Here is a 142,953-nt window from a genome sequence, read left to right as displayed (position 1 = left end):
TTCATTGCATGGTGTTTTGCCTTTCCTATGCGTACGCATAGCTGTTGGAAGTTATCCTGGACCCATTGTTTAATTTTGGGATTTGACTTGTTTTTTCTTGTACATTGAGTACCATGTGTGTTTGTTTTACTTGAATTAATTTAATACCAATTTATGGTAGTAGATTTCATCTTATGATATTTGCCTTGTGGTCATCCACTAAAATGAACGGAGCTTTATTTTCCATCCTCCCGACTCAATTGCGGTTATCAATCTGTCTTTCGGATGTATTGATTTGCCGTTTTAGCATGCTAGATTCCTAGCTGTGTCCTCCTGTGGGATATTTTTGAAAACTGCTGTTTGATCGTTCTGTTGTATTCGTTGTGCGGTTTTCTCGCTGAGAAAAGACACTGGGCTGCCCGAGTCAGCAAGATCGAATAGTTCCGTTGTATTTGGTTTTAGTTTAACAAAATGTCCATTTAGATCACCTTCCGATAGTTTTTTTGTTTTTTATTTCGAATGATTCTGCGATTGCCATCACTGAAAATCTGTCTATTTGATATTCTTCCTACCCATTGTTTGTGATAAAATCAGCATATGCGACGGGATCGTTGTCTGTTTCCGTGCTCTCTATTTCTGTTTCCTCCAGTTGTTCTTCGTTTGTGTTTCCCAAGTAGTTTACGTTTGTTGAGCGACAAACTTTTGCGAAGTGTCCGCGTTTTGCACATTTTGAGCAAATTTTGTCTTTTGCTGGACATGATTGCAGGTGATTGGGATCATATTGGTTCCCACACTTATAACATTGTCTGGATATTGTGTTTCGTTGTTGTTGTTGACCCTTTGTGTTCTGGGATCCACCTGGATACGGTCGGCCGCGAAAACCGCCCCGACCTCTCTGACTGTTTTGATTGTTTTGTTCGTTTTGTCTGCCACGTGTATTAACGTAATGTACCGGCTCTTGTTTTGTAATCAATGTTTGACCTCCGAACGGATTTGTTCTCATAGTACGACCTTGTTCTCGTCGTATCGAGTATTCGTATGCATCTTGTGGGCTACCTGTTTGTGCCAGCAATTCTTCAGCAATTTTTTCATTGTTCATGTGGGCGATAAACATATCTCTTACCCACTCATCCTCTCTGTCACCGCAGTCAGCGCGTGAGGCCAGTTCCACTAGATCTGCATGAAATTATTCTAGACTTTCTGCTTTCTTCTGTTTCCGACAGATAAAGTTATACCTCTCAAAAGCTATTATGCGCGTAGTGACGAAAATGTCTTCATGTTGTCACGAATTTTATTGTAGTTACCGTATGTAGCTGTCAGTTTGGTCGTTTTTGTTGTATCTGTCGCTGTCTTTCAGCGCCGAGACACAGGAAAAGATAGCTACGCACTTTTGCGTCCGCTTCGTCCCATCTGAATGAGTTATACAGGACTCCTTTTTCGCGCGCTTTAATCACGTGGTTTTTCCAGCCCACTCGTTTTTCTTGATTATGCACGTCGCGGTTCTTTTTCTGTGCCTCCGTTTTGCCTAAAATCTTGACCTCGTATATTGGTTCGGATGGCTCTACTAGTGGTGGTTTTTCTTGCAGTAGATTTCGGATTTTCGATGCCGTTTTTCGCCAATATTGCCATCTCCAGTATTGCCGCCAATTTGGTCCACTGCAATGGTGGTTCGGCTGATGCTCTTTCCCAGAATAGGTTTTTGTTAAGCGGATTCTTCGAAAATCCTGGTGGCTGCTCCATGTCATACCGCTAGGTCCTCAAGGTATTATTTGCTAATTCCTGAATCCTTCTGGATAGATAATGATGATCTCTTGAGAGAGAGAGAGAGAGAGAGAGAGGGAAGTTAAAACAACTATTTAATGTTAACGTTAATTCTCTTTCTGAACCGTAGTTTACTTTAGCCGTAATCCTCGTCCTCACTATCAAGGTCATATTAACCAGTTCATATTAACGTTACATAATAGCAAAACATAAATAATGTATAAATACATAATACGTTTCGTGTGGAGTTTTATCTATTCAACCCGGAAACCGGGAAGCCTTAGTGGTCAGTGAAACCGGATTTGAGGGTACCGGCATAAATTCATCCACCACAACCGTAAAGAAAAGAAGGGGAACACAAAGGTTTTCGGCGTCCTTTTCTTAACTCCTTGCAGCCATAGGCATAGGCGCAAGCGGGCAGTCGCGTAGAAGTCAATGAGATCGGACGAGCAATAAAAGCCACCATCAAGGCTGCAGGAAAGGACAGGTAATGGCATATTCTCTCCGACTATGCGCCTACATCCAAGCCACAGGAAAGGAATGTCGAACAGTTCTATGAATAGGTGAGCAAACTACTTTGAAATATCCCAGACCAACAGTTGATATGGATATGTAATGACTTCAGCAGCAGACTCAAAAATTGTGACGAGGAAAAGGAAAACTCCATATTGGGATAATTTGGTCTTCAATTATTACGCTGCAACCACATGGGGGACCGTATGAGCCTGTTCTCTATGCTAAAGAGTTGAGAATAAACTACACCTTGTTGAGATCAACCCTACGAAAAACAGCACCCTGGTTCCAACCCGCAGGAAGACATCGAGCATGCTAGACTTGTCGTTAGTAAAATAAGCGCAGGCAAGAAAAGTCGCATACAACAGCAATGCAAGACATAGACATTGACACCGATAACTACCGCGTTTCAACTGTGATCCGGAAGTTTCCACTACAATCTATGTGACCCAGCGACCATCTGCGCACAACAGACCGCAACAGTGCACATACAATTACTCCCAATGCGAGGATTTGAAAATTGAAGAACCTCAATGATGAGACCTAAGAAAATAAACATAGCCTCACTCAAGAACCAAGCAACAAATAAGAGCTATGTAACGGCTGTCACCGAAATCTGACAAGCATGCCTGAAATGCCATCAACCCAACTGATCACCAACATCATCTGCGACTGCGCAGAAATCGAAATAGGTGTTGTACACCCATAAATACAAACATGGTACAAACACCCATAAATACAAAATTGCGAAAATGATTATTTATGATTATTTTTCACAATTTACTTTTTCTGGAAAAAAAACCTTTAAACTGTGCAAATATTGTGAAAATGCGCCGCAATGCAAATTGAATCGATGAAGAAGTATGGTACTTTAAGATGCACCGAGTTTTTATGTTTCAATTTATCCGATCGATCAGTTTATTCAATCGTTCCCGTTTATCCAATCAGCAAATGAAAAAAGCATGGTATCAATTCTCAGAATTACTTTAACCGTATAAAATTTGAAATTAAAATTTAGGGTTGTTTGTATTCTGTCAAAAAAGTTTCTTTTCCCTAAATGGGTGTCTCTCAATTGAACTTTGATTTCAAATTCGGCATTTTAATTCTTGTTTTAACGTATATTCCATCAGTTTTTTGTTTAAAGGAACACTTTGGAAACTTCGGTCATTATCAATTGAACCGTCATAAGCTTTGCGTATTGATTGTTTCAGACTTTCATGTTGGTGTCTATCCTCGCGTTATACCACGGCCTAATATTCTTACCAGTGGCTCTCAGCATCATTGGACCACCTCCCTATCTCTCGGCCTCCAAGGAGAACACAGAGGTTTGCTCTTTGAATAATTTGTACACGTGAACAACCAATATCATTCAAGGATTCAATGAAAAACAAGGTCAATGAAAACGAACGAGAAAAAAAATGTTTTCACCAACCAGATTTGTCTCAGCAAGTTTTAAAACAAAAACTATGACAAATTTGGTTGATGAAAACAATTTTTCTAGCTTTTTGCTTTTCATTGACTCAGTTCAAGTTAGTTATGTAGTGTTCTATTCACTTTTTGTAGGTTTGCAAGGAGCATTCGAATCATCGTGCTATGCCAGCCGAGAAACAGGTTAGTCAGAGATGCTAAATGTTTTGTAATGGAAAGATGCGATATTTTGTAGGTCTGTGAAAGAGGTTACTGACAAATTTTGAGCTCCAATGAAAGTTTGGAGCATCCAGCAGCTTGTAAATTATCAATCGTTATGTAAGAAAAATGGGTTCAGAATGAATGTATTTTTAGAGACTGTCAAGTAAGCTACAGATTCGATCATGCTGTTTTGATGAACAAAAAGAAAAAAAGTTGTGGCCAATTAATAATAGTTAGAAAATAAGTCACTTACTTAAGTGATTTTTGTGCGGTTAAAACAAATTTTTTTTTAAATAGTCAGCTTAGGTTGACAACAATTTTCTAGCTTGAAGCAGCAATGCTATTTTGGAGCAAAAAAATATATATCGCTCAATACGCATTTTTAGAAGGAGATGAAGACAGTTAATTTGGGAAGGACTTCAAAAAAATGTTTTCATTTGGATCTGATCTTAGTAATCCGTTCTAAACTGAAATGTGTTTTTAGAAAGAAAACAACAAACCTCACGAAGCCTGGACAGTTGCAGTGAACGAAAAACCATAACCAACAAAAATGACGTTCAGATTTAGTGGCATATTCTGGAAACAATTTAAGTACAGTTTTTAACTCATTCTGCCCAAAATTGCTTATTATTTACTAATTAAACGGTTTATTCTAATAATTTTTTAGCTGCATGTTCAAAATCAGTCAGTTAGAGTTGAGTGTCTTCATTAAGTTGAATTTTGTCTGAAAGCTTGGTAGAAACAAAAAAGGTCGTTTTTTATCCTTACGAGGTCAAACTGTGCAACGATGTGCGCACATTTTTGTGTCTGTATGTTACTGGATTCCGGAGACGAATCTTTAGAAACGTTAAAAGTTTGTAGGAACGATCAAGGGAAATGAAAAAACAAAGGAAGAACAGAGTTAGCGCCATTGCTGCGTATTTCGCGCTTACAATTCACAAAATGCACAGTTTGGCCTCGTAGTGATAGAATTTCGCCAATGTAGGTTTTCCAAAACTAAATTTTAACTTGAGTTTATCAAAACACTTGTCTTTACAAATAACCTATGAGCCAACAAGTTTACCGGTGCACTTCACAGTGCGTACCCACAGAGCTGCATTCCCCGAAAGCAGAAAAAAACTTGAAAAACTTTAAGGTAATCAGCAACAAAACAGAACATAAAAAAGAGGCAAAGTTGTCACAAAATTAGGACTATTCTTCGTATTTTTTTTTGAAATTAAGCAAAGAAAACTTCCAATAATTCAAAGCAACTTCTTTATATAACAGCTTCGCTCTTATGAACTAGTCAACAAAAAAGGGCTATCCTAGAACAAAATTACACTTTGTTTTAGCAATTCGAAGCATCGATATATTTGTGCTTGAATTGATTGAATTTATCAAAACAATTGTCCCCCAAACAAATTTTTACATCAATAAAAATTCCTCTTCACTTCACTGTGCGTTTCCACAGAGCCGCATTCCCGGATAGCAGAAAAACATAACTTGTTTAGGTAATTAGCAAAAACAAAACACAAATTTAGAGGCAATTTGTCACAGAAGTTGGACTACTTTAATTCATACAATCAAATTATCTTTTTTTTTCGAAACTATTGTACTGCAAGCTTCTCAATGAAAGATTGTGAACCTACCGTAGCAGGTTCGACGCTTTTTCTACAATACGTAGACAATTTGTGGACAGTAAAAGTCGACCCGAACGTGGTATTGCAAGCCGCGAAAACATTGTACCCTAACAAACAATTCACGGTTGAATTACTTGATGAGAACTACATCTTGGTTTTTCAGACATAATTATTATTGTAGATGCAATCAAGCAATTTAAATGTACATGGTACCAAAAATTTTCAGATACAGGCAAGCTTTTTTTTTTCAGAAATAGCGCACTTTTTCAGAACATGAGGTTTTTAAAAATATATACGTTCCACACGGTTCTTGGGAGCAGATCTACATGAAAACCTAATCATTCAGCAAGGTAAATCAATTGAAAGCAATAGAAAAATAATCATTACCAAGTGGAATGGCCAACCAAAGTTGACCCGCAAATTGACCACTGCCCTTACCTACCTTAATTCGTCAATTTCGCGAAGTCTCAAGTCCAATATGGTCTACAAAGCCCAATGTAATTTCACCGATGTTGGACAAACTGTTTGACATTAGGCCACAAAGATTGATGACCACAAAAAAACATCCCGGTAGGCGAAAATGTAACACAGTGTGTGTGTGTGGCTGAATACACCAATGAACAGTTGAGTTAGGAGATAAGCGATCAGTCGAACAGCTAACATTGGAAGGGCTTCATTTAAGGAAACTAAAGCCAGGGATCAACACGCGGGATGAGTTTAGGAGAATTGATATCACACTGAAAACAAATTTAGCTGAAAAAGAAAAAGAACTTTCTTTTAGGTCGACCAAACCGAGCTCTCCTAAAGCAGAAAAAAGACTCTGTTTTGGCCAAAATTTCTGTGCAGTAGGGCACTTTTTGGAAAATTTATAAAAGTTGACAAAAAAATGCGTTTTTCTGGCGCTCGCTTCCCCTCAAAAAGTTATATGTAAGGTGGTGTATTGAACCCATGAAAGTTTCTAGTTGTTTGAAAGTAATGGGGGCGATAATTTTTTAATAGCTTCATTTTTCTTTATAAGTGGTTTGGTTCCTTCACTATTGATGTTGAAGCCTAACCACTCAACTTGTTTGCATGCAAACTTACATTTGTCTAGAGAGATTGCGAGGTTTTGTCCATCAAGTTTTGTTAGAACTGTTTGAAGTTTTTGGCGTTGTGTCTCTACATTACCTTTCGTTACAATCAAGATATCGTCCAGATATGCGTAAGTATTGCTGCAGTTAGCAAGTGTTAAATCGACTGCCTTCTGGAATTCTGCTGGCATATCCGTAAGGCCGTAGAAGCCTGTCCGGATTTGGTAGGTTCCGGTAGCATTACCGCCACTGAGGCTGAAATTAACTTGCTCTCTTGTTGCTTTATCTAACGGGTGTGCGTATCTTAAATCGAGTGTGGAGAAAATGTCCGATTTGACTTATCTGATTTCACCACTTGGGCGATGTTATCCAGGAGTAGGTCAATATTTGGCATTTGGTATTTGTTTTTGTATATGTATTTCTTGATCTTTTTGGAGTCTAGTGCCAGTTTAACTATTTGATTTTTTTTACTGTGATAACTATTGGTCTGATAAGTTGTTTATCAGAACATTTATCGAGCTTGATGATGTTTTTGATCCAACAATTTGATTAGTTCCGCTTCGATCCTTTCCTGTAGATGTAACGTCTGCCCTTTTGCTGTATTGGCTCGAACTCCTTGTTAAATTGTGTTTTCATTGCATGGTGTTTTGCCTTTCCTATGCGTACGCATAGCTGTTGGAAGTTATCCTGGACCCATTGTTTAATTTTGGGATTTGACTTGTTTTTTTCTTGTACATTGAGTACCATGTGTGTTTGTTTTACTTGAATTAATTTAATACCAATTTATGGTAGTAGATTTCATCTTATGATATTTGCCTTGTGGTCATCCACTAAAATGAACGGAGCTTTATTTTCCATCCTCCCGACTCAATTGCGGTTATCAATCTGTCTTTCGGATGTATTGATTTGCCGTTTTAGCATGCTAGATTCCTAGCTGTGTCCTCCTGTGGGATATTTTTGAAAACTGCTGTTTGATCGTTCTGTTGTATTCGTTGTGCGGTTTTCTCGCTGAGAAAAGACACTGGGCTGCCCGAGTCAGCAAGATCGAATAGTTCCGTTGTATTTGGTTTTAGTTTAACAAAATGTCCATTTAGATCACCTTCCGATAGTTTTTTTGTTTTTTATTTCGAATGATTCTGCGATTGCCATCACTGAAAATCTGTCTATTTGATATTCTTCCTACCCATTGTTTGTGATAAAATCAGCATATGCGACGGGATCGTTGTCTGTTTCCGTGCTCTCTATTTCTGTTTCCTCCAGTTGTTCTTCGTTTGTGTTTCCCAAGTAGTTTACGTTTGTTGAGCGACAAACTTTTGCGAAGTGTCCGCGTTTTGCACATTTTGAGCAAATTTTGTCTTTTGCTGGACATGATTGCAGGTGATTGGGATCATATTGGTTCCCACACTTATAACATTGTCTGGATATTGTGTTTCGTTGTTGTTGTTGACCCTTTGTGTTCTGGGATCCACCTGGATACGGTCGGCCGCGAAAACCGCCCCGACCTCTCTGACTGTTTTGATTGTTTTGTTCGTTTTGTCTGCCACGTGTATTAACGTAATGTACCGGCTCTTGTTTTGTAATCAATGTTTGACCTCCGAACGGATTTGTTCTCATAGTACGACCTTGTTCTCGTCGTATCGAGTATTCGTATGCATCTTGTGGGCTACCTGTTTGTGCCAGCAATTCTTCAGCAATTTTTTCATTGTTCATGTGGGCGATAAACATATCTCTTACCCACTCATCCTCTCTGTCACCGCAGTCAGCGCGTGAGGCCAGTTCCACTAGATCTGCATGAAATTATTCTAGACTTTCTGCTTTCTTCTGTTTCCGACAGATAAAGTTATACCTCTCAAAAGCTATTATGCGCGTAGTGACGAAAATGTCTTCATGTTGTCACGAATTTTATTGTAGTTACCGTATGTAGCTGTCAGTTTGGTCGTTTTTGTTGTATCTGTCGCTGTCTTTCAGCGCCGAGACACAGGAAAAGATAGCTACGCACTTTTGCGTCCGCTTCGTCCCATCTGAATGAGTTATACAGGACTCCTTTTTCGCGCGCTTTAATCACGTGGTTTTTCCAGCCCACTCGTTTTTCTTGATTATGCACGTCGCGGTTCTTTTTCTGTGCCTCCGTTTTGCCTAAAATCTTGACCTCGTATATTGGTTCGGATGGCTCTACTAGTGGTGGTTTTTCTTGCAGTAGATTTCGGATTTTCGATGCCGTTTTTCGCCAATATTGCCATCTCCAGTATTGCCGCCAATTTGGTCCACTGCAATGGTGGTTCGGCTGATGCTCTTTCCCAGAATAGGTTTTTGTTAAGCGGATTCTTCGAAAATCCTGGTGGCTGCTCCATGTCATACCGCTAGGTCATCAAGGTATTATTTGCTAATTCCTGAATCCTTCTGGATAGATAATGATGATCTCTTGAGAGAGAGAGAGAGAGAGAGAGGGAAGTTAAAACAACTATTTAATGTTAACGTTAATTCTCTTTCTGAACCGTAGTTTACTTTAGCCGTAATCCTCGTCCTCACTATCAAGGTCATATTAACCAGTTCATATTAACGTTACATAATAGCAAAACATAAATAATGTATAAATACATAATACGTTTCGTGTGGAGTTTTATCTATTCAACCCGGAAACCGGGAAGCCTTAGTGGTCAGTGAAACCGGATTTGAGGGTACCGGCATAAATTCATCCACCACAACCGTAAAGAAAAGAAGGGGAACACAAAGGTTTTCGGCGTCCTTTTCTTAACTCCTTGCAGCCATAGGCATAGGCGCAAGCGGGCAGTCGCGTAGAAGTCAATGAGATCGGACGAGCAATAAAAGCCACCATCAAGGCTGCAGGAAAGGACAGGTAATGGCATATTTTCTCCGACTATGCGCCTACATCCAAGCCACAGGAAAGGAATGTCGAACAGTTCTATGAATAGGTGAGCAAACTACTTTGAAATATCCCAGACCAACAGTTGATATGGATATGTAATGACTTCAGCAGCAGACTCAAAAATTGTGACGAGGAAAAGGAAAACTCCATATTGGGATAATTTGGTCTTCAATTATTACGCTGCAACCACATGGGGGACCGTATGAGCCTGTTCTCTATGCTAAAGAGTTGAGAATAAACTACACCTTGTTGAGATCAACCCTACGAAAAACAGCACCCTGGTTCCAACCCGCAGGAAGACATCGAGCATGCTAGACTTGTCGTTAGTAAAATAAGCGCAGGCAAGAAAAGTCGCATACAACAGCAATGCAAGACATAGACATTGACACCGATAACTACCGCGTTTCAACTGTGATCCGGAAGTTTCCACTACAATCTATGTGACCCAGCGACCATCTGCGCACAACAGACCGCAACAGTGCACATACAATTACTCCCAATGCGAGGATTTGAAAATTGAAGAACCTCAATGATGAGACCTAAGAAAATAAACATAGCCTCACTCAAGAACCAAGCAACAAATAAGAGCTATGTAACGGCTGTCACCGAAATCTGACAAGCATGCCTGAAATGCCATCAACCCAACTGATCACCAACATCATCTGCGACTGCGCAGAAATCGAAATAGGTGTTGTACACCCATAAATACAAACATGGTTTTCTGAAAACCAGATAGAAATCAGAGAACTATCGGAATTCAGGCGACGTGCGTTCAGAGAAAATATCCGAATAAAAACAACAGGTAGGAAACAAGCCTACCAACGAGCATGCCATGAAATGAGGGCAACCAGGCAGCGAATGAACGAGGAATGGTGGAAGGAATGAACTTCTGAAATTCGGGCAATGGAAGATAATGGAGATCGCCACTCACTACATAACTCCATAAGTTCTCTCGCCAAGGTACCCGACCAGAGGTGCTTGATCGCGATTACTTCCCCATGAAAGAAGGACTAAAACTCGACAAATATCAGACGGACTTTAAAGACATCCTGAAGATATCAAAAAACATCGGCGAAAACGTTTCTTGATATAAACAAATCGAGATATAAACAAGTCCGATCAGAGCTAACCACCAACACACCTCTTGTTGACTGACTGGTTCACAACGACAATAGGCGAGGTAGCAAAAGCAGTAAAAAGATGTAACCCGCACTGACAGAAATGGTTTTTCGGTCGATTTAAATTGATTTTAAATCGATCCAAACCGATAAACCCTGTACATTTTACAATAGAAAATGGATTTTAAGTCGATTTAAAATAATCTTTTTGAAAATTTTAATTCAATTTAAGTGTCTAAGGGTCAATTTAAATCGATTTCGATGGATTTTCCGACTCACTCAAATCCATCCAAATCTCACTTAAATCCATCAGAGTCTCACTTAACCCCATTTCAAACCAATTTAAATCGATCTTTTTGAAAATTTTAAACCGATTTAAGTGTCTAAATGTGGCTATCACGGCGAAAACAAACATACCTTTTGAAAATAATTGGAATTTTTTAATCTCGATTTTTTAAACATAAACACTCTTGCCAGATGTTATAGAATTCATTAAAATGATACACATAAACCAGGTTTTAAAATCAAAAATATGCTATGAAATCATAGAAAACCATTGTAAATCAAATTATGGGCAAAATCTTGTGCAACAAACCAGAAAAGGGTCAGGTAAAATTAAATTGTGATCTCAATATTATGCAATAAAATCATGAAAAAAACATGAAAGTAAATCAGATTTTAAGCAACAACTTATGAAACGAATCAAGAAAAGTGTAAACTTAGATCAGTCTTTGAACTCAAAGTATGCAAGAAAATCATATAACTTTATGGATATTTTGGTCGTTTTCTTTGTTTTTTTAAGCTACAATACGCTATGCATGAAAAAAGAAAAAGGATAGGCAAGAAGTAAATGCAATAAAAATTTGAAACTGATAATACCCCAATGAAAAAAATAGACTTAAATCGATTTCTATGGATTTTCCGACTCACTAAAATCCATCCGAACCTCACTTAAATCCACCAGAGTCTCACTTAACCCCATTTTAAATTGAATTAAATCGATCTTTTTGAAAAATTTAAATCAATTTAAGTGTCTAATTGTGGCTATCACGGCGACTAAAACTCGGCAAATATCAAACGGACTTTAAAGACATCCTGAAGATATCAAGAAACATCGACGAAAACGTTTCTTGATATAAACAAATCGAGATATAAACAAGTCCTAGCAGTGCTAACCACCAACACACTTCTTGTTGACTGACTGGTTCACAACGACAATATGCGAGGTAGCAAAAGCAGTAAAAAGATTTAACCCGCACTGACAGAAATGGTTTCCGGTCGTCTTAAATTGATTTCAAATTGATTTTAAATCGATCCAAATCGATAAACCATGTACATTTTACGATATAAAATGGATTTTAAATCGATTTAAAACGATCTTTTTGAAAATTTTAAATCGATTCAAGTGTCTAAAAAGTCGATTTAAATCGATTTCGATGGATTTTCCGACTCACTAAAATCCATCCAAATCTCACTTTAATCCATCAGAGTCTCACTTAACCCCATTTCAAACCAATTTAAATCGATCTTTTTGAAAGTTTTAAATCAATTTAAGTGTCTAAATGTGGCTATCACGGCGAAAAAAAACATACCCTATGAAAATAGTTGGAATTTTTCAATCTCGATTTTTTAAACATAAACACTCTTGACAGATGTTTTAGAATTCATTAAAATGATACACATAAACCAGGTTTTAAACTCAAAAATATGCAATGAAATCATAGAAAACCATTGTAAATCAAATTATGGGCAAAATCTTGTGTAACAAACCAGAAAAGAGTCAGGTAAAATTAAATTGTGATCTCAATATTATGCAATAAAATCATGAAAAAACATGAAAGTAAATCAGATTTTAAGCAACAACTTATGAAACGAATCAAGAAAAGTGTAATCTTAGATCAGTCTTTGAACTCAAAATATACAAGAAATTCATAGAACTTTATGGATATTTTGGTCTTTTTCTTTGTTTTTTAAGCTACAATACGCTATGGATGAAAAAAGAAAAATGATAGGCAAGAAGTAAATGCAATAAAAATTTGAAACCGATAATACCCCAATGAAAAAAATCGATTTAAATCGGTTTCGATGTATTTTCCGACTCACTAAAATCCATCCGAACCTCACTTAAATCCATCAGAGTCTCACTTAACCCCATTTTAAATTGAATTAAATCGATCTTTTTGAAAAATTTAAATCAATTTAAGTGTCTAATTGTGGCTATCACGGCGACTAAAACTCGGCAAATATCAAACGGACTTTAAAGACATCCTGAAGATATCAAGAAACATCGACGAAAACGTTTCTTGATATAAACAAATCGAGATATAAACAATTCCTAACAGAGCTAACCACCAACACACCTCTTGTTGACTGACTGGTTCACAACGACAATAGGCGAGGTAGCAAAAGCAGTAAAAAGATTTAACCCGCATTGACAGAAATGGTTTCCGGTCGATTTAAAATGATTTTAAGGGTCTAAATGTGGCTATCACGGCGAAAAAAAAACATACCCTTCAAAAATTATTGGAAGTTTTTAATCTCGAAGTTTTAAACATAAACACTCTTGCCAGATGTAATAGAATTCATTAAAATGGTCCACAGAAATCAGGTTTTAAACTGAAAAATGTGCAATAAAATCATAGAAAACCATTGTACATCAAATTATGGGCAAAATCTTGTGTAACAAACCAGAAAAGGGTCAGGTATAATTAAATTGTGATCTCAATATTATGCAGTAAAATCATAGAAAACAACATGAAAGTAAATCAGATTTTAAGCAACAACTTATGAAACGAATCAAGTAAAGTGTAAATTTATTTCAGTCCTTGAACTCAAAGTATGCAAAAAATCATAGAATTTTATCGATATTTTGGTCTTTTTCTTTGGTTTTTTTACGCTACAGCACGCTATGGATGAAAAATGAAAAATGATAGGCAAGAAGTGAATGCAAATAAAATTTGAAATTGATAATACTCGAATGAAAAAAGTCGATTTAAATCAATTTAAACCCTTTTTAATCCCTTTAAAAATGAAAACAAATTTAGACTGGAAAAAATGCATTTAAATTGATTTAAAATCATTTTTGATCAATTTTTTTTAAATCGGATTTAAGATCAATTCAAATAAATTTTAAATCACTCCAAATCAACCTCCATCTTTTCTATTCAATCTTCTTACTTTTTTCATACTAATATCGATCTAAATCTGATCAACGTACTTTTTTCAAACCAAAATCGATCTAAATTTAATCAACGTACTTTTTTCATACTGAAAATGATCCTAATACATTTTTGTCAGTGCGGAAAGAACAGCAATTCCAGCGGGTATCAGGCGTTCCAGCGGAGTGCATAAAGGACAGACCACTACGAGTACATCAGTGAGATGTGGAACAATGATGAGAAATCCCCGGTGGAAATACCGGCCCAATGGCTCGAGTCAATTCTCGTGGCCTTATTCAAGGTAAAGAGATAGCGCAGAAAAACTGTGAGGCAAGGAGATATATGACTTCCGCAAAAATTGAGGGGTTCGGACACACTCCCACTTGCGGAGAACCAAGGCGATGCGCTGTAAATTCCCTTCGTTACCTGAAAAAAAAGGCTTCGACTCCTTCCACCGGGCTCTCATCTTTGAGATGCTCCACTGCTGTGACATCCTGCGAATGATATTGCTATGATCAAAGCGTTCCACGGGGATTTCGGCGCGCGAGGGATATTTCATGACCAACTCGGGGAAAAATTCCCAATGTCGACTGGCGTGCGACAAGGATACAGCGCGGCAACGACTCTTTAGAACTTCTATTTCTGGATTTTCACGCGACTGTCGAAAGAACGCTGTAAAACAGAACTCGGCGACGACAACAGAGGCTTAGTCATCAAGTACAAAACTGGTCCCGCATAATACCGCGAAGAAAAATGAATCTTTGAAATTAACACTTGAGACCCGATAACAAGTAGACAATATGCTGACGACACTGCAACAATTGAATGCACATTTGTCGGCCTGCCTACATCGTATAACGGAAATACTGGAGAAAACTTATAGTAACTTAGGGGGTTAAGTTAGCCTAGAGAAGACAGATAGATGCGCGTGCCACTTAGAGCGAATAAACAAACACCCAAATCCCCTATTATTAGAGGCAAGGAAATCAGCAAGGTGACTGAATTCGTATACCTGGGTAGCAAACTAGGGATACCAGAACATGGATAACTATGTGGTAATGACAGTCACCCGAAAGCGTGAGCAGCCATCGGTCGCCTGCGAGGGGTCTGGAAATGCAGGAATCTTTCAAAATGCATCGGCACAACCCTTCTCTATGGTGCCGAGGCGAGGACCATCACGCGCCCACAAGTTGAACTACTGAGGAGACTCTGGTACGGGTGCTTGAAATCAATGAAGAACTTAACACTTCAAGTTAGACAACGAAATCTGCTGGAAGAGTTTGGAGTACCCAAAATCCGGACAACCTGCAAAACAAGAACAGTAGGACTCAAGCGCTACATCGCACGGATCAAACGAGAGAGCTCCTTTCCAGTGCATCTTTTGCTTGGACAGTATCAGAGAAGGACAGAAAACACGACGAGGCACAAAGAAAACGTTCTTGAATTGCTATCAAGAAAGGGCATGGGCCAACTCGGCCATCAGCAACTGGCCACTCCAAGCACACAAGCGTAAAACCTGGAAACGTGCCCGACAAAAACTCTCAAGAGGTGCAAACACCAAGGGCGGATGCGGTAACAGCCTGAGAGTATAACACAACTCAATAGACACGAGAAGAGATTCCACACCGCGCTCCCCACAACCCAGTCAAGGGAAGATATCGACAGAAAAAGTCCTAACTGCAAATGATTGATGAAAAATAGTGCCGGCGTGAAAATCCACTTTGAGCCGATACTGTAAAGGCACCCCCGATACCATGACCACCACCCTGTCACAGGAAGACCTCGACGAACAGGAAGACCCTGTCCGAACTGTAAACGATTACTAAAAAACTCTGCCGGTGCGAGAAACCACATAAACAGTACTGATAATTTTCCTCCGGTAAGGAAAATCCAACAAAAAACCACGCCCCGAGTGGAAGCTCGAGTCGAGATATTCACCTAATTTGAAGCAATATTTCAGCAATTTGAGCGTTTTTTTTAGACGATTAAGCTCAAAATCTTGCTTCAAAATGAGCGGTTTGAACGGTTTTTGAACGGTTTATCTAAAAAAACCGCTCAGAGACCGCGCAAGATTTGAACGGTTTTGAGCAAGTTATCTAAAAAAACCGCTCAAAAAGCGGGCAAGATTTGAGCAGTTTTTGAGCGGTTTATCTAAAAAAACCGCTCAAACCGCTCAATTTGAAGCAAGATTTTGAGCGTAATCGTCTAAAAAAACCGCTCAAACTAGAAGTCGCCCAGGTGGAAGAACAGGGTCTGATTAGGGTAATTGTGCCCAAGGGTTTTGATGGCCAGCATGCGGCACCCCATAAAGTAAGCAAAACTTAGGGAAAAAATACACTGTCAGCGATGCTCAAAATCCAAAACCTGCAGATTTTGTGAAAGAATATTCAAGAAAATTCCACTTGTCACCACACATGAAATGCCGTGATTTGTTAGAGCTCGCTGTGACAAATTTCCAAGTCTTGCGATCGAAATCGAGAGGTTTATCGGACGACTAGAGAGCATTGACGTCAATAACGATCGCCTCATTGACCGGGACATTAGTATATAAGCTTTTGACATCAAGAGATGACACATCCTCAGTGTCCTTAAGCTTTTTTTGTATCAGGCTCGTATTGATGTCAGCTGTCGAAGTCTCGATTTTTGCTCCACTCATATGCGAGAACAGGTTGGCAGTCGACTTGTTGATTTTTTCATAGCAGCTACCAGGAAGAGACACCACCGGTCTAAGAGGAATGCCGTTTTTGTGCACTTTTGCCAAGCCATGCAGACGAGCTGGTAGTGCCCCTGTAGAGCGGAGCGCACTGTAGACAGACGAAGTGATCTGATCTTCTTCTGACAGACGCTTGATGCGCCGATTGAACTGGTCTTCCACGCTGATGGCAATTTCTTTGTTCATGGGTGGGCTGCTGTACTACTGGAATTGGGGACATTTGAGAACCTCTTCAAGTTTGAACGCGTAACCCACATTCGTTATGAGACAAAAACCAGCACTTTTATCGAACAGGACCGCTTCGATGCCTACGTTTCTTGGAAAAACATGATTTTCCGTATTGGCAAGTCTTCTCTCTGTTTCGTCATTTTCTTCCGATACCAGTGAGCCAGGGCGTTGACTTCATTAAGCTTGTCGTTGTCAACACATTGTTGACCGCGTCAATTGTGCAGGACGCGGTCAACGCCAGCAAGAAAGTGAAAGTCATTGAAATCATTTATCACTGGATGTTTGGTACCGACGACAAAAAATCAAGCACCAACTCATGAAATTCAAGCTCACCAATTACATTGACCGTGTCCTTAACGGACCGGAAAAGTTTTCGGTTGTGTCATTGCTTGACCTCTTCAGTGATAGACCTCCCGTACAAGCGGATGCGAGAAACAATAGATGGAGTAAGTGAAGCAGGAAGGCATTCCTCAACTTTTTCCTAGCCTCCGCTAGTGCTTCCTCCACCTTCAGCGATAGCTGATTGGCCAGCTGGACTTCTCTTTTTAACAGTTTTCTCTGGAAGTTGTGTACCACATTTTTCTCAAAACATCGCCTGTTGGGTATTCTGAACTTCAAAAAATGCGGAATGAGATCGTTTCTCATTCATGACTGCCAGACTTAGTTGAGCTTGACATTTTCGTTGAATTGAGAATGCGTTAAAATTGCAAACTAGAACAAACTTTTTGCAGATTTTTGTACATCTGCAGGTGCTAAAAATCTGCAGGTGCTAAAAACTGTCTGGGCAAAATGATCAAAGATCATAAAAAGTGTCATACACGTCAATATTTCAAATCTTAAAAAATTCAACCAATCTGAACTTCACAATTATTACTAAAATTATGTATATCTCGTATGTAACAATTTTGTTCAATTAGTCACCAAGTTCTCAGAGTTTTCAAACTTTTGGTTTTGACAGTTTTTTAAAAATAACTTTAAAATGATAGTTCAAACGTTTTCACACGTTTTGTGCATCAACAGGATTAAAATTATTTACAATAGTTACAAAACGATCAAAGATCTGAAAAAATGAGAAACATGTCTAAAATGCTCTAAAATTTTTTTCGACCAATCAATATTAAACAATTGTAATTACTTAATGGTTTGAAGAATCATGAAAAACCTTTTTTTGTAAACTTTTTTAGTTTATTGTTCTTTTCTTGTTATACAATTTCGATTTTGGAATATTTTTGATTCTGACATGTCAGTTTTTTGAATTTTAACCATGTTATACATGTACTATAATTAGGGAGTTTATTCCCGGCTCCTGAATTCATCGCGTGTAGTGATTCTCGGCACCTCCCTCTAAATATGCAAAACCTCTTGTGTGAGTAGCTTCTGAGTGTTGGCTGTTTGGTCTATAATCTCTGACTTCAGCGCAGCAGTACCGCCTTCCTCCTTATTACATTCTAACGAGTGCTGCCCCACTGGCGAGTACTTTTTGCGGTTTTTATCGAACATCGTAACTAAATGTCGGACTGTCTGGCCACCATAGGTAGAGTATCATCCACAACATGTAAACTTATACACCACTTTGGATCTCAGTTCACTAGCAAAGGAATTTGTGAGGGATGGCAAGCATGTTTTTGTTGTAAAATTTATTTGTTTCCCAGGTTTTTGCCGAATTTTGCAGCGTACAGTTGAGATGTGTTGCCTCGTTTTTGCATTAAAAAAAGGGGGTGAGTCTTTCAAACATTTAACTTTTTTGTTGTAAAATTTATTTGTTTCCCAGATTTTTGCCGAATTTTGCAGCGTACAGTTGAGATGTGTTGCCTCGTTTTTGCATTAAAAAAAGGGGGTGAGTCTTTCAAACATTTAACATTTCTCGGTTCTGATGCCCTGGCCTCTAATTTTTTCTTTCTGTAACATTCGCCCGGAACTACATATCGACGGGAAAAAAAGCTAGGTTCTAAAACGATTGGCCAGCGTCTAAACACAGCTCTACATGATTTTCACCGTCTCTGCCATAACCAGTTTTTTTGGTGGTTTTCCTAACATCGGGTCGCCAAAATGTTCGACCAGAACGCTCAAATTAACTTAATTATATGCAAAAATTTCATGGCTGGGTCTCAATATCTCCAGACCACTATTGTTTTTGTTCAGTAGATAAAAATCATCATCTCTATCGAAGATGCATCAAACCTTCCCCTCACTCCTAGCTTCTCATTCTCTGAAAATGAATTTGGATGTTAATTAAATTCAACTCAGGGCATGACCAGGAAGCTAAAAATTTATGTAAAACAGTTTGAGTTCTCTGCCCGAGACCCCTCCGGATTCTGGAATCCGGGGAAATACCACTCCTATTTCTTTCTTTTTTCTCGGGCTCTACGTTGTAACGATTGTAAAAGCAGAATCGTTACAACTCGGAATGGTCCCTGACAATCTCCGATTGCAATTTCAACCTGTTGTCGTTTTTTCGTTGTTGTTTCCACTGCTACTATTATAAGAAATTTAAAATGTTAATTTAAAAGTTTTCGCACAATTTGTGCATCATTAGGATTTAAAATTTTTCACAAAATTTACAATTATCAAAGAAACTCGGTGGTTAGAAGTAACAATGAAATAATCTCCCTCTTCAAGAGATTACACAAGCCTTTCATGTCACCACAAAGTTATCAGTAGTCTTAGTTGATGAAAAATAATCATCCAGGCTGGAGTATTTAGTATACTCTCCACTCAACCCTTTCTAAATAAATAGTGAGTGCCTCTAAAGCCACTAACTAAAATCATAATGCAAAAATATAAATGCAACAAATTCTTTAATTTTCAAAACTCAACTAATGTTTTCTTTTCATCTTCAATTGCAAACTTAGTTGCTTTGTTTCTCAGTTGATTTTTTGTCACACACAAAACAATTCTGAGTTTTAACATCTTCTCTTTCGTTGCTTCTTTGTTCCCTTTGTTCGTCGTTTAGAAGTTCTAAAACTTCTAAACTCTTCTAATTTTGTTTCTTTCGGCCATTCGTCAATGTTCCATCTCCTCTTCCTGTGACATTGACTCCATACTTTCCGTCTCTGTGTCTCGCAACACGTCGGTAGCTGTTCTGACGCTGTTGGAAGCAATCCTCGAACACTTCTGCTCTTCTACTCATTGTTTACAACAAGGTAGACAATCGACGTTAGTTTTTCTGTTTCGGCAGAAGCTGTTGCGGAAGCACAACGTCACGTTTTTCTCCAAGTCTTCCTTAAACATCTCTTCTTTTTACCTTCCGTCACATTCACTTGTCCTAGAAGTTCTCTTCACTGCGGTGGTTGCTGCATTCCGATGAGTTACAAAAGCTCGCTTGAAAGCTCCTGCTCCAATGTCCAGCTGATACGCACTGTACACTCTGATGTGCTTCGACATATGTTTCTTGGCATTTTCGTACAATCATGCAGTCATGTTGGCTCTGAACCATGGCATCAGTCGTCTTCGGGCCCATATATTTTTCACTTCCATCGGAATGTTCAACGTTTTGCTTATTGTCTCAAAAAGATCTAAATCTTTTGGACAATCCAATTCCTGCAATTGCTCATTCTTAGGCGTTTCCTGTCGATTGTTTTCCCCTACATGAGCTTCCAGCCATCTTATCGCCATCATAACTCCTACCATCACTATCGTTATGGGCTGTGATAACTCTGGTAAACCCATGGAGAGCAGCTCTCCACAGTCCCAGATCAACACCAGATTACTACGTCCGGGGTACCACCATGTTTGTAGCAAGCAATGGCAGGGGAACTCATCATGTGTTGAAATGATGCTCCTCCAATTATGCTTTTCCGAAGCATCCAGTAGTGGTTCCACTACCATCATCACTCGGTGAACTTCATCATTCTCATCTACTGCATTGTATGACGTGACTTTCGATCCTTTCTGCTTTTGTCTTTCAAAGTCACTGAAGTTCCCACTGGCCTATCCCATAAACTTCTTTCCCAGTATCGATTCTAAGTTCTCTTTAGTCCTCTCCGGAACTGCTGAGAACATTTTGCACAGTAAGTTGTAAAATTTTTCTGACATTTCTCTAGTCTTACGCATTTTGGTACTGAGAAGGCTTGATCCACGATCGTCCTCGTACTCTTCACATTCACCGCTACAAAATGCACTGGGTATCTGCTCTTGCACATTAGAGCTAATGTCGATCCCACCAAATATCGTGCTCCCGAAGGTCTGCGATAAGTTTCCCTGTGCCGGATGTTCATTTACGCCTCGATCGTTTCCCTCCACTTTCCTATATACTTTTGTTCAGTTTGCAAAACTCATGGAAACACTTCTACACTGATGGTCGTGACCACCTCATGCTTTTGTTCTAGATTCAATAGTGACTCTAGAGAATCAAACATGCTGTAGAGTCCTAGTGCAGTCACTATATTCACCTCGGTTGCTCCATGGCAATCTGCAATCAATTCCGTTTCCGTTCTCCCTTTCATCACAATGTTCCCAAACAGTATCGTCAATTGCTTGTGTTGTTTCTCCAGGGTCCTTACGCAATCCAGACCTCCACAGATGTGACCTTCCAGTCCACAGACATCTGCCAGACAACTACCAGGTTTGACCCACTCCTATGGTCGCCAGCCGGGCAACTCTACTTTGTCTTCTCCATTACTCTTAGAGGCTGTCGTCATCAAATTATAAAGGATGTTCAGGTCACGCAAGTTACAGTCTGCATTCAGTTCTTTCTGCGCGTCTTTTGTCGCACGCAATATCGAATCGACATTAGGACTCGGACACCACCATGGTTTCATCAGTTCCCATACCACCAGGTCCTCAAGTTCTGGAGTATTCTCACCAAGCTGTCACCCAGTATCAGATGTGATGTCCCAAGTGGTGGTTGCTGCAGATTTACTGCTGGGCTCCAAGTCGATCGATTGAAGCAAGCTCGCGGATCCGTGTCCGGAACTCCTGTGAAGTTATTATTCACCTGGCTGTTCTTCTGCACATCAATCAATCGGGACACTTTCTTCATCGGCATTTCTCGTATTTTCCTGTCCGGGACTTAGAGTTCCTTGTTGGTGACGTTGTATCACTAACTCCCGTTCTCGTCATCGTCTCTTGGGAGAGTCGTACTCTGCCCGTATCATCTATTGTTCCATAGAGTGCGGTCACCCCGGAACCTGGCATATTCCTATTAGAGACCAGTCGTCCAGCTGTTTATATCAATTTTTTTCACTGTTTGCTCCACGACTGGGTCACCTAGAGTGTCGCTCGGGTCCGGGATTGTCACTCGACCAGTTGTAGCTGGGAATTGCGTCTCCGTCGTTTGACTCAACTCGCGAGGCGTCAAAAGTTCCATCTGGGACTGCCCAAGAGGAATATTCCTTGTAGGTATCACTTTTTCTACAGCTGTCGTCAACGCCAGCCGCTCCGATCGCTCTTGCTCTTTGTACTCTCGACTCAAGCGCTCTATTTCTTCGCCCTGTTTCTTATTGCAATCTTCAAACAGACTCTTCCACATGTCTCTGTCTTCTTCCATACTGAGCATGGTTTTGGCCATTTTGTCCAGCTTCCTTCTGGTCTTCTCCAATTCTTCTATCGTTCCGTTAAGATCTTGCGTAGTTTCGTTCGTCTGAACCTCTTCTTCTACTCTCGCCCTCTTTGGTGGCACAGCTGCTCTCAGTTGTGAACCAGACGAGGCAGCCTCGCAGTTCATCTCCTGATGCATCCTTCTCAGACCAGGCCTAGGCTTGGTTGGCAGAGGCATCTCACCTGGCTGGTAGGTCCTTGAACTTCCCAATCCAGGCTCGTTCGCCAAGTCACTTCCTGAGAGAGCCCCGTTTCTCCACCTCATCACCCTCATGTTCAGGCGGTCTAGAACTCCCCTCTCTCCGTATGCTGCCATCAATAAGACTTCCGTGGGGCGGTCCCCACGGTTATCATGCCCCAAGATTTTTATTAAGGTGGCCAGCAACATGACTACCTCTGGGTCCTCCAGAGCAAAGTCTCGGTCCATCAGCCGACGATAGATCGCATCTATCATCGGACCTACTCACGCCTCTGCCAGGTCCATATATTCATCCAAATCAAACTTGTCCATGTTCTTTCAGATTCGATTCTATTATCAGTTTGATGCATTGAAATCAAGTGAATAATTAAACGATCAATCAGGATCTAGAAAAGAGGTCACGAATATCACATTTGTCAGCTTTACTCTAATTTTACAATAAAATTTATTTAAGACTGTCAGATTAAAAGATTTTGATCCTAAAATTTATTAAAATCAATTTGTTGCTAAAACTTTGGAATTCGACCTATGAATGGGCAGTCCAAACTTTGGATCTATCCCTAAGACCGTCATTCGGTTATTCATGGTCACTTATCCAGGGTCCTAATGACATAACACAAAACATATCACACACAACACACTTACTATGACACCTTCCTGCATGCAACCTAAACTTAAATATAACTTCTTATGTAAGTATACTTGTATATAAGTATCAGAAAAGATTACGTGTATCAGTGCTTACTGCTCCCGTGGCTGCAGTCGTCCTCGGTTCAGGTCGTACACCGGAAGCGAGAGTTCCTTCACTTCCCTATCCACAAGAAAGTCTCCCAGTCTGGTCAAGGACAAGACTAGGTTTTCCGGGTCCATATTCTGCCTCTCCGTCGCCCTCGTCACCAAGAAGCATAGATAGTTTCCTGGTACCTGCGACGCCGCCGGAGGCAAGGCTGCTACGCCTCATATTCCTGGTCTTTAAGTCCAAATTTTTCTATTCTCTCTTAAAATCCGCTGCTAACGCTGTCGTAAAACGCATGTCCGCTGTGGTTGCTATCGCACATGCCTTACTTGTAAGTATAAAATCGCTATCTGTCAAATTTATGCTTTTTGAGCATTCGTTTGGCAAGTTAAAATATGACTTAACTACCCTCCCTATGTCCGGTTTCTTAGGGTCATTGCCTGTTTCTGCTTCTAGATCACCTGTCTCTCTTGCTATTCTTAATTTTTATTAATAATTTTTCAGTGTGGGTAAGTCCTAACCCCACTCCCCGGAAAAAAATATCCTTCGACGTCCCCGTCGATTGCATACCGGATATTAAGTCGAGATTGGATGCAGCAATGAGTAGTTGCCATTCCTGGGCAGCCCATGAAGGATCATTCTGCTCGGTTTTTATGTATTTCATGCCCTCACGGTCTACATTCTGAATTGTGACACTGCTCTCCTTTGGCTCTGACGTCATTTCGTTCAGCCATTCCAAGACAGCGGGGTTTCGTCAAGTCTTGTTCATGGGAATGCTGTTGCTCGTCGTCGAATTCTACCTCGGGCTTGGACTATGTCGATGTCTTGCGATAAGGTTACTTCTTCGAGACCCACCAAATCCTCCACTATCTTCTTCATATCCATTCTGTCTAGTACGAAGTCATCTCCGGAAGGATTGTATTTTTTCGTGAGTCTTGTCTTGTCGCTCTGCCGGGTCTGTATGGTAAACGGAAGATCTGGCTCTAAATTCTTGATGACCTCCATCTGTTTGGGGTCTTGCCAGTCCTCTTCTGCGTAGGGTAAGGTTTCTTCATCTGCTTCAGTCACCTCGTTAGGACCCAGGTCCAGTGGTGGACTTGACCCTTCCTCTACGACCTCATTCGCGTCATTCTTTTCCCTGGTGCCCTTCTCGTTGACCTCAGAGGCAGGGTTCATCATCAGATAATCCACCTCTTTCATGTCTGGAGGTATACACCAGTATTCTGTCGATGGGTTATGTGGCTTAACGTTTTCGTAGTGAGCGGCTCGGCCAGTACTCAAATTATAAAAACGCCCCTCCTGGTGCACTTCCGTAATCATGCAGGGTCCCCTCAAATTCTTTAGGATCTTTTTCGTTCTTTTTGGTGGTATAACAATTTGAAATACCCATACGTAGTCTCCTACCGAGGAAGCTTTTGCACCAGGCGGGTTTTTTATCAAATCTTTTCCTCTGCTTTGCCTGTTCCTGTCGAGTGTTCCGTCTACACAAGTCGTTCAGTTCTTGTTGACGTCTAATCACGTCCCTCACGTAGACTTGTGGTGATGTTTTCTTCCCCTCATACTCTGGGTAAAAGAAAGTCAAGGGCAAAGACTTTTCGTTTCCGGCTAGCATTATATGTGGACAAACACCAGTGGTGGAGTTTTGTGTGCTGTTGTAAGCTCCCATCACCTGTGGAAGGTATCTGTCCCAATCGGTCATGTACCTGGAACAATATACCCTCAGCATCGACACCAACGTTCGATTTTGCCTTTCCACTAAACCATTCGTCTGGCGATGATATGTCGTGGAGTGAGCTTGAGCCACCTTTGAGCGTCTCATGAGGTCTTTCCTAAGTCCTCCCACGAAAGCTGTTCCGTTATCCAATTGAAACGTCATAGATAACCATGTCTCGCTATCCACGTATTGATTAGGTGATCGCACGTCTCTTCTGCTGAGGTAGTTATGCAGGGCACGGCCTCTGCATACTTCGTGAAGTGGTCTATCATGACCAAGACCTGATTATAGCCACTGTCTGTCATACATATTTTCTGGTGGTCAATCTGTACCAACTCGTTGAATTCACTCTTTCTGACAAGTCCTCTTCTTCAAAATGCAGTTTCATCACCTCTATCCAGGTATCAATACAGCCATCAGATTCGTCTTTGTAGCTCTTGGTTTCTCAAAAACCCTTCTGGACTTTTCACTACGTTCAGTGGTCCTAGATAACCTCGTTAGGAATTTTTCCAGGGACCTGTTCAGAGGTTCAAAGGCTGTGGCCAGTGATGTAGCGTCTCTTGAATGCCCCTCTTGAGCATCATTGCCCCCTGATATAGGCTCTGGATTTCCCCTTCTGACCGAATGACTTCTTCCTTGATTCGCATGACTCCAGTTCCTGGAATCACATCTCCCAGTTGCATGTGTATCTTGCGTCGGTCGTTCGTTTGAGGTCGGTCTGTTGCCAGCTGAACTTCCTCTGATGTTTGGGACCCGTGATCAATTGTCCCCTGTGGCATAGCTGGATGAACTGCCCCTTTCTCTAGTGGATCCATATGTCCTTCTTCTATTGGGTTGTTCATTAAAGTTCACTCTCGGCTCCCTGCTGGGTTCTCCCGAGTTCGGTTCCCCTTTTTTTGACCCACTCCTGCTGCCTAGTAGCCCATCCAACCTATCCATGGTAGCCTGAGTTCGCCTCTCCATCATCGCGTCTATCTTCGTGTCAAGAGTCCCAAGAGTCTGCTGTTGTTGAATTCTGAGCTTCTCCATGTCGGCTTCCCTCGTCATTCGTGACAAGTTCTTAGCCATGTGTTCATCCATTCTCTCCTTCAAGCGTTTTTCGCTTCTACTCACTTCTTGTCTGTTGCGGTTGATCTGTTACCGCAGAATTTCTCTCTCGACGTGGACTGCCCTTTCTAGTTCACTCATTCTTAAGGACATCTGTTCATTCTGTTCTCCTATGCTGCCCACTATGTTGATCAAGGCTTCTTCAATTGATGCTCCGTTGTCCACTAATGGCATGACAAGTGGCGGTGTCACCCTGTCGGTTCCAGGTAGCTTGGTGCTGGTCGTGACTCGGGTCTTGATTTTCTGCCTCGACGTCTTTTCATTATCCACTTGTGGATCCGCAGGTGCGTTACATAGCCCTGTGTTTCTATTCTTCCCAGTTCGCATTTCCGAATTCGTCATGTTCACAAAGTCTCCTGACTCACCTGATCCGTTTTGGGGCTTGCTTTTTGTCCTCACTACACCAAATTGGTCCATGATGCCAGTCTTTCTATCGGTGTATGCGTCATTCTCCTGAGTCGAACTATTGAGACTGACTTGAGATCCAAAGTCATCTTGCTCGTCATCATCCTCTCCTTCTTTCTGGGTTTCTGCAACATTGCCTGTACCCGTTCCCATGGTAAATGGAAAGAAGTTTCCGAAAGTGTTCTTCACTCTTTCTGAAAACGATCAGGAAGTTGCCGGTTTCTCCGTCACGCCAAGCACCATGGTGATGTCTGTGGGTGATGTTGTAGTCGCCCCATTTTCAGTAGAGATGTCGGACAGTTCCGACATCTCTTCTCGGTCCAGGGTCCCGGTGGAAGTGGCAAAATCTTGGCCTTGTTCTACCTGAGTAGATTCACTCGCCAATCTTCTGTTTCCTCTCCCCTCCGGTCCATGTCCCTCCCGATTCTCATCCATGGCAGGGTCTGGATGGACATTTACTTCTAACATTGCCTTTTGTCCTTCTGACGACTCTTGACTCCTAGTTGCAACTATTCTGCCTGAAACTTTCCTCCCTTTGTCGGTCCGGTAACGTGTGATCTTTTCCACAAAAAGGTCGTTCATTGCTTTTCTCTGTTTCTCTGGTAAGAATTTCCTGGAGCTATCACTTAGTTTAGGTATCCTTGACTTGTCTAGACTCATTTTCAATTTATAACTTCTTACTGCCCATACACTCAATTTGATTGCTAGTGTCCTTGTAGTCTGACTACTGATAATAATAACACAACACATTAAATTTCAAAAGTTTCACTTAAGTAGTGACCACGAATCCTTGTATTTTATCACATTACAGCGTGTATACAATTTATTCACAATAATCGATTAATATTTGTAAGATATGAAGCTAGCAGAGTCTGGTGATATCAATTTATTAAAAAGATAGTACTCTCACTACCCAATCAAGACAGATATTATTGATTTGAAACCAAAAAAAACTATGGAAAACGTTTGTGTTTTGTACTTTAGTCAGTCGCTATGTAATAGACGAACTTGTTTCTAAAGAAAGAGCTTTCCCTGTTCGGTGCTGCACCAAACAGACGAAACTAGAATGCAGTAATTTTCTCAAGTGGGCGTCTATTGCACCCAGCGAGTCCTGTGTTATCTATCTGCCTTCGGATTGCCCGAGCTAGACCTACTAAAATCCTCAACGCAATCAATTTTCCAAAAATTGATTTGGATTTCAATACACAAAAATCAGTGACAAATTCTTGTTCAATTAGTGTCGCGAATATCCGGGTTAAGACCTGTTTTGTTTTCAGTCTGGTCTCTATAAAGAGCAAGTTACCAGTGCAGTCACTGGTTCCTAGCCTGACTCTTAATAACCTAATACCTTTCATTATGTACTTTTCTTTTGTCTTTACGAAATATTACCCTTCCGGATTGACAAAACTGGGACCCTTCTGGATTGGCAAAAATAGGATCCCTCCGGATTGGCGAACTTGGGACCCTTCCGGATTGGCAAAAATAGTAACCCTCCGGTTTGGCAAAAACAGGACCTCTCCGGATTCGCAAAACTGGGACCCCTCCGGATTGGAAAAATTGGGACCCCTCCGGATTGGCAAAAACAGGACCCCTCCTGATTGGCAAAAATAGGACCCTTCCGGATTGGCAAAACTATGACCCTTCCGGATTGGCAAAAATAAGACCCCTTCGGATTGGCAAAATTGGGACCCTTCCGGATTGGCAAAATTGGGACCCTTCCGGATTGATAAAAATAGGACCCCTCCGGATTGGCGAACTTGGAACCCTTCCGGATTGGCAAAAATAGTACCCCTCCGGTTTGGCAAAAACAGGACCCCTCCGGATTGGCAAAAACAAGACCCCTCCAGATTGGTAAAACTGGGACCCCTCCGGATTGGAAAAATTGGGACCCTTCCGGATTGGCAAAATTGGGACCCTTCCGGATTGGTAAAAATAGGACCCCTCCGGATTGGCGAACTTGGAACCCTTCCGGATTGGCAAAAATAGTACCCCTCCGGTTTGGCAAAAACAGGACCCCTCCGGATTGGCAAAAACAAGACCCCTCCGGATTGGTAAAACTGGGACCCCTCCCCGGATTGGAAAAATGGGGACCCCTCCGGATTGGCAAAAACAGTACCCCGCCTGATTGGCAAAAATAGGAACCTACCGGATTGGCAAAACTATGACCTTTCCGGATTGGCAAAAATAAGACCCCTTCGGATTGGCAAAATTGGGACCCTTCCGGATTGGCAAAATTGGGACCCTTCCGGATTGGCAAAAATAGGACCTCACCGGATTGTCGAATTTGGGATTCTTCCGTATTGGCAAAAATAGGACCCTTCCGGATTGGCAAAAATAGGACCCCTCCGGATTGGCAAAATCGGGACCCTTCCGGGTTGGGACCCCTCCATGTTTGTAAAAATAGCTTTTCAGAGACTTTTAAAATTTTCACCCGATACCCTTCCAGATACGTTCTCCGATGCTAATATGCTTTAGGAACTAACTATGAAGGTGGTATTTTCCGTCCCTAGACCCTTCCGGATCGATGCTAAGCCTCTTACTTGACAATTCACCTTAACTGTGAAGGGTCTTATGACTAGCCTAGTTTCGACTCGATTGTGGTTTTTTGGTTTCCTTAACCTTTTCATTTCGTCTAGAACAGCGTGAAATTGCCTTATACAACCGTCACTACCCTTTGGTAGGGGTATAAGGGCTTTCCAAAAAAATTTACAAAACGTGAAGGGTCTACCTTCACGAATTAGTAATATTGCTAAAAACAATCTTAAAAAACTTTCACGCTTATTTTTTCGATTAATTGAACAATTTATGAGAAAGCTCTCCTAATTTTTGATCTATTGGTACCAAGATCAACTGGATCTTTCCAGTTGTTTCAAAGTTATTAACCAAAACGTCTTTTTTCTAAAGTCAAAAATTTTTTTCTTTTATAGGTTCCGCTTAACTTTTTTTCGCAATTCTGTTCTCTCCGACCTAAAAATTATTGAACCGAGCTCAGAAGGTCTATACGCTTCTAGTTCAATGCAAAAAAAACCAATCTAAAACATTCCAGCTGAAATTTTTTTCCAAAACAATGTTGTTTGGACTTCCGGATTGATGAATACACTAAATCAAACACGTTAAGTTCCATTTCACTTTAACCCGGAAGGTTATCGGCAAACGGGTTTTAAAACCTGTCGATTCATTAGTGAATGTTATCCGAACAAAAATTTTTACTGTCCTTACTAAAAAATTTCGATATTTTGTTATTTTGTTATTTTTAGCGTTTTGTTTTTTCAAAAATCACGAAAATTCGGTTTTTGCCACCCAATTAGTTCCAACCACTTCTGAACTAAACTTAACAGGTTTTACCTATTTTACTAGTACAATTACGATGTAACTAACTATTATAGTGCTTTTTTCCTTTTCAAAATATATCGATATCTCAAAAATTGTGATTTGTGGGGGGTCAAGATATCGCTATTTTGATCCTAAAAACAGGTCTGCTTGCTATGTTTTTCACTGAAGAACTGTATAGGAGTTTTAATATAGGCTGTATAAATAGTAATACTAGTAAAATTATACCCCTCCAGCTTTGTTCAATAACCGAATAAAGGTGCGTAACTCGGATATTCGCAGTTCGGTGAAGGATCACTACAGTGCAGTCACTGTCCAGACCCCCACAGATCATTATCTTACTTTTTGTACCGAAAGGGATACAAAACTTGTTAACGGTACCCAACAGTCGGTTGTTGTTGTCTTTGAGCCCCTTCTTGTCGCTCCTTGCACTGCTTGCCGGATCAGTCTTCTTCTCTAATCCCGAGACCCTTGCGGATTGAGCGCAAATTATCATTAAAGTGCTTAAATAACCCTACAGTACAAGCATCACAAACGGGCCACAAAATTGATCGTAAAGATTTTGACTGATATAAATTCCTGTAACAAAAATATATGTAACAATAACAAACGGGAGGGTCGGATCACATCTCGTCTGGGGGGATGATTTCTACTGATTTTATACTTTTTTACTGTTCTTGGTTTTTTCGGTTATGTATAAGTTTTTTTGTTTTTTCTTAGGTACTATACTACTTTTTTTTGGTTTCTTGTATATTTTTAAGTGTTTTTGGTCACGCATCACTCAGAAAAAGACAGGACCGCAAATCCCCCACCCTTCCTGGTTGCTGAATTTTTGCTCTTGACTAGGTTAAAAAGCTGATCGCGGGAATCCGGAAGGCTTCCGCGTGTTGAACTACCCCTCCGCCCCGGTAGTTAGGGCTTTTTTATGAGCATCCGCTCGGCGCGGAGTTCTCGTTAATGGTTCTGCCGGTCATGATGTTAAAAAGAATAACACCCAGGAGCGCCATAAAAACATCTACGTAACTTTCGCCCGGAAGTATATATCGACGGAAAATAAAGCTAGGCTCTAAAACGACTGGCCAGCGTCTAAACGCAGCTCTACATGCTTTTCGACGTCTCGGCCAAAGCAGTTCTTTTAGTGGTTTTCCCAACATCGGGTCGACAAAACGTTACTGCTTTCCGGCTTCGACCAGATTGCTCAAACTAACTTAATTATATGCAAAAATAGTGAGCTCATGGCTGGGTCTCAATGTCCCCAGACCACGAGGTCACTCCTAAAAACAGGGCTATTACTATTTATTATATTACTGTTATTTTTGTTCAGTAGATAAAATTCATCATCTCCATCAAAGATGGATCAGCCCTTTCCCTCACTCCTAGCTTCTCATTCTCTGATAATTAAATTCAACCAGGAAGCTAAAATCTTATCTAAAACAATTTGAGTTCTCCGCCCGAGAACCCTCTGGATTCTGAAATCCGGGGAAATAGCACTCCTATTTCTTTCCTTTTTCTCGGGTTCTACATTGTAACGATTGTAACAGCACAATCGTTACAACTCGGAATGGTTCCTGACAATCTCCAATTGCAATCTCAACCTGTTATCTTTTTTTCGTTGTTGTTTCCACTGCGACTATTATAAGAAATTTAAAATGTTAATTCAAACGTTTTCGCACATTTTGTGCATCGTCAGGATTTAAAGTTTTTTACAATATATACAAAACGATCATAGATCTGAAAAATGAGAAACATGTCTAAAAAGGGCTCTAAAACTTTTTAACCAACTTTTTCAAGAACTGTAATTACGTAATAATAAAATACGTAATCATGAATAACATTTTCCTGTAAATTTCTGAGATTTTTTAGTTTTTTGTTCTTTCATAGTTATAAAATTTCGATTAGGGAATATTTTCGATTCTGACATGTCAGTTTTTTAACTTTTAGCCATGTTATACATAGACTATAATTTTCGTGTTAATTCCCGAATCCTGATTTCATCGCGTGTGTTGATCCTCGGCCTCTCCTTCCAATTATGCAAAGCCTCTGGTGTCAGTAGCTTATGAGTGCTGGCTGTTTGGTCTATAATCTCTGTTTTCAGCTCCGCAGTACCGCCTACCTCCTAATTGCATTCTAACAAGTATTGCCCTACTGGGGAGTACCCTTTGCGGTGTTCATCGACCCTCGTGACTAAATGTCGGACTGTCTGGCCGACATAGGTGGAGTTACATCCACTACATGTAAGCTTATACACCACTTTGGATCTCAGTTCACGAGCAAAGGAAGTTTTGAGGGATGGCAAGCATGTTTTCAGTTTTCTTGTTGTAAAAATCTTTGTGCCCCGGATATTAGACGAACCGTTGCAGCTAACAGTTGAAATGGATTGCTTCGATATTGCTTCGTAAGAAGGGGGTGAGTCTTTCAACCATTTATCAATTCTCGCTTCTGATGCCTTCACCTCTAAATTTTTCTTTCCCTCAATGATCTTGTTAAGAGTTTCAAACACTACCCTGTCCGATCAATTTTTGGGATATTTATTTTCAATCCATTGTTTCCGATTATTTCCAATGCTTGGTCAAAATTTTCTCACGTTGAAGTACTTCTGAAAACCCTATGAACGGTCCCATCAAGAACGTATCTTTTGTACTGCAAAGGTGGGCAGCCTCTGAAAATTAGAATGGTACCGGTATCAGTGATTTTGTGTAACCAACCACATGTGGCCTTTTTTCCTGAATCCACGTTGACATTTACGACCAAAAAGGCCAAATTACCGTTACTATCAAGTTCTTCTATGGTGAACTGCAAGTTTGGATGCAACTTATTGGCAGCCTCGAGAACTACCCCAGGATTGCCTTTGACAGTTCTTTTATGTCGTCCACATATCTTAGAAAATTTTAACACCATTCACATTCGATCTGCTTCCTGTTGTTTTTGCAAGTCATGCAATGACATACTGTTTCAGCGATGTCAGCATATTTGAATTCCGATATCTTACCACACCCTAAGTGATACCAATTCAAACAAGCTTCGTATTCTACCCCTTTAGTCCGATATGCCATCTTTTTCTGACATCCAGGGCGCACTTCCTTGTTACCCTCATTTAGCACAGTCAATTTTGGTGCTTCTTTCTTTATTGCAGGTTCGTATTCTTTGAGCCACAAGTTGGCCAATATTACTGCAAGGGAGGCGCCCATTGCTAAACCATCTTTTTGTACATACCACAAACCATTGCATTTAAAGTGTTCCTTACTCACTGCCAAAGTCAGTAGTTTTTTCATAGTCTTACGAGATGTTTCCGGAGGGTTGACTTGCTCAAATAATCTCCTCAGGGCTCTTTCAACCGCATCTATGAGCGGGATGTTAGTGAACAAACTCTTTGCACCAAGGGAGATTATACTCTCATCAGAGTCCAACTCAGTTTTCTCCAAGATCTCCCTGGACATTTGAGTGGTCGTTTCTATGTTTGCCCCCTCAATTTCATCAAAGTACTTTGCCAATGCTTTATTTAAGTTGTCATATGAGCTACCAGGTAAACAAAGGACGGGACGAAGTGGTGTGCCTTGTTTGTGTACTATTGCTAACCCATACAGCCTAGCCGGCTGCGCTCCCGTTGATCTCAACCTAGTATACAGCGCTTCGTTAATCTCGTCCTTCTTTTTCATAGCGAGTAATTTTTTTGCTTATATCTTTTTCAATTTTCATAATCACGCTGTCTGTCAGATTCTTCCTCCCACTAAATTGTTCTGCCTGTAATAAATCTTTCAATTTTTTCTCATATGTCTCCTTTTTTATTACACAAAAACCCACCCCCCTATCAAACGGCACTGCCAGAAGACCGTTTTCCTTCAATTACTTTCTGGCTTTTTCAACACTCTTGTCAGAGGGGGTCCGTTTCACGTTCTTAGCATATCTCTTTGCAGCTGATTCAATCTCACATAATTTTTCTGCAGGTATTCTATTTAACTTCAGTTCAGACAAAAGTTATCACTGTCAGCACGGAAGTGAATTTCATTGAATTTGTCTCGTACCGGATGTTTTGGTCCAAAACTTAAGACTTACCGCACCCAAAGCGGCAAAATCACTTCATTTAAAACTCTAACTGACCTTTCATCTAAGTTTTTTAATGGTCTATCCTGTCTTTCCGAAAGTTTTTCAAGCTTTCTCTTGTGTTGGCTTATCAGGTTATTAACACTAAACCTTGCTTGCAGGTTCAGATAGAACATTACCGAAGGCCACCACTTCTCATCTATACCCCTTCTCCCTACCTCTCTTGCTTTTGCTAGGCTACCCGATGCATAGGCCCTAGCCGCATTTGCCTGGCTTATATTAGATCTCAAACGTCTCAGTTGGAAGCTGTGCACCGCTTGATCCGAAAAAAACACCGTTATCAGGCACGAGAAACCGTAAATATCTGGTATAATGTCGTTATCGAGACATTGTTGCAAAAATTTAATTCTCAGGAAACTGCTATTAATTTATTGAAATGTTTTGAATAATCTAACACAAGTTTCCAAGTGAGTTTTCTTTTCAGTACCAATCTAAGTATTGGAGGTGGCAGCAAAATTGCGGTCATATGTTCTTTGCAGGCCACGAGCACTTAAACTCATGTGGCACTCAGCAAAGAAAAAACAGCCCCAACAAAGTCTTACCACTTATTGGTCGTTCGGCTCCGGCTGGAGGTCCCCTGACAACATCTCCTCTCTCCGCGCCTTTGTCCTGCGGCGTCCCTGCGATGGTTTCTTGGTATGGGCCCGTATCCTTGAGAAAATGCCTGGCAGGTGGTCTCGATGGGACAGCACCACCCGTAGTGACTTCAACTCCAATTCACTTGACTGGTGCAGTTGAAGATACTCTCTGAGGACCGCGGGATTCTGTCTCTTCGATCTAGAGAAGAGAGGAAGACTTGAATTCTGCTCGTCAAAATAAATATATAAATAATCAAACAAATAAATAAAAGTGATTAAAAACTCTAACATGAAATCTACTGCTCCAGGTTAAAGAGTGAAAGGCATGTTTTATCGTCATTTAGAGTAGTTTATTGTAAAAATCCTGACGATGCACATAGTTGCGAAAACGTTTGAAATTTACTTTTTAGCAAAAATTGCTTCAATTTTACTTGTAAATTCGTGATGAACCATAAAGCGAAGAGCTTGAAATTCCAACTGTTTTCCCATTAAAGGGCCAGTATAAAAATTTTAAATGACTTTCATCAATGTATAGAGAATTTTTATAGTGTTTTTTTTTATCGATACGTAAAATATGGCCGATTTTTATTTGAGTTACCGAAATGTTTCATATTGTAGCAGCTAGCACCCTGTTCCACAGCATCAACACCCTTAACACAGGTGAGAAAAAGCAATACGAGAGCCTTGTTACAGCAATTCCTGGCCTATCCCTTAATAACAACTTGCTGAACCAAGGAAAGAACCTCCGACGACTACTGAAAGACAGTCCACTGAAGGAGAAAAAAGTGGTTGTGTGGCACGACGTGGTGAACAACACCATTAGCAGCCACAGAACAAACAACTATCGCCCAGCCCGTGTCGAGGAGCTGACAAACTATTTGAAGTCGAAGAAGCAGCAGATATTGGCGATCGTTTATTGCAGAAGGGAAGGAACGCCCGACTTGTTTAGTCAACTTCTCGGCACAGGGGTGCTCATTATTCCAGCTACAAAACGGCTACTCTCCAAGAGCAAGCAAAACGACCCGGAGCAGCTCAAGGATTATTTGAAGCTGCACCAGAGTTTTGATTTGGAGCTGAAATCTCTGCGATTGGTAGTGGCACACAAAGAAAGGCTGTCAGAGCTGATTGGCAATATCAGGGGCAAACAACAGAGACCATCACAGACAAGGAGGAAGGCGAAAGCAAAACGTGAGCAGAAGCTAAAGGCAGAGGAAGTGTCTGCGCTTCAAAGACAGGGGTGAGAAGAGTGTGATTTGTTTTGCTTTGTGCCTTGTGAGTTTCATTACTCGTGGCCTGCAAAACAATGACCACAGTACTTTTGCCTGCTGTTTGGCTCAGAAAAATTTTAAAAAGAAAACTAACTTGGAAAATTGTGTTAGACTATTTAAATTTCTTTAAAAACGTTCAAGTATCTGTACATAGACTGAAGTTTCTGAGAAAATGTCTGAAAAACGATCTAATACCGGACTTTTTGAAGTTTAGGGTCCCCGAGAACGGGGTTTTTTCGGACCAAGCTGTGCATAATTTTCAATTGAAACTACTAAGGACTGAAACTTCTAGGGCGAATGAGGATAGGAAAAGGTACGAGGAGATGCTAAGGAAAGCAAGATCACTGGTGCAAAAAGAATTGACAAACAGTGGTGGGCATCCATTTTTTGATTCGTGAGGCGTCAAGTTGAGGCAAGCTTAAAGACAACATCAGAAAACCATAGAAAAAAGTTAGAAAAACTGTCCGAGAGACAAGATAAACCTCTTGGGGGGAGAAATGAGCGATCAGTTAAGGTACTTGATAATATTGAACTGCCTGAATGGGTATATGAAGTGCTATCAATGGGCCCCAAGCATCCAATTAGAGACAAATTTAACGAAACACATTTTTTAGCGGATATAGACATTTTCCTCTCACAATTGAAAAATCAAAAAACATCTGGTGAAACTTTACGTGAAATAGAAGCCGCGGCAAAGGCATATGCAAAAATTGTACGGCAAACCCCAAGAGACAAAGCGAGGAAATATCTCAAAGATAATGGGTTGCTGGCTGTGCCTTTTGATAAGGGGGTTGGTTTTTGCATAATGAGGAAATAAACATATGAATCAAAGCTGGAATCCTTGTTGCAATCTGCTCAGTTTGTGAAAAAAGATGCAACCACTGATGAGGTGATACTGAAAATTGAGAAGGAACTTAACAAAGAATTACTAGCCATGAACAAAAGAGACGAGATAAGTGATCATTTATTTTCTAAGATGAGATCAACAGAGGGGCAACCCGCCCGTTTGTACGGTTTTCGCTAAGGTACACAAGGATGAGACACCCCTACGACCTGTACTATATTTTCCCGGCAGCTCGTATGAGAATCTTAACAAAATGCTTGCAAAGTTTTTTGACAACATCGATGGAGCAAATATAGAAACCAATACTAAAGAGGCTAGAGAAAAAATAGAAAACATTGCTCTAGATCCGGATGAAACCATAATATCTCTTGATGTGAAAAGTTTGTACACCAACGTTCCCCTGAAGGAGGCAATTGAAATTGCTTTACAGAAGCTGTACAGCCAGGAGTCTCCTCCTGAAATTCAAAGAGCAACCATGAAAAGGCTTTTGAATATGGCGGTCAGCAAAGTATATTTCAAGTGTAATGATTCATGGTATGTACAAGTTGATGGTTTAGCAATGGGCGCGTCCCTCGCTGTAATTCTGGCAAACTTATGGCTGAAAGAATACGAATTTGCTCTACGACAACAAATACCGGTGGGAACGGGGGTACAGCAAATTAATGACAGAAACGGTTTGTGCCCATGTTGCAGCAGGAAAGTCACATATAGATCAAAGGGGGTTGAATGCGAGAGTTGCCGAAACTGGTATCATCTAAAATGCGGAAAAATATCCGATGACGTATACACATCAATAACCGAGATAGTCTGGTACTGTGAAAGCTGCTGCCAAGCTAAGAACAAGGAGAAGGATACTCCCCAGGTGAAATTGTTCCTCGGGTATGTGGATGACATTGTTAGAGCAGTCAGAGGGGAGCCGAGTTGTCTTCTCGATGCCGCCAATTCTCTTCATCCAATTTTGCAGTTCACTATAGAGAAAACTAATTCGGAGGGGAATTTGCCGTTCCTGGATTTGAACATAAATGTATCGCAGGGTAGGCGTGTAACTTCCAGTTGGTATCAAAAACCAACAGATACAGGGACTATACTGAACTATAGAAGCTGCGCCCCAACTCAGTATAAGCGTAGTGTTATCCAAGGTACTGTACACAGGGTTTTTAGGAGTACATCTAGCTGGGAGCGATTTGATAAGGCTATGGAAACTAATAGGGCGCAATGGCTGACAAATCAGTACCCTGAAAATTGGTCCGCAAAGGTGGCTTCAGACGCCTTGTGCAAGATCATCGAGGGTAAGGGCAAGCCCCTGGATAGTGACAGGGGTTTGTCAGTTCAATCACCAAAGGATGTGAAGCCCCCAATGCTGATGGTGCAATATAGAGGTAACCAGAGCCAATATTTTGCTAACAGGTTACGAAAATTAACTAACGTTCAAGTGGTTTTCACCACAAGAAAACTGCAATCATGTTTACCATCACTGAAGTCAGCATTTTTTAATGACCTCAAGTCAAGAGTGGTTTATAAACTGTCATGTAGTGGATGCACTTCCACCTATGTCGGACAAACTGTTCGACATTTGACCACTAGAATTGAGGAACATAAGAAAGCAGACTCACCGGTAGGCATCCACCTTCAGCAATGCCAACTTGAGGGAAATAGCGCAGATCTTAGTTGGGAAATTATAGATAGATCAAACAACCAAACAAAATTGCTAACATTAGAGGCAATACATATCAGGAAAGAGAAACCGGGCTTGAACACGCGCGATGAGTTTAGGAGCAGGGAGTTAACACTGAAAATTTAGTCCCAAAATATTTTTTATTTTTTATTCAAAACGTACATGTCTAAATCGAAATGACTCAGAAACTTCCAGACAAATTAATCTAAAAATGTTTAATTAATTTTAGAGGTTAAAAGTATTTTAATCTTAATAGTAATTTAGAGGTCAACTGTGATTGGCTAATTTTTTATCATGATGGTTTAGAACCAAATTGTATGTGATTTATTGTAAATAACATTTGTAAATTGATGTTTTATCGTCATTTAGAGTAGTTTATTGTAAAAATTCTGACGATGCACATAGTTGCGAAAACGTTTGAAGTTTACTTTTTAGCAAAAATGTCTTCGAAAGGCATAGAGTCAAAGACTACCTTGAGTGTAGTAAATGGAATTGTTCAACAGTTAGTTGAAGAGTGTTGAGTTAAAGTCGAGCTCAGTAGTCGAAATATGTTTTGGTTTGGCTTACGTGTTCCGCGGAGGCAGATAATTGCACTTCTCATTAGTGAAAACGATATTCTTGTTCTTACCCAGTTAGTAGCATCCGATTGACTGCAGCTTCTTTTTAGGGAGATCAAATAAGACAACTGCGATATCTTTTTATTCGTTAACCGAGAAGCACTTCCAAGACAGCCCTAACCAGAGGTGTGATAACACCTGAGCGGTACATGTTGATCTTCTCTTGCTCATGTTTCTTGTAAACGGTTATCGGATTTACAGCAGTATTGGAGAGAGCGAGCGGGTTCAAAAAACCCTCATGTCGAAAAATGCTCTCTGTCCATATCTACAAAATCCCATAGCAGAAACGTAGAGACGGGCTCCTTCGCTGGTATTTCCTCCGATGTCATCACCTTGAAGAACCGGAAGTAACGCAGGTTCGGAGTTAACATCAACACAAACTTGCCGGGCCAACCCCACTATTATGTCCCATAAATCATTGTGACGTTTGCTCACAAAACCGCCAGTGGAACACTGAAATGCGTGACTGTAAATATACTCGACTGAACAGACACACCTCGTAGGGAGGTTGTCGAGACGAATAGCGTATCTCAGTCGAATCGCGTCCCTAAAATCACTGCGACTCAAAGTCAGGCCTTTGTCCTTGTCGGGCCTAAGTGAGCCATTGATTGGCTCCCTTTTCATTGGTGTACTTCATCATGGCACTTAGCTGGGTACCTGAGTTTTTCAGAGCGGCAAGTTTGGTTCTTTCATGTGTTTCGTTATTCTGCCTCCTGGTGTCAGCTTTGCTTATTTGGGCTTCCTCGTAGGATAAGCTGACTACTTCTTTCATGATTTGCTCGGTGAGAACTTTGTTGAGAGTATTTGAGTTCTGATATGTGAGAGCAACAACATTATTCTGCTTCTCAATGGCCATACCACCCATTCTGACAGGGAGTGAGGTCAGGTCCCGAATATCAGTTTTTACAGGTCCTTTGAACAGGCTTGTGACAAATTTTGTGTTAACAGCAATTTCGAGAGAGTCAAAAATGGCATCTTCTGCGTTCAAAACATGCTGTAGATAACCCCATTTTCTTTGAAGGCTTAAAACATAGCCAGAGTAAGCCGCATGAGGTTCACTTTGTGCAGTAGTAGAGATCTTATCTACCATATTGGAGAACTTCTCGCACTTACTCTGAAGGTATTGGCGTTTCCCAAAATCATCGCCAATGAACGCTCCCAGATATTTCCGACCAGTGCAGATGCGGACCCCGGTGTCACTAAAGAGGGCGCTGGCTGCTTCTTGTAGATCTTCTTTCACAACCAGATACGTCTTGTCCGGTACAGCCATACTTTGAACGGTTGACAATAAGACTATCCCACCATTCGCGGAGCCGGGCAGCTCACCAGCACCATCGTCAGCGTAAAAGCAGCGCTTGGCAACTGCAGGCATCTTGACCAGCGGTAGAGTTCCTAGCTCGTACATGCACATTGCAGCGCTATCTCCTTGAGTGGTGCCTTCTTCGGAAGAGATAATGCCATTGCCAGTGAAGATCATAGAGGGTGTTCTGTAAGTGTTGCTAAAGTAAGGAAAGAGTTTTGGGCATAGCACCTGGATACTTCTCAACGCAACTTTGCGGTTCATGCGATTAAACGCATTCGCAGCATCAATTAAGAGGCAACCTTCTGTCTCCTTGTCCTCATAAAGTTGCTGCATAGCATGGACAGTTGCTTCTATCCCACAGGCATGACCCACACATTGTTGTATTGGACCCATGACTTCTCTAACCTCATCGCGCATCAATTTCCTGATCACAGAGCTGATGATGCGCCTGAAAATGTCTCCTATTCCCACTGGTCTGATTCTCGGATTCTTATCGAGAGCAACAGCACGGGAAGCAAAAAAGGACGCGATAGGAGCAGTGTTGACAAACTCAGTGAATCACCGCCTCCCGAACCTCGCAAGAGCATCGCACAGTTCGCGCGATTTAGGGAAGTTGTTGGAGCAGATCATACGTCGTGCATTCAAAGCATCGACACCTGAAGGGCCAGCAATTCCACGAGCATGAAGGGCAACAGTTTTGATGTTTTCAGCAATTATGTTATTAGCGATGGTAAGAACAGGATCATCAACCGGACCATAGAGAAGACTACCTTGCTGAATGGGTTCCGACTTATGATGCTTCTCTCTCAGGATGCTGACAACTTCATCTGACATCGGCAATGGTTTGCTCACCGTATCAAGGGAACTGATGGCCGTGTTTTACTTTTCTGAATGGAATGAGAGCAGAGAAGCGCTTCGGGTCCAGTGGCTTCTGTTTGATGGTTTTCATTGCATGGCAGAAGATCCTTTGAATGTCATCGGATTCTTTCAAAAGATGGTCGACATCACCATCATTCCATTTGACTAACCTCTGATGTAGACAGTTGGCATGGTCCCGTCTTTTCGAATTCTTGGATGGTTTCTGAAGGAGAAGCCCAGGAAGCAGAGGAAGCGAATATAGAAGAAGTAGCACCTGCCGATTTGCTGTTATAAACATCAAGCATGCGACTCATTTCTGCAACGAAAGCTTTACTTACCCGCATTTCCAGACAAGAGCGCAAATAGGTTTTGTTTGTAGTGTGCAGTTTTCATAAAGGTATGCTCGAGTTTAGCGCCAACTAAAGTTTTCCTATTCAGTGTTTTTAATTCTTCTGGGTTTGTAGGGTTGTAATCAGGCAGATATCTATAGTTCCATACCATTGGGTCATCAAACTGCATACTCTCCATCGCTTGAGTAAGTCCAGAGGACAGACCCATGTTGTCATCAATCACCATGTCCTGCATCTGTTGTGTGAGTCCGGAGGAATGCGATTGGCAAATCTGGCAAATGAATGCTTCGTCAATTGGTAGATTATTCACAGCTGCTTGGCTCGTGCCCGCGCAGCTGAAGTGATACCATCTACAGCATTGTTCACACAGAACTCCGCGGCTGATGACAGTTTTCCCAAATCTACATGATTCTTTCTCACATGTAGCGGGGTCATCTTCGCTTCCGATCAGTTCACTTGCAAAACGCGCTCTTCGCTGCTTCGTTGTTATCATTTGAGGTTATCGGACATTATTTAATAAGTTTACCACAACAATTAGGCTTTTAGAGATAAGGCTACCGGTTGTTTTTACGGCGATTATCTCTGTCTTCCGCAGATCCTCAAACATATCGGGAGTGCCCATTCTCCTGCAGCGACTATTGTTGTTGTGTTTCTCCTGAGTGTGCGAAATATGAAAAGTTTACGTGTCGTTCACGTCCAAATCGAAATTTAAAAAAATTAGCATGTCAGATAAAACTAACCCTTCCCGATTTGTCCAATCGTTCAAATTACGTCGCTATTCCATTAAAACCACCAATCTTCCCGGTTAGATGTTCTTTTTCTGATCGATAAAAATTCGATTGCGAACCTGCATTTTTGTACATTCTGGTCGAATGTCACATTCCCTCAATGGTCTTGTTAAGAGTTTCAAGCACTATCGTCCGTCCAATTTTTCGGATCCCTCTTGGCAGTTTGAGGTGATATTGAAAACAGGCAGAAGGTTAACTCAGATAAAACTCCAGAGTGGGGCGCCGTCTTGTCTGTGGCTGTTCTTACAGGAATCCTGTTGATTGTAGTGATACAGGGATTTTGCGGTGTTGAAAACGTCCTGGATGACCTCATTGCACATTGTGTGTACAGTGAGTATGGAGGTGATGCGTGGAGAAACAAGTACATGAGTGCTGTGGTACAGTTCCAGACTGGTGCCACACAGTCTGCTATTCTTAGGGCAGTCAATGGCGCCCATTCTGATGCCACGGGCAATGCGGAGCTGGTCATCAGGCGGAGGAGACTGGAAGGTGCATCGTCTAGCCAGTGTTCAGCTTTTTGGCAGGTCATTCCTTGAAGTTCCCGGACCGAGGTCCCCTTCTCATGTTGCGTCCGAAATGGACTATCTGCGATGAAAATTCCATCACCCCGTGAAAGGCTTGAGTCGCACAATGTCGCAACATAAATAATTTGGGTCGTGCAAAATCGGAACATAGCTAATTTGGGCCGCGCAAAGTCGCAACATAGCCAATTTGGTTCGCACATAGTCGCAACATAACTAAATGGGGTCGCGCAAAGTCACAACATAGCTAATTTGGGGCGCAATCTTAGCCAATTTGGTTCGCACAAAGTCGCAACATATCTAATTTTGGTCGCGCAATGTCACAACATGGGTCGCACAGAGTGGCAACATAGCTAATTTGGGTCGCGCAAAGTCGCAACAAGGGTCGCGCAAGGTAGCAACTATCTAATTTTGGTCGCGCAATGTCGCAACATGGTCGCACAGAGTCGCAACATAGCTAATTTGGGTCGCGCAAATTCGCAACATTGGTCGCGCAAAGTCTCTTGGAGATAATCCCTTTGATTCAATGGCAGAAATGCATCACATACACGCAGGGCGTCATAAATTTAATACTTGGCTTTAAGCGACGGACCAAGTAAGTTGGCAAAGGAGAGAGACAAACTTAGACTAGAAAACCCATCCAACATTTTCTTAAAGATCTTAATTTTTAACTTGATGAAAAAAACGGCATAAGAAAAAGAGGAAAAAAAACAACTTCCTGCGAATTTTTAGCCACCACACGTCTCTTTTAATGGAACAAGCTTTCGAAGATAAAATTGGAGAAAAAACCAAAACCTATCAAAATTTCTTCCATAGGCCGCTCTTCAGCACGTTTTTCTGACCGCTATACTCAACAACGGATAGAACAGATATTTCCCCCTAAGTGCCCTCAAGGTCCAGCACCCCACACTGCGCCATATTTTTTTAGTGTTTCCAAAATCCAACTTCCCTGACCCCTATAGACCTGTGGCTCCGGGCGATTGAGGGCGCGACGTTCCTTAGACTCGACGAGAACATGCCGGACGCGCATCAAATATCAAGCCAAAAAAAAACTTTAGATAACATTATCAGTGGCTTTGATATCAAAGAAGTAGTAGTAAGCGCTGTAAACATCTCATTTCGCACTTTTTGGTTTCTTCATACAAAATTTAATGAAACAAAAGTATTGAAAAAAGGTTGGAATTCAATATTACAGCTCGAAGATCCCGATGAACAGCCTAAACAATCGAAACTTTTTTCATCACCATCTTTAAGCATGTGTGCGTCTATGACATGTGTGCGTCTTTTTTGTAGGAAATCGTCCATTCAAAAGGAAAAACATTAACAGAAACTTCCTGCGTCATTGGATTCCTTAATCGATGAAAAAATTCGGGCTATACAAAATCTGAACTGACTAAACAGCTGAAGCAAGAGCAATTTTCCTTGAAACAAAGAAATGGAAGTAATTGTAAGCATTTCGAAAACAAACATGTTATTTTTATTTCACTTGTATTTGACGAATCGTGTTAAATTGAAAATTATCAAAAAAATTGAGAAACGGTTGGGTTTCTTTTTTTTCGGCTTTTTTGAGTTTTCTTCACTGGGGAAACTACTACGGTAAAAAAAACATCTATTTGGCTTCGGCATAAAACCTGGTAGACAAAACACAATAGAAAATAAATAATTTCCGCTTCCTTGCCCAAAAAGATGTTCACAATGAAATCAAATCAAACATTGGGATCAACGAAACACCACCACTGGCCCCATAATACGCTGCTGGAGTTGTAATTCCAAATCGTTAAACAATTGTGTTTGTCACGAACACTTTTTATCGATATTGGAAATCCCCTATGTAATACCATTGTTTAAAAATGGTAACCACTTCGAACGCAAAAGTTATACACCAATAGCCTTAGCTCCAATTCTCCTAAAATTTATAAAAACAGATGGCTCTTTAGTTGGGTGAAATGATCTTATTTCTGAGAGTCAGTTCGAGTTCTGTCAGCGCTCCTCTAAAGTTGACGCTTACAGTCGAAGTAAAAATTATTGTCGTCAAAACTCGAACACATAAACTGCTTTCCTTGATCTGTCAAAACCTTTGATTCAATTTCACGTGAAAAACTATCGAGAAAACCAGAAAATTTGGGCTTCGAAACAAAAGCCTTAAACATTTTTTTCGAATCCTTTAATAATATTCCCTCTTTTAGATAATTAAAGAGTGACTTATAAAGCAAATTACGAAAAATTTCCCTCATGTGCATCACCAGCTGTAAAAGTACTAAAATTTTATAAAATGATAATCGATCATAAAAGTATCCAAAGACAATGGCTGTACAAAATAATGAAAAATCAACAAATCAGTAATTTGCAAATTTGAAATCCGCGCCAAAATTACATCATGATTTTAGCATCAGACTGAAGTCTCTCAGACATTCTATTAGTTTTATCTTTAATTTAAATTAAACAACGATCGTAAGCAGAGTAAAACTATCAAAAGTAAGGGTGACGAGCAGAGATTTTCCACTTGCATTAAGGTCGTACCAATCATCAGGTTTAAAATCAACCAAACGGTCAGACATCTTACCACTAGGGTTGATGAGCACCGCAGAGCGGATACTACCGTCGGGCATTATCTAAAACGGCGAGGAGGCGATGATTTGATCTCAGAGTTAAGTTGGAAGATCTCAGACCAGGCAACTAGCAATATTAAGTCATTAACGTTAGAAGCGCTGCATATTAGCAAAAAGCCAGGAGTCAACGCACGCGACGAATTTAGAAGCATTGAGCTGATAATATTTCTAAAATTCCAAAAGCTACAATTCCAAAATCTTTTGCTAAAACATCAAAAAGTATGAGCATTGTTTTAAGGAGCTGCCGATTTTCGATTACACTTGAAAATGTTGCAAGATTAAGGCTACAGCTAATAAGTTTTTTTTCACTGTGAATGTGGCCGTCTTGAGATTACTTAACCCATTAAAAATGTTATTATCAGCTCAATGTGGCGTCTGATAGTTTTTTTGGTTCGTTTATTATTGTATACTTGATAAAAATGCGTTCTGCTTTTTGGTGATTTGATAAATTCAGTGTTTTTATCTCTATATGCATTACAGATGCAGACGGATTAGTCTTGATTCGTTTTTTTTTCAGAATGATAGTTAGTTAGTAAAAATGTCCAGAGTTGGTCCTGTTGGCCCTGGGCAAGGCCTCAGTAAATCATTAACATCAGTAGCTCCGCATTTGGTACGCTCTACAGTCGCTACTCCATACACTAAAGGCGGCAAGCTAGTTGTTGGGACCCCTCCAATTCTCCCGCGAAATGTATCTAGAGGAACATCGGACAAAATGGTTCACAACTTATTAGGATCTCAAATGGCCTCTCTGGGGCATAACCAGTCTTCGTGTTTTGGTTCTACAACAACATTTAACGAGAGCGCAAGTAGTAATCAGTCCAACAGTAACGGTTTCATTCGCCTCAAGTTCAATGAAGGTCAAACTATTTGCGGAGTTCCATGTCAATCATTAGAATGCGTAGTCAACGTCAAAGGGAAAGGTAGTGACCTTTTAGATTGCACTTAGTTTTTCAAAAAAAGTATCTTTGATGTTTTAAATTATATGTTTTCATTATATTTATTAATTGGCATAGGAAACAATGATTTTTATCTGTTTCCTGTGAATCTATAAAAATGATAGCGTGCAATGCTATCAATACTCATTATTCATTATTGCTTTTTTTTATTGGAGCAATTATTATCTGAAAAACGTTCGCAAATATTAGAAAATGGTGTGAGTGTCATCTCTCGGGCTGCTCAAGTCAGACAGTTTGGAGAATTCGTTGATACCCATGTAGTGAGTGGGAGATGCCTGGAGATCTTTGTCCGCAACAGACTCACCGGATCTCTAGTAGGGGGTGCTGTGAATATCACTCAGGAGACTTTGGCTTCAAAATGTCTGTCTGCACCCAAGAAGAAGAAAGAGTTTCCGGTTAGTCCTTGTAAACAGTGTGCCCTTTTGTCCGAGTAGTCACCCTTGCCGTTCAAATAGCCGTTTTTGAATAATTTTCACAAAGCTTTTTTTTGTATCACTGATGGTGCCAAGCTCCACTTAGCCTCCCCGAGTAGTGGTCTGTGTTGTGCTTTCAAATCTTCTAAAACGGCCTAAAACTTCAGTTTTGAATTTATTTCATTTCTTGCTGATTTTTTTTCCGACCATTGAAAACGGGGAGGAACTTGGTATTCGGATGTGTTTTAGTTTTCCTTTTGGTTTTCATGCAAAATTAGGTAACACAAATAATCATCATCGCAATGGGTCGAGCGATATTGGCTGTGATGCAGACAGTTCGCCGTGTTTTCCTTTTGCCAGGCGGGGTTCGAGTCAGCTTATGTTCTATAGCTTGAGTCAGCTTATGTTCTATAGTTAGCAAACTGAAAATTTTCTGTTTTTTAAGTGCACGCTTGCCATTAACAAGCGTTATCAAATTGGATTTTTATAATTTTTCAGGTTAAAACTTGCTTATCAGTCACACTGAATAATTCGATGACTTGATATTTAATAACATTAAATGCAGGCTTTTATTTTGCTCGTTTGGCCTGGAGCTACCGCCACTCCTGGCAAACGAGAACCGGGGCTCGAATCCGGTCAAGAACTATTCGATTTGCAAAGTTTTTGGCCTGACTAAATATTTTTCGGCCTAATGTGGTTCGGGCGAATCGCAAAGGAGCTATCAGTAGGCCTGAACAGTCCTGTGGAGGATAGTCCATTTGTTGGGTTAGCTTGTAACAAGTTAAGCTTGGGTTAAGCTTAAAATAAATTCAAAATTGTAGATTTTTCGGCAAACTTGGCCTAGAGGGAACAACTACGCGTGGGAGGACAAAGTTCCTAGGTTCGAATCTGGCCAGTACCTTTTTTCAAACTTTTTTCCGTTCGTTTGTTTTTAATTTTGTGTAAAAAATTGTCGGTCTATTGCTTGTCCGCTTAGTTGCCTCACCGCAATTTTTATTTTGCTTCAAGCGCTTTTCAATATGTGTTCTTTTATCTGATTTTAAAAAAATATTATCTAGTTTTTCTTATTTTGCGTCTTTTGAAGTGAAAGTAGATTTGAGATTCCGTAGAGGGTGTAAAAATTTAGAATTGCAGAACTTTCATGAGGACAATTTTTTCGGTTCAGTGACATTTTATTTAGCTTTTGTCTACCTAATTAACGCTCGATAAATATTTACGAACGCTGGAGGTTGTTTCTTGCCGGTTTTTTTTTTAAATTAAATTATTGTAGACAAAAATTTTAGTAGTCGTGTTTTTTTTCGACTTCTCGGCTTTCCTTTTGTTTTTTGCCTAGCTTGCAATGCTATATTTGTGTGGTATCCCAAGTGGTGAGAAACGCTGCTTCGCATCTGCTTAAAAAAATTTCAACCTAAGATTTTCGGAGAATTTATAAATCACTTATCGTTTTCTTTAAAGTCCTCGAAAACAAAAAATGGAGTTTTGTCTTGAATTAACTGAAATATTAATTGAACTGATCCCACGAACAAACAATGAAATACATTTTTGTGTCATTAGTGGTCGATGACTGTTTTTCCCCAAATGATTGCCTGTGGCTTTGAAATGTTTGATTTCATCGTGTTTTGGAAGAACTAGGAAAATGAATTTGGTCGACCTAAAAAATCACTACCCCCTCCCCCTCGAGAAAACCCCAGATTCGCCCCTGAAACAGACATTCATCGAGCCATAATGAGCTTACTTCGTTTTTTCATTTTAGCTTATGTTGGACAAAGGTGGTGAACTCCGAGTTACAGTGAAGTACTTCAGCGAAAAAGGTTTGCAATTTTTTTTGTTGAATATTAACATAAAATATTGTATTTTTGTTTTTATAATGCGCAGTACAGCTAATTAAATTTATGACCGTTATGGGCGGCGTGGTCAGTCTGTGAGAGCTTTGGTTGTCAAACATCGTAAATTAGTTCTGAAATATAACCTTAAACAGTTTATAATTGAAAGATAAAGGTAACTTGTCGTCAACTCATGATTTGGTCGTAATCAACGAGTATGTTTAGGTTAATCAATTATTGATATTGTGCTGATATGCCACTACAAGCGTGGGAGCTTATGGATAATTGGTATATCGCTCTCCCATGCATAGAAAAGTATAAAATGGAAAGCTTTCCATGATCTTCATGGATCTAAATGGTGAAATATTTTGTGTCGGTCGGAACACATTTTTTTGCGTCTCAAGTTTAGTGGAAACTAAAGTATCAGTGGCACTCGATTAAAAAAAATAGTTCAAGTTAAACGATGAATTTAATTTTTCAAATTTTGATAGAAAAACAACTTCATCGAATATGCGCAGCCTGAAACTCAAAGCTAACGTTAAAAACACGAACGAAATTTATTAACTAAATTAAATTGCGAAGGGGGGATTCGTTACTGGGTACAAAATTTGCGTATGCTTAACCGTTGAGTTATTCCGTTATAGGGGTGGTAATCCGTTACTAGGTACCAAAGTAGGGGGGAATAGTTAAAGAGACCTAAATTTCAGTGGCGTGCACAGAAAGTTTTCTAGGGGGGGGGGGGGTTCGAAAATTTTTTTCAACTTTGCGGACCTTTTTTTTAGGTCGAGCAATTTGATTTTCCGAACTCTCCGAAAATACTATAAGGACTTTTTTTGTCCAAAAGTTTTCTGCGTCGCAGGCAAATTTTTCTAAAGAAAACAGGCTAAAGAAGGCGTTTTAGAGATTTTGGGAAAATGTTGACCAAAAAATTGCGTTTTTTTCGGCGCGCGCTCCCCACTCAAAATTAATCATGTTGGCGCCTTAAGAAAAAGTTTGAGGTTGGTCAGCCAAAAATGGATGTCGTTAAGATATACATACCAAAGGGGGACACCACTTGGCAACCAGAATTGAGGGGGGGGGGGGGCGGTCGCTTCTGTTGTAGTTCTTAAGACATAAAAAAATTTTTACTGTATTTTCTCGGTCAAAAACGATGCATGACCATTTGCCCTATCCCATTCAAGCTTATGTTCTATTCAACTTTATGGCATTCTACTTCTCAAAATGGCCCTGCTGTAGAAAATAGTAGTAAATCTTTGATCATTCGAACAGCTTCATTCGAGCAGCTTTAATCACTGTTTTGTAAAACAATTTGAAAGTGCTCTTGTGTTTACAGAAGAAAAGAGTTCAAGTTCTGCTAGACGAAAGTCGAGACAAACTGAAACGAACGCAAACACAGGTATACTTCCGTCGCCAAATAGCACTTCAGGAGTCACTGTGGTTGACCAGTTTCACAACCCACAACAATGGAGTCGAAAACAAACTAGTCAACTGCAGTTCAGAGGTCAGTGAACTGTTCAGATGGTTTCTTGTCTTGCTACTAAGAATGGAGAGTTAAAATTTGGTGACTGAAAATGCCGAAACTAAGATAGATTGTCCATCAGAGAATACCATGAACTGAGATGATGTTTGAAGGGCGAACTTGTGATTTTCAACCCAATCTCTTTTTCGTGTCCTTTCGGAACTCAAATTACGGGGGTTTCTGCCGTTTTACTGCAGGGCTTTTCTAATTAGTTTTTGGAACGAAGTGAATATTACTTTAACAAGATTTTTGGTTTGCACCGGCTGTACTTACTCTTTAATATCTTGGTTAATATCCTCTAATGTGGCCGTGAACACTAAGCTAGGTCTTGTTAAGAGTAATGAACGTAGTGAAGACTCTTAAATAGGTCTTGCAGATTTTTTTTCAGGAAAAGTGTTAAAAGTCTCTAATATCTACAGACGTGCATTCAACATTTTGATCCATTTATGAATGCTTTTAAGTATATATGCACTTTTTCAGTTATTGCTGAAAGTGACGTAAATAGCACTCTCCAAATACAAACGTGGAAATGGCGCAAAAAAAACTTGAACGATTTCTTGTTTCGAAAGTGGAATTTAATTTTTGTATTTCCAGCGGAATAAAAATTTTACATGTTGATTCAGTTTTCTCAAGTTGAGTTAATGTTACCAAAAAGGCGCTAATGATAAATCGTTATTGAAATTCAAAGAGCTTAAAGGGTGTCTATTTTTTTCTTTGAAATTCGAAATATGAGATGTTTTTTTAAATATTTACTTGCGTTTATTACTCTTTTCCAATCTTCGATTGGCTCTGTTGATTAAGAATCAATTAACGACTTTTCCGTGTTTGACCTTTGCTCCTTAAGTTTAATTAAAATTCTGTAGCTCAATGGAAAGTAAATTACGTTCTCAAAAAACAAATCAGTCTTTTTTTTCCTTGCGCTCATTAACACTTTTTCAACTCTGCTGGCTATGCTTTCTTGAGGTTAGACCCACGATTTGTTTTAGTTTAATTCAAATTCAAGGAAATTTGCGGTCTCCAATAACTAATAATTAAGTTTGACGTACGTGTGAAGATATTTAGGCCATGTGCTTTTTTCAAGAAGAAAATGTGATTACGGACAAATTTGAATTTCGTGGTTGGACTTTTGATAAATTTGTGAGTTGAATTCAATTCATTGCTAGGAGTTAAGCAAATTACACTCTCCAAGAAGAAAAAAAGTGCAACTGTCTGGCGAAAATGTGACTGAATTTTAAGTTTCATTGACTTTTTAGTTTTTAGATTTGCCAGCGGAATAAACAATTTATTGACAACGAGATTAAATACGATGTACTTAAACGTGAAAATTGAAAGTTGTTCAAAAAACATCATTTTTTTGCGGTTTTCTAAGTATTTGACTTTTTTTACCTTTCTGTTGGCTATGCTGCGGCTTTTTTGAACTTAGACTGATGCAAAATGAACGTAATAAAATGCTTTGAATTATGTTTATTCTAACGATAGGTTCTAGTGGGAATTTTTTGCGATTTTTGCCCCTTCTCTCCGTCATTTGTGTTTTGTCAAAGTTCTTAAGCAATTAAATTTTGTTTACGCTGGCGATCATCAAGCGTTATCAAATGGGAACAATGGCTTTTTTCATTAAAACGTGGTAAACAAAATCTCTATCTTTTCCTTCCGTAGAAGTCTTTCGTCATCCCTGTTAGTTCGTAAACTCTGCCATATTGTCATTTTGGTCTTTCAAACCAACAGGCCTTTTTTTATTATATCGGCATTATTGATTCTCGTTCTATTCAATTTTTTTTATTGGCTTTAATTTCAATAACTGCTGTTTGAAGTATTTTCTGTTTTTCTGTTCCCCAGTTTTTCTGGCTTAACACGATTCGACTTTACTGGTTTAAGCTTAGTAGCCTCATTTGAAAAGTTTCTTGTGCGTTTTGAGCGGGGTTCTTTTTCTTAGACTTTTTTGATTTCCGCGCATAATCTGGTAACACAACTAATTTTCGGAATGACTCGTGAGATATCATATTAAAGCCCTTTCAGTCGTGATTCGAATGACCGTTAACAATTTTCAATAAGTTGTCCCAATGATTAAAGAGAAAACCGGTTTTAAGAGATTAATTTGAAGCTTCCTTGGCAAAAAAAATAAATTTCAAAGTGATTGTGCAAAAGAATTCGAAAATTTATTAGGAAGTTAATTTTCCTTCCCTAAAACCTACAGGATTGAATAGTTCTCTCATCCCACCACGCACAAAAGAGACACTTATATGAAGATATGTGTTTTTGTAAGAATGTGGTCAGAACGTTGTGCCTCTTGCACAGCAACCGGCTATTCTTGTTTGATTTCAAATTGTGAGAGAAAATAGATTGGCCGTGATTAATTTTAAGAAAAAAAATGTTTTCAATTTTGTTTGAAAAAGGGAAATGTTTTTTTTTAGTCGCCAGTAGTTAGTTTTTATCAATAATGTGAATTATTTAAAGGTTTTTCAATTTCAATGATAAATTTTTGATTTCTTTCGTTGTTTTTCGTGTATAATAATAGTTTACCGCTGTCTGGTGCTATGTTTTCTCCTAATTTTTGATTATGAATTAATGTTTATTTCATTTTTTCTACCGTTGTTTTTGTCATTTTCCCGAAGCATTTGCTCAATCTCTCAGATAGTAATATTTCATGTGTTCTAAACTATTGTGATGATCGCTGTAACGAAGTTATGTTTGTGTCTGTGTTTAGAACTGGATGGCGGTAATGGTCTCAGCCAGTCTCTGAATTTAACCTCAACTGGCAGTACTCCCGGGGGGTCAATATCTGGCTCACCTCATCACAACAGATCCAATCTTAGCAGTAGTAGACAACAACACCAGCAGATGATGTCCAATAGTGGAAGTTTCCCTAAGTCAGCAACTATTACATCACAGGGTTAGTTTGACTTGAGTTAGTCGGCGATCGGTGAGTCACCTCTAAAATGAGAGATTTAAATGATGATGTTGATGAAAACCGATATACTGTTTGGGAAAAATAAACAATCTCGGGCTTAAAAAATATGTAAGTTGCTAAGTTTTGGCAACATAACCCAATTAGGAAAACGAATTTAGACGAATGCTAACATAAAGAGCAAAAATTTATGACCATGAGTATTTTTTAAGACCATAAGTACGATAGTTTTTCAAAAAACTTTACATTCAAAATCGGAATTTGTTCAGAGATGGTTGAATTCTTATAAAGTTGGTGTGAAGGAGAGCTGGAAGGTGTAATTTTATACGATCCATTTCGAAGATTTCATAACTAAGCTTGTAGCGATCGGTGTTTGTTAGCGATTTTGTCGTTTTTAAAGCGTCTCAGTTCATTTGTTGTTTTCATAACATTCAGAAAATTGCTTAAAGCAATCGATCTTGCAATTAGTTTTGACAGAAATGTATTCTTAAGAGTCGATGAACGTAGTTCAGACTCTTATCTAGGTCGTGGTGATTATTCAAAAGTGATATTTTTTCGAAAAGTTTTAAATGCTCTTATAACAAAAGAAATGCGTTCATACTTATAAATGCACATATGAATGCCCGTGACCATCCATTTCAACCCCAGACACTTCCGGTCCAAAAACGCAGTCATTTTCACCCCAAAATCAGTCATGTCCGGAGCTGACTGCTTTTGGGGAGGAATGACTGGAGGGGAAGTGACTGGGCCAGAAATGACTGGGAGTTATGAATTCCTTTAGGAACATATGCGTTTTTTCAGTTCGATTCAAGTTCATTTGCTAGAAGGTAGGCAAAATTCACTCTCCGACTATAGAACCTGAAATGGCGCAATAAATATGATCGATTTTTTGTTTCGAATTTGGATTTTAATGTTGAGATTTTCCAGCGGAATAAATACTCAAATTGGGTAATTTTATCAAAAAAGCGCCAACTTTAAATTGCTGTTGAAATTCAAAGAGCTTTAAAGCCATTTTTTTTTTGAAATTAGAAAGCTTTTTCAAAAAACCAGTCAGTTTTTTTGTTTCTTTGCGTTCATTGACTCTTTTCCAACTGTCTGTTGGCTATGTTTTTGTCGTTTTAATCTTAATTCAAAATTGTGTTGACTGAAAAGATAGGCAAGATATGTCGCTTTGAAACTTTGGTGGGCGATGTGAATTCAGGGCCCGCGACTGCCGTTTTTTTGTGTGTTTTCGTCTAAATCAAATCCTCCAAAGCAGAAAAAACTTCCAATGAATTACGTCTTGAAGTTTTCCGACTGATCAGCTTTTGTCTCAGTTTTTTCAGCAAACTTAGGATCTTTCGTTTTCCCTCTACCTTCGATTTTTTTTACTTTTAATTTCTTTTTCACATTGTCTGATTGTTACAAAAATAAACATGCAGACTAATTAGGCCATGACAAACGTAAGTCCTTTGATCACTCTTGTAACTCTTGTTTTTAGAGAAAATTGGTATCTTGATTAAGAGTCAATGAACGTGGCAATAATTTTGTGCATTGAATCATATATAGCTCTGATGATTTTTGTTTTAGTATAAAAGAGCGAAGTGATTTTCACTAGTATAGATCTTGTAAAGATAAAGTTCACGCTTAAATTTGGTTTTTCGCGTCTTGAATTTTTAATTTTAGCGTCATTTGATTTTCTTTGTTGAAGCGAAGGCAAACCCCCACTATCGAAAAGCAAAATGATCGAAAAGCAAAAAGCAAAAACGTGATCGAAAAGCAAAAACGTGATCGACTTCTAGTTTCGAAGGTGGAATTTGATTTTCAGATTTACCAGCGGAATGAATTTACCTGTTGATCCAATTTTGTCAAAATGTGCTAATTGTGGCAAAAAAAAGTATCTGTCAATAATTGTTCTGTGAATTCAAAAAGTTTGATGGCCACTTCTTTATTTGAATTTTGAAAATTGAGACTTTTTCCAAACATGTCAGTATTTTTTCTCTGTTTACTTGCAATCATTGACTATTTGCCAACTTTCTGTTGGCTACGTTTACACAAGCAAAATCTTGTTGCGACGGGAAGATTGTTGCGATAAAATGTGTTCATTTTGATCAATAACCATTATCAAGCTTTTAAGTACAGCCTATTAAGCGTTGACTGTACTTAGCATTGACTGTACTTAAACAAGCTATTTAGTACAGCCAATGCTAGCGACGATAATAACACAGACTATTATATTACAAATAGCACTTCTGCTTCCCGGCATCATGGATCTGTAGCGTAGGGAAGGCGACCAGTGACAAAATAAGAGGGTTCGAACCTGGACAGGGTCGGATGTTTCTAATGAACTTTTTCGTGTACTAGTTAAAATGCATCCGCTCCATAAATTGAGGCATGTTAGTTGTATATTTCTTTTTTTTTCAAATTGATTGGTACTGCTAATACGTCATAATAAGCTTGCGTCACTTAGCAATTATGTAGACTCATAATTTGCGTGCGTCTCTTAAGCAATTTTGTGGACTCAAGTTTATCTCATTCAGTTTTTCCCAGTAGCGTTATAGGTCATGTTTTTGCTTGTGTATGCGAAGTGCAACTTCGCCTATGTGTTTCTTAAATAAAGTAAGTATTTGTTTTCTGCTTACTTGCGTTCATGACTCTTTTCCAAATGTATAGTGACCGCTTTTTTCTGCAAAAAATCTTAAAACGCTCTTATAACCACCGAGTGCGTTTAAGAGTAAGGAACGTAGTGAGTACTATTATATAGGTCTAGCTGATTTTTTGTTTGTTTTTTTTTCGCTGTTTGATTTGAGTTTTCTTTTTAAGTTCAGTGCATTTCCATTGTTTAAAGGAAGGCAAACTCCAATATCGAACAGCAAAAGTGTAAAGGTCACGAAACATGTGATGGACTTCAAATTTCGAAAATGAAAATTAGTTATCAGATTTCCCAGGGAAATAGAAGTTTTACCTATTGATCCAGTTTTCTCAAATTGGGTTAATTTTATCAAAAAAGTGTTCATAATAAATTGCTCTACAAATTCAAAGAGCTTTAAGGCCATCTATTTTTTTCTTCGAAATTCAAAAGTTAAAGGTTTTTGAAAAAACAAGTCAGTTTTTTCAGTTTCCTTGTGTTCGTTACTCTTTTCCAACAGTCAGTTGGCTATGTTTATACATATTAATGCATTTATGAATAAATTAGGAGTAGATGTTCTTTTTGAGTTGAACTGAAATACATCAGCTAAAAATGAGATAAATTACGCTCTCTAATTACGCAAGACAAAATAGCGCGAAAAAACATAAACGAAAGAACGTAAACGACTAAATTTTTTAGAATTCTCAGCGTAATAAAGAAATCACCCATTTTTTTAAATTGAATTATTTTTTACGAAAAAGTGTCAATCACAAATTGTTCTAGAAGTTCAAAGAGTTTTAAAGGCCATCTGTTTCTTTTAAAATTGGAAAGTTGAGGATTTATCTAAAAAAAACAAGTCAGTACATTCTTTTGTTTGCTCGCGTGACTCTTTTCCAACTGTCTTATGGCTATGTTTTCTATATAGATTTGATATTTGCCTGTAGATTTCTTCATGGACAATCTCAGTAGCAATAGTCTAGAGTGCAGTAGCAACAATAGCCCCACCCTTCAATCAAGCCACGCCCCTAATCAGAAGTGTTCATCAAAGCAGACGACTAGTACTCAATCAAACAACTCAAACTCACCTTTACTGCTATCCCAGTTCAGAACAATCAGCCAATCACAGCACAGTAGCTCCAAAGACCAATCAGTGTCGCCCTCTCATTTGTCGAATAGCTACACTAATCATGGCACGCCTCTACAATCAGGAAATATATTCATGAACAGTAGTTGTAATAGCAGTAATACAAATACAATCAGTAGTTTAGCGGCCAATGAAGTTATTCAGTCGAGGCGGTTTGCGTTCAAAGAGAAGAAAATGCACAGCGTGAACGGACATGAGTTCGTCTCGCATTTCTTCAAGAATCTAACATTCTGCAGTTTCTGCTCAGACTTTTTATGGTAATTAATTTGAAGTGTTGAAAGAATTGATTTGATCTCGTTTTTGTTCTTCCCGGCGAAAGTTCTTTCAACGCCTTAGGGATTTTTTTTTCATTTTTTGAAATTTATTCTTAGTGGGAATATGCCTAATTTCTGGGATTTTTAGAGACTCTCGTCTCACCACGAAAAGCAAATTTGAACACGTCACAATTTGAAAAAAGAAACTGGTGAAATTTTTTGTGCAACCGACTCTTTGTTTTTTTTTTGTGTTTTTACTCTAACGCGCTTTAGCGAGCACATTTTAAGAGTACGACTATTCTTTTTCCAACTTAAGTAGCAAATATTGGTATCTCTTTTAGTACAGCTTTACGGCTTTTTGATAGCTAATGCGCTGACACTGGTTACTATTTAGTTAACCCAGTTGATGCATTTTCATTCATCAAATGAACAGAAAAAAAGCTATTTGTTTCAAACAACAGTAAAATAATATAAACTTGATTTCAGAAATTTTCCTACTCGATGTTTCTCGCAATGTTTTTGAAATGCATAATTTTTACATATTTTTGTTTTATGCTTTCCCATTTATTACATGCAAATTTAATATGGATGCCCAATTTAATATATCGAGTTTTTACATGGAAAATTGTGTCTATTTGTATTTGGTGACACTTGAATCGCATTGGCAATTTCTTAGCATATGTAGCTGCTTTATTTGAGGTAAGTGTTAGCAGATTGTCTATCAGTGCTCGTTGCGCAGATGCGCGGGCATAGTACTCTAAATCTTTTCGTCCTGGGATCGATTCCGTAACATAAAAGTTTTATTTTTCGATGCTTTTTAAAACTTTTTTCTTATTCACTTTTTTGAGCTGATTTTCTGTCGTTTTCTCGCTAGTGTTTGGCAGGGTTGGCATGTTATTTAACATTGTTATTTAACATTGAATTTAACTTACAGTGTTATATATAATTTCTAACAGTGATGTGAGCTATTTCTTAGAAATATGAGTAATTCTTAGAAAAACACAACGCAACTATAATGCATGCTTGTTCCGAAACGATTGTAACGAATCCTGAACGGATGAAAAAAATTTTTCAAACCAATTGCAGTTTCACTTGACAAACTACAGAGCGAAAAATCTCACCTGACGTATGGGAAGCTTCGTGCTCAACTCGGCGTTGAGAAAGCCGGAAAGTTGGCGTTTCTGTTCAAGAAACTCAACTCTTGTTGATATGTTAATTTAATTAACAATTTAACAAATATAACATGTTTTTTTTCGATAAATAACAGTTAGTTTGTTATTTTTGTTTTTAACTTACATTTTGCCAACCCTGGCGTTTGGGAACCGCAACTTTGCCTGTGTTGATTTTGCAAAGTTTTCCCACAAATAATGAAGAAACGATATACTATATTAAATCCCTTTTAGAAGTATTTGTAGAAGGATAAGCCATGAAACTGTAGTATTTTTTGTGAAGTATTTTTTGCGCCATTTTTAGAATAAAAACTTAATAAATCAAAACAGTTTCTGCAAAAAAAAATTTTTTAGTTCTTTTTTTTCGATAAAACCGTTGCTCGATTTGCATTTTTCACTGTGATTGTTAGATATACCTAAATTGTCAGATATACCTAAAGTTTTCTTCAGATCCTTTCATCACACCACGCACAAAACATAACACTAATTTGAAAATAAAGAAAAAACTTTTTATATATTTTTTTAAATTCAGTTTTCTCAAACTGATATTTTTCAGAAACTTTTGTCATTCATTTCGAGCTTTCTTGAAATCAAAGAGCTTCAAAGTGATGATTTTTTGTAGTGAAAATTGAAAAATGAATTGGTTTCTTTGAAATCTAATTATTGCTTTTTTACTGTTGTTTATTGACGATGCTAATAGCATTCTAAAATTAACTTTAAAGTTTATTAATTAAGTTAACTCGGTAAGAAATAAAACTCGTGTGGTTTGCAGGGGTCTGTTGAGTCATCAGGGCTACAGGTGTGTGCAGTGTACTCTGGTCGTGCATAAAAAGTGTCACTTCAAAGTACTCACACAATGTCCAGGCAGTTTACACAACACGCCCACTGCACAGGTAAGCAGAAAAACAACAGCGAGAAATACACAAGTACAACAAAACATATAGAGACGAATAAAAAGTTAGGTTTTGACAAGTTATTTTTGAAAGTAAGTTGAAGAAATACGAGATGTGGAAGCTTAGTTTTGGTCATGGATTTTCCTTGAAATTTTTATATTGACTCCCACGTCAGCTTAAGCAGAGGCAAATTTATAATTTCTTGAGTTGAGCGCAACTTCAAAAATGAAAAAAAAATGTCGAACGAATTGATTGACTGAGCGCTCCTAAATCAAGTAGAAGGTCCAAGTCCAATTTAGGACATTTGCGTGCTGATTGATAGCTGTGAAAAAATAACCAGATTTAAAAGATGAATAAATTCTTTACCTGGTTAAATAAATATGTCTGTAAAGCACTTTTGCAATATTTCAATAACTGTTCGGACAGAGTCGTATTGGGGATTCTATTTGCAGGCACTGGTGGAGCGGTTCCACATCAACGTGCCACATCAGTTCACATCCACCTCCAAGTCATCACAACTGCTCCTCTCTCTCCAGTTCTGTGAACATTGCGGCCAGATGATATTCCCAGGTAATAAATTAATACGCACTAGAAAATATTTTCCCCTAATAAAAATAAATTGGTTGAACAAAGAAAAGTATCTGATGTGTTTTAAATCGAAGTTTGTGTAATTGTCACACAACAAATCAAATCACACGTTGTTGCTTCAAAAAGTTCTTTTCTAGAGTATCTATCGCTGATGGTTTTCATCTTTGATCAAGTTAATTTTCTCTCTTTAGTGTGCCACAGTGCAGTAAAGTGTGGAGTGTGTGGGTTTGTGTGTCACAAGAAGTGTGCTGCCTTCACTGCCAACATCTGTGGAGTGGACCAGAAGAGCATCGCACGTGCACTCCAGGCCATAGACACCGACAAACAGGTACAGGGTATACTCACTCTCTGGTGGTGCCTCTTTTTCTGTGGGGGGAGGGGGGAGGGAGATCCATTAAAGTTTGAGTAATAGTATTTCGTTTGGAGTTTCTCCGAAGTTCAAAATCAGGGTGGTCCTCATTATCGGAGGGGTCGTTATTATTAAACAAAATCGAGTATCAGAGTGGATAATAAGGCACTTGAAATTAGTGTAGAACAGACCACTTAACAACTATTATTGGCTGTTGAAAAAAAACTGTTGGTTGATTGATGGATTTCATGTTTTTTTTTTAATTCGTGTTATTATTCAGGAGAAACTAGAGCGTGCCTTACGGAATGAATCGGACGGCGGTGGTGACAATTACTCCACCTCCGACTACTCGGAGTTCCACCCGAACTATGTCGGTCTATATTCCACCATTCCCGCGCTGATGCCAAACAATCAATCCCCGCACCCCTACTCTATGTCATCCAACGACCCAACACAATCAATCTCACCCCACTTTACGGGTGCGGGACACAGTCTTAATTTATGGTACAATATGGGTCTAACGCCTGTACCAGGTAGACACACTGACTCGGGTTTTGGTTCGGATAACACGAGTTATGTGCCTATGGACCCGCCGTTGCTAACGCCTCCGAATCGCAATCTTAACTCATCCGAATCGCCGTACGAAGACATGTATGCGCCGCCATCGTGTTGCTCGTCGGGTTCGGCTAGTAATTCGCCCGATTTGAATTCACTCTCGCCGAAGAAGAAACAAAGCTTAGGTTCAGTTTACGAGCAAATGTGGCTGACGACAGCGGGAAAACCGGTATTTGTGAACAAAAACATCAAAATACCAGACAGTTTTACGAATGATAACAAGATATGCTATGATGAAAATGTGAATATTACAACTGATCAGACGACTGGAGGAAACAGCGGGCTAAGTTTGAATTGTTTTCACATGCGTACTTTGATTGGCCGAGGCAGTTTCGGGAAGGTGGTTTTGTGTGAACACACTGAAAGCGGAGAACCAGTGGCGATTAAGATTCTGAAGAAACATAGTGTGTTGATGGACGATGATAAAGATGCAGTGTTTCTGGAGCGAGATGTGTTGCATTTAACAGCCTATCATCCGTTCTTTACTCATTTGATTGCGACATTTCAATCAGAGGTTTGTCCTTTTGCTTAGAGAAATAACAGTAAGTCTAGGTGATATATCTTTGATCAAGTGTCGTACTCTCAAAGCTTTTCAGTTTGCATAAAATAAACCGAAGTCATAATACGATTTACCTTTATTAAGATTTAAACGTTCTAAGTAGGATCTTTAACGGATTTCCAACAAAGACGGTTTTTTTTCTGAGAAGATGAGATGAGATCGCATTGCTGTTCAGGTAAAGTTATCGAAGTTTTGATAAGTAAAGTAAAATAGATTTTATATTTAATATATTTTAAATTTAAAAGAAGGTTTTCGAACAGCGAATTCATGGAAGCAAATCAAATTTATTTTGAACGGTGTCTAGTAAAAACAGGTCACCTGGATCCGGGAAGACTAGCGCGTTTTTTATTCGAATTTGGAGTAATCATTGAAAGCACACCAATAAACGAAGGTAATTGAGCAGTTTAGGACTCGATCTTCGTTGAAATTTGTTGACCAAAAACTACTTTGCAGACGCATGTTCTTCGTGACGGAGTACATCTATTTGTTTCAATTTTTTCTAGCAAATTTCTCTAGTGTAAGGTTTTGATTTTAATGACCGTGTAGGTTATGAAGCTCTTTCCAAATGCATGTATATGACTGCTTTCATGCGATTTTTACTTGTTCACATCCATCTGTGCTTCAATTACAGACGTGTCTGTTCTTCGTGATGGAGTACATCCAAGGAGGCGACATGATGTTCCACATGGCACAGAACAGGAAGCTAGCAGAGCCAGTGGCCAGATTCCTCTCTGCCGAAGTGGTGCTAGCTCTCCAGTTCCTCCACCAGCACAATGTCATCTACAGAGACCTCAAGCTCGACAATGTACTCATCGATAGTCAAGGTCAGTTGGTATTTGATTCTGAACTGAAGAAAGTAAGGTTTGCTTTTCGTTATTATCCGCCAGTAAAAATTACAGACCCTCAATTTCGAAAACTTGAGAGGATCGATGGACTTTGACATTTCGCGAAATTCCTTATGTTAGCGTTATTTAATTGAATACTAATTGATAAATTGTTCTGGCGGCTATAATGTGGAATTGATCCTGATATGGTTGTAGTTTTATCAAGCTAATCCCAAACGAGAAGATCACAGCCGATAAGATACCAATCTAGAAGATACCTCATTCTAAAATCGCCCACGGTATAAGATACCATATAAAAAAAAACAAAGAAAAAAAAAATAATTAAAGCGGTTAATCAATCAAAGCTAAAACAATGCGTCGGGTAAAATCACAGAAATTACAAAGTTTTTGCTGCACAATTTCGAACATAATTCATTTGGCCTTCAAAATGAAAATCAAACTTCAAAACAGACTAGACTTTATATGAACTTCAAAAAGGTTTTCCAACTTTTCCAAAAAAATAGCCAGATTTTTCAGACAAATCAAGTCTGTACAAAAAGAAAACATGATTTTGCAAAGTTCAAAAGCTTTGAAATCGGTTTCACTGCGAATCAATTGCCGTTCCATTTAATGAAAATATTTTCATATTTTCGAGCAACTTTTTTTTCTATACGCAATACTGAAAGTGCCGGCAGGCCCCTACTTCCAACCTAGTGTCCCGTAAATAAGAGCAATTGCTCTGGTATTACATTGCTAAAGAAAGCATTTTTGAAGGCTAATCGAAGTATTGCGTTTAGGCGTTCTCCTGGAGGGTGCAAGGAGACAAATATTTAAAAAAAACGGATCATACAAATTTAGTTTAAAGACAAAGTAGACAGAAACCAAAAACATAATTTTTTCAGTTAATGAGCAAGTGAACGGATATAAGCAAATATGTGAGATTCTTTGTATGAAGTAGTTATCTGTTGAAATTTTTCATTTAGATCACGGTAGTTTTTTCGAGTTAAGTTGAGAGTACCGCTAGATACCTTAAGATATTGTATTTTTGATTATAGGAATCCTGTTGAACTTATTGAACGTATATATTGAAGGTCAAACGCGATTTCCACTTTTGAATCCGGTACAAAATTAAAAACAGGAGTCATTTTTAACGCTAAGACTAGCTCGCTATTCGAATCATAAGTTTTCTTGTGGTCCATTTAAAAAGTTTTCAGCATATAGCTCTGTCAGAGGTGAAAATAGCATCCCTTATTGTTATTTTGGTAATGAGACGCAAAAGCATGCAACGCCGCAGTTTCAAAGTCGATTAGAAGTCTTTCCCAGATTACGTCACCGAGAAGTGTTTAAGTGCGGTTTTGAATCTGTTTTATGTTTAAACGGTTATTGCTGAGCAGGGCGTAGAACCAAGGTGGATAAAACCCGCCAATTTTGTTGTGTACAGTGTAGAGCTGGTAAAATTAACTGGGACAAATTTGAAAGTACCGTCTACAAGCCAGTTTCTGTTGTACAGTTTGAGTGCCTTGAGGTTTTCAATATCGCAATAAATCAATATGAGTTCCGAGTCTCGTTTTCCGCTACCGAAAAGACAAAATTTCCAAGAAAAGGTCAGGTATTTCGAAATGACAGTGATCTTTGGCAATGGTGGGCTGGGAAGTCGTTTTCCTGCTTCGGGTAGTGTTCGCGTTATTGCCGACCGTGATGGCAAGGACAGTTGGGTTGACTTGTCGTCCTGCACCGATTGTAAATTAGCTGCGCTGATATGGCTGTTTACTGGATTTAATTGACTCCTAACTGTCTCCTTCATTTGCTGAACTATTTGCCGAGCTTCTGAGCGTCCTGCGTTGAGCTCGTGACTGTTCTCGTTGCTGTGTGAGATTATATCGCTCCCAGAAGTGATTAAAGGTTTCGGGCATTTAAACGATCTCCATTTGCTGCGGCGCCAGATTGTTGTCTTTGTGTCGCGCTTCTTTCGGAATTCATGGCCGTTAAGCTCAATAATTGCTTGGCCTTTTTGTGAAATTTCCCGAGTTAAGTAATTCGTTTTCGACTCTTCAATGAGTTTATAATTGAGATAATGAATGCGAAGTGCTTGCATTTTTAATTGAGCGATTCTAGTTCAATGCCAATTTAACACTAACTTAAACACATTCTGGCAGTATATTAATCATGATTCAAATTTGAATTTGGTTGTCTTAGGTTTTAGCGTTGCTCGTTAATAGCGTGAACCTTATTTACTTCTCATTTACTTCTGATTGCACTTTGGTCGAGTCATTTGTTCATAATTCATGGGATTTTTTAAATTGGTATGGGATCTTATGTTGCGGGCCACTTTAGTACATGGGATTTTTGATACGGTATCTTTTGACATGGGAGCTTTTGGTGTGGTATTTTTTGTCTTGGCATCGTTTTTCAAGATTCATGAACCTTGTAAAAATTCTTAAATATGTCTTTGTGATTTTTTCCAGGGAAGTCCTAAAATTTGTTCACTCTCGCGGTTTGTTTTTTTGATTTTTTTAAAGTTCACTTCATTTCCTTTTGTAAAAGTAAGGCAAACTCCACTAGCACCAGCAAAAGTGTAAAGGTCACGAAAAACGTGATCGGTTTCTTAAATTGAAAGTGGATCTTTTTTTTTACTGATCCAGTTTTATCAAGTTGGTAATTTAATCACAAACTCACCAATCGAGAATTGTTCCTGAAATTAGAATAACCCTTAAGGGCATACCTATACTTTTTGAAATTTGAAAAATGAGATGTTTTTACTGTTTCCTTGCGTTCGTTACTTGCGTTCGTTCCTTGCGTTCGTTTATAACTGTCAGTTGGCTGCGTTTATGTTTTGTTTTTGAGTCATTCGTTAGCAAGGTTCATCTTGAAAGCCAAATATGTTTTTAGCAACAGTTTTATTACTGAAAATTGTCATACATGGACTAAGTGGAAAAGTTTTTAAATGGTAAAAGTTACTCCTTAGCTTAGAACTCTAAACGGCTATCAGAAATTCGTTACTTTAGAGATTGCGTTGAAATGTTCTAGCAAATTATAGCTCCCTCTTTAAAAGCATTGCTGAGTTGGGCTATAAAAGAAAAGTGTGGTTTGTTCATAATGAGATGAATAATGTTAACAGGCCATGTGCGTCTAACTGACTTCGGCATGTGTCGCAAGCTGAAACACAGCGAGGACTTCGCCACCACTCTCTGTGGCACCCCAGACTACATGGCCCCAGAGATCGTAGCCACTCGTGCTCCTAGATACACCACTAGTGTAGATTGGTGGGCTTTGGGAGTGCTGTTGTTTGAGATGGTCTGTGGAAATACTCCGTTCAGGTAGGCACCAGTTCGAATCCTTTTGGGGTCAAATTTTTGGCTAGCGAAATTCTCTGAAACTCTGGCGAGGGTAGTTTTTTTGAAAATTTCCGCCAACTTCACTTTTATAAATCCAGGGGCGGATCTAGGATTTTCTCGTGGCGGGGGAGGGAAGGATTTTCGAAAATTTTGTCGACCTTTTTTTTAGGTCGACCAAATTGATTTTCGAGCTTTCCCAAATTTTCTGCGCCGCGGTCAAAGTTTGAAAAAAAAATGGTCAAAAAAGGCCAAAATTAGTATATATTGGCGCCCTTAGAAAAATTTTAGAGCTCGTCACCAAAAATGGATATCTCCAAATAGTACAAAGGGGGACCCTTTGGGTCGGAAGGGGGTTGAATCCCTGAGGGGGGGGAGGAGGAGGGCGTCCGCCCCCCTTTAAATCCGCCCGTGTATAAATCAATTGCCATTCAAATAAATGTTTTAGTGTGCGTGTTTCAACATACAAAAGAATTGAAGTGTTGAATTGTCGTCCTCGCGCTTAACCTTCATGGAAAATTTCAGACTCGTAATTTTTTTTTTTAATTAGTTGAAATATGTATGACAGGCCAAAATTTTCTTGATAAGGTGATGTCTACTATAGAAAATAAGCATAAAATTTTAAATACGAAAATTTTCTTGTCCTTTTTCGAGGTGTACTGTACAGTCTCGCTCCAAAAAAAACAAGTGGAGTGATTGTTTTCCAGAATAAGAATAGAATATAGGTATAGCTTTTTAAAATGGTGGTTTATCTTTTACGGAAAATTTTTTCCTATTGGTTTACGAGTAGAGAAAACTTTTTTCAACATGAAATCTTTTTTTCTTCAGGGCTCCGAACAACAATGACAAAACACGCCACGAGATGATAATCAACGGGAAAGTGTCTCACTACCCTCATCACATGAGTGCCCACTGCAAAAGCGCCATCAAGGGGTTCCTCACAGTGAGTGTGTTGGAGAGACTAGGCTGTAGTGGGGACCCGAAAGTGCACCCCTTTTTCACTCAGATTGATTTCGAGATGTTGGAGAGGAAACAAGTGCAGCCGCCTCATAAATTCCACTTACAGGTTTCTTGATTTTCTTTACTCATTCTCAAATCATTGTGCTCTGAACAAATTTATTTTTTTCCCATCATAAGTTTTCCTCCAAGCAATTTTTTTGTGTTCCTAAAACACCCAAAATAAAAAAAATCAAATTTTCTCTTTGGAAACTAAATTGTTTTACCTAGGACAAAAAATTACTTAACTGCAATTTTATATTTGTGATGTGTGTGTTGTTTTAGAGCAATAGTGCTGGTGGTAAGTTTGACACGTGTAACTTTGAAGACCAGTTCACACGGGAGAAAGTGAGTGTGACTCCTGTGAACGAAGAGGACGTACCAGATGAACAACACCAGAAACTGTTCAGAAACTTCTCTTTTCTATACTCAACCTCCTAACTAAACAAACTAAACCATTTCAGTTTCGGCTCTTTTCCAGTTTTCCTAAGGAATCGAAAAACGTCAGAGAAGTTTGTTCAAAAATGTTCATTTTTTTCACACTGACTTGTTTTTGTACGGCTTATAACAGCAAAAACTTTATCACATAGCATTTAGGAAATTGTATTTTCACAAAAATGGATCGGGCTGGAAAAGAGCAGCAGTTTCAGGTAAAATTTGAAAATCGCGGACGAAATATGCTGTGGAATCTTAATTATTATCTAACTGGTAGACTATGAGAATCTCTTATGGCCGAAGGCACGATTGTCCAAAATTTATGTTAAGCAATCAGATTTCAGAAATGAAAAATCTGAAAGTAAGCTTGAAAAAAAATCTGTCAGATTTGGATTGTTCGAAAGAAGTTGAGTAGTTGAAATCTTTTAGGCACGATAATAATTCTTTTCAAGACTCGATTCAGTGACTGATTGGTCCGCGGTTGTAGATTTTTCCGTAGGGCATTTTGAAAACAAAGCGATCAAGCTATTGCAATATTTTTATTCAAACAAAAATAACGAATGATTTCGTGGGGCTCTTCATTTCTTGGGTCTCTTGTTGCTTTGAAAAAAGTTTTTTCCAAACTAAGTTCAAAACTGATATCTGTTTTAGAATTGAAAATGCCTCTAAATTGATCTATTCTCATTAAGTTCCTGTCTTCCAATGATTAATAACGAATGTAAACCTATTAATGTATGCTATTTATGATTGCTATTTATTGTAACTTAATTGTTTAATTTGCATGATTGTTCAATGATTAGTTCAATGGAACAGGAGACATACTGCGTGCTATTACTAGTTTTAGAGCTGAACTGATTCAATAGAATATTTAAAACGAAAACTGTCTCAAATTCATAATAAACTTTTGCTGTCACAATCAAACATGAAATTTTGAAAAATTTTAGTCCGATTTTTTTTCAATAGCAACGAGCAGTTTTTCAGAGTTTAATTTTCTATATTGATCACCTTAAAAAACGACTTCTGAATTGATATCATCATACAACTGTTGTTTAATATTATCAACTGGTCCTCACCTATCTTGCCTTAGAATGTGTCTAAACCAACTCAGTTCCGAATTTGAGAACGCCGAATATCCCTATCAACTTTGGCCAATATATGAGTTTGCCTGCGAAAAATATATCGTCACGATTTTATAATTAACATTAAGTTTTTTTCAGAATTGAATTTATTGAAAAACAGAATTTATTGAATTCGGAGCTGAAATCGATATCCGTTTTATCCTTTTTTGCCTTCTAAGTGTCCTTAAAATTGTACATTAGATTACTGAAATGTTTATTAATGTTATTAATGTTTCAAGTACGAACTTGCTAATCATTTACAATTCAAATAGTTAGTGTTGATGAGTTTTCATTTGAGACTAGCCAGTAGTAGTTCAAGTAAATCTATCAGGTGATTCGACTGTGAGGAAAAACATCTCCGCCAAAATCAGACGCGGCGGAGGCGCTTGGAGATTTATTGCTAGCTAGAAAATTCATTTATGGTGTGCGCGTAAATCTCCACAAATCGAATCGTAAAAATATAGATTTTCAAACAGTTGAATTACAGAGCATTTTCTCGGCAAAAATAACTTTCTTCGAACCTGGTTACGGAGCGTCCCATCAAGTTCGGGGCATAATTGAGTTCTAGAAAGAAAATGACCTGGGCTGTATACGCTCCGCTACTGTTTATATGCATTTACATTTTTTTTCAATTTATACTCTCATGCATTTATACTCTGGCTTACATTTGCGCTGCAACATACTCCACCCCTAAACAAGAAAGAACGGGAGCGAGCTTTACGGTCGGGCGGGTCGGTTCGCTCGTAACGGTCTTTATGTCGGCGGATCTCGCGCATCCGTCCTTGCCATAGTGCAGTCTTAGGATACGTGCAAGTGGATAATGTCCACGTGGAGTGTCAGGCTCTATGACCCAAACGAAGTCGCCGGCTTTCAACTTAACGTCTGACTGGTTGTGCCACTTTGCCATCCTATTAAGGAACGTATTCCCGTATCCACCGTGTCCATATTGCGTTAGCGTATGATTGCGCTCTGGCAAACCGCTTCTTATGGACGATGTTTTCTTCGAAACTTAGCGACGGAAAACGCGCTGCGTGTTGACCAAAAATAAAATGATTTGGGGTCAACGCCTCTAGATCTAGCGGATTGGAACTAATGGCTGTTATCGGTCTCTAGCGTTAAGTGATTGCTCAACAAGACAAAGGGTGGTTCTTAGAACCTCCTCAGTTACTCTTCTGTTGCCTAAGATGTCATACAAAACACGTTTGATACTCCGAACTAATCGCTCCCAGGAGTCACCATGGTGCGGTGCGCTGGGTGGATTGAATTTCCACTTGATCCCTCTCTGGACAAAATCAGTGGGTGCGAGCTTGTTCCAACTCTCAACGCAAGCTAAGAGCTCTTTCGGAGCGCCAACAAAGTTCGTGCCGTTGTCGGACATGATGGTAGTCGGAGTACCGTGACGTGCAATAAACCTCTCCACGCCCATAACACAAGAGCTTGTGTCGAGAGAGGGGACCGCTTCAATGTGCACCGCTCTAGTGGTGAGACAGGTGAACAAAAACCCCACCTCTTTTCCGTACTTCTCCGGATCGGAACTAGGAACGGCCCAAAGAAGTCGACACCTGTGTTAGAGAAAGGAGGTTGCTTGTAACCAAGCCTTTCATTGGGCAGATCAGATATTATTTGAGTTACGGTTTGCGCTTTGCGTTTTCGGCACGCAACTCAAGTGTTTTCAATGTTTCGCAGCAACCATCGCAAATTTAACTCAACGTATTTCAATTTAACCACCGCACGCATGTAATCCAAGCCTTGATGAAAGTTGCTAACATGCAAGTGTTTAACCAATAACCGAACAATCGCGTGACGTGCATCAAGTATAATTGGATGCTTGCTATCGAAATTGGAATCAACCGAGCGGCTGATGCGCCCAGTCGAGCGAAGGATGCCAGCTGGTCCAATGAACGGCGAATACTCGGCGATCCGACTATTCCTCGTGATAACTTTACCGGACCTTAGTAGTTTTAGTTCGCTAGGGAATGTCTCACCCTGGGACAGGTAAATGGGCTTCTGTTCAGCAATGTCCATTTCACACGGGTCGGTTATTTCTATTACACTCGACCGGAAAGGTTTATGGGATGGCAGCCATCTTAACAAAAATGCTATTGTGCGTTTGTCTTTTACAGTTGTATTGAAGCTCTCCCATTTTCCGAATGGAAGATTTTTTTCTGTCAAAACATCGACGACAAAATTTGACGAATTTTCCAGCTAAATGTCGATATCACATGAAGGTCCTTTGAGTCTTATTTTATCAATAACCCTTGTATCGCGCTTGAACGGCCAATCAGTCGTCCTCAGTATATTAGGGCCATTAACGCAGCTGCTTTCTTTGATGTCTTCCGAAGAATTCCCTCGTGTACCGGTATCAGCTGGGATATCACCGCTAAGTATGTGATGCCACTGATCAGTGGTGGTAGACTCCAGATTCTCCCCCGTGCGATTTCCAACAAAAACGGGTAATTTATTTCAGGAGTTAAGCCACTGAAGAGCAGTGGTACTATCTGTCCACATGAAAAAGTCCGTAACTTTGAAAGTAAAATCTTTCAAAATTTCTTTTTTCAAGCGGGTTGCAAGAAGAGCCATTTGAAGCTCTTACTTTGGAATAGATAGCGCTTTCATAGGCGCAACGCGGGCTTTGCCAAACACAAAAGCTAATTCGGTCTGATGCGAGCTAGCAAGTCGCGCACGAAGGAAAGCGACGGCACAGAAAACATCCTGCGAACTATCACCGGACATGTGAAGTTCTATTCGGTCTAAAGGTTCAGTGAAATAGCTACGAGGAATTGTGAGAGAACCTAACAAATGAAGAGCTGAGTGCCACTCAAAGAACTGCTTTTTGATTTCATGTGGGAGATCATCATCCCTTTTTTGACCGCTGATTCGCCAGATATCTTTTAATAGAAGGCGAGCCTTGACGGTACACGGTATACAGGGCCACTAATCCAAAGAATCCAACCTGTAAAAACATACCTTCAATGTCAGCTGAAACGGCGTGTTTATGCTGACGGAATCTTAAAAGTGCAAAAATGAGGTTTTGAAGGAGATCCGGGCCAACCAACAGAGATTTTTTTCAAGGAAGCGCCATGACACTTCGATGCACCATTGAGGACTCAGCGCACCTTACCGGGTTTAATCGGGTTCAACATCGGGTGATGCGAGAGGTACCACTCACGATCGGCTCGTGATTTGGGATCGTGTGCCTTAACGGTTATGACATATCCTTCTTGTATATCACCTTTAATTGTTTCGGCATATTTCTCACGGAGCGACGGATCCTTATCTAGCCTCCTTTCCAAAAACTTCAATTGAGCAAAAGAGGAAAAATAGTTATTCGGTAAAGTATTTTCATTATTGTTCCAAAGCATTGGTACAATGTGCCTCTCACCATCAAGAAAGGTATCATTTTTCAAAACGGACGAAGCGCGTTTGTCGGCGTCGGAACGAGCAGCTATTTGCTTGAAGGCTCCATATGACTCCAACTCATACCAAGTTTTAATTTGGTCCGCAAGAGACATGTCTTCGACAACACACTTAAAGCAAGACGAGTTCGACTTGAAGGACGGCGGTAACGGACCACTTAAAACTCAACCTATTGGAAGGCGTACGGCGCACGGTGATATAGAGTCCTTCCCCAGAAGGTACTCAACGGGTCTAATTGCATGGTAGAAACCCTGTCCAATAACTATTTCGACTTCCTCATACTTATATTGTATAGGTTTTTTCGGAGCCAACTGCTGGTATTTTTCCTGTAATTCAGGAATATTTATGCTATCCGATCCAATGCGAATATGATTCTTAACATAAGCTCAAAAAGAAAACGAAAATTCACTTTTATTTGCTTCGGCGGAAACTTGAAAACTTGCTTGATGAGTTTTCATCAAGCTCGTGGAATTGAATCCATTTATGGTGAGGTTAACGGGAGTGCCAACCAAATGGAGACATTTTACGAGATCGGCGGATACCCCTGAGTGCGTGGAAGCACTATCGCAAAGAGCTACGGCATTAGTAATCGTTGCATCCGAAAAGACGGCGAGGGATGCAACTGGCACGAGGCCTCTAGTTGAATACTGGCTATGAATATCGCCGACGGCAGCGTTAGTCGATACATATTTATTGTTTGCGTTATCTGACGCCGGGGAATTTTTAGTATCCTTAGGAGGAAAAATTTATTCAGCTCCATGTGAGAGCATGTTGTGCGTGCTTTCACAATCTGGCTTGGGGTACTTTCTGGCCTTGCTACAATTACGAAAACTGTGATTGCTCTGTAAACACGCAAAGCAAAATTTTTGTTCGGCTTCATGTTTTGCCCGTTGCGTAGCGTTTTTCTCTTTAAGTACGGTGCAATTCAAAAGAGCGTGTTGACCTTTACATACAGAACATGGAGGGAATTTTGGTTTTTCCTTAGTCTTATCACTTTCCTTTGCGTTACTAGCAAACACTTTTTCTTTTTTCTTCACTGGTTCTTCAGACTTAAGCCTTAGAATTAATTGTTTTTAGCCTCTCATGACCCTCCGCGTTTCCTTTAAGCCATTCTTTGAAATCTAGCAGAGTTGGTCGATGCCATTGGCGTCTTACAGTTTGCATTGACCATGCCTCCTTAAGGTTTGGGGGAAACTTACTCGCAGCTTGATTCAGTATGTTAACACTTTTCAGGTCGTCGTTAAAAGATAGAGACTTGAATACGGCAACAAGCCCAGAAATTGTAGAGAAAAAGCCAATTACATTTTCCGAATTATGCATTTTCAGCGGCGGAAAGTTTTTCAATTTATCTAGTTGAGCCCCTACTACAGCATGCGGCTGCCCGAACTTTCTTTGAAGAGTTCCTAATGCGTCTTTAAATGGCACTCCGCTATTGCTATACTCAGCGATTGCGGATTTTGCTTTACCTACTACAAGCGTTTTCAGATAGGTAAGCTTTTCATCGTCACTGAGTATGGCTGAATCGACCGTCGATATGAACTGCCCAAACCACTCATGCCAATTAAAAGGGTTGCCAACGATTTGGGTCAGCTTCCACTCAGGCAGATGATCTTTTCGGCTGTGCATAAGTATTTTAATTAACTCTCGTGTCGAAAGTGGACGCTCGACGTCTGCACCAGGTGAATTACCGGGAGTTGGCGCTGGGTAACTTGAAGAGTTAAGGTGACAATCAGGACCGAACGGTTGATTAGCATGTGAAAAATTTTCAGGCTGCGCAAAGAACACAGTCTCTACACTTGTATAAGGAACAAAGTTATTCGGAGGAACAATCGGAGTTACTATGGAAAAAACAGTTGTCGAAGGAACGTAGTGTTGTTGAGCTGACATTAAAGGGGCAGCAACAGCTGGTGTCCACAAATTACTATAAGGATTTTAGTGGTCACTTGAAAAGTTATAACTACTAACAGGAGCACCCATATGTTGTTGTGATGGAATTACAGGTGCTTGGCAGCCAGCTACTACTGATCCTGTAGTTTGATGACTTAAAAAAACCTGAGTAATTGCTGTTGATGCAGGAGCGAACGTTGCTACACCAGAAGGAACGTCTGCAGATGTTGTTGGAGCAAAATAAATTTCAGAAGTTACCGGGACTACTGACCCTGTGTTTGGATTACCTAGCACTGAATGGGTGGACAAAAAAGTTTGCTGAGGTTAATTATTGGAAACAGGTTGAATGACCTGCTGTAACCCTACTGGATTGTTAACGGAAATCTGCGATTGGACCAAATTCGACAAACTATGTCGTTGTCCGTGAATGTGGTTACTGAAATACAATCCCGGATCACTAGAAGCTGCCTGGCCATTATTCACTCCTGTAAAACTTGATGAGACCATGTAATTTGTTGATGCAGGATAAGTTATCTCAGGAGCTGTCGAACGAACGTGCTGCTCTTGATTGGAAACACCAACAGAGTCAGGCTGTTTGTGGTCGACAGATTCGACCCAGTGACGCGTACGATCCTTTTCGTCTATTGTTAGTTGTGGAGAGATTCGAGTTAAACCACTTTCTTCAGCATTCTCGCTGATTTCCGACAACCATATTCTCACTCAAGCCCTTTCAACTCAATTTCTGCCAGTTTTTCCTGTGTTCTTCAGCCAATTCTTCCAACTCTAAACTGCCTTGTTGTTCTAAAGAATTTTGTTTCATCTTGTTTTGCTGCTCTTTCAGTCCTAATGACACCATTGCCTGCCTCTCAAGTTCCTCTTGTTGTTTCTTTAAAATCATTAAATTGCGCTTTTTCTCAGAATGTGTTTTCGACAGAGCGGCGGTATAACGACTAGATTTCTGAGAACCCGATTGCTGATGGCGGCTGCTTCGGTGTGACAACTTAGAGCGGGTATCTGTTTTATGTGATTGTGGTTTTTCACTTTTTTCGGAATGATGAGAAATTTTTGAGCTGCTATCTATGTTGTCCGGCTCTGTTACTACCTCAAAACTTGTTTTATATGTGATAGCTTCCTGCAAAACTTTATCGTTGCTTTGAGTCAACTTATGAAGCCACATATTCTGTGCCGGTATCAATTCGTCGGGGTTGGCACTTTTTTTAGCCATATCAATCAACTCATTATTTACCTCGACCGCTTGTTCTATATAGTTCCTACATTTTTAATAAAGGTATCATTTTTTGAGCAACGACTCTGACTTTCTATGTATTCCAAAATTATTTTGTGGCAATTATAAAGTTCGTTTTTGAGATTGCTACGTTTCTCGAACAACTTCTTAATTTTCCTTCTGAAACCTAACTTGCTTGCTTAACGATTTTTAGGCGACAAACGGTTCTGCTTCTTCTTAGCTTTCAGTGTACTTAGGTCAGCACTGTATCGTCTAAGTAACAACAGAGTCTTCAACTCAAGTGAAGGGGCTGGTGCAGCTCTTTATACTTTTCGATAAGTATTTGGTCTTTGGCCTTTCGCTTTGAGATAAAATCCTCAACTATGTTAACAACGAGAATACTTGTCTTTCTTAACTCTTTTTCTATATTGTCCGTACCGTTGCGGCGACAGTATACAATAGCGGTAATATTCTCCCTGTATCGTAAAAGAAAGCTCTTAAGTTGGTCAGTACTCAAACTACGGTAGTTGTTACTGCGGTGCTTACTAATGGAGTTATTTATGGCGTCGTGCCAAATAACTAGATCTTTCCAATTCCACAAAAAATAATGCAGATAGAATTGGATAGTTTTATGCGAGTCCCTGGCGTTAGAGTTAAAGCTTAAACCGGGCTTTGTGAAACAAGTCTCTTTCACGCGCTTTTGCGACGGTGCGGATAGTTTACGGAGCGCGTGGTCTAGAGAACTGGCCCCTAGTATGAACACCATACGCTAAGAGCCCTTATTCGCGGCGATAGTTACCAATGGGGATGGAAATTAAGTATGTCGGTTGAACTGCAACAATAACGCTGAGGATACCCGAGGATGAGCAAATTCAACTTAACCTATTTAATATCACCGTAGCTGACCACATAACATTACTGTGACAAAACAGAGTCAATGAGTGAGCGGGTAAACAGGTGCGTTGGAGAGGGCAACTTAAATTTTAGTTAACCAACAAGGTAGGGAATCAGGCAAATTGGTTGAATTCCAACAACCACGCGGAAGAAACCTAAGGATGAAAAAACTCAACTTAACTTGCCTGACACTGCCTGCCCAGACCACTTAACATAAGTTGAAATCGAATAAATAAGCGAATTTGGGATTTTTATGACGTAGTTTTCAACAATATTTGATTTTTGTGTGGTTTTAACGAACTAAAAGTAACGGTTATCAAAAATTTCCTACAGAATTGACGGTTCGAGGGTTCGCGTCCGAAACTTATCCTAAAAAATGATCTAGTACCTTTGTCTATGTTCTGTTTTTCTGGATTTTCAATCAGTTCACAATCCATCCGTTCACAATAAAAAATGATCTAGTACCTTTGTCTATGTTCCGTTTTTCTGGATTTTCATCCGTTAACAATGAAACCGTCTTTTACGGAGATGATTCAGTCGGTGAACGTAGTTCGAACTCTTTTATACGTCGAGGTGTTTTTTTTCAGGAAAAGTCCTAAAGTTTGGTCAGCCTCAATTTTAGTTTTTCGTAGTTAGACTTCTGATTTCTGTTTATTTTCAGTTCATTTCTTTTGTTAAAAGCAAGGTAAACTGCACTCTCGATCAGCAAATATTTAATCGTCACGAAAAGCGTGATCGACTTACAGATTTGGAAACCTGCTTCTAAAAAGGCTAAACTTCACTTAACTTTTTTTCATTCCGTTTTTGAGGCTCAAAAGTGTTTGACAGAAATCAAATATGTGACTTTCAAAGTATTTATGTTATGAGATTGAATTGCACTTGCTGTCCATGTTGTAAATTGTAGGTGGAAATTGTAGTAGCACTCTCTACAATCTTCTTTATTGCAATTTCTGTGATTGCGGCGACATCATTTTAACACGTTTAAAAATTTGTTTCGGTGTTCCAGAAACCTACACATGCCAAACAGTGCGCGTATCGAGGGAACAGTTTGACCTCGTAATAATGCAAATTTCTGCGACTTAACTTACTTGTATGCATGGCACAGGCACGTACGCAGCATCTTACTCTGCGCAAAATTAATATTTTTCAATAATTCATATCTTGATGTTTTGACTTTGAGAGAATTTTTTTGTGGTTTTTAAAAATACTAAATGCAATCAATAAGTCAAATATGATATCACAATGGATAAACTAAAAGATTTCCTTGAATTGTTTGCAAGTTTGTGTGAATACTATTCTGTTTTGGAGCAAAACCAAGAAAAAAAACTGAAAATAAGCGATTGAGTTGAGTATTTGTTCAGATAAGTTTTAGGGGTCGAGTTTAAGAAGCTTTGTTTGTTTAAAAAGCGGCACCAATTAAAATTGGGGATTTTTTCATGATGGGGATAAAGTTTAACCAGTCAGATTCTTTTGCACGCTCCTATTGGTTTTATCACTTTTGCACAAATTGAAGTTGATATTAGCTGAAAACGAACTATAGTAGCGCAACAGTTCAGTTCTTGGGGCATGCAATAAATGCTTCGTTTTGTTTAAGTTGAAAAAAAAATCGGTTGTTGTTTTTTTTAATACCAAATTTTCTTGATTTTTTTTCCAGATTTTTGAATGCTGAATTCTGATTAGCTGAAAAATACTGCACATATAATTCCAACACTCGGTCCGTACATCATAAGGGATGCCACCATAAAAATGGCTATTTTTCTCGTTTCAATTTCCGTCCGGCCGTTTAAATCATTCGTCAGGTTTTTTTGGGATGAGTAAAAACAGTATTCAAAATAATATTTGGCACTGTTGAACAACAACTAAATTTCGGCACTGCTGTACTGCCCCGATCAGGGTTCAGCACTAACACACAGTCTAATTCATCGTTCAAGCTTCGTTTTACGTTTCCGTCTAAATTTCTAGGGTTATTCTGTATGTATACTGAAAATCCGTAATTTTGCTATTATGCCAGTTCAAGCATGGCACTAAAAGAAGCTAAAATGGATTTTTAACATGAATTTTGCAATGATCTTTTTCTTAATAAAATTTTGAAACAATTTATCTTCTTGCGTATCTCTTTTCTTTCCAAATCAGGCTTGGTAATCCCAATAACTTTAATTTTTTTTAATGAGGCCTACATCTACTGGAATGCTGAAATATAACGATTCATTTTGCTTTCATGATGATTCTGTGCTCGCTGTACTCAAATTAAGTTCCTTTGAGGAAAAGAAAATGTTAAGTGCAATAGCAAATATTCAGCGGTTGGTTTTCAAAAATGAAAAATTTAAAAATCTATTAATTTTGTTCACGTTTCAGCATCACATTCTTCTTTGTTTTCACGTGGGTTCTGACTGTTCTGAACTGACTTCCCTGAGGAAACCGTAATAGCCCCAATAGACTAATTGGAATAGCAGAAATAGAGATGGGAATGCGTATCTGGAGCAGAGTTCGATCCTGGACGCAGTCACTGTCCTCGTGGAAGGAAACTGTTTTGCTTTTGGCATCGAACAGCGCATCGCTTTGTACTCGTCTGAAACATGAGAGCGAGTTTTTACATTGAATTTTCCATAAACGATAATTTCGATAGTAAAAAATGGATTTTTGTTCATTTTCCTATCCTGCATTTTTTATATGTACTACTTTTGTTCGTGCTGCGCAACTTATAGGAGATTTGGCAAGTAAGTAGGGTATTTTACCGATTCCCCCCAAACTATTTGGTCTGACATACCCTACCCTTTGTCTAAAAAATCTGCTCTTGCGAAGAAAGGAATGAAATAAGATGCGTTATGTGGGGGTGGGGGGGGGGCTTAAAACGAACTCAAAACCAAACGTTATATTTTTGAATTCAACAAAAAATTTTAAGTTAGAACTCAAGAATTGAATTCACTAAAAATGATGCTCAGGCAATGCGGTTAATCAATAGTAAAATAAAAACAACCGGCATATGAAGTTTACTCTAAACATGTGCTTTGTGCAAATCAATACTTGATTATTTGTGACTCGACTCCTACCTTTTCTCGTCCTGGAAACAGATTCTAGAAAAAAGGCAAAATAAACTAATTTACAAATTTGATCAGCAACTATTTTTTCCTTTTCGAAACTAATACAAGTCAACATAAACAAAACTACCAGATTTTTTTCAAAAAACAATAATTAAACTCAGAACGGTAATAGTAAAAGTCTCAAAATAGTCTCACGTGTAAATCTAATTATAATACTGTATTACACATCTTATATGTCAATTTCGCTTGAAAATGCAAGGGATAAAATTTCGGGTAGAAACTTGGAAAAAAATTGCCAAGAAACAAACCGTAAACTACAGGAACCAAACTCAGTGAAAAAAAAATATTCAATGCAATTAAGGAACAGTAAAATCAAAAATTAAAGCAACTTAAAAATTTAGTCTGCTCTGAGCTGAAAAATTGTGCAAATCAAAACGTCACTCTTAGCTTTTCTCGCTCCAAAAAATGACGCTAGGATAAAAATCAAAAAAATTAAATCCGGCCGCCGTTGTTTGACCGCAGAAAAAACTGTTTTGCTTTTAGTATTGAATAATTTTGAGCATATTTTTAATTCATCGAATTCAAACCATGCAGTAAAATTTCAGCCTTGGTTTTGAGCTCTGCTGGCTAAATTTGCGCTCATAACTCTTCTATTTGAGTTTTCAAGTAAGATTTTACTTATATGTCCTGAAATGCGTTATTTTATATTAAAGTATGCAGTTGAGTTTATTTCCTGATAATGTTTTTTTCAACTTCAGGTTTCTTTTTTAGGTACCTTTCAAGTTGAAAAGTACAAAAAAAATACTTACAATTGAAAAAAAACTAAGTCTTGAAACAGTTTCAACTGTAAATTTTAATATATAACATTTTATTTCACGACTTATAAGTCAAATCTCACTTGCAAATTCTAATACAGGAGTTATGAGCAAAAAATTTAGCCAGCAGAGCTCAAAACCAAGGCTAAAATTTGACTGCAGGGTTTGAATTCATTGAAACAAAAATATGTTCAAAATTACTCAATACTAGAAGCAAAACAAGTCTCAAATGAAGTTAACTCTGAACCTTTGTTCTGAAAAAATCAATACAAGGTTAATTGTCACTCTCACCTTTTTTTGATCTGGAAGTAGTTTTGACAAAGAATTGTCTAAGCAGACAAGTTTAGTCTGCAGTTATTTTTACCAAAGTACAATAGTATAAACGTTTTTAAAAGTTTTAAATTAAAAAGAGGGAAAGTATATTTCTTAAATTAAACTTGAGTGGAAGGCATATTATGACATATCATAATAAACTGCGTATAAGTCAGTTCGTACTTGAAAAGTTCAAAAAATAACTATGTAAAACTTTTTCAAAAAACAAATTCCAAAACCAAACCTGAAACTCGACCGCAGGAATTCAACTCAATGAAACAAAAAGTATGCAAAAGCTGTGCGGTTAATCAATAGTAAAACAAAACAAAAATCAAATTGAGTTTATTTTGAACGTGTGTTTTTGTTTTTTAAGCAAATCAAAGCCTGATTAACTGCCACTCTTACCTTTTCTCGATCTTGATATAGATTCTTGAAAAATCAAAATAACCTAGCTCAATCAGCACGTCAATTATAACTGAAAAATACCTAAAAGTTTGAAAATTAAACCAAAAGGAAGCAAAATAATGATACAATTAGTATTTAAACAGAAGTTTTATGAGAGAAACTCGTACTACACGGTGTAAAAGCTCATTTTTTACACAAAAGTTTTTCAATTGTGAAGCTTTATTTTAAGATCATTTATCCACGGGGTAAAGGACCAACATACGAGCTGTACAGCTTATCACGGCGAACCGCTGTTGTGCCCTGTTTAAGAACTACATACAATTTTTTTTTGGTTATTTTTCTGGGCTGGGTAGTGTTGCTTCAAGCAACGAGCACGGATCATGGTGGGCCTCGAACATCCGACCTTTCGATTGAGAGGCGGAGACGTAACCACTTCACCACCGCTCCCCAAATTTGATAATAAAGAAAAAGAGGGATCATTTTCCTGAAAAACAACAATAAGTAAAATGTAATCAAACGAACCATGAAAAATGCGGGAAAGGACTGAAAAAAAAAGTAATTTACCGAGAAAAACTGAGCGAAACAAAAACAATGAAACGATCAATTGAAATATATTTTTGTTGAAATTTTTTTTATGATTATCTCTGACAGAACTTTTAAATTAGATATTATGAAAACTCGATAGCTATCATCATAAGTTCTATTAACTTACCTTGTGAGAGAAAGATAGACATAGATACAAAAACATTTTAGAGGTTTGTTTGAGTAGAAAAGGCGCGAGAGGGAGAGCATGCGGGAGAAAGGGGGAGCGGATCTAGTTAACAATCGCCCTTTCTATGGTGTCTACAAAAGAATTGCCAACCCATAAATCGAAGCAGTAATTTAGCACTAGAGCGTTCTATGTAAAGCTCGAGTTTGGGAGGCGGTTGTATTAAGTGAAAAGTAGATTAGGCGAAAAAAGTGTTCATATTAGGTAAAAATTTTGATCATAATCAAAAGTTAGAGCCGGTTATAGCCGGCTCACCGGCGACCTCCAACCGACACTCGGCTTTGCAGTCTTTGACCGCTTCTTGCCAATGCCGTATGGGAATTAAATAGGGGATGCATGCTAAAAGAAAAGTATACACTGATAATCTTACAATTTTTGCCTTATATTAACTTCGCCTAATTTTCTCCCATTTTCGCCTAATATTTTCTTATAATTCATACAGTCCCCAATTTTGTTGTTTTCAATTTCATTTTTAATTGAGGGGGCGAAAATAGTCAATGGAGACCAGTTCAAAATCCTCCCCAAAAATGGTGTTAGATTGACTCTAAAAGGAAACTTCACCCACTTAGAATGAAAAAAGTATCTTATAAGCAGCGCTAATTCTCGCAATCCATACTGCGATTGAAAAAGGGTGAATAAAAAAAGATTATGAAAAATTATAACATTGTCCTAAATTAGTAGATTTAGTAGGGGAAGGGCAGTAGTCAGGGGCGGATCTAGGATTTTCTCGAGGGGGGGGGATTTTTAAGAAAACTTTCGAAAATTTTGACAACCTTTTTTTAAGGTCGACCAAACTGATCTCCTAAAGCGCTAAAAAGACACTGTTTTGGCCCAATTTTCTGCGCCGCAGGCAAATTTTTGAAAAACAGGTCAAAAAAGCCGTTTTTGGGCACTTTTTAGAAAATTTTGACAAAAAAATTGCGTTTTTTTTTGGCGTGCGCTTCCCCTCAAAATGAGTATATATTGGCGCCAAAGGCGCCTTTAGAAAAATTTTAGGGTCGATTTGCCAAAAATGAATTTCTTAAAAAGTACCAAGGGGGGACCCTTTGGGTCGGCAGGGGGACGATTCTCTGAGAGGGAGGTGATAGCCCCCCCCCCCCCCCCGCCCCCCTAAATCAGCCCCTGCTTGGTAATTAAGTACAGGGACGAATCTAGGATTTTCTCGAGGGGGGAGTGGGGGAAATTTCAATTTTTGAAAATTTTGGCTTTTTTTAGGTCGACCAAATTGATTTTCCGATTGATTTTCATACTTGTTCGCTAGAGACCACACCCTATGATCATACTTGAACCCAGTAGCGGATTTAGGGGGGGGGAGGGGAGGCGGACGCACTTCATTTAAGGATTCGACCCCCTGTCGACCCAAAGGATCCCCCTTTGTACTATTTTGAGATATCTGTTTTTGGAAAAATTTTCTAAAGGCGCCTTTGGTGCCAATCCATACTAATTTCGCGCGCCAATTTTTTGGTCGAAATTTTCCAAAAAATGCCTAAAACGCCTTTTTTGGCTTTTTCAAAAACTTTTTTGCGGCGCAGAAAAGTTGGTCAAATTAGGGTCTTTAAAGTGGTTTGGGAGAACTCAGAAAATCATTTTGGTCGACCTAAAAAAAGGTCGACAAAATTTTCAAAAATTTTTTGAAAATCCGCCCCCCCCCCCGAGAAATTCCTAGATCCGCGCCTGCTTGAACCCTTTATTGGAATTTTATTTGGCTGTATTTACCCAGTACAGACAGTGCCTGTGAGGACAGTTCCAGCGGTGTGGGGGAGGTGGTGGTGCTGATTCTGTGGGGAATGTTGACGGAGAATGAGTCTGCGATCTCACTCATCAACTGTGCCTCCCTCTTGCTCTGAAGTCCATCCATGTACGCCTACAAATCGAAATCCACACATAACTTAGAGTAAATAAAAAGGCCAAAAATATAAAAACTAAGACTTTTGAACTAACATGGGCACTTCGCACCTATGTGTTTTTGAGGGTCGGTTCGAGGACCCAAACTTTATGTCCAAACTTAGAAAATCGTGCCGTGTTCAATCAAGACGCAACTTGCATAGTCACAACAAAATTTTATGTCGTGAAAGTTGCGCCGTGTGTCGTATGCTAATTTTTGATAAAATAGGCCAGAAAAGGCGTTTTTAGGCACTTTTTGGAAGTTTTTGACGCGCTCCATCCTCAAAATTAGTATATTTTGGCGCCAAAGGCGCCTTCAGAAAACTTCTAGGGTCAGTCAGCCAAAAGTGGATATATCAAAATAGTACTAAGGGGAACCCTTTGGGTATCGGCATGGGGTCGAATCCCTGAGGGAGGGGGGGTCCGCTCCCCCTAAACCCGCTACTGGTTGAAATTGAACAGAATAGAATGGCTGGGCTAAAACAGATTTGATGTTTAATTAGCTTTTAACAAGCTTTAGCAGCAGGTATAGGGCCTTCGCGACTTCATCCCTAAAATTTTGCAACCAAATTTTTGCATGTCGAGACTTTCGCCACCCTATGTCTCAATTTTCGTGACTTTATGTTTACACTGTCGGAGCCAATTTTTGGTATGTCAAAACTATTGTGAACTATGTTGTGAATCGTTTTAAGCTCAACATTTGATGGATGATATGAACAAATCGAAATTCATTATGTTTTCAGCAATTCAATTGATGAAAGTTCAAACAAGGTTCACCCTGAAACTAACAAGAGAGTGGTTTCGCAGACAAATCATGTGAACTATTTAGGTGCGATTATCGATAAGTGGTTGACCTCCATACACGAAAACTAATTTTCATACACTTACATGCAAGCAAAGTGCGTATCGTAAAATTTCATACAGGCAACGAGTGTATGGAAAATTCCATATATGAAAATTATGTGACAAGCATTTTTTGTATTGCTCAGAAAAATCTCCGAGGTACTAAAAAAAAATCCAGGAAATTTCTTTCATTTTTTAGTCTCAATGTCACTTCCGCCAATTTTTGGCACTCCAGATCAATTGTCCCGATCACTCATATGAGCTCTATGAGAGGGCAAATAACTTTAGTTTTACTAAAAAATTGATCTACTAAAACCTTCTGTGTTCACTAATTTATTCTTTACCGTCTAAAACGAGAGAAGTATTGGTTTCTTTTCTGATCAGGGCTCTTTTTATTTACCTCACATGCTGACATGAGTATCAATATTATGATATTACTAGCTGTTTTACAAGAAACATAAAAACCAAATATGTTTTTCATGGCATAATTATTCTGCCTGCCGTTTTTTGAAGAAACTAGGCAAAGTGAACAATGAATTGAGCTTGTAAAACTTGGGGGGGAGAAGTGGGCTGGGAAGAGGAAAAAGATCCAAGAACAGCTAAAGGTAATCAAACTTTAAGTCAAACACAAAAAATGTAAAGTAAAACACGACTCCCGTCTAAAAAACAGTGAAAATTTTTTAATGAGATTCTAATTTCACTACATTCGGAGGTACTCGACTTTTTTAGACTTTCACAGTCGCGCCATTTTAATTTCGGGACCGATAAGTAATAGCCTGGACAAAGACTAAAACAGTGAACTTGGGTCGTGGTTGTTTGAAAAAAAAATCACAAAAGTCTGAAAATGAGTTGCGATAGTCGGAACTTAACGTCGCGACAGACTGGGACATGAGTCGCGGGCTTGGAAGCAATAATCTCAACCGAAAGCCCGAGAAGTGATATTTGGAAGAAAAGTTTCTGAAATTCGTCCGCGACAGGCTGAAATTACCCAAACTCGGCCGCAAAAAAATCTAAGAATCACAACATCAGCGAGAGTACTTAACAAATCCTCCTTTCTTGGAGAAAGATTATTAAGAAGATCCCTAAATATAGATCACTGATTACATAATTTCCTCGCAATTACCTGAGCCTTGTCCTGTTTGGCTTTGATCTCCGCCTTTTCCTGTTTCTCCAACATGGCCAGATAGACAACTGTAGCGAATTCAAAGAGACCCCCAAACACAAAGAGGAAGCAGATGCCAAAGTAGATGTCGAGTGCTTTGATTGTGGACACGTTTGGGAGTTCGGCGTTGGTGGAGCCAATCAAAGTGATGAGACTACAAATACAAAAAGTCATTTTCGTATTTCAGCTATTTCGCAACCAATCAAAACGGATTTTGTGTTCATTTTCAGATCATTTTTAAGCTCCTTCTCATCCGTTTAACTGTCGTACTTTTAAAACACTTTTTTTTCTAATTGATTTTTCTTTGAGGAAACTCTTCGCTTTCATGCATTTAATTTCGATTTGTGCATTGGTTTCAAATTGTTATTAAAAATATTCATAATCCGGTAGCTAATCACATTTTGGTGTCATAATCCGTGTCACATTAAATTTGGCATTTATGCTGGTATTTATACCCCGCCTGGTGTTCAAAAGACCGCCATTTCTTGAAGCCGAAACTACGCCAGAAAAACGATTACTACAACAAAATTACGCAGTATTTGCATAACAGCTGTGACAAACTTTAGTTGCATATAAAATTAGTTTTAGGCTTATTGGAATAGTTATCTTAATTTCGACTGGTTGGCTTTTCGGCTTGTTGGCCTACCACTTTATGCCCCCACTATATCTTATCCCCACTAGCAATTAAGAACTACAAAGTGTCGTTTGGTACGAATTATTGCCTGGCGCAAACCATCGCTATTTTGAAAGGGTGACGAACCGACCCGGATTAAAGTGTTCGAATTCTTCTGTTTCTTCTGAATTCGTTCGAACACACGGATGCTGTTCTGCCCAAAATCCGTGGTCGAAACATAGTAGATCACTATTTTGGATCATGGTCCAACACAAAGTCGAAATTAAAGTTTCGTCCAAACATAGTCGAACACAAAGTATGGTCGCGACATAGTCGACGACAAAGTAAAACACAAAGTTGTCGAAACATTGTCGAACAAAAAGTCAAATACAATGTGTGGTTGAACCATGGTCGAACTCAAGGAATGGGCTACACGTGATCTTCGACAAAAGTCCGAGAAGCCATGTTTGGCTCTTTTCCAGTTCCCTTCTTTGATTTTTTCGGAAATTTAATACGTGGTCAACGTTTAAGGTGAATGTTAAGGTTTGACTATCAGGTTTGAGTATCAGTTTTATTGTATATCTCGCCTTTAGACCTAAAATGTATTTGATTGTGACAAAAATTTACCTGGAGGATAGAAAATCACTGCCCAATTGACGCCTTCTTTGTCCAAAAATGTATAATCTAGGCTTTTGTTTCATAAAAAACTTTTGGTATGAAAAAATTACAAAAATAAAAAAATTTGCAGCTTAATGACGTCCTGCCAATCTCTGTCTTTGTGAACGAGGAAAAAGTAAACGTGAATTAATAATAATAGCCTTAGATTGGAAATCATTGACCAAAATTATTATTATCAAAATACCTTAGCACGGTAGTGATTGATAGACATGCTCTGCCCGGTATTCCCTCTCTGTTGATCCAGAAGGCAACCTAAAAGAGACCACATCTCAGACAGATGATATTTAGGCGAGTGGTGGTGAATGGTTGCGTCTCACAATCCTAATCGAGATGTTCGAGGCCCACCATTTTTCATGCTTGCTGACCATACCCAGCTCAAAAAAAATCAATAAAATTTACATTTAATTTTTAAGCAGGGGCGCAGCACAAATCTCCGTAATCAGCTGAACAGCTCGTATGTTGTTCCTTTCCCTTGTAAAAAAAAATCAGTTGAATCTATGGTGGCCCAGAATGAAGAAGAAAACGCTTGTTTTTATTTTATCAAAATTTGACAAAAAAATGTCCTATGGGGAGTCGATCAAGGGAGTAAACTAGCAAGATCTAGCAAGAATCTCTTACAGATTATTTTAAAGATGATGCATCTTTTTTGAAGCTTTGACAAGATTTTTGCAAGATCTTGAAAGATGATTTTTCTAAGATAACTATTTTAAAGCAAGATCTTAAAAAATCTGATTTTTTTGTGGGAAAAATCCACTATACCCAAAAGACAACCTATAGTGTTTGCGTAGGAAGGATGAAAAACAAGTAACAAGTGGTAACATTCGAATGCTTAAGCAAATCAACGAAAAACTATAGCCGCAAAGCGTAAGGTGAAAATAATTAATTACTTTACCTATGTGAACACAGCATTCAAAATATCTCTTTCTATTGATTGAAGTTTTGCCATAATTGACAAAAGTTTAACTCCTAACTGCTAGAATTGCAAAACTAGATGGGTTAATTCCGAATAAAATCTAAACAATATATTGCTGAGCATTTTAATTTGAAAGGCATAATTGTAACCACAATCTGTAATTTTTTTTATTACGAAATTTATATATATACAAAAATTTTTTCAAAAATTATTCATTCTGTGTATTTTCCGATTTTAAATAAACAACCGATTCTTTGTGTTTTTTGTCAACTGGAGGCTTGCATAACTTTTTGTGAAAAGTAATTTTTTGAAATTTATCTTGCAAGTTCTTGCAAGAATACCCTCCCCCTTTCAAAATTCTTATTTGCAAGACCTTCCAAGATAACCCTTTTTGATCGACTTGGTTTAAGTTTTTTTCACTCTTATTTTTTTTGTTTTTTTTATTTCAAACAAAACTCAATTGCTTAATGAATCTCCTAAAACAAAGAGCTAATAGCTTGAAATATCTTGAATGACTTTTAGTTTCATATTTCGCTGGGTAGTTGAATAATTACGAAAAGAACCAGTACTCTTTAATTAGGTAAAATTTATATAATCTTTTGAAAAATATAAATTTCAAAAGTTTTATTTAACTCGATATATTTTTTCTTCGAAACTCAAAGTTCAAAAAAAATTTCCCTGCTTTTTTAAGCGTTTTATTGGTATATTTAATTCATTAGCACTTTTCTGATGGTCTGCTGGCAGTGGCGTAATCAGAAATTATTTTAAGGGGTTGCGGTTTTTCGAAAAATGTTTAAAATTTTGCCTACCTTTTTTTATAGGTCGAACAATTTTATATTCCCCTTTAAATAAGAAAAAAAACAGGACAAAAAAGGCGTTTTAGGAATTTTTCGAAAACTTTGATAAAAAATTTGCGTTTTTTGGCGCGCGCTCTCCTCTCGAAAATATTCATATTGGCGCCCAAAGCGCCTTTAGAAAAATTTTTAGGTTGGTTAGCAAAAAATGGATGTTATTAAGTTATACAAAAGGGAGCCACAATTTAGCAGCCAGAGTTGAGGGAAGGGTGGTCGCCCCCCTCGGCACGCTACAGTCTGCTGACTATGCTTAGCACTATATGATTATGCAGATATTCAAATTATCTTTTTCGATAATGCAGGCTTCAGTTTGTAACGAGAAAAGGTTCTTAGCGAACGAGCATCAGTAACAGGTAATGATTCGCATCAAGTGATTCAAGTCTTGAGCAAAAAAGATTCATTGAAGTTAACTTTATATCAAAAGCAAAAAAAAAACCTTACACAAAAAAAAAACAAAATTTAAGTTCACTCAAATTGGCCACTTGCCCCGGAAAACATAAAACAAATAAATGAAAATGAATATGTCGAAATTAATAACGTTTTATAACCTTGGGATCATAACTTTTTTGGTGTTGGTTTTGTAGTTTGCTTAACTGTTTTTAGGCATAGAATACTCGTAAAGGATTTAATACTCAAAAGACCAACCACTCATTAATAGTCGCAAGAATTTTATATCTGACCAATCAAATCTTTCTTGAGGAGTTAAGAAATTTTTTCCACAAGGGAAAGGACCAACATTCGTGTTGTTCAGCTTCTCACGGATAACCGCTGATGTGCCTCGAACATCCGACCTGTGGTTTGAGAGGCATAGACGTAACCACTTCTTCACGATTTATCTACTGAATTCTATTTCTGACACATAAAGTACAAAAATAGAGTTACTCACCCATGAACACATGACAATAAATGTAGAAGGAACATAGCTCTGTAGAATGAAGAACAACAAATCTCGTTTGAGGTGGAAATTGACTTGCAATTGGATGAACGACCCTGTAGAGAAAGAAAAAGTCTGGTTGGTCAGAACGATCTTCTCCATTTTGAACTGGGCCAGATGAATACTGCTGTTTTTCACTGAAAAGCAAAATATGAAGATAATTTTTTATTGTTAACAGGTATTAAACTGAAAATTTGTAAACCTTTGACATAATCTGCGCCAGGTAAAATTGCGCCAAGCATTCATTGGATAGAAAGCAATTTTACGTAGTTTTTTAAAGATTTTCCTGAGCCAAGAATCACGTCGTTCAATTGACGTTAAATAAGAACTATGCTTGTTCCAGAAAAAGTAAAAAATAATCATGATAACTATTATTATTGGGCACAAGTCTTTTTAACTTATAACTTCGCAATATCTCTATACTATAAAAACTTATAATAACAATAATTCAAAACCGGCATCTAGTTTCAAGCCTTAAAAATCGATTATGTTATGATTTTAGTACCAGTCGTACTGAAATTGACTAAAAATTGATTAATAATTGGTTATAATTTTTCTTTTAAAAATGAAATATAACGCACTATAATATATTTTAATCGATTGTACTCAATTTTTAATTCATCTACTTTTCGATGCAATTATAATTGATCATTTTTGATAATAATTGATTATTTTTAAATTAGATTAATTAATTTTTTTTTATTGTTTTTTGCTAAGCTTCAATTCATGTGTTGAGCAGAAAAAACCCGTTATAATCGATTAAAACCGACTAAAAATAAAAATCCCTTTTTTTGCAATTTTTGATCTTCTACTTTGCATCTGAATTGCTATATTTTATGCCTTTTGTAGATGTTGGTGTACCCTAGTGTAGACTTAAGTGAAAAATGAGAAAACTTTTGTTGAAGGTTTTCAAATCAATTGAAATTCATATTTAATTATTTATCTTTTTTCTTTGTTTATATCTTCATTGAAGTTTTTTTGATGAGCTTCTTAGTCTTTTAACCACCAAGATATCAGCGGATTGTTTTAGTTTCAAGATTTTTTTCGAAATATTTTATTTTTCACCTACCGCGGGAACCTTTCAACTAAAAAGAAAGGATCTCTATGAAAGTTTTATTTCGTGGTAAAACTCTGTGTTCAGAAGAACAAAAGTGTGACAAGACATCTCGCTGTCTGGAGATTTTTTTGACAAAAAAATTGCTCATTGGATAAAATCAAAACTAATTTTAGGTGTAGCAAAATTTGCAAAAAATGAGAAATTATAACCGACAATAATTGATTTAAACAGTTTTTTGGATGAACTATTATCAATTGTAATCAATTATAGTCTCTTGGAAAAAATATCACGATTATAAATCCTTAAAACCCTAATTTTGGTAGCTAGAATCAAGTATAATTGTCAAAAAATCAACAAAACATTTCGGTATAATCAATTGTTTACGCCTCAATTTGGATGCGGGAACTACGCAATACTTATGTTTATTGTGCTCAACGCAAATTTGTCTGTAGAGTCTAAAACAAAAAAGAAAAAGCTTTGTCTCAGATTCAAGAATAGAGAGCATTCTTTCATTTAATTCTTGCAGCGGAATCTACAATCTGATACTTTAACAATGGTGAGATTGGCGCGAAACCCTCAACTGTTTTTCAGAGAAACCAGCTTTCATTAATAGTAGTAGATTCAACGGATAAGAAAGTCAGTATCAATTGCTTTAACAATGAATTTTGAAATTCGCAAAAAATTGAAACACTTTGCACCAGAATACTCAAACCTACAATAAAAACCAACATTTACTCTGATATCACTCCGATCAGGGAACTATAGTGACACATAGAACTTCTCCAGATGAAATGTTTCCAGGAAATAAAATTTATTGCTCAAAAATAAAAAAAATCGATTTCGACCGATTTGTCAACTTACTTCATTCTCTGAAAAAATCTATTCTCAATTTTTTTGGCTGAGAAAATGATAGTGAGCTCAGCAAATGATAATGCTTTTTATTATAAGTTTCATTAAAAAAATTACAAAAAAGACTACTATTTCAATGAATGGTTGACGCAGACTTTTCCTGTTTTCCCGGTGTCTCCTAGCCGGCAGAATAATTCCTATTGCAAGTCTTTATCTACTGTTGGATAGAAATTGTTTTTATAAAATAAGAGTTTTGATAGTGAAATCAGTAACGTTTTTTTCACACTATAGAAAGATACATCTAGCACTTTTATTTTGGCTGCAATTATGAAACCAAAAAATTTTCATACAGTTATGTACGAAAAACAAGAGTAACAGTTTGTTATCCGACCCTAAGCAAGAAAAAAATGAGCAAATGTTTTTTCACTCATCATATACTTTTCAAAATTATTTCTTTTAAGCTTGTTTTGGTACTACTTAATAAATGGGTTAGTTTTAACTGAAAAATACACGTTATATACATAGTTTCTAGCTAAGAATTAGCATGAAAAGATTAAAAAAAAAACTGAAAAGGACTCCATCAATTTAACGATCATCAAGCGTTAAGCATATTTGTTCTTGACAATTTAAAAAATCCAGATCAGTAATTTCTAGAAATTATTTTCATCGTAGCCAAATTATGGCTCAAAGGGTTGTTTTATGAAACCAAATTTGACTTCTGACAAGTTTTATCAGTGCAGTGAAAATAAATGAAAATCAAGTGGAATTAATCAACTTTCGCCATTGTTTTTCACCGTCCTTTAGTGACGTGGTCGGACCAAAACACTTCCCCAAAAAAACAGTTTTTCCCCGTTTGTTTGATATAATGATACTTTTAGGTCGCATAAACACTTCAGTATGATGACCAAAAAATTCGTTTTATAGATTTATTCATATTGCTCGACCAATGGCGAAATTGGCTTTCAAATTAGCAAATCAACCTAGTGGTCAGAAGAATTTTCAACGGTTTTTCAGCGCCAACTGATAATTTTGAATTGGGAATGACTCCATTTTGAAACACACTCATTTGTTTTGCCTCTAAATCAAACTTTTTCATTTTCTTTTGGAAACTTTTCGGCTGAAGTTTTTGCAAAATATAAAAAAATAAATATATATAAAAAAAATATATATATAATAGGCGAAAAATGGTCCTGTAGGTCACAAACGAAATATGATATACAAAAAACAGTTTTGCGAACTAAGTTGCTCTACGTTTTAGAAATAATCATTTAACCACTTAATCTTAACTTTAAAAAATCACACTTATTTGAAGACCAACTGATAAAAATCAAAATAAAGCCGTGCAAACATCCAATATCAAATGATCAGAAATAAAAAAAGAGATTTACCACTTAAAAGAATAGAAAATGGGGTGAACGTGCAATCAACTAGATGCATGCTGCAGCGTAATTTACAAATGTGTATCACTTAGTTTGTGTATCACTAACAGGGGCGGATTTAGGGGGGGGGGCGGGGGCGGACGCCTTTTTTCCTCAGGGATTAGACCCCCTGCCGACCCAAAGGGTTCCCCCTTTGTACTCTTTTGAGATATCCATATTTAGTGACGGACCCTAAAAATTTTCTAAAGGCACCATGTGCGCCAATATATACTTGCTTTGAGGTGGGAGCGCGCGCCAAAAAAACGCAATTTTGTTGGTCAGAATTTTCTAAAAAGTGCCTAAAACGCGTTTTTTGGCCTGTTTTTCAAAATTGTGCCTGCGGCGCAGAAAATTTGGCCAAAACAGGGTCTTGTTAGTGCTTTGGGAGAGCTCGATCTGGGAAAATCTATTTGGTCGATCGGACGACCGAAAAAAAAAGGTAAAAGGTTGACAAAATTTTCGAAAATTTTTGAAAACCCGCCCCCCTCGAGAAAACCCTAGATCCGCCTCTGATCACTAATAAAAAATAGAGGACGGTACAAGTATGATATTTATGCCCCAAGAAAAAGCAAGTATGAAAAATGGGTCAGGCATTTTTGTGAAAACTTCCAAAGCACAAATAAACAAATGCGAACCATGTTTTCGAAGACTTTAAGGCCTAAAAAAATTTCTTCTGGGACCCATCTAAATTTTTGGGACCCAACTATCATACTTTACCAAGAGGTGAAGATGCAATTCACAAGCACAAGCTTGATCTAGGAGAACTTAGTCAGGTGACAAAAATAAATCTGAATAGTGGCAATTTGAGAAAATCGAATATTTTGACAAAATTCAGTTTGGAATGTTTTCGGAGCCCCGACAAATTTTGCGCTTGCACTTATAGAACTTAGGGTTGACCTTTTTCCAAAGTTTAGGCTCTTGGCATCACTTTTGATTACGTTAAAAATTGTTTCAACAGCTTGTGTTACTATCCTCGGCGTCGGTTGCATTTGATCGCTGGATTATATGAAAAAAACTGTTTAGAACCTGGACACAAAAATTGGAAAAAACCGTGGTCTAACCTAAGTTTTTCCTTGAGCAATTGTCAAAACCGAAATCTGATTAGATGATTTACTTAAATAACCAAAAAATTATTTGTGCAGCTAATGTCTATGTGGTGGTTTTAAGTTATCCATTGAAAATTTATCACAATTGAAAAATTCAAAATGCCCAAGCCCTCGATCATTTTACTTATGCAAAAAAACTAAGCGTTCAGTATAATTTTGATACCTCAGAAAGAATATGGTGAAAAAAATGAGTTTTTTTAACCAATCTTTTGTTATTTCTGTTCCGACCATTGAAAATGGGGATGAGCTTTGTATACAAAGTTGTTTTAGTTTTTTTCCCATGTGAAATTAGGCAATACAAATAATCAACGGACTGTTTTGAGTGATATATCATATTAGAGCCCTTTCAGTCGCGATTCGGGCGACATTTAAAACTTCTTTAAAAAATTCGCAGTTTCAAGAAAAACCGATTTGAAAGTTTTTGATTTTTTGTCTCTCTACTTAGGCTATCTATGGTGGGAACATTCTGTGCTACTTGCACAAAAATCGGCTATAATCGAACGAGTGAACCGATCACGTAACGTTTGTTATGAAAGAAAATCACAAAATAGGCAAAAAAATAATATATATTTTTGGGAGCCTTTTAGAGTGCAAAAAAACCTGGAAATTTTTTAAAATCTTTTGTTTTTTTTGTAGAAATTGTTGACCTTATGCCTATTTCACTAAATTTCTACACGTTTGTATAGCACTAAACTCTTACGACGTACAAGCAAAGACACTAACTTGAAGAAACATTCTGTGGTACTTGCACAGCAACCAGCTTTCCTTGTTCTTTTTTGCTAGGAGCTGACAATTCAAAGTTAGGAGTAGATTTTTTGCCATAGCTGCTGGAGGATAACAGAACGTTTTTCTTAAAGATAAAAGAGAACATTGTTTTTTTTTCAACGACTCATTGCAAATTTTTTGTATTTATTACATTTTTGCAATTTTTGATGTTATTTGAAGAAATTTTGAATTGAATAAACTAATTGTTGATTTTGAGTGACTATCAGTTTACTCAGTTTTATTAAGTTATGGCCTGGGTTTAGCTCAATTATTTAAATTTTTTTATTGCATTACTCAGACGGAACAGTTTGTGGTATATGTATTCAGACTGATATTATATCAGGGCTCGTCTGTTATGTCCTCAACATCAGAGTTTTTCAAAAATAGTTTCTATGTGGAATGTTGCGAATAATTGATTTTTTTCTTTTTACTTTCACAAAAAAAAATTATCAAAACCTTATCGACAGTTTCAGATCTCAAACTTCAGCGGTTGAAAATAGCAAAGTAAAAATAAGCGAGCGGGTCATTGGCCTTTGTCCAATAGCCTAATGCTTGACTACTATATGCCGATTCGACTGATCCACTATCAAAAGAAATGTTACGCTTCTCGACAAACATTTTTTGATGGCAAATTTGTCGGAAGAAAAACAACACCAAGAATTCGTTTATGGGAAACATAAGAGTACGAAACTTAGAATCCTTGTCTTTCATTTGTCGATCTTTCTGCTAGTCGATACACCATATTTGCCAGTACATATTATTAGAATGCAAAACTTTTGTCAAAAGGATCATCAATAGAGTTCAAATTCAGTTTTTCTACTTCAATCAATTCTTTCAATCATTGACTCAATCAATCTTTTCTAGTACAAAAATGTTAGAAGGACAGCCGGCCAAAGACAGTCAACGACTTTTTAAAATCCTATCTGTCTGAATGAAAGCAATTTCTAGTCTTTTACAATCAAGATTCCAGTATTAAAAACCTAAAGTGCGGAGAGCTCCAGTGTTCGATATTAAGACATGTCATATTTCATCATTTTTTAAACGATTTAAGAGTCACAGTTAACAGTAATAATATAATTCTGTTTGCGAATGATGCAAATGCAAGCGACAGACTAACTAACAGAGATTTACTTAAAGAGGACCAAGTTGAAAATAAAAAACGGATGAATGCTACCAAAACGACTTTTTAAAAAAACTTCATTCATGATAACAAACTGGAAATCGGATTTCCCTACCACAGTTTGGGATAGAACTTCACTTAACCCCAAAAGCACTGCTAAATATTTAGTCGTCAATATTGACAAAAAAGGTAATTTTTTAGACCATTGCGCGACAGACTTGAGAGAGAGCTCGAGCAAGTTTATTTCAATTATGTACTCCTCATTGAAACATCTAAGCAAAAATTGTTGATGGAGTTTTTCAATACACTCTTTCATTCATGTGCTCTTCCACTCTGGAATCCTAATTTCTAAAACTGTCAACAAAACTACTCTGTTCAATTTGCAAAGTCAATACAATTCTCTGTTACGCATTATCAATTGGACCAAAAGATTTGATGAAATCAGAAGAGTTCAAAAAAAATGGTTACTTTTTTTACTACCAATTTTACGAGTTGCTCAAGCTATTAGCAAAAACATTTAGATCTGGGCTCACAACCGACTTTGTTAACGGTTTCTCCTCCAGAAGCTTAATAAAAAACTGCAACAAACAAAAAAAGGTATCAGTCAGAGTCAGAAGATTCTACAACGTTTGAAAATGTTGATCCGTCGATTTTGAAAATTTTTCTCAGTAATTAAAAATGAAGCTTGATGATTAAATTTATAATACAAAAAATAATTATTTTTTAACACCTTAGGTGTTTACAAGCATATTTTGGTGATCGTTTTCCTTTAAAACAATTTTTAGTAAACTTTCTTCTGTAAATAAAAACAGTGTAGTTGAATTCACTGACAAGTGATCGCTCGGATGAAATTTAGAAAAGTTTTCATACGGATTTTTCTGACAGGCTGTGAAGTTTTCAGCGTGCGTTCAAGTTCAGTGCTCGGTAAAAATTGAATTATAATAACTTATCAGTATAACAAACCGTCCTTAAGAATAACTTATTACAATTATTATTGTCAATGAAAACCCAATGAAACACAAGAGATTATAGTCAAGTCAGTATTTTTTTCGCGGAGAAATAAAACCAAAAAGTCAACATAGTTGTGATCAATTCCTATACTATAATTAAGGTTGAGGACAACAAGCAGACGGAATTTCAGGTCAAAAGTGTTTCAGGCTGAGTTTGAAACATTTTATTGCATGTATAATATGATGGTGAATTGAAATAATTCAGTTTTTTTTTGTGGCAGTTACAAGAATTCAGTTGTTTATAATCACTATTTTTTCCTAAAAGCTGATCAAGAGATCTTTAAGTTTAAGAGCAACCGGATTTTGAAATGGATGAACTATAATTTGAAAAAAAATCATATCGTTGACTGATCCAAAACATTCAATTCTGTAAAAAACAATGAAAAAAACTCTGAGCTTATGATCCTCAACTGTTTTCGAAATTATAAATAATTTTTGGTCTAAATTTTGTACTTTGACTTGAAGTCCCGTCGACTTGATGTCGATACTAATTATTATCATTGCAATTATTATGATCGTTAAAATTAGGAAGCATTTCCACGAGCACAATTTAAATCTATCCATGACAACATACCAATTTTAAAGTGCAATGCGTCTTACCCGTTTTGCCGTCTTTTCCTTTTCTCTTCATTGTAACTGTGACGGTACAACACACATTCATTTAAAAGATGTGATCTCTTTAACTCCCCCCAACCTTTTGCAAAAAAAGGGTTTGTGGGAGATTCGTTAGGTACAAAAATCACAGATGATTACCGTTTAATTAGTTCATAGGTTCATATCGTTAATAGGTACCAAAGGGGGATATAAAAAGATATATAGATCCAAAAGAAGCTTAACCTTTTTTAGGCATTTAAGATTTTATTTAAACTTTTTTGTTTTCGGCCGTGGTTTTGTCATTTTCTGATTTGCACATGTTTCATAACTGCATGAGCGGGTTTTATAAGGAGAAGCCAACTCTGTTAACTATCTTCTCTAGGTCAACTGATATTATTATTGTAGAAAATAATAAATAAATTGGCTAATTAATTAAATTTTAGATTTTTTTGCATTTTATTTGTCTGCACATACCATTTACGCCCTATATGATGCTCAGCGGAACCAAGAGGCTGAGTAAAAATTTTAGAATACACGAAATATATTCTGCAAAAATCCGATTTACAAAAAAAACAAGTCTTCGAAATGATGTCCTTTTTATATCAAAAAATTGTGCAAATGTGAACTATTTTTTGCATGTGAACGTACGACAGGTTGTTAGAGTGTAATATAGATAGATAGATATTCGTGAGTGGCTTACCTGAGTCTATTCCGTCCTTCCAGAAGAGTCTGAGTTCCTCCGCGGTGTAGCCGTAGCACTCTAGTCTCAAGATGCACGTCTGGGTGTCGAGGGGGAAGGCCGCCAACTCCATCGGACATTTCGTGATCACCGTTACTCTTGAACAAAAAATGGATCTAGTTGAAAATCTCGACCCCCCCCCACACACACACACACACACACACTTTAAAGAAGGGGAGATTGTTAAGCAGAATTAATTTTTCGAATTTCTGACCAATCAGACTGCAGCAAAATTAGAATTCTGAATTTCTGGAAATTCTGGAAATTCTGGAAATTCTGGAAATTCTGGATTTCTGAACAGCTTTTGTGCTGTTGTTTTGTTTTGACTTAGAGACGTGGAAACGCTTTTGTCACTACCAATGTGGGGGTTGTGAAATGGAGCCCAGAGAATATTAAGGATAGTGTTGCAAGAATAGTTCGAACGTCTGAGCGTTAATTCGCGAGATTGACATTCCAATGCTAATTTCATCAATAAGATATAGATTATTCAATTTTATTGTAATTCACCCATGCTCCTCTGTATTTGGTTGGAAAAGGATCGAGCACACCCTTAGAGCGTGTTTTTAGTACAGCTGGTGATGTGGTAACAAAAAAAAACGCAGTTTGTTATCTGGGGAGCACGTTGATATGCAAATCTTCATGTGTGATAATTGGTATTTGTTAACTACGTGACTCTAAATTGATTATTTTATCAATTTTGTTTGCGCAGGTTGTGGAAAAAAATTACCTCTCAGAAATTTTTTGTAGTTCAACATTCGAATGAACGTTCGAACGTTCCGGTCAAACGTTCGAACTCTTGATTTGAACATTTGTTGCAACACTAATTAAGGACGCGCTTGCGCGCTTTTGTGCGATATAAAAAACGCTGAAATTATTAAAAATGCACTTATGATTTCAGAAAAAAAATACCAAAACCTTTTTGACCAACGCAAAAAATTATACAGAAACTCAGTTTTCCTGAAAAAATCATTTGGTTTCATTTTTCCACACATATGAAATTTCGAATAAAATCATATTAAACCGATATAAATCAATTTTCAACGATTTTTTTGTATAACCATTTTTTACAGATTAAGTTCAAACTATATTCAAACTTTCTAAACTATCAAACAATAGAGATTTAGCGGAAAAAATTTAGTTTATTCTTTCAATTTAAATTTAGTTTTGATGCTCGGCCGGAAAATAAGGATAACGATAATGATAGCAATAAAGATAATTATAATCTAAATTTTTTGCAACAAATTTTTTTAATCTAAGCTGATCTTTTCAATTATATGATGTTTGCCTAAACAATTGAGCCTAGAACGATGATATTAAATTGACATTTGAAAAATGTTGTATATTTGTACTTCTCATTAAAGCGGGAACCCTTAGTTTTACATAATTTGAAAGGGAATCCCTTAAACACAAAATTTAGCGGTAAAAAAGTCTCCTCGAGTGACTCATGCTCTCTGTAGCTCTCTTTAAAATTTTTTGAACAGAAAAATGTGCTCGCGCTTCCGAACAAGAAAAAAGTTATGCTAAATAATTATTAGTTGCGATTTCGATGATTTTCACTACCTTGCAAAAATCCATTTGAATCGATTTAAAACCATTTTTTATGCAAAAAAAAAATGTTTTTTTTTAACGTAACAACCTATTTAACCCCATTCTAAACCGATATAAGTAATCAAATGGTCTATCGTAAATGGATTTTTATACAGTAGTTTGTCTGTTTAACAATCGATTTAAACTGATTTCAATTTCAAATCATTTTGCTTTACAAAATATAACAATGTTTGTGGTTTTCTCGAAAAAAAAATTTCAAAATTTGAATTTGAAAAAAAATTGAGCTTGAATTTTTTCCAAAAAAGATTTTTTTTTTTGAGCTGGGACTTTTTCTCTGCTTAACTATATCTATCGATTCAATCTTTTGTAAATCTCCATTAGGTGCTAAAAATCGGAACAGACCGAAAAAATAAACATAAAAACCAGTTACCATAATTCAGAAAAAGTTAGCATACAAGAGCTACTTTTCAGACTAAAATTTTGGGATCTACTTAACAATCCCCTCCCCTAATCTCCATACCTATAAATAAATGCAGTAAATTAGCACTGAGCTTTCTTTTGAGAATTCTAACTTACTGCATTCTGATTGGTCCAAAAATTGACCATTTTGGTCTACTTAAGAAACTCCCCTGAAAGGGTTGGAGATTGTAATTAGATTCGAAACTTGTCTCGAGGTCGCTTGAAAGTTTAAACTGAGCGCAAAAATTGTTTAAAATAGGCAAATTGTTCTGTTCAATTAAAAATATTATGTATCGGATTTTTGCAACTTTCAATATCAATGATACGAACTTACCTTGATGAGTAGAGTATGGATCCATCGGGAGATAGTCTGATGAGAACATTGGGCACCATGACATCCTGCTTCGAGGCGTCCAAAGAGTCTGGGAAGTAGGTATCCGGAACCCAAATCTAAAAAGCGCTCAAAAGATCAGTTTTGGGATCTTGATACCTATATGGGGTCTTGTTATCCCTCCTAGAGCACCTAGTAACTAATTATCAACCCGATTTTGAAAAATATCAACTGTAAAGCCTATTCTGATTTTTTTTTTAAACTTGCAATTTTGTTGCTAAACGCTAAAGAATCCCGAACGAAATGGTTATATTTTGCTTTTACCATTTATCATGAACACCAAATGTTTGCTTTTTTCAGGCTGACTCGAGAAAATCATATCCGTCCCTGCAGGCTGGTATGAACGAAGCAGTTCACGTAGCTCTTTCGAGATGATTATCATAATTTATCTTTCGGGGTTGTTTCGTCTCCGTTTTCGAGATAATTTTTCCTCTATAAAATGTTCGAATGCAGTATGATTATATCGTATACAGAAATGGTAGTATATGTGCACATAATTTCCCAGAACTCACCCTTTCTAGAAACTCGTGTGAGAGTGTCAAGTTGTGAGTGTACTGTGGCCCATTGTACTGTGCAAAATCTAGTCTACTGTCCCTCCAAAACTGCCTGAAATAAATACGAATTACAAAAAAAACTTACTTTTTAAATTGAGGATTAGATTAGTTGAAAAACAAAGAAAGAAGAAACGAAATCAACAAGCATAAACAATATCTACATCATCAACAAAATCGGGTTACCCGGGTTTTCCTCGAAAGACCAAAAAAGCTAATCATACATTTCCATAAACTAAGTCTATGAAAAAATACTAGTCATGCAATTATCATTCCTTTTGCTAAAATGATGTCATCGAATTTTCGAAGAACTATTTTCTTGTTTCGGCATAAAACTCGGTGTAGCGTACTAAATAAAAAAGAAAAACTTATTACCAAAAAAAAACATGCTTATCATACATATTCCATATATGGAAATTGTATGATTAGCATTTTTTTGATAGCGACTACAAAAATGTGTCCCAGTATTTTTGAAAGTGCCCAAACAATTTTTTGTGTTTTTTTTTTCAACCGCAAATCGAATTTTGTACTCAAACAAACATTCTTCAAAAAAAAAATTTGCACGCAAAATTTACTTTTTTGTCCGCACAATTTATACATGTTTATGTATGCCTTGATCAATGATTGATAATTTAAAAATTCAAATTTCAAAAAAAATCATCGTTGAAAATGTTTGTCAAAACTGAAGCTGTGATTTTTTCGTTATATTAATTATTTGAGACAGAATTAAGAGATTTTAGACCGTTTTCAATGCATTTTTAATGCGAGACGGTCAAACCTTTGGTTACTCTACGCTTGAGTAACCACAGTTTTGGTCACTTGTTTGTCGGTTACGAACACAACTAAAAAATGTTGAGAAATGAGACAACCAAGAAGTGTAAAAAATCAATATTTTTGGGTTATGGGAAAATGCTAGTCATACAATTTCCATATACGAAAAAATACTAATCATAGAACTTTCAAACAATTTTCTGTACTTATGGAATTGCATGAAAAGTGTATGATTAGCATTTTTGGTCAACCCGGGTAGTTACGATTTGTATTTGAAGTTAAGAAATCAGTAATAATTTATTTCGTAGGTTTGCTTACATGTCACGTTTATGATTGGTTGTATAGTAGTTGTCAACTGACCGCAGTCCGAGTTAGAACTACCTGAATGAGATGTCGACTCTGAAGTGCATGTTCACTTCATCAATGGGTCCCAGACTGTCCAGATTCATGGTGATGCCCACTTGCACCCCCTCCCCACCGAACAAGGGACGCAGGGTCTTGTCGTACCTGGAAAGTAACAAATAACACGATAAAAAAGCACAGTAGTTACTACTCAAATTAAATTCCCGTGTTGACCTCCACGTAAGAAAAACCAGTCGCACAATTTCATACATGAAATCTATGAAAAAAATGCTAGTTATGCATCTTCATACTATGAAAAGTGCATGACTAGAAAATCTAATTTTCAGAAAATCATTTTTTCCACAGCAGCAAAAAGTTTTTAATTTAGATAAGGTTGCTCACAGTTAAATTACAACATATAATGGTATGAAAACATTATTTTAACAACAGAAAAAAAATTTTAAGTTAAAAAGTTAGTCCTATAACTCTATCTTTTGAAAATGATATGACTAGCTGGACCAAGTTAACATCCTCCCCCAAAATACTTTTAGGGGGTGGATGTTAACTTGGTTCTGAGTTCGATTTTTCAGCCAATCAGAATAGAGCATTTTTCACGCAGCGCTTAAAATTGGAGAAAAAAAAACATTTAGGTTCTTAATGGACATTTTGAGATTTGTTGCTCCATCTATCGAAACAAAAGTAACGGAACATTTGTGCTCGGAATTGGGTTTTTTTCTTCAGACAAATTTCGACTTTTTAACTAGTCATTTTTGACAAAAAATTTTTTATATCATTCAAAAAGTATTGTTGTCCTGACAAATTTCGACTTTTTAACTAGCCAATTTTTACAAAATTTTTTTTATCATTCAAAAGGTATTGTTGCCCTGACAAATTTCGACTTTTTAACTGGCCATTTTTGACAAAATTTTTTATATCATCAAAAGATATTGTTCTCCTGACAAATTTCGAATTTTTAACTAGCCATTTTTGACAAAATTGTTTTTATATCAATCAAAAGGTATTGTTGTCCTGAGTTGCATTGACTCTCTGCTCGCATCGTTCGTTGTAAACCAAAAAAAATAATAATATTCTATATTTTGGTTGCCACAAAATATCGTTTTTTTTTGAAGTCGTGACACTAAAGTTTTCAAAATGATAACTAAAAACTACTGTCTAAAATTGCTATTTTAATATTTCAATGATTGTTTTTTTTTCAATAGTCGGAACGAACATTTTATATTTTTAGAAAATGTTTGAATTAAATGCAAATGTTTTATTTCTCAACTAAGAATATGAAAAAATATTGTAGAGAGCAAGTATTGCATTTTGCTCGAACCAAAAAACTTATAGACAGAAACTGAAAGCGTTTCTTTCAAACTAAAATTCAAAAAAAAAGAAAACGAAAATCTGCAAATTAAAAGAAAAAAGTAAGTCATTATTTACAGCCAGCGTTTCAAAACGTCACAAAAATGCCATTAAAGTTAAAAAAGTGTGAGATTCAGTTTAAGAAAATTAACAAACAGTTTTGACCTTTTTTTGGATAGGCCGAAAGTTTCCAAACTGGAACAGTTGTTAATTTGATAGGACAGTTTTTCCAGTTAGTACTAAAATTGTTGGGAACAAAATTATTTTGGGCCCGGATCTCGGATTTGTTTTGAGAGGACGGACTTTTTCAGTTCGGTCAAGTTGACCAAAATGATTCTCTGAGCTCTTCAAAAATACAAAAAGACCCTATTTTACTAAGAATGTCTAGACCCCAGGCAACTTTTGATTTAAAAAAAAACGTTATTTTTAATTATAAAAGCGTTTTTCAGACTAGATTTCTTTTTTAAATTTTTCTCTCAAGTTTAATCAAATTGGCGTTGGAGGTGCCTTTAGAGCAACTTTAGAGTGAGTCAGACAAAATTTTGATTGATAAAACTGTACCAAATGGCGACTTTTTGGATGTTGATAAGGTTGAACCGCACCCATACGACCCACACAAATTCAACGCTGATTTTGACCTTCAGTAAAAAATGCAAGGATTTGAGTAATAAAGGAATTGAGATACAAAAGTTTTTTTGAAAGGCTTCACAGTCATTTTTTGTAACTACAAAAAACACCCATTTTAAAAAAGATTTGATACATTCAGATCTACGAGTTTGCTTTAATTCCTATGTTGATTCTTAAGGATCTCAGTTGTTTTTAGACTATTTGAAGCAATGTTATGATCCATTTTTATAGTTCATGTATTCCCTCAATGAACACAACTGCCGTCTATTTTTTCTTAGTACTGCTCAAGTACTTTCGCTTTTGTCGTGCTACAAGCATAATTGTTAATTCTTATGTTTCTCTGTTCTTCCATTGTTCATCACTGCATTCAGCTACTCCATAATTTATTTTTAAAACAAAGATAAAAGAATAGTTTAAGGGAGCCGGTCAATGTGTAGTCTGCAGCTCAGAAAATTTGGTCAAAATAGGTTGTTTATAGTGATATGAGAGCTCACAAAACTAATTTAAAAGAGAGGAAAATTTTTTTTGAAATTTTTTGAAAATCGCCTTCTTCAACAACATCCTAGATCCGTCTCTGAAATTTCCTTTTTTTATGTCGTTCATGTTCCTCACAAAAGTTGCATGCTTTTTAAAAATACATAAATAGTGGAAAAAGCTTTTTATACGTGCAAATCCTTGAAAACTATTCAGAATATATTATTGTTCCGACTTTCGATACGAAAGTAACGGAATGTTTGTGCTCGGGGTGGGTTTTTCTCTTCAGACAAACTTCGACTTTGTAACTAGCCATTTTAGACGGAATTTTTTTATCATTCAAAAAGTATTGTTGCCCTGAGCTCAAATTTGAAAAGATATTTCACCTGTGATCAGTTTTCGTAAAGTTATGAGGGTTTAAAGGTTGCCATTTTGGCCAATTTGGGACAATTAACGCGCGATATATTTCGCACTATTAACGCGTAAGCGGAGAGTTAATCCGTCTTAAAATCGTTCCAAATTGGTTGAAAAAAGCTTAAATGCAACAATTTTTTTTGCTACAAGGAGCGAAATATATCCTTTTGTACTTTATATGGCGTGTGGGGGGATGATTTTCATAAAAAAATTCCAAATTTTAGAATTTTTTTTCATTTTATTTTATTACATTTAATTTTTTAATGTTGTTGTTTCTCCATAAAATTTTAAAAAGCAGTCGGAACATTCAGGGCTTCGCCCTGATACGAGCAGTCTTGTTTCTTTTGAGAGTAATTTAATTTTTAAAAAGCAGCATCCGCAATAGTTAAAAGAGACGATATGCATTGACAAGGGAAAGACCAACATACAAGCTGCTCAGCTTTTCGTGGAAAACCACTTTTGTGCCTCTGCTTAAAAACTACTAGCAATTTCTTAAACAATTTTCTGCGCTCGGTTCGAGCATGAATCATGGTGGCTCTCGATCAGTGACGTCACTTTTCGAATGAGAGCCCCGGAGATCTAACCATTTCACAACCGCTCCACCTAGTTTGTAGATATATTTAAGAAAAGTTTGAAATGTTATTTTAAAACTCATAGATGAAACCTCTGTTAAGACATTGAAACAGCCCTGGAACGAGAAATTCGAACATAGACTTTGTTTCAAAAAACGTGTATTTAAAACGAATTGAACAACATCATTCAAAAGACAAAACTTGCACAACATATAGAGCAGAACCCCCAAAAACTTCGGAAAAATCCCATATCAAAACATCTGTTTTTTTTCTGTTTGGCTTACCTTATGGCCCCATACTCGTCTTCTTCGTCTGAAATGAGAAAATTCAAGAGATCAGTGACGTCACTGTTCTTCACTTTCGAAACACTTTCCTCCTCGGCTTCTGATTGGTCAGCCGAACTAACTGCATTTTTGTTTTTTTCAGCCGAAACAACCGAGAAGAATAAACATGGAAAAATGCATAAAACGAACAAAAGTCCGAACAAAAATAGGGAAACAGTTGAAGAAAATTTCATAATGGCTGAGCTGAAAAAGTCTTTGACTGATAATTTCAATTTGATTTTTGGTTCCAAATGGCTTCAGATTCCAATTTAACCTCGAGATATGACTTATTTATTAAGATTGAGCTATAATAAGTTATATGAAATAACAGTGATATGAAGGTACTAAGGTAGTTGAGAGATTAATAAAATTTCGGACAGCAATAACAGTTATAGGGTAAAGGGGGAAATAGCTGTGGTAAACAAATAAATGATTTTCCAAATGAGCAGGTTACGACCGCGATTATATAAGAAAAGTGTCTTCGTTGCTTTAGGCTGGTTTCTTGTTTACTTGTTGACCAGTTTTAGGAAAAATCAGTGCGATCGCAATTGCAATATATCAAACAAAGATCAATTTCCTGAAATAGGTTTCCAATTTTTTTGAATTATTGTTAGGTTTTTTTTTGCTCATGTATTAAGGAATAAATAAACGAACACTAAAAACTGAATATTTAAATAAATTGAGTAAAACATAAAATGCATGGTTAAATGAATGAGGAGTTCATTTTAATTCCAGTTACGAGTTCTATTATGTTTTTTTCATCTAGATTTAACTCGAAGAGTTGAAAAATCAGTTTCATATTTTTACTCATCACTTTGGTTTTGCTATGAATAAACTATACCATTTATTAATCGTTTTATATACGCGTTAAAGACATATGGCATTTAAGCGTACTTTAAAACTTGTAAGCTTTTATACGACAAAATGGTCTTAAAAACGTATTTAATTTTAGCGCAAATATGTTTAACGTTCTAGTCTGCTTTCAAGAGTTCAAAGCATTTTTAAATGTCAGAGGCCGACCATTCCGTTGAATTAAAAAAAACGTCGTATTTAAACTGAAAATTTCGGAAGTTTTTTTATTTTAATGAAAAATAAAAGTACTGATGCATTAGTGTTGCATTTCTGATAAATTATTTCAATTATTCCTACTTTTTGTGATTTAGATTTGGTATTTTTGGTTTTGAAGTTAGTCAAACCGGGAAAAAAAATTTCTTAAAATAGTTATTAATTGATGATGAACCTCATCGTACACAGGATGCTTTGCCGTTATCAAAAACAAATAATAAAAACAAAAATTAAATGTAAGCACATATTTATTTTTAAATTATCACTCATTAAACACTGATATAAAATTGATCTACGTGCTTTATGAGCTATTTCTATGACAAAATCTACGGCAGATAATATTGAAAAATTGCCATAAATTTATCGCAAATTTATCTTCAAGAGTTTTCAGGACGCTCTTAGAGTTGCAGAAAATTCAATCAATTTCAGAGATTAATGGAATTGCGGTTGAATCAAACGTTATAAATCTTCTTGATATTCAAACAAATAAAAAATGTGAAATAAATTTTCCCAATTCGACCTTCGGAGTAACCAGTTTTCCCACCTAGGTCTAAATATTTGAATTTATTTAGTGATATGGGTCCAGATAAAACAGATATAATTTTCTTTTACAGTTTCTATAACACTAAAGACATGCAAAAAAGCTGTTCAGCTTGTCGAGGCACGCCCTAAGCTATACATATATGGGTCGGAATAAGCCACAAAACTACCTTAGAAAGTGACAGTTTTATTTCCACTGAAAGAACTGAGGAACACGCAAATTTTCCTTAAATAGTTGCGTTTTTTGCCAACCTCGTGAAGCTAAGAAGAAAAATTCAGCTCTGTGGAAGTAACTTTGACATACACAAATGGGAAGTTTACTAATTTATTGAAAGTTCCAACAATATCATCTTTTTCATCCAAATATATAAACGTATAATTATCCGCCCACAAAAAATAGTGCTCAAAATCTGCAGGGGGGCAAGTATTTTTCGGACAACTGGATGGCGGTGCTGTTCATTGTGTTTAAGAAAGACTGAAATTCCAGATTATGGCGATATTTTTGTCACAAACAAATTACCAGGGGCAGATCTAGGATTTTCTCGAGGCAGGGAGGGGAGTCGGATTTTCTAAATTGATTTTCTGAGCTCTCCCAAACCACTATAAAGACCCTAGTTTGACCAAACTTTCTGCGCCGCAGTCAAAATTTTTTTAAAAAAAGGTCAAAAAAAGCGTTTTTAGGAATATTTTGATCAGAAAGTCACGTTTTTTGGCGCGCGCTCCCTTCTCAAACTTAATATACTTTGGCGCCAAAGGCTCTTTTAAAAAACTTTTAGGGTTAGTCAGCCAAAAAAGGACATCTCAAAATAGTACAGAGGGGGAATCATTTTTGGTCTCGGCATGTATGCAGTTCCGTGTAAAACGTCAGACACGCCTAAATATTCCAAATGCAAAAAAATGGTATCAGAGCAAAACTCTGGAATGTCAGACTGCTATTTAAAAGGTCTGATTGATTTTTTGATGAAGTCGTGGTTAAGTTTTCAAAAAAAAGATTTTTATTGTATTTTTGTGATTTTTCAAGCAAATTTTTTCAAGCCGGAGTATTAGAGCTGGAAATTTTGCGAGCATTTAAATATCTCAAAAGAATTGCTTATAAAGTATTTTTATGCTGAGGGTATCAGGAGATCTCAGATAATCTGAGAAACTCAAGAAAATAGTCAAAAATTGTCCGATGGCGCCGAGCACAGTTTTTTACAGTACCTTAGAAAGTGACAGTTTTATTTCCACTGAAAGAACTGAGGAACACGCAAATTTTCCTTAAATAGTTGCGTTTTTTGCCAACCTCGTGAAGCTAAGAAGAAAAATTCAGCTCTCTGGAAGTAACTTTGACATACACAAATGGGAAGTTTACTAATTTATTGAAAGTTCCAACAATATCATCTTTTTCATCCAAACATGTAAACGTATAATTATCCGCCCACAAAAAATAGTGCTCAAAATCTGCAGGGGGGCAAGTATTTTTCGGAAAACTGGATGGCGGTGCGGTTCATTGTGTTTAAGAAAGACTGAAATTCCAGATTATGGCGATATTTTTGGCACAAACAAATTACCAGGGGCAGATCTAGGATTTTCTCGAGGCAGGGAGGGGAGTCGGATTTTCTAAATTGATTTTCTGAGCTCTCCCAAACCACTATAAAGACCCTAATTTGACCAAACTTTCTGCGCCGCAGTCAAAACTTTTTTAAAAAAAGGTCAAAAAAGCCGTTTTTAGGAAAATTTTGATCAGAAAGTCACGTTTTTTGGCGCGCGCTCCCTTCTCAAAATTAATATACTTTGGCGCCAAAGGCTCTTTTAAAAAATTTTTAGGGTTAGTCAGCCAAAAAAGGACATCTCAAAATAGTACAGAGGGGGAATCATTTTTGGTCTCGGCATGTATGCAGTTCCGTGTAAAACGTCAGACACGCCTAAATATTCCAAATGCAAAAAAATGGTATCAGAGCAAAACTCTGGAATGTCAGACTGCTATTTAAAAGGTCTGATTGATTTTTTGATGAAGTCGTGGTTAAGTTTTCAAAAAAGAGATTTTTATTGTATTTTTGTAATTTTTCAAGCAAATTTTTTCAAGCCGGAGTATTAGAGCTGGAAATTTTGCGAGCATTTAAATATCTCAAAAGATTTGCTTATAAAGTATTTTTATGCTGAGGGTATCAGGAGATCTCAGATAATCTGAGAAACTCAAGAAAATAGTCAAAAATTGTCCGATGACGCCGAGCACAGTTTTTTACAGTACCTTAGAAAGTGACAGTTTTATTTCCACTGAAAGAACTGAGGAACACGCAAATTTTTCTTAAATAGTTGCGTTTTTTGCCAACCTCGTGAAGCTAAGAAGAAAAATTCAGCTCTGTGGAAGTAACTTTGACATACACAAATGGGAAGTTTACTAATTTATTGAAAGTTCCAACAATATCATCTTTTCATCCAAATATATAAACGTATAATTATCCGCCCACAAAAAATAGTGCTCAAAATCTGCAGGGGGGCAAGTATTTTTCGGACAACTGGATGGCGGTGCGGTTCATTGTGTTTAAGAAAGACTGAAATTCCAGATTATGGCGATATTTTTGGCACAAACAAATTACCAGGGGCAGATCTAGGATTTTCTCGAGGCAGGGAGGGGAGTCGGATTTTCTAAATTGATTTTCTGAGCTCTCCCAAACCACTATAAAGACCCTAATTTGACCAAACTTTCTGCGCCGCAGTCAAAACTTTTTTAAAAAAACGTCAAAAAAAGCGTTTTTAGGAAAATTTTGATCAGAAAGTCACGTTTTTTGGCGCGCGCTCCCTTCTCAAAATTAATATACTTTGGCGCCAAAGGCTCTTTTAAAAAACTTTTAGGGTTAGTCAGCCAAAAAAAGACATCTCAAAATAGTACAGAGGGGGAATCATTTTTGGTCTCGGCATGTATGCAATTTTGTGTAAAACGTCAGTCACGCCTAAACATTCCGATTGCAAAAAAATGGTATCAGAGCAAAACTCTGGAATGTCAGACTGCTATTTAAAAGGTCTGATTGATTTTTTGATGAGGTCGTGGTTAAGTTTTCAAAAAAGAGATTTTTATTGTATTTTTGTGATTTTTCAAGCAAATGTTTTCAAGCCGGAGTATTAGAGCTGGAAATTTTGCGAGCATTTAAATATCTCAAAAGAATTGCTTATAAAGTATTTTTATGCTGAGGGTATCAGGAGATCTCAGATAATCTGAGAAACTCAAAAAAATAGTCAAAAATTGTCCGATGATGCCGAGCACAGTTTTTTACAGTACCTTAGAAAGTGACAGTTTTATTTCCACTGAAAGAACTGAGGAACACGCAAATTTTCCTTAAATAGTTGCGTTTTTTGCCAACCTCGTGAAGCTAAGAAGAAAAATTCAGCTCTGTGGAAGTAACTTTGACATACACAAATGGGAAGTTTACTAATTTATTGAAAGTTCCAACAATATCATCTTTTTCATCCAAATATATAAACGTATAATTATCCGCCCACAAAAAAAAGTGCTCAAAATCTGCAGGGGGGCAAGTATTTTTCGGACAACTGGATGGCGGTGCGGTTCATTGTGTTTAAGAAAGACTGAAATTCCAGATTATGGCAATATTTTTGTCACAAACAAATTACCAGGGGCAGATCTAGGATTTTCTCGAGGCAGGGAGGGGAGTCGGATTTTCTAAATTGATTTTCTGAGCTCTCCCAAACCACTATAAAGACCCTAATTTGACCAAATTTTCTGCGCCGCAGTCAAAACTTTTTTAAAAAAAAGTCAAAAAAAGCGTTTTTAGGAAAATTTTGATCAGAAAGTCACGTTTTTTGGCGCGCGCTCCCTTCTCAAAATTAATAAACTTTGGCGCCAAAGGCTCTGTTAAAAAACTTTTAGGGTTAGTCAGCCAAAAAAGGACATCTCAAAATAGTACAGAGGGGGAATCATTTTTGGTCTCGGCATGTATGCAGTTCCGTGTAAAACGTCAGACACGCCTAAATATTCCAAATGCAAAAAAATGGTATCAGAGCAAAACTCTGGAATGTCAGACTGCTATTTAAAAGGTCTGATTGATTTTTTGATGAAGTCGTGGTTAAGTTTTCAAAAAAGAGATTTTTATTGTATTTTTGTGATTTTTCAAGCAAATTTTTTCAAGCCGGAGTATTAGAGCTGGAAATTTTGCGAGCATTTAAATATCTCAAAAGAATTGCTTATAAAGTATTTTTATGCTGAGGGTATCAGGAGATCTCAGATAATCTGAGAAACTCAAGAAAATAGTCAAAAATTGTCCGATGACGCCGAGCACAGTTTTTTACAGTACGTTAGAAAGTGACAGTTTTATTTCCACTGAAAGAACTGAGGAACACGCAAATTTTCCTTAAATAGTTGCGTTTTTTGCCAACCTCGTGAAGCTAAGAAGAAAAATTCAGCTCTGTGGAATTAACTTTGACATACACAAATGGGAAGTTTACTAATTTATTGAAAGTTCCAACAATATCATCTTTTTCATCCAAATATATAAACGTATAATTATCCGCCCACAAAAAATAGTGCTCAAAATCTGCAGGGGGGCAAGTATTTTTCGGACAACTGGATGGCGGTGCGGTTCATTGTGTTTAAGAAAGACTGAAATTCCAGATTTTAGCGATATTTTTGTCACAAACAAATTACCAGGGGCAGATCTAGGATTTTCTCGAGGCAGGGAGGGGAGTCGGATTTTCTAAATTGATTTTCTGAGCTCTCCCAAACCACTATAAAGACCCTAATTTGACCAAACTTTCTGCGCCGCAGTCAAAACTTTTTTAAAAAAAGGTCAAAAAAAGCGTTTTTAGGAAAATTTTGATCAGAAAGTCACATTTTTTGGCGCGCGCTCCCTTCTCAAAATTAATATACTTTGGCGCCAAAGGCTCTTTTAAAAAACTTTTAGGGTTAGTCAGCCAAAAAAGGACATCTCAAAATAGTACAGAGGGGGAATCATTTTTGATCTCGGCATGTATGCAGTTCCGTGTAAAACGTCAGACACGCCTAAATATTCCAAATGCAAAAAAATGGTATCAGAGCAAAACTCTGGAATGTCAGACTGCTATTTAAAAGATCTGATTGATTTTTTGATGAGGTCGTGGTTAAGTTTTCAAAAAAGAGATTTTTATTGTATTTTTGTGATTTTTCAAGCAAATTTTTTCAAGCCGGAGTATTAGAGCTGGAAATTTTGCGAGCATTTAAATATCTCAAAAGAATTGCTTATAAAGTATTTTTATGCTGAGGGTATCAGGAGATCTCAGATAATCTGAGAAACTCAAGAAAATAGTCAAAAATTGTCCGATGACGCCGAGCACAGTTTTTTACAGTACGTTAGAAAGTGACAGTTTTATTTCCACTGAAAGAACTGAGGAACACGCAAATTTTCCTTAAATAGTTGCGCTCTTTGCCAACCTCGTGAAGCTAAGAAGAAAAATTCAGCTCTGTGGAAGTAACTTTGATATACACAAATGGGAAGTTTACTAATTTATTGAAAGTTCCAACAATATCATCTTTTTCATCCAAATATATAAACGTATAATTATCCGCCCACAAAAAATAGTGCTCAAAATCTGCAGGGGGGCAAGTATTTTTCGGACAACTGGATGGCGGTGCGGTTCATTGTGTTTAAGAAAGACTGAAATTCCAGATTATGGCGATATTTTTGTCACAAACAAATTACCAGGGGCAGATCTAGGATTTTCTCGAGGCAGGGAGGGGAGTCGGATTTTCTAAATTGATTTTCTGAGCTCTCCCAAACCACTATAAAGACCCTAATTTGACCAAACTTTCTATGCCGCAGTCAAAACTTTTTTAAAAAAAGGTCAAAAAAAGCGTTTTTAGGAAAATTTTGATCAGAAAGTCACGTTTTTTGGCGCGCGCTCCCTTCTCAAAATTAATATACTTTGGCGCCAAAGGCTCTTTTAAAAAACTTTTAGGGTTAGTCAGCAAAAAAGGACATCTCAAAATAGTACAGAGGGGGAATCATTTTTGGTCTCGGCATGTATGCAGTTCCGTGTAAAACGTCAGACACGCCTAAATATTCCAAATGCAAAAAAATGGTATCAGAGCAAAACTCTGGAATGTCAGACTGCTATTTAAAAGATCTGATTGATTTTTTGATGAAGTCGTGGTTAAGTTTTCAAAAAAGTGATTTTCATTGTATTTTTGTGATTTTTCAAATAAATTTTTTCAAGCCGGAGTATTCGAGCTGGAAATTTTGCGAGCATTTAAATATCTCAAAAGAATTGCTTATAAAGTATTTTTATGCTGAGGGTATCAGGAGATCTCAGATAATCTGAGAAACTCAAAAAATAGTCAAAAATTGTCCGATGACGCCGAGCACAGTTTTTTACAGTACCTTAGAAAGTGACAGTTTTATTTCCACTGAAAGAACTGAGGAACACGCAAATTTTCCTTAAATAGTTGCGTTTTTTGCCAACCTCGTGAAGCTAAGACGAAAAATTCAGCTCTGTGGAAGTAACTTTGACATACACAAATGGGAAGTTTACTAATTTATTGAAAGTTCCAACAATATCATCTTTTTCATCCAAATATATAAACGTATAATTATCCGCCCACAAAAAATAGTGCTCAAAATCTGCAGGGGGGCAAGTATTTTTCGGACAACTGGATGGCGGTGCGGTTCATTGTGTTTAAGAAAGACTGAAATTCCAGATTATGGCGATATTTTTGTCACAAACAAATTACCAGGGGCAGATCTAGGATTTTCTCGAGGCAGGGAGGGGAGTCGGATTTTCTAAATTGATTTTCTGAGCTCTCCCAAACCACTATAAAGACCCTAATTTGACCAAACTTTCTGCGCCGCAGTCAAAACTTTTTTAAAAAAAGGTCAAAAAAAGCGTTTTTAGGAAAATTTTGATCAGAAAGTCACGTTTTTTGGCGCCCGCTCCCTTCTCAAAATTAATATACTTTGGCGCCAAAGGCTCTTTTAAAAAACTTTTAGGCTTAGTCAGCCAAAAAAGGACATCTCAAAATAGTACAGAGGGGGAATCATTTTTGGTCTCGGCATGTATGCAGTTCCGTGTAAAACGTCAGACACGCCTAAATATTCCAAATGCAAAAAAAATGGTATCAGAGCAAAACTCTGGAATGTCAGACTGCTATTTAAAAGGTCTGATTGATTTTTTGATGAGGTCGTGGTTAAGTTTTCAAAAAAGAGATTTTTATTGTATTTTTGTGATTTTTCAAGCAATTTTTTTCAAGCCGGAGTATTAGAGCTGGAAATTTTGCGAGCATTTAAATATCTCAAAAGAATTGCTTATAAAGTATTTTTATGCTGAGGGTATCAGGAGATCTCAGATAATCTGAGAAACTCAAAAAAATAGTCAAAAATTGTCCGATGACGCCGAGCACAGTTTTTTGTTGTTTTGAAAAATTTAAGAGAAAATCAGACTGAATTAGTTGTATAAGGGCGACTTGATTGTATTTCATTTTGATTTAATATCAACTAAACAGTTATGATAATGCAAATGAAAATTCTCGAAAAATTTCATTCAAAGGCAGTTAACTGATCATTTTTTAACCAGGCGTATCTAGTAGAGTAGACTGAAATAAAATATACGGACTCCTTTATTTCAAACTTTGAACTATTCGTTTTTTCGAACTTGAACAAAATCAACAGTTTTGTACTTAGGATAGCAAAAGTTTCAAACACACCAAAAAAACTATTGAAAAGATAAAACTTCTGATTTTATTTTGCAACAATTTCTTCCTTTAAATTGTTTGTAGTCTATCAAAAATCTCTTTCTTTTGCTTTCTAAGTAGGTCAATTGGGGTTTATTTTGATTAAATAATGCGCAAAAGTTACCGTATTTTTACCTGGAAATGATTGTCACTTTTTATGTAAATTGATCCAAAGATTGTGCTTGTAGATGCAAAATTTTTTGCTTGGTTTTTTTGAAACTTTTATTCAAACTAAATTTCAGACATTTCAAAGAGCAATCGGAACAGTTAGGTTTTTGTTTGGTCTTGTTCTCACAAATTCAAACCTTTTTATAAGCGATGTTTTTCATATAAGGCAATTTGTTCCGACTTTTGAAGAAAGGGATTTAATTTTCATGTTTGGATGATCTTTTTACTCAGATCAAATTCAAATTTTAAAATAAACAGTTCTATTCTTTTAAACAGCTCCAAAATACAAATATCCAGAATCTTAAAAAATCAATCGTTTTTTGTTGAAGCCATTTTTGTTGAATAACGGGGTTTAAAGATTGCTATTATGGGGGTATTTATCAACAAAACAGAAAAAAGTTTGAGTTTTTTTTTTCATTTTTTTTAGTTTTCTGATTTAATAAAAAACTAATGTAAAAGTTTCATAATCCGTCAGATCATTCAGATCCTTACGAGCAGTTTTGTTTAACATATTGGCTGAATAGACGACTCATATAGTGTGGCCCAAAAAAAGTATAATGAAGCGATTACAGAAAACCCAGAAATTGGATTACTCCAAGTTTTTGTGATTATTTGTTGTTAAAATTTCTCTCTAGCTATCAGCAAAAAAAACATAAAATATGGAGCTCATACTATGCGTAAAACTTCACAGGCAGTTTCTTCACAGGCGTAAAACTTCACAGGCGTAAAACTTCACATGCGTAACACTTCACATGCGTAAAATTTCACAGGCGTAAAATTTCACAGGCATAAAACTTCACATGCGTAAAATTTCACAGGCGTAAAACTTCACAGGCGTAAAACTTCACAGGCTGTCATAATTGTTCGCATGAAATTATGTCGCAATTAATTGCAGTCAACCGTAGTTTCATAGCTTGGACTTCTAAAACGCAAAATTCATCTTTTGTTCATGCTAAAGTTGGAGTTAAGTTTCCTAATTGACTAACGGCGCCAGCTCCTGCAACAATTTTTGAAAATGGTTTGAAGCATGAGAAAGCAATGGTGAAAAGAGTGATGAAAAACACTACAGAAAAAGCTCAATCGGCGGTCGATTATAGTGGAAGACAAATTGAAGGAGAGCAGCGAGACTATAAATTCAGCTTTGTTATCGTAAAAAAAAATTTGTTTCAAAACTTTTTTTTTCATTTGTGAAACACGTATCAAAAATCGTGGATACAATTTTGGTTTTTGATAGATTCGACTGTTAGTCTTCTTTTGGAAACACTGTATTAGCCGTCGATAAATACGAAGTTAATTTGTTTTTTTTTTCAAGCAAATGATCACGCGATAGATATTATTTTTTCAACGCTTTTTGATAAGGGCGAACAGCTTGATAAATGTTTATTAAAATTTGACAAACATGGATCCTTTTTCAAATGTTGCGAAGCTCACAAATATCTTTAAAGGCCAGAGAAAGATATATAAAATAATGATTGAAACTTGTCATCCTATGCATATCTCATGAGCGCAATCAATATTTGCAATTTTTTATCAATCGATCATTTTTTATCATGCTAAAAAATGACGGTAAGGCAATTCAAGATTGTTTTCTAAAAGTTGTACAGTCCATATTTATAGATAAGATGCTTTTTCATCTTTCAACACAAAACAAATATAGACCATAATTTCATAAAGTTAAGAAAGCATAAATCAGAGGTGAGTTTTATGCTTTTTAGAGCTTTTATTCCGAGTTTTAGTCACGATGCAAAGCCAGTCAGTAAATCCGGGCTCAAAATTAATCAAATTGAAGCCGGTAACTGGTCGAACTAGTTGCTTTTTTTTGCAGTGCTCTGGTATTTTTTTCCTCGAGGCAAATTCCAGTTTTCAGTTAACCAAACTGAACGGATTTTGGACAATTTTTTGAACAATTATACTGAAGTAAAGAGTACTTTTCAACAAGAAGTACTAAAACAGCATGGAAATTGGTCTGATGATTCAAGTTTTTGCCTGATACCAGACCTAGTTCAGTCTCTTTAAATTATATTCCATCTCTTAACAACTAAAGTTTTATTTATTTACATTCAATAATTAGATTGCAAGAGCAAGCTCATACAAAAAAAATCTGCAATTTGGTATTTTTCGAGAAGGAGAAAAGGACAGATTTTTTTACAGAACTGCTTTTCCTATTCCAAATTTTGAATTAAATCATTGGTAAATATTTAATTTAAAAAACACAAGCCAGTTAAAGACTATACACAACGGAAAATACATTTTTGGCAAACAAAAATATTCCTATGATTTCATTCTTTCAAAATTTTTTTTAGAAAATTTGAAATTGTCGAAGCTTCTCGGATCAATTGGTTTGCCTAAATTTTCCTGAATACAATTTGAACAATTATCAGAGTCAAATGTACTTGCCACAAATTTATGTGTATGCAAAAACTTGATGGAAAAAAATTACACGCTGTAAAATTAGCGACAACAGATTGAAAATTAAAAAACATTGAAAAAATTAAACAAAAATTTGATAATTTAAGCCCCGGAGCTTCCTATTCATCTTGCACAAGAGAATTTTTAGTTGATAATTTAAACCCCGACGCTTTGTATTCATCTTGCGAAAGAGAAATTTCAGCTTTTGTGGATTGGGTTGAAACGATTGCAACTTTTAACTTCCAAATACAGCTCAAATTTTTGGTTGGGTTGGGTTGGTCTACTATTTTTCACTGTATTCAAAGTGTAGCTCATAAAAGTGTAAATGTAAAGGATGAAAACTTGAAAACAAATTAGTCATTACAAATATGACAAAATGCGTAGTTTAAAACTGTGATAAAACAGTGCGGTGTCTATTTTTTACTGCAGAATGTCATATAATTTTTTGTTGTCACTCAAAATATTCAAAAACCAGAACAACTGCTTTCAAAACTGTATTTTCAATTTAAGATGCTTTTATTTGATTAAGAGTTGCTCAGCGAAATTATGTGTAATCAAACTTCCAGAAGATGTCAACAAGACAAAATTCGGGTTTTTGAGACTATCCAAGTAATTATTAAACCCTGGTTTTAAATTTAAAAAAAGATCCCGAAACATCAATTTATGTGACATGACATGAAATTTTGACATACATTGAACGGCTTGATAAAAAAAAGGAGCTAGATGAATCAAATTTTTTCTTTTAAAATGTTTTAAGGTGCCTTGGAATATTCAAGTGTATCTCATCAGATATTTTTTCTCGGTTCCAAAAATTTTTATTTTTAGGCTTAAAATTGATCAAAATGGAAAGCTAAAACTTTTGACACTCCCTCATTTGATTTTTCCTCCAAATAAAAGCTCGAAAATTGATTCGTTTCTTAGACATTCCGAATCTAACATTGGGATGATTACTGATAAAATAACTAATAATTAAATAAATGTTAAAATAACTAGTTTAGCAACAGTTTAAAGACTGAAGTAACCTATTCGAACCAGCTGGTAAAGTCATTAAATTCACAAGCAAGATCACTATAAAACTGTTCTACAATTTCAGGGTATTTTCTGTTGTGAAATTATTTTACACAGGTACCAAGCGTTTTCAGACAATTTACAACAGAAATCGATATCTGTCAATTTAAAAAAAATCTTAATTGAGATGCTGTCCGACTGATTTTCGGAACACTCGAGGTGCGCATTGTCCGTGAAGAAAATACGTCATGTCTGACCAGTATAGTCATGTCTAACCAGGTATAGTCATGTCTGACCAGGTATAGTCATGTCTGACCAGGTATAGTCATGTCTGACTCAGGTATACTCATGTCTGATCAGGTATAGTCATATTTGACCAGTTAAAGTCATGTCTGACTAGGTACAGTCACGTCTGACTCAGGTAGAGTCTGCAAACGGCAGAAGTGATCACATATGAAACAGATATGGAAAAAGCTGAAAAACAGCTAGTGTCTGTCAATTGTATGATTAAACGTGAAATTGTATGAAAAGTTTGGTGCGGGTAAGTATTCAAAAGTCTGTTACTAAATTACTTAAATTTGCTTAAGTTTTTAAAATCCTTGCTAAAGAAAACTTATATGAGGGCGTAACTAGAATCCTTTTTTTCCAATGATTAGCTTGAACGAAGTTCAAACTAGTTGTGCTGCTTACGAGAATGCTTCGATCCCAAGAAAACCTCTCTGATGAGCTTTAATTAAAAGGTAACTTGAAAAGTTCCCAGAACAAGAAAAAAACTCTTGAAAATAAAATTGTATTGGTTTTTTTTCTTTTTAAACAATTCTATTTTTCTGCAGTTTTTAAACAAATAAATAGTTAAATAAAAATGAGCACAGATAATTTTTTCTCGGGAAACTTCGAGCTTGAATGATTTAAATTTATTTATTTCAAAAAAGGTCAGTTGAAAAACTAGATTATTTATTTTTTGTGGGGGGGGGTTGCAATTTGATCGTCTTTTTCGCCATTAATTGCAGCAAAGATTTGTTTATTTGATATTTGTTGGTTGAAAAAGCAATATCGGACTCTTTCATGCCACCTTAAATTAAAATTCAGCTTGTAAAGTTTTTAAAAAGTTTGAAACTCTTTTGAGACGTCAGAAAGACAGTCTATTTTACAAAGGTTTATTCGAAAAGTACCCCCAAAAATGATATAAACAATTTCTGGTAGCAGTAATGAAATTTTAAAGGAAATTTTTTCTGAAAATTTGACAGAATAGGGACACAAAAAATGGATGGATTTCTCTAAGAAGCATGTTTTTCAATGTTTTATTCATGAAAAAAATATCTCTGCTCTTAAAATTTTTTTTACCCTGTGCATAATTTGGCCTCGTAATGTGAACTTAATGATAATATGGTCAAGACCAGAACAGAAATAAGGGTCTAAATATTTGTGTAGTTATTGTTTGATAACTAGGGGCTCTATTTGGATAAAATTGGAGTAAATTAATTTCTGCTGTTTTTGAGGTCGAAATTTTACGGGTTTTCTAAATTGTGAAAAAAGACACGAAGTTTATTACAGCGGAAACAATTCACTACGAGACAATTACTGTTTTATTGGTCAGTTAAACCAGTGCTGTAAGACCAATTAGTTGCAATCTGTTTTATGGTTATTCACCGGAAAAGGCGGCGTAGATTGTAACCATGTAACAGTCCATAACCTCAGTTCAATGGGTACGTCAGGAAAAATGGCGTGCGACTTTTTAGCGTGGGTATGCTGAGAAACTGTTATTTTGTCTAATATCTTTTTATTTATTTTTTAAATTGGGCACCTGGCTCTTTCATGTTTAGCCTGGGTCTTTCATCGAATCCTAAGAAACAATTTGCCAAAACCGTTCGCAAAATTTTAGGATTAAATGTCGTTTTTGGAATGTTTCTGGCTACGCTCTCCTTCAAAAAAATCATGGGAGACATTAGATCATGAATTTTTGCAGCGCAATGTTTTACTTTGCAAAGTGGAGGCAAGAAAAATTGAAACACCATCAATTTAATGGCAATCTTAATTAGTTTAAACGTGCAAATTCTCTAAAGTTGGCGTCAAAATACTTTATGCAAAAAAAATACATCAGCAAAAAATCGAACTTCCTCAAGCTCTTTTTCTGCATTACTGTAGCGAGCGCCAAAAGCAAGAAAAAATATTACCAACTTCTTTTAAAACTTGATTTTTTAAACAAAGAGTACTGAAACCAGATCTAAACTAAAATTTATTATTGGATATTATTCTGATATTTTATCTCTATAAAAAATTGAAAAACTAACCAATCATACTCCATCAAACTAACAACCCACTTATTTGTAAGTGCTGAAACTACTTGTAGTTTCAGCACCAGAGCAATTTGAATTAAACTTAGAATACAGTTGTTCTCATTCTGGAAACTAACTCGCATAAAACGGTGTATACTAGATCTATTGAGACTAGGAGATTTAAGAGTAAGATTGAGATTGGTATTAGACTAAGAAGTTGCACGAATCTATCTGGCGTGACGAGCAGACGGTGCAGCTTATCTGAAATTACTCTATGAGTTTAAAAAAATAACATATAAACTCATCTGGTGCGACCAAAAGTCTCGAACACGACCTTAACTAACTTTGATAAGAAACATTAACCAGAACATTAAATTAGAATTAGACAATTACAACATTTTAAAAATTGTTATGTGACAAAAAAAATAGTAGAAAGGTCTCTACGACTCAATAGATCAGAGCCAATTTTACGAACAATACGAGAACTACCCGGTATTGGAAGAAGAAATTGGACAAGAGACGATGAACGACTAGGAAGAAATATACCAATCAATTTCATAATTGTACGCAAAAACAAAATCAAATTTTTATATTTAGAATACTTCCAGCATTAAATTTAAATTTTCATTTACTGACATAAAATTTTGAAGAAACATCTGCAATAACCTTTCATGGCGCTAAACCTTCATGTACTAATTTTACAATAACGACCTATAAAAACAACTTTAGCCGTTCCCGTTGAAAAATTTGCGGTAAATTAAAAACATCTTGAAAAAAAAAATATTTATAGAATATAAAAGTACAAAAATTAGTTGGTATAAAGCATAAATTGTTAGTAAGTATAAATCATTCCTTCATCCCAGCTTCATCATCTAAAACATAACAGCAAATATCAAAAATTAACAAACATCAAAACTAAAAACCTAACCTTTTTAACTTAACTTTTTATCGAAAAACGATCAAGGCTTATCCTTGTTTTCACCTAAACTATTTTTGTTTACAATAGCAGATCATCAAGGGTACCTTTGGATCTTTAAATTGAAATAAACAAAATCTAAATTTCCAATCATCAAGGCTTGTCCTTGGATCAAATAGAACAATTTTGTTCTCCCCCTCCCATATTAATTAGTGTCTAACGACCTCAAACGTCAATTTACTACCCAACCCTTATTAAAGACCCAGAATTAACAGAAATTTTTCATATAGTTAAGCATTCTTATTGTTTTAGCCTTAGATAAACTGAGAAGAACTTCGGTTACTCATCCTTCACTTGATCCCCTTCCTCTTAAATGACCCAGGCTAAAACACTTAAACTTAGTAATTCATAAAATAGTATCTAACGAACTACTTGCGTTCTAATTATACCTGAACCTTGTGGATCGATTTACTATTCTCTAACCCTTGATCACAAATCATAACCCCTAAGTAAGATTAAGTAAGTCTACCTTAACTTAGAACTATTTGCGAGAAAGTGAAAATCATTGTCACGAAACGATATATGCTTTTCTCTCCAACCCGACAAACACGCCACAAGTTAAGCTAACCTCAAGAAATTGTAAAAACTAACAGTTTAAGACATTAGAAATCACTAACCCCAAAATTGCATCCATCATCCTAATTCTTATGTCAAGACACAATTTAGGAAACAAACAAACAATTGTATTACACAACTGTATAGGTAGCAACGAAAGATACGACCTCCTAATCACACCACACAGACAAATAATAGGATACATAAGAGCGAAAAGACAAACACTAAGAAAGAAAATGATTAATAAACAAAAACAAATTATTAGGAAACGATTTTCAAAACAAAAAAACGCACTCTCAGAATCAGATGCAAGCGCCATACAAAAACTCCTCAATTTCAAAGACTCAATGAATAAAAACCATCAAAATGACGATCAAATATACTTTTTTGACTCAGAAACCACGTCACCAGCATCAATAAAAGGAAAACGTAGAATAAAAAAAGTCATACACAAACAAACCAATACGTTTGTACAATTGAAATCAACCAATAAGACACATTGAAAATAACACGCTAACAGTGATACAACACAAAAATGATTTGAAATGAAGAAAACCTAAAAGATTCAAAACTCCCATTTTTAATACAGTTGAAGCTCAAGGACAGGTACAATTTTGCCAAAATTTAAACATAAATTATTCGAAAAAGGAGATAGTCCTTACACAAAAGATTTTTCCAGATATAAAAATAAAAAGACAACTTTTTGACCACTATCTCAAAAACATATGTAGTCTCACATCACAATATGAAATCTACACAATAAAAATCAGTTCGCCAAACGCAATTTATGACAAACATCTCATTCAAACTGACGACGTAGATTTTGAATTTTCAAAAGTTTTTACAGAATACATGAAAACAAACAACATCAAAAATCATAAAGAGAAAAAGTAATATTCATAATCAATGTAACTTCTTTTATCTATAGCTATTTATCTTTATTAGAATTGAAGGAACCTCAAGGCGATTCATCAACTCAAAAATCTTGACATACAACCGTACGCCAAAAAAAAAACATAAATTTTCAAAAGTTACAAAAGAAATCAGTGAACTCTAACTAGAAATCTAACTAGTAACGAAATAAGACAACACGTTAAACACGATTTAAAAAAAAACTTAGCATGGTTCATAATGGACTATTTTGTTTATAATAATGATCTTATCGCACAAGCAAGAAAAAAAACTTTAGACCACAAAATACAGATGACGAAACCATATTAGCAGAACAAACAGATTATGTTAAGGACGCTGAAGGGTCTCATGAATCATTTATTGATTTACCAACAGATATATCAAGCAAATCAATAAGTATAATCTCTATTAACAAAGATTATGTTAAAATATACCCACTTACAATTGACGCAACACCTTTAAACTATGAAAGAGCAGGAAATAATCGTTTAAACTCTACGTTCATAGATCAAGACAACTTAAGCGGAACAAGAAACCATACACAACAAGATATACAAATCCCATCACCCTTCGTAAATGAAGAAATAATTGAAACAATAACAACAGCAGAAGCACAACAAAGCATTTCACCTATTCAACCCAATTTTAAAACTCCAAAACAAAAAAACCCAATGTTACAACAATTAATTATACAATCCTCTGTCGCTCAAAAATATTTACAAATGGGTTACCAAACGTTTCGACCAGTACACAAAACCATCATATAAACAAAAAAACATCACATAGAAAAAATTATAATTATGTAAAGAGATCAAAAACAACAAAACCTTCTAATATGAAAACTCAGAACTACTCACAATCACAAAGTGAAATATACCAAAACCAACTTCAAACTCAGTAAATTTTAATGATCAACCACGACCTTCACAAGATCAAAGTAAAAATTGCCCATTTTTTCAACAAAATGAAAATAATACAAAAGATACCTTACTAGAAATCAACCACCTTATTATACAGCGAATTATTTTCCATCAGATGATGAGGAATATTATAATAAAAAAATCATCAACGATTTTATTTAAGCCAAAGACTTCTTTCTCACAGTATTGATCAACCAGCTATTTTCGAACCATACACACGAGATGAACAAATACGACAACTTAGAAATAATCCAACATCATACAACAGTATTTTTGAACCACAAAACTCAGTCAAAACACAATCTTATCAACCAACTCAAATGCATAACGAAATCCTACTGCCATATTATTTACAATAACATGAAATAAAAAAGTCAACTTACAAATTTTTCTCAAATACTACCAAGTGCCGCAGAATCACTACATATGACTATGAATCCATACCTAATGGGTGGATCACCAATATCATCGAATAAGCCACTAATGGTATTTACAGGCGCAGATCCTGAATACGCTGTAGAAGAGAAGATTATCCATGATTATTATTATGCAATCACAAATGGGCAAACTTAATTTTAAAAATAGGACTTGAACCAGTAATAACGCCTCTTCATCAAAATTGAATACATAGACGCACAGCCTTAATCCAAACCACACTTGACGGCGCAGCCCAAATGATTTTTTCATTTTACATTTAGAAACAAAATCAGATTGGAAAAGATTCACACAAGAACTCTCAAAAATAATTGATTCTGAAAGAAAAAAACAACATCAAAGAGTTTTATGCAAAAAATTTCGTAGACTACCAAATGAAACATTTAAATAACTTGCAGTAAGACTTGAAACATTGGTTCGAAAAGCATATTCACTCAATACCCATGATTATAAAAATACAAACATGACAGATTTTTTAATGATGACTCTAACACCTCAATTACAAAAAATACCAAAAACATTCATAGTAATAATAGTTCAAAAAAACCACTCCCAAATAACCCAAATTACTCTAGACAACAATCACCTTATAATCCGAATTATTGAGGACGATCACCAAACCAAAGAAGCTCACGAGACTTCTCACAAAACAGATGTGGTCGATCAAACAGTCGAAATAATCAGTATCGAAATAAATATTCAAGATCAAATTCAACCCGACCTGAATTTTTGTTTGATACCAGTTCCCATTCAAATTCTAGAAATAGATTTTATTCAAATGACCGATCAATAACTCCTCTTATAATACAAATAGAAAATATTCCAACGATAGGTATAGAAATTATTCAAACGATCGAAATCGTAAAAATCAAAAGAAAAGATCACGCGATTAATCTAACAACAGATCAAACTATCAAAGATCAAAATATAATAACTATCAAAATAGATCACGCGACAATTCACAGAAAACCTTCCATATAACAGATATAAAAGATAATATCATTGGCATCCCACTCGTTTTTAAATATATTCCAAGTATAAATAATTTACACAGCAGAACGCATGTAAAAGACAAGTACACAAGAATGAAAAATACAGCTCTAACATTTTTCCAAATAATAAACAAACAACCACCATTTTTTTCCAAATTTTACCCCAAATATAACCAAGATCGGAAACACCTAAAACCACTAACAGGCTATCTAATTAATTTTTCAATTAAACAAAATCATCAATACGATAAGTAACAAAAGAAACAACGTCTCTCTATTTTTGACCTTGAATTCAAACCAATTCATGAATTTTTACGAGTATCAATCTCATTTATCAAATACATGAAAAACTTGACTTGATTTCCTTACATATATATAACAATTCTCTATATAAAATAACTCTACCTCGTGGACTTTTAGGTTATTCTGAAACTAACGCAACAATTTCTTCCACAAAGGAAGTAGCGTATAGAGTAAGTAATATTTTACAATTATTTGATATATGTCAATCAACAATTCTTGACCAAGAATTATCGATAAATAATATACTAAGCAATGAAAAACGAAACACATACTATTTCACGAAAACACCTTCTTTTAAACCAACATTTCAAATATCGAAATACACAAAAGAACCTTAAAAACTCTTAACAATGTTCAATTTTCAACACTCTCAAATAACACAAAAAGAATTTGAACATTTAGCTGATTTACTATGGAAACGCCCAAAAGTTTACGCAACATCTAAATTTGATGTTGGAAAAGTAAGTACATTTACCTCTAAAACCTGATGCGGTTTTCAAAAAACAACGAGCAAGTAAAGTCCCAATTTTCTTGCAAGACAAAGTTAACCGATTACTGGACATACTAAAACAATATGAAATCATTTCTCCAGTAAATAAAAAAAACAGCCAAAAGCTAACACATTTATAAGCCCCGTTATCATTTTAGCAAATGGAGAATCATTGAAAATAGTTCTAGAAGCAAGATACCTCAATTCACTCATTGATGAATCTAAATGTAATTGGCCTATTGAACCAATTCAAGTAATTCTCACAAAAATAAACGGCAAAAATTTCACAACAGCAGATATGAAGAGTGCATTTAATCAAATGCCGTTAGACTAACAATCACGAAGATTTACACAATTCATTATTGGATTTCAGCAATATGAATTCAATAGATTATTCTATGGAATTTTTATAGGACCAGCAGCATTGTCAGCATTCATGAGTAAAATTTTCCGACGACTCATACTAAAAAAAAGGCAATCACATATTTAGACGATGTTTTTAAACAATCACAAACACTAGACGAAATATTCATTGCCTTAGAAAAATATTGTCAGATATTACTACACGAAAACATGAAAGCAGCCCCGGATAAATCACATTTTTTCTAACACGTGTAAAACTTCTACATATTTTAGAAAAAAACACTATAACTCCTTTAAAATCTCGCATAGATGCAATCTAAAAACTTCAACCACCGTCCAATAAAAGAAAATACAAGAATTTCTTAGAATGTTAAACTTCTTAAGTAAATACGTATATAAAAAGCAGTTATACTTAAGACCATTCTACAACATCCTTAGACAACAGAATAATCTTGAATGGACAACAGAACATCAAACACGATTTGAAGAAATCAAAACTTTTCTCACTGAAAAAATATTAAATACTATTCCAGATCCAGACCAACCATTTTATGCCATGTGCGACTCTAACTTTGGCATCGGTGCAGCATTATTACAATTTCATAAGGGAACAAATAAAATGAACGTCATTTCAGCAATTTCTAAACTATTCACACATGTTGAACTTAGACACTCTAACCTTATGAGACACTCTACCCTTGCCACTACATTTACCTCTAAAACCTGATGCGGTTTTCAAAAAACAACGAGCAAGTAAAGTCCCAGAATTTGAATTTTTAATATATGGATCAAAACATCCAACAGTTTTAATTACAGATCATAAACCCATAAATTTCCTTTTTACACAAAAATCAAACCCAAACCATAGAGTTTATAGGTTTCAACTAGTGTTAATGAAGTTTCCAAACTTACACATAGTTTGCACAGCAAGGAAAAAACTCGTACTACCAGATACTCTTGGTAGAAATAAACCACCTGAATTTTTAACAAGGAAAACAACAGTCAAATACCACAAAATATTAAATTTTTCCTAGGAAAAGATGAAATTTAACCAAGATTACAAAGCAAATAGGCAGTAAAAACTATATAGACCAATCACAGATTAATAATCTACAACGTTTTCTACTATATTTAGATTGTCAAAACAATCACTGCGAAGTAGATCTAGTTGGAAAGTCTAATTTTAAACCAATACCATATTCATCATTGATTAAAAACAAAACCAAGCAAAAACCAATCAAACAAAAATCATACGATACAGATCTATTCTTTTTAATAGAAAAATAAAACCTAACTGATAATATCAACTCACAAGGCCCACCAAATAATGACTCAAAACATACAATAAACCAAGTCTTTATTCTCCATGACCCTCTAGATACAATACCTCTATCGAAAATAGAAATTGAAAACATTTTCCTCCCAATAACAGCAAAAATAACGCTCAAATTTTTACAGAAACATCAAAACCTTGACCCAGTTATTAGTCAATTAAAATCTAAGCACAAATAGAAAACCAAACGAATCAAAGCCGATATCACCATTCTAGGAAAAAAACCCTTCTTAGATATTTCAGAATATTTATTAATACAGATATTTTAGAATAACAAACATCTGATCTCAAAGTACTTTGTCTACTTTTAATTATGATGCTTATAGCTTTCCCAATCATTACACACTAAAGGACGCTCAGGATCAGAAAAAACATACTCCAATTTCATTCAAAATTTCTACTTTCCAAATGCACCAGATTGGATTAAAGTATTATGCAATGGTTGCATAACATGCCAATTAAACAAACCATACCCAAACCAAAACCAATTTGCAGAAAAACAAGATTTTAAAGGACAAAGTCTATAGTTCAATCACAGAATTTCATTTGATACAAAAGGACCAATATCACCATCCTCAGAAGGAAACTCATATATAATGGTCATAGTCGACGCATTTACACACTACGTAGCACTAAACCCAGTAACCCATTGTAATGCTTATTTTGCATGTACAACATTTTGTGAACAAGGGATAGCAAAGTTTGGATTACCCGAAATCCTTGTTGCAGAAAAGGGCACTGATTTTATAAACAACGAAGTTATCACACTATGCCACTTGTATAATATTAAACACAAACCACGTAGATCTCATGCACCTTGGACTAATGGATTAGTCGAAGACATGAACCGTTCATTACAAGAATATCTCAGATGTATCCTTAACGGAAATGACACAAGATATACTGAATGGTCAACAGAGGTAAAAATATTCCCCTTATCTTATAATTCACAAATCACAACAACTTTAGGACTGTCCCCCTATGAAATGGTTTTCAAACAAAAATCATAATAATGTTCACAGTAATTTCTCCAAAAAATACACAAGGTTATTGTAAACCCTTTGAAGAATCAATATGTTATAATCTACCACTACATACCCACGATAAAGATCACTTTCATCATCCACAAATTTTAAAAATAGCTTCCGGTACACACACCGAATGATTTTAAACAGAGATAAAAAACATAATGAAATTTATCAAAAAGTAACCAAAAAATTATTACAAAGACAAAAAATTAATTCCCAAATAAATTCTCATTTCAGACCAGCTTCAAACTTAAAAATCGGAACATATGTTTTAATTGCATATTTTACAACACAAAAAAAATTCTAAAAATTCCGACCACTCCGAAAAGCACCATATCAAATGATTGATAAACCCAGTGATGTAACATACACACTTATAGACCTAAACAAAAACGAAATTGTTGAACACGGGAAAAATCTTTCACCTTGTTATCCGAAAGAACACGCTCTTCGCGAATTGACCCAATTATACTCCTCTACAAGACTCAAAATTAATCCCTATAACTCCGATTACAAACAAAATCAAAGCATTGATATGAATTTTATCCAAAAACCATTAGAACGAAAAAATAAAAAAAAACTTAACAAACAAACATCTCAAAATTTAGACAACAAAAAGATAACTCAAACAGAAAGAAAAAATCAAAATCTAGAAAAAAATTCTACCACAAGATCAAAAAAGAAAAAAGAAAAATTTCAATATAGACAATCATCGCGATTTCGAAATCAGCCACGAAATGATAATAAAACATTCATTCCACAATCTAAAATATTAAAGAAAGTTGAATTTCAGAAACCACTTTAAAATTAATTAACATTTTCACCTCTTGGAAGATCCTTTAAATACCCGTACAATTTCTCAAATTTCATGCTGAAAAGAACTTGAACAAACTAGTTCAAACTCAGCCAATAAGAACCTTTCCTAATCATCACCTTATTTTTAACGTGACTTCTTTAGCCGACAAACAATCACCTTCAAGCGTATCTCTAACTATAACTAAAAGACCTCCAGGTCAGAAATAAGTAAACCGCTAAAAATTGACACCTGAAATAAACAAAATCTCAATATTACAACGTTCCCCTATCAAGTAGAACAAAGATCAACAATATTGTCCCAACTTACACCTCAAAGATCCCTCAAGCAAAAATATTAAATAAGCCTAAAGAACGAAATGGACATGATCATTTAGTCTAAAGTACTAATATCTCTTAGATACCCCCAGTCATCCAATAATTAAAAACAAAACTAGGAAGATTCGTAAGAGCCCTCGAAACTTCCCTTCACCAAAAATTGCCGAAACCCAACCCACTTGTCAAAAAACCAATAAATAATCCGACCACACTCAAATTTAGCCTCAAAAATAAAAAAATATCTCGATGGAACGAATCATTTCTTCAAGTGTTTCTTTCACAAACAGTCAGCCATATTCAAGATACACTTTCAAACTTTTTTTTCAATCATTTCAATTTTTTTTCAAACTCTGTATAATCCTAATAGCCGATACCCTAGAATTATTCATCCTTCTCCTGATGTTTTTTTGCAATTTTTTTATCATTTTTTATTCTCTAGCCCAAACCTACATTAATTTTCAAAAATCGATTTTTCAATAACTATCTAAATGTTCCAACATCTATTCAGTAGAACAGATGTTTTTCTTCTTTTTATAATATTTCTCACCTTTCTGACATCCCTCTTAAGGAAAATATGCAAATGTTTAAGAAAAGCTACCATAACTGTGCACTGTGTAGGCGCCTAATTTTATGTCTGTATGTTTCTGGATTCCAGAGACAAGTCTTTTAACATGTTTCAAAAGATAAGTGGTTTCAACTAACCAAATTTCAGTGGATTCCGCACAGAAATATCTGTAACGTAAATTTTTTTGTTACACTGATTTTGTTGCGGGTCTGCAACGAGCGCATATGGGTAGTTGTTCCGTGTTCCGGAAAAGTAAGCAGATTCCGCAAATGTAAATGGATTCCGCAAATTTATTCGGTTTTTTTTACAGTTTGCGGAATACGCTTACAGGTCGCGGACTCCTCCTACATTTTGCGGATTCCACTTACAATTGCGGATTCCGCTACAGCTTAAGCTTACTTAGCACATATATGATTTTTTGTTCATGGATTTCCCAAACTGTTACCGGATGCCACAAAGCTGCCTGTTTTTGGAACAGTTTTGAGCAATACGTTGTTTTAGCTATTCGTCCGTGGCATCCAAAGCAGCAGAAAAAATCAGAGAAAAAATGCAAAGTTGCGTTTGTGGATTCGGCGACAAGTCTGATTTTGTCTGTTGCGGAGTTTGCTCACAATTCACAAAATGCACAGTTGGGCCTCGTAATGTTTGACGTTTGGATTTTTTATTTATAGGATACTTTGTACTAATGTTATTTCTTGAAATCTGTTGAATACCAGAAAAAGTGTTTCTTAAATTTTTCAATTATTTGATCAACTGCCCCGAACAATGGTTGGAGAAAATATGCGTGATCATAAACAAAGACAAAGTCAGCAATTTCTTAGCCCTAACCTATTCAAAACTATGGCAAGTCAATATCAAAAAAATTTTAAAAATTGTGACAGCACAACGGCTGTGCCAAAAATAGAGCCAATAAATAGATTACCAAGTCCGAAAAAATGATCAAACTCAAAACTGCTGTAACCTAAAAATTTTGCCTCAAATAATAACAAAACTCTTAGGTATCCATTTAGAAAAAATTTAATTGAGTCTATCCCCTGGTTGACCAAAATTTCTTATCATAAAATTTCATAGAGCTCCATACGTACAAAAACTTAAATGAAATCATTTTATAAGTGTTTTTCCATAACCCAAAAAGTTGGTTTTTGTTTCTAAATTTGATATTTGAAAAATTTTCGGATGTGTTAACCGAACGCAAGTGTCAAAACATTGGTTTACTCCAGCATTAAAGGTTGGACGGTCTTTCCTTTAGATTACATAGAAAACGAGCTGAATTGTCTTAGAGCTGTCTTTGAAAAAAGACATAACGAAAGTAAAAAACTTTTCAAATTATCAGACATTGATCAAGACATATACAAACATGCGATACAAAAGAAAAAGATGCTTTCAGCATTTTTGAAAAAAATCTAACATTAGCGTATCCAGAACTACTTTATGCACACCAAAAATTAGATTTCACAGGCAATTTTTTTCGGAAAATAACGTTCGTTTGCATACAAAATTCGATTTGCGGTTGAAAAGAAAATAAAATTTTTTTGGAGCAATTTCAGATTTACTTGGAAATAATTTTGTGTCGCCATGAAAAAAATGCTAGCCATATAATCTGGGAATTGTATGATAAGCCTTTTTTTTCAAAAAACGAAGACGCCTCCCCTTTTTGTACTATTTTGGGATATACATTTTTAGCTGACATACCCTGAAATTTTTCAAAAAGCGCCTTTGGCGCCAATTTATACTAAACTTGAGGAGGGATCGCGCGGCAAAAAAAAACGCGATTTTTTGGTCAAAATTTTCCAAAAAGTGCCTAAAACGCCTTTTTTCAAAATACGCCTACGGCGCAGAAAATTTGGTCAAAATTGGGTTTTTATAGTGACTTGGTAGTCAGAAAATCAAATTGGTCGACCTAAAAAAAGGTCAACAAAATTTTCAAGAAAAACCTAGATCCGCCCCTGGTGTCTATGGTGGTTGTCTAGCCTTTCATTGGTTTTTGAAGTCTATTGAACCAATTGAAATTTCAATCGAAAACATTAAACAAGGCAGGGGAAAAAATAAACACAAAAAATAATGAAATTTCTATAGCCATGTGAAAAAAGGTGATAAATAATCTTTCGAAATGACTGAACTATCTTTTTGTGGTAAAATCTCTAATTATCCGACTTTATAACTGAATATGTGACATTTAATGAAAAAAAAATTAAAGGATATGACTGAATTTGCGTCAGAGCGAAGCGTTTCTGACCTTGTTAGTTAAAAGTCTTCAGAGATAAATCGCTATTTCTAAACTGGGCAAACTCCATTACGCAAACTCCAACCGCTGTAAGCAATTTCCAATTACTGTAGGAAAACTGATCACAGATGAAATATATTTTTTGGTATAGTGCGCAGGGCGTCAAACTGTTGCAGACTGAACGAAATTTTTGATCAAAACATCGAGGAAGGATTTTGAATATGTTTTCATCTCCAAACACACGCCCAGACAGACACCCACTAGGTACAGTTCAAAAAGATATATTTTTTGTCTACAATCATGAGACCAAAAAGTTCTAAAATGTGTTTTTTTCGTAAATATATTGACAGTTTAAATTTGATGACAATTGGCTTTTCTTAAATTTTTTGTGGTTATCTCTAACTCCAAGAGTTTAAATCTGAAATTTGACATTCTTTGAATAGAAAAAGTTCAAAAAATCTAGACGGATAATTTTCTGTTCAATGAGTTTTTTATATTAAATCAGAATTCCTCAGAGAGCAGCCGGAAATTAGCCTTGTAAATCCCTGTAATTTAGGAAAAAAGACAAGCGGTGATATAAACTTGTAGTTTGGTGGCCAGGGTTATAAGATAAAATTTTGTGTGACTTTTTTTCAAATTGCTCGAAAGCTGAAAATTTGTAGGGATAAAAAGCCGCACAACTCAATTATCTCTCACTTACCCAAAAAATTGCAATATTATCTTATTTATTTCACTTTTTATATCTAAAAATAGATTGTCTTGTCTTTCGTACGGCCAAGGCATTGATGTCGATCATTGATAACTTTTTTGGCTGCTACGGCGCTGGCTGCTGTGAAGTCTTAGGGAACATGTTAGACAACTAATTTAGAAATTGGATTAATGGTTGAATTTTTCCATGATAACGACCATATGCTTTTTTGTTCCGACTTTCGATACGAAAGTATCGGAATATTTGTGCTCGGACGAGTTTTTTTTCTTCAGACAAATTTTGACTTTTTAACTAGCCATTTTTGACGGAAATTTTTTAAATCATTCGAAAGGTATTGTTGCCTTGCGCTCGAATTTAAAAAGATATTTCACTTGTGATTGTTTTTCGTAAAGTTACGGGGGTTTAAAGATTGCCATTTTGGCCAATTTGGGACAATTAACGCGCGATATATTTCGTGCAACTAACGCGTAAGCGGAGAGTTAATCCGTCTTAGAAATCGTTCCAAATTGGTTGAAAGAAGCTTATTTGATTTGTTACAATGAGTGAAATCTATCCTTTTGTACTTTATATGGCGTATGATGATTTTCATAAGAAATTTTAATTTTAGAAAAAAAAAATTAATTTTGTTTTATTTCATTGAATTTTTAATTGTTATTCCTGCTCCATAAACCTTAAAGGGTAGTCGGAACATTCAGGGCTTCGCCCTGATACGAGTAGTCTTGTTTAAATTTGTTTTCTTACTTTTTTGGCAAACTTTTTGTATCGTATGAAAAACATTGCTGCATTGAGCTCAATTTAGAAAGATAAACCACCAGTGACTACTTGCTAAAATTATGCTTTTTTAGTTGGAGACTGTTACGCAAGTTTGAGATGATAATTTTGCGCTGTTTGTATAATTATGTTGCGCTAACATATTGTTTTGCCAGTTTTCTTTTGAAGACGAGCGAGAGCGGTACTTTGAGTTAGCTCCAAAATCATTTCATTTTAAACTTGGGAACTAGGGACTTTAACTAATTCAAATAAAGCTTAAAAATTTTAAAACCTGAAAATGCGTGAGGAGGAAGACTTCGAAAAAAAACTAGTTAATTTTTATAATTAAGAAAAGTAACATTCTTCCATCAAAGGTATTAAGTTACCTTAAAAGGCGAATCAACAGATATAAAACTTCCATTAGACACGCTCGCAGTATTGTTTGCTGTAACATCAAAAAGGCAGTTACGCTAAATCTTATTCAAAACCATTCCGATCATGCCAGACTTGTCAAGTCAGCTCAAGTCAAATTGAGTAATCACTTGAGCTGAAATTGTAACAAGACTAATCGTATCAGGGCGAAGCCCTGAAGTTTTCGACTGCCTTTTAAGGTTTATGGAGCAGTAATAACATTAAAACATTGAATGAATTGAAACAAAATGAAAAAAAAAATTTCTAAATTTTGAACTTTTTTATGAAAACCATCCACCCACACGCCATATAAAGTACAAAAGGATAGATTTCGCTCCTTGTAACAACTCAATTATGGCAAACAAGCTTCTTTCAACCAAATTGGAACGTTTTCTACGACGGATTAATTCTCCACTTACTCGTTAAAAGCGCGAAATATATCGCACTTTAATTGTCCCAAATTGTCCCAAATTGGCCAAAATGGCAACATTTAAACTCCACTAACTTTTTAAAAAATAATCACAGGTAAAATATTTTTTCAAATTTGAGCTCAGGACAACAATACCTTTCGAATGATATGAAAAAATTCCGTAAAAAATGGCTAGTTAAAAAGTCAAAATTTGTCTGAAGAAAAAAAAACCCACCCCGAGCACAGTTATTCCGTTACTTTCGTATCGAAAGTCGGAACAATAAAAAGAAACTATAAGCCATTGACAGAAAATCTTTGAAGGCTGGAGAAAGATACAGAAGACGTTACTTGAAACTAGACAACATCAACAAAAGAGACTGCTTGTATAATGGCAAAGCCCTGAATTTTCCGACTGCCTTTTAAGGTCTATGGAGCAGTAACAACATGACAAAATCAAAACCAAATCTATTAAAAACATTTTTTTTATTCTGATAATTTTGTAAAAACTGTCGCCCACGCGACATATTAAGTACAGAGTGATAGATATCGCTTCTAGTAACAAATCAGTTACTATCCCCGCTTACGCTTTAATTGCGCTTTAATTATATTGCGCTGAAATATATTGCGCTTTAATTGTCCCAAATTGTTGAAATTGACAATCCTTAAACCCCCATAACTTTACGAAAAACATTGACAGGTGAATTACTATTTTTATATGACAGGTGAAATATATAAAATTTGTATATCGTAAAACACGTTGTAAAGATCATGGAAAATGGATTTATGATCTTTTGATGTTGAGATATTTGATTATTATACTTTTTGTGACACACTGTTTTAACCGTAATTGAGTGTAAACTTGATCTACCTTTTTCAAGCAAATGAGCACGTGATGGATACTTCTTCAACGCTGTTTGAACGAGCTGAAAAAAGACTTGTGCAATTTAAATTTTTTGTTTAAAAACGTAAAACCGACTAAAAAACATCCTAGAAGGACACAGAAAGATATTTAGAAGCTAGACTTGCTATTCTTATCTCGTTAGCGCAATCAATTTTTGCAATTATTTTTCAATTGATCATTTTATCCGTATTCTATCAAATGATGGAAAAGCTTTTCAAAGTTATTATTTAATGGTTGCACGCTGCTAGTTAGAAGAGCTGTCCTTTTTAAATGACTTCTCAGAAAGGGATTTAGCAGTGTACTTCCTTCGAATGTAGCAGTGTATTTCCTTCGAATACACTGCTAAATAGCCAGTTAGTAAGTCCGGGCTCAAGTTCAAATGAATTAAAATGCGGTTTCTGGTAGATTAGTTGTTGCTCAGACTTTCGATACGAAAATAACGGATTATTTGTGCTCGGGGTGGGTTTTTTTTCAGACAAATTTCGACTTTTTAACTAGCCATTTTTGACGGAATTTTTTAATATCATTCGAAAGGTATTGTTGTCCTGAGCTCAAATTTGAAAAGATATTTAACCTGTGATCATTTTTCGTAAAGTTACGGGGGTTTAAAGATTGTCATTTTGGTCAATTTGGGACAATTAACGCGCGATGTATTTCGCGCTATTAACGCGTAAGCGGAGAGTTAATCCGTCTTAGAAATCGTTCCAAATTGGTTAAAAGAAGCTTGTTTGCTCTAATTGGTTTGTTACAAGGAGCGAAATCTATCTTTTTGTGCTTTAGATGGCGTGTGGGGGGATGATTTTCATAAAAAATTTTAATTTTAGAAAAAAAAATTTCATTTTGTTTCATTTCATTGAATTTTTAATTGTTTGTTATTCCTGCTCCATAAACCTTAAAGGGTAGTCGGAACATTCAGGGCTTCGCCCTGATACGAGCAGTCTTGTTCGAGTTTATGTAGTGTCTTGATTTTTCTCTCTTTTTCCTCGAGGCAAGTTTCAGTTTTTCTGTTAACCGAATTGAACGGAATTTGGACAAAAAATTGAATAATTTAATCGAAGTAAAGAGTACTATTAAAGAAAAGTTTTTGCCCTGAATACAGACGCATGTCAGTGCATTTAAATTATAACCCATCTCTTACTGGCTAAATTTTCATTTAATTAGATTCATGGATTAGATTGCATTAGCGCGCTCATAAAGAAAAAAACCGGCAATACACTTGTTTTCAAGAAGGAGAAAAGGGCAAATTTGTTATTGGAACTGTTTCTCTTTTCATAGAACTATGAATAAAGAGGATGATAGCGCCCCTAAAAACCAGTTGAAACGAACGATCAAGGGAAATTGTTTAGGGAATAGTCAGCTTGAAAATTTTTTCTCGGATTTTTGCAAATTCCAGTTTTTAATAAGGTGACGTAATAATGAAATTATTGATGTTTAAAATTCCAATAATGGTTTTTCTCAGAGCAAATGAGTCCACTTTGTCAGATTGTAAGCAAAACTTTCATGAAATGACACATGAATCCATTTTGAGTTGCATTTTTTATGTTGATAAGTTATTGTTCCGATTTTCGATACGAAAGTGACGGAAAATTTGTGCTCGGGGTGGTTTTTTTTTCTTCAGACAAATTTCGACTTTTTAACTAGCCATTTTTGACGGAGTTTTTTTTATATCATTCGAAAGGTGTTTTATGTCCTGAGGTTAAATTTGAAAAGATATATCATCTGTGATCATTTTTCGTAATGTTACGGGGGTGTAAAGATTGCCATTTTGGCCAATTTGGGACAATTAACGCGCGATATATTTAGCGCTATTAACGCGTAAGCGGAGAGTTAATTCGTCTTAGAAATCGTTCCAAATTGGTTGAAAGAAGCTTATTTGCCATAATTCTTTTGTTACAATGAGCTAAATCTATCCTTTTGTACTTTTATGGCGTGTGGGGGGATGATTTTCATAAAAAATTTCAAATTTTAGAAAAAAAAAATTTTTATTTAAGTTTTTTTTTTCATTCACTTTTTTATGTTATTACTGCTCCATAAACTTTAAAAGGCAGTCGGAACAGTCAGGGCTTCACCCTGATACGAGCAGTCTTGTTCATATATGTTTTCAATTATGTTTTGTATATATGTTTGAGGAGCCATAAATCATCTGCAATCAACAAAAACGCAGTTTTTGGAGCCAAAAAATTAAACTTGCCTGTTTTGCTTTTTGATAAGTGACCAACGCAACGCAACCTGTTTCGGTATTTTGTAGGGTAACAGCGCAAAGCACTTCCTTTTCACTGAAAATCCATTGAGTCTAAGGACAATCCTTTAAATTTAGCGATAAACTGCGGAGTCCAGTGATAAAGAACGGAATCAAAATGCAAAAAAGAGAAACCAGAAACAACAAAACTGGTCTGAGGGAGAAAAATACTGAATGTTTTAACTGCTCTTTTGGCGGTGTCTGAGATGCTTTTGGTAAAAATGCTTTGATTTCAATCTTTCTTAGGTTTTTTCAAAAATTTTGTAATTATCAAAGCTTCATTTGGAAAAATTTGGTTAGCCTCTATATTCCTCAATACAGATTGAATAAAATTCAGAGCCAAATAAGTTCTTCGCAAATCGATGTATTTTTGACCAACTGCAAATACGTGCATGCAAAAGTGTGATGAAAAAAACTGAAGAAATTTTTTTTCGGGACAGCAAGCTGTCGTATTGCTGTTTGGCGAAAAATTTATGTCGCGTATCATCTTCACAAGGTCATGACTGCTTGTTATCTATGAAGTGGCCATTCGCTACTGCTATTGGTTTTTCGCGCGAGTTATACTTTCTTGTAAGTTATTTTGCTATTTTGTTATTTTGCTATTCAATTCATTGCGCGTTAAAACACACTATAAATCTAGTGACAACAGATCCAGAGTTTCATTCCAATTGAGAACTTAATCGAAAATAGTGGACCAAATATTGTCGACTACTCTCTGCTGGATACTCAATCAAACACACTTGAACTTTTGCTGAGAAACACCAAACTGGCAGCTGGATTGGGGCAGGAAGATAGGGGCTAACGCTTACGCCCTGCCGGAAGATGTAGTTGAATTGAAGCACAAAATGGTGATGACTATATTTGTTTGTCGTATGAAAAGAAGCTTGCAGAACAAATCATGAATTCTGAAATATGTACAAAATAGATTTTATAAAACTTAAAATACAGTAATTTTAATCCAAATACATGATACAATTTGTATTTATTAACAAAGAATAGCCGGTTACTGTGCAAGTAGCACAAAATCCTCCAACCATAATCTTAGAAATACGAAAAATGTTTCTTTTTTCAATTTAGCGTCGTTTTTCCAGCTTGTTGTGATAAAAGGATCGGAACAAAAAACTAAACTTAGACATACTTGACAGTCATAGTAAAAAATGCAAATTAAAAAAACAGTCAAAAATAAACCAAAAAATTGATAAAATTTCTTTTTGAGAAGGTTCAATCTTTGTTTTTGAAATGTTTGATCATTTTGAAACATTATAGTGCGCTAAAACTCATTAAGGCGCTAAAAACTACATTAAGTCTGAAATTACGCATAACTAAGCTAATGTAAGCCTGCTCACTCATAGGAGTTTATAATAATAATGTGGTTCCTGCGAATAGGCCTTAACAGTACTGTCGGGGATAGTCCATTTGTGTTATCTTGCCACATTCCAAATTGTTTTTTTTTGTTCAGCGACAGCTCATCCTCACACATTATCATTGCCATGTCTTGGGATCGAAAAGACTATCTGACGATTTCAAAGTGAACGCCTTATCACTATACAAAAGTCAGACGTTTTATGATATATCACTCAACCCAGTCCGATAATTTTTGTGGTACACGATTTTGCGTAGAAAACACGAAAAAATAATACACCCGAATACAAAGTTGTTCCCAATTTTCAATGGTTCAAGCAATAAAGATAACTTTTCTCAAAGTTATAGTCAGCCTGTTTACTAGCAGGCAAAATAACATTTCAATGAAACAATATTGACCACATTTGATTTGGGATTGCATATAGATTTGATATTCATAAATGTTTGTTGTTTTCGGTCTCATTTCAATGATGGATGATTTTCTCCAGTTTCAAAATATTCACAGGAGAACCGCCAAAAAATGTGAACTCGGACCCATTTTTTCCGCATAAATCTGTACGAAAAATAGCATCTGTTCCCATTGTGCAATGGAAGTAAACGTTTATAGAGCCGTAACTGTTCATGAATGGGATGTGCAGTGGTTTCAGTAGAGCACCATCCTCAACACTCTTCACATTCAACTCATACACATGAGAATCGAATGCATTATTCATCCTGTCTGATGCAAATAGATATCCTTCCCCTTTCTGCTCATCTCCTCTCGCTACCCACACTAGTGAGGAGATACCTGTCATTTGATCCAATTGGATTGATTTGAAATTCACTTCAGATCCAGACTGGTTGAGATCGAGTATTGCCAGTCTTGTTTTATCTAATAGCAGTAATAAATACTCTCTTCCGCACAAAACTGGTGAGATGTTGAATTCGAAACGAATTAGAACCTGAAGTGATCTTTTAAGAATTTCATTTTCGTACACATGCACAGATTTGTATAGACCACGTGTCCACTCTACCACCAGCAACACATTTTCATGAGCGTGAATGGACCAAGTACTAGTATTGTCTGCTTCCGAAGTATCCAAAGTCCTCACTACTCTTCCATTTTCTTTATCAACCACCTCCACTGCTGCGTCTGATTCCGCATAGTTTTTATAATAGACATACAGAGTGCCTCCTCCGCTCAAAGCTAGCTCTAAAGTTTCAAAAATCAATAATGAACATAATCAAATTACCCTGTTTGGTAGCTTATTCAACCTGAGGTTTAGAATAACAGCAACTGCGCATATATTTTTCAGCATATTGAACTCACCTTTGGAGAGAACAGTGCGTACTAACTCAGGCTGGGAATTCAGTTACGTTGTTGATATTTTAGAAGTATATGATTAAGCCTGGGGGTATATAAATAGTGCAGAGGCGGAAATTGAGCAAATCAGTTTTTTTTGTAAAAATCGATACTATTCCGTCGAAGTATCGGTTTCTCTTGAATTGAGAAAGGACCACCTAACTGGTAACTGAGGAACACTTAGGCTATTGGGAAATAATTAAAAGATGAAAAGTTACCTTGTCCGTGATTTATTGCCTTTAAATGGTGGGTTGCATTAGAATTCAACTGGCCAATCAATGGCTTAAAATTAACTTTAACATTTGTCTTATGAATGGCAATTTAACACGATCTTAAAAAAACCAGAGAAAGCCAATAATGATAGAAAAGGGAAATGGAAGATAATTTTTTTTAATAAAGAAAGCAAAAGGACTTTTTAATGGCTCCTCGGAGGTGGTAGATCAACACAATAGAGCCCCTGATAGCCAAAAAGTCGAGATTGAGATCCCTCGATACCCTGAAAGAGAGAATTGATACCGTATTGTGATAAAATTTTAGAGGTATAATATGAAATAGCCACCTATGACAGGAGTTTCTAGTCTGGGAAGACCAAAGCTTTTAACGGAAGACCAAAGTTTTAAAGTTTTCGTTTGATTGTTTGGTTAAACGTCAATTGGAATTGAGTTAAGATTTCTCCTTACTTTTCTGAGAGATAAATATCTTGAATTTAGCATTTAGAGTCAGTAACGTCCCCGAGGTTATATTGTATCAGATGATGCATAGTGTCTACCAAATAATTTTCAGGACTTGTTTCGAGGAACATTACGCATAAAAGCATCAAGATTGAATTTTACGAAGGGATTAATCAGCTGGATCAATTGCGAACAATGGTTTCTGACTTCAAAAAAGATAGAATCAAAACTAAGGCTAGAACAAACAAAAAGATCTTTAAGAAATGTGGAAGGGAAAATTTAGCAATGTCCTTTTATCATTCAAACATAACTGTATCAATTTCATTTTTATAATTAATATACATTATCAAATATTTCAGGCTTGTTGCTCCGATTTCAACAAAAATGGCTCATTTATTATTCCTTCTCTGTCTGTTGTATTACTCCAGAGCAATTTTAACTTAGTTCTTAACTAGTTAATTTGATTTGCAAAAATTTTTATTTCATCTGATTTTTTGTTGATTCTTTAAGCCCAAATTAAAAGTTTTTTCAATTGTGGTTACAACTAGCCGTTTGGGTTTTTAAATGCGTGCTTTCAACGCGTACACATTTAGGTTAAAAAGCAGGCTTTCAAATGGACTGGAGGGAGGCTATGTATCCTAACTAATACTTAAATTTATGCTAAATATCTCCTTAAATAAAATAAATAGTGGGTGCAGGGATGATTTTGAAAAAAAAACATCTGTTATTTCATTTAATAACAGAACAAAGTGAATCAATTTTTGAAAAATTTGATCATTCAAAGCGTCGACGTGATACGCGTAATTCTCTTAACATAAACCTGTAGGCAACTTCAAAGTGTTCCGAATATCATGTAGGTAACCTGAGAATTTTTCTCGTATGGAGCGTTTGGTTATATTCAATTTGGTCAATTTGGGACCATTCAAAAACAATTTATTCTGTTCTATAACCTACAGTGGCAAACAAAATGCAGTCCAGAAATAGAAATATCAGTTTGGTTCAAAATCTTCTTTTTGTGTTTCGTATACCTTTTTGGGAGCTGATTTCCGATTGTTTTTCCTAATTTTGTTAAAATTTTTTCAAGGACATTAAAGAGCACTTTGAAAATTTATGGATTTACTTTGATTTAAGCAGTATTCATTAGATTTTTTTTTAATTAATAAAAAAAAATTTCAGCTCCTAATTGCAAAGTAAATCAAACCAAAGAATCACTAAAGTAAATAAACTCTTCCAACCTTTGATTCAGGAATCAGTTTTTTTCGGAAATAATTTTATTATCGACCTACTTTTTTGAGTGACTCAATTTATGTGTACGATTGAAAAAAAAAATTCGTTGCATGCAGATGAAACTGGGCACACTATGTTTAATCGTATTACGCTCGATCCTATTAGACTGACAAGTGATAGCCATAAATAGAATCTCCTAGTACTCAAGATGAAAAACGTTTTCATCTAGTTTTTCAGATCGAATGGTTTTCTACGTTGTACTAAAAAGTTTGGGCAAATTCATTTCTGCAAAATCGAAAGATCAATAGAAAAAGAGTAAAAGCTAATTTTTCGATCAGATCAAACAATAAAACATGCCTATGTTAGGTAAATAAACTGACTACTTGTAAAACAAACATTGTTCTTTTCCAATTTTCGCTTTAGTTCTCCTGTTTCAAAATTCAAAAACTACTTCAGCAACAACTTCAAATTGAAAACAATTAATTTAAACTACATAGAACTGGTTACAAAATATGCGTCTCAATGAGGTTTTGTCCATGGCGACTAGAGATGTCATCACGAGATGACACGAGCTTCTCTTGCGTACGCCCGTCGATCAATTTAGATAGAAGGGCCACCAGTCCAGAACTGGAGCTGGAGCAGAAGGCAGGCAACGATCGCGCTGGTGTCAGTCTGTGATTGGCAGACCC

The 142,953-nt window shown here is 36.6% G+C and overlaps 2 protein-coding genes and 1 long non-coding RNA gene across 5 annotated transcripts; 2 read left to right on the top strand and 1 right to left on the bottom strand.

Moving 5' to 3' along the window:
* Positions 1–3,491: 3,491 nt before the first annotated feature.
* Positions 3,492–4,461, top strand: LOC134855280 (uncharacterized). The gene is made up of 3 exons (XR_010164464.1): positions 3,492–3,578; positions 3,817–3,864; positions 4,367–4,461. It is a non-coding gene; the product is annotated as an uncharacterized LOC134855280 (long non-coding RNA).
* A 41,276-nt stretch (positions 4,462–45,737) lies between these two features.
* LOC134855319 (protein kinase C beta type-like) lies at positions 45,738–67,889 on the top strand. The gene is made up of 14 exons (XM_063871816.1): positions 45,738–46,136; positions 46,362–46,567; positions 48,339–48,396; positions 49,742–49,909; positions 52,632–52,817; positions 56,385–56,841; positions 58,780–58,900; positions 59,353–59,470; positions 59,680–59,816; positions 60,118–60,966; positions 61,643–61,835; positions 64,954–65,152; positions 65,996–66,233; positions 66,449–67,889. The coding sequence occupies exons 1-14, from the start codon at positions 45,755–45,757 to the stop codon at positions 66,602–66,604; spliced, it is 3,468 nt and encodes a 1,155-aa protein (XP_063727886.1). The 5' UTR covers positions 45,738–45,754; the 3' UTR covers positions 66,605–67,889.
* Positions 67,890–77,457: 9,568 nt separating this feature from the next.
* LOC134855183 (gamma-aminobutyric acid receptor subunit pi-like) lies at positions 77,458–105,708 on the bottom strand. Of its 3 annotated transcripts, XM_063871614.1 has the most exons (12): positions 104,819–105,708; positions 101,122–101,247; positions 99,931–100,024; positions 99,362–99,477; positions 96,982–97,118; positions 96,288–96,323; positions 88,315–88,499; positions 85,846–85,913; positions 84,332–84,524; positions 82,198–82,345; positions 78,190–78,213; positions 77,458–77,708 (listed from the first exon to the last, which is right to left on the bottom strand). In XM_063871614.1, the coding sequence occupies exons 1-12, from the start codon at positions 105,049–105,051 to the stop codon at positions 77,515–77,517; spliced, it is 1,554 nt and encodes a 517-aa protein (XP_063727684.1). In that variant the 5' UTR covers positions 105,052–105,708; the 3' UTR covers positions 77,458–77,514. The 3 variants fall into 3 exon arrangements, with proteins under 3 accessions (XP_063727684.1, XP_063727685.1, XP_063727686.1); XM_063871615.1 differs by lacking the exon at positions 78,190–78,213; XM_063871616.1 differs by lacking the exon at positions 96,288–96,323.
* Between the last annotated feature and the right edge of the window lie 37,245 nt (positions 105,709–142,953).

Source organism: Symsagittifera roscoffensis, chromosome 10, assembly GCF_963678635.1.
Source record: "Symsagittifera roscoffensis chromosome 10, txSymRosc1.1, whole genome shotgun sequence".
NCBI lineage: Eukaryota > Metazoa > Xenacoelomorpha > Acoela > Convolutidae > Symsagittifera > Symsagittifera roscoffensis.
The sequence above is the reverse complement of the archived record's forward strand: the minus strand, read 5'-3'. Positions and strand labels throughout refer to the sequence as shown.

What these genes read in the sequence shown, in the direction of transcription:
- LOC134855319 (XM_063871816.1), top strand. Translation starts at nt 45,755, where the DNA reads ATGTCCAGAGTTGGTCCTGTTGGCCCTGGGCAAGGCCTCAGTAAATCA. An exon ending in CGGCCAGATGATATTCCCAG is followed by an intron (nt 59,471 to 59,679) that starts GTAATAAATTAA and finishes TTCTCTCTTTAG; the next exon opens with TGTGCCACAGTGCAGTAAAG. An exon ending in TGTGGAAATACTCCGTTCAG is followed by an intron (nt 65,153 to 65,995) that starts GTAGGCACCAGT and finishes TTTTTTCTTCAG; the next exon opens with GGCTCCGAACAACAATGACA.
- LOC134855183 (XM_063871614.1), bottom strand. Translation starts at nt 105,051, where the DNA reads ATGAAATTTTCTTCAACTGTTTCCCTATTTTTGTTCGGACTTTTGTTC. An exon ending in TCCATACTCTACTCATCAAG is followed by an intron (nt 97,119 to 99,361) that starts GTAAGTTCGTAT and finishes TTTTTGTTCAAG; the next exon opens with AGTAACGGTGATCACGAAAT. An exon ending in TGTTTCCAGGACGAGAAAAG is followed by an intron (nt 77,709 to 78,189) that starts GTAGGAGTCGAG and finishes CTCATGTTTCAG; the next exon opens with ACGAGTACAAAGCGATGCGC.